At 44.0% G+C, this 144,179-nt stretch overlaps 2 protein-coding genes across 13 annotated transcripts; both read left to right on the top strand.

The window, feature by feature from the left end:
- Positions 1 to 6,507: 6,507 nt before the first annotated feature.
- On the top strand, positions 6,508 to 54,983 carry CELF1 (CUGBP Elav-like family member 1). 10 transcript variants are annotated; one of them, XM_056526549.1, is made up of 15 exons: positions 6,508 to 6,620; positions 18,782 to 18,853; positions 42,593 to 42,780; positions 42,947 to 43,029; positions 43,130 to 43,178; positions 43,589 to 43,723; positions 43,812 to 43,891; positions 44,115 to 44,276; positions 44,743 to 44,806; positions 45,044 to 45,172; positions 48,343 to 48,450; positions 48,902 to 49,087; positions 49,683 to 49,844; positions 49,988 to 50,154; positions 54,004 to 54,983. In XM_056526549.1, exons 3-14 carry the CDS (start codon positions 42,603 to 42,605, stop codon positions 50,113 to 50,115), a joined length of 1,464 nt encoding a protein of 487 aa, XP_056382524.1. In that variant the 5' UTR covers positions 6,508 to 6,620; positions 18,782 to 18,853; positions 42,593 to 42,602; the 3' UTR covers positions 50,116 to 50,154; positions 54,004 to 54,983. The 10 variants fall into 10 exon arrangements, with proteins under 10 accessions (XP_056382524.1, XP_056382521.1, XP_056382528.1 ...); XM_056526546.1 differs by having other exon boundaries at positions 44,731 to 44,833; positions 49,701 to 49,844; XM_056526550.1 differs by having other exon boundaries at positions 6,513 to 6,620; positions 44,731 to 44,806; positions 49,701 to 49,844.
- Positions 54,984 to 65,341: 10,358 nt separating this feature from the next.
- RAPSN (receptor associated protein of the synapse) lies at positions 65,342 to 127,313 on the top strand. Of its 3 annotated transcripts, none has more exons than XM_056526540.1 (8): positions 65,344 to 65,944; positions 112,021 to 112,359; positions 113,979 to 114,137; positions 116,250 to 116,348; positions 119,002 to 119,124; positions 121,594 to 121,647; positions 124,345 to 124,544; positions 125,776 to 127,313. In XM_056526540.1, exons 1-8 carry the CDS (start codon positions 65,732 to 65,734, stop codon positions 125,846 to 125,848), a joined length of 1,260 nt encoding a protein of 419 aa, XP_056382515.1. In that variant the 5' UTR covers positions 65,344 to 65,731; the 3' UTR covers positions 125,849 to 127,313. The 3 variants fall into 3 exon arrangements, with proteins under 3 accessions (XP_056382517.1, XP_056382515.1, XP_056382516.1); XM_056526541.1 differs by lacking the exon at positions 65,344 to 65,944 and adding an exon at positions 68,420 to 68,520; XM_056526542.1 differs by lacking the exons at positions 124,345 to 124,544; positions 125,776 to 127,313 and adding an exon at positions 121,750 to 122,714 and having other exon boundaries at positions 65,342 to 65,944.
- Positions 127,314 to 144,179: the final 16,866 nt, after the last annotated feature.

The following is a 144,179-nucleotide window of genomic DNA, read 5'->3' as shown; positions in this document are numbered from 1 at the left end:
GGAGTGACCCCATCTGAGAATCCCGAGACGTTGGCGTGGAGAAACGAAGGTCTTGCCTGGAGGAGTTTGCCTGATGGAGGCTGGGGAAGTGGAGATCAGACAGTCAGGAGGAATGATGTGTTGCGGAGAGACCTCTGCTTCCGAGGCATCCGAGGAACGAGAGAGGGCATCGGCCCTAATGTTCTTGTCGGCAGGGCGAAAATGAATTTCAAAGTTAAAACGGGCAAAGAACAACGACCACCTGGCCTGGCGAGGGTTCAGCCGTTGGGCAGACTGGAGATAGGAGAGATTCTTGTGATCGGTGTAAATGATAACTGGAAATTTTGATCCCTCCAGCAGATGTCTCCATTCCTCAAGTGCCAATTTAATGGCCAGTAGTTCTCGATCCCCGATGGAGTAGTTTCTCTCCGCCGGAGAGAAGGTCCTAGAAAAAAAACCACAAGTAACAGCATGCCCGGAAGAATTTTTTTGTAGAAGGACCGCTCCAGCTCCCACTGAGGAGGCATCTACCTCCAATAGGAAGGGTTTAGATGGGTCAGGTCTGGAGAGCACGGGAGCAGAAGAAAAGGCAGACTTGAGCCGTTTAAATGCGTCTTCCGCTTGGGGAGACCAGGACTTGGGATTGGCATTTTTCTTGGTTAAAGCCACGATAGGAGCTACAATGGTGGAAAAGTGTGGAATAAATTGTCTGTAATAATTGGCGAACCCCAAAAAACGTTGGATAGCACGGAGTCCGGAGGGGCGTGGCCAATCCAAGACGGCAGAGAGTTTATCCGGGTCCATTTGTAATCCCTGGCCAGAGACCAAGTATCCTAGGAAAGGAAGAGATTGACATTCAAACAGACATTTCTCCATTTTGGCATAAAGTTGATTGTCTCGAAGTCTCTGAAGAGCCATGCGGACATGCTGGCGGTGTTCTTCTAAGTTGGCAGAAAAAATCAGAATATCGTCCAGATACACAACAACACAGGAATATAAGAGATCACGAAAAATTTCATTAACAAAGTCTTGGAAGACGACAGGGGCGTTGCACAGGCCAAAGGGCATGACCAGATACTCAAAGTGTCCATCTCTGGTGTTAAATGCAGTCTTCCTGATGCGGATGAGATTATAAGCACCTCTTAAGTCCAGTTTGGTAAAGATGTGGGCACCTTGAAGGCGATCAAAGAGTTCTGAGATAAGAGGTAGAGGGTAGCGGTTCTTTACCGTGATTTTATTAAGTCCGCGGTAATCAATGCAAGGACGCAGGGAGCCATCTTTTTTGGACACAAAAAAAAATCCAGCTCCGGCAGGAGAGGAGGATTTGCGGATAAACCCCTTTTTTAAATTTTCCTGGATGTATTCAGACATAGCAAGAGTCTCTGGAGCGGACAGAGGATAAATTCTGCCCCGGGGTGGAGTAGTGCCCGGGAGGAGGTCAATAGGACAGTCATAAGGCCTGTGAGGAGGTAAAGTCTCAGCTTGCTTTTTGCAAAATACGTCAGCATAGTCCATATAAGCCTTAGGGAGACCGGTTACAGGGGGAACCACAGGGTCACGGCAGGGAGTACTGGGAACCGGTTTAAGACAGTCCTTGAAACAAGAAGTACCCCAGCTCTTGATTTCTCCTGTGGACCAATCAAGGGTTGGGGAATGGCGTTGAAGCCACGGTAATCCAAGGAGAATTTCGGAAGTGCAATTGGAGAGGACCAAAAACTCAATTTTTTCGTGATGAGGTCCGATGCACATTAGGAGGGGTTCCGTGCGGTAACGCACGGTACAGTCCAATCTTTGATTGTTAACACAATTGATGTAGAGGGGTCTGGCGAGACTGGTCACCGGGATGTTGAACCTGTTGATGAGAGAGGCCAAAATAAAATTTCCTGCAGATCCGGAGTCCAAGAAGGCCATAGTAGAGAAGGAGAAGATGGAGGAAGATATCCGCACAGGCACAGTAAGGCGTGGAGAAGCAGAGTAGACATCAAGAACTGTCTCCCCTTTGTGCGGAGTCAGCGTACGTCTTTCCAGGCGGGGAGGACGGATAGGACAATCCTTCAGGAAGTGTTCGGTACCGGCACAGTACAGGCACAGATTCTCCATGCGGCGTCGTGTCCTCTCTTGAGGTGTCAAGCGAGACCGGTCAACTTGCATAGCCTCCACGGCGGGAGGCACAGGAACGGATTGCAGAGGACCAGAGGAGAGAGGAGCCGGGGAGAAAAAACGCCTCGTACGAACAAAGTCCATATCCTGGCGGAGCTCCTGACGCCTTTCGGAAAAACGCATGTCAATGCGAGTGGCTAGATGAATAAGTTCATGCAGGTTAGCAGGAATTTCTCGTGCGGCCAGAACATCTTTAATGTTGCTGGATAGGCCTTTTTTAAAGGTCGCGCAGAGGGCCTCATTATTCCAAGATAATTCGGAAGCAAGAGTACGGAATTGGATGGCGTACTCGCCAACGGAAGAATTACCCTGGACCAGGTTCAGCAGGGCAGTCTCAGCAGAAGAGGCTCGGGCAGGTTCCTCAAAGACACTTCAAATCTCCGTGAAGAAGGAGTGTACAGAGGCAGTGATGGGGTCATTGCGGTCCCAGAGCGGTGTGGCCCATGACAGAGCTTTTCCGGACAGAAGGCTGACTACGAAAGCCACCTTAGACCTTTCAGTAGGAAACTGGTCCGACATCATCTCCAAGTACAGGGAACATTGTGAAAGAAAGCCACGGCAAAACTTAGAGTCCCCATCAAATTTATCCGGCAAGGATAGTCGTAGGCCGGAAGCGGCCACTCGCTGCGGAGGAGGTGCAGGAGCTGGCGGAGGAGATGATTGCTGGAGCTGTGGTAGTAGCTGCTGTAGCATCACGGTCAGTTGAGACAGCTGGTGGCCTTGTTGCACTATCTGTTGCGACTGCTGGGCGACCACCGTGGTGAGGTCGGCGACAACTGGCAGTGGAACTTCAGCGGGATCCATGGCCGGATCTACTGTCACGGTTCGGCTGGCAGGAGGTGGATCCTCTGTGCCAGAGAGGGATTGGCGTGGACCGTGCTAGTGGACCGGTTCTAAGCTGCTACTGGTTTTCACCAGAGCCCGACGCAAAGCGGGATGGTCTTGCAGCGGCGGTAGCAACCAGGTCGTATCCACTAGCAATGGCTCAACCTCTCTGACTGCTGAAGATAGGCGCGGTACAAGGGAGTAGACAAGAGCAAGGTCGGACGTAGCAGAAGGTCGGGGCAGGCAGCAAGGATCGTAGTCAGGGGCAACGGCAGGAGGTCTGGAACACAGGCTAGGAACACACAAGGAAACGCTTTCACTGGCACAATGGCAACAAGATCCGGCGAGGGAGTGCAGGGGAAGTGAGGTATAAATAGGGAGTGCACAGGTGAACACACTAATTAAGCCAACTGGGCCAATCAGCGGCGCAGTGGCCCTTTAAATCGTAGAGACCCGGCGCGCGCGCGCCCTAAGGAGCGGGGCCGCGCGCGCCGGGACAGGACCGACGGAGAGCGAGTCAGGTACGGGAGCCGGGGTGCGCATCGCGAGCGGGCGCCACCCGCATCGCGAATCGCATCCCGGCTGGAAGAGGTATCGCAGCGCACCCGGTCAGCAGGTCTGACCGGGGCGCTGCGATTGCGAGGATGTTGCGAGCGCTCCGGGGAGGAGCGGGGACCCGGAGCGCTCGGCGTAACACACTGCCCTCTCCCACTTTGATTGACAGCATTCAGACTGCAGTGCATGTGCTGTGAGTTTGCCAGGTCCTGCAGTGGATTCACTGACTCCCCGTATGTCAATGAGGGAGATTTATCAAAACCAATTAAACCCCTTTTTTTTTTTTTTTTTTCAGAGGCCTTAAAAAAAAAAAGAAGCGATCTGATTGGTTGCTATGGTCAACCTTTCCTCTGCATAGGTTCTAATAAATATTTTCCAGTGAGAGGGCTTGCAGAGCCCTGCCTGTAAAAGAGTGTGTGTGTGTGGGAATGTTAAAGGGGCACTCTGCCCCTAGACATCTTATCCCCTATCCAAAGGATAGGGAATATGATGTCTGATCGCGGGGGTCCTGCCGCTGGGAATCTCCACGATCTCTCCTGCAGCACCCCCTGTCATCTGGCGCATGGAGCAAGCTTCGTGCACCAGATGACAGGGTGTGCTGTAGGAGAGATTGTGGGGGTTCCCAGCGGCGGGCCCCCCGCAGATAGACATCTTATTCCTTCCTTTGGATAGGGGATAAGATGTCTAGGGGCGGAGTACCCCTTGTGACTCTTCACAGTAGCACCCAGGGTGCGATCACACCACATTTCTGCCCCTGTTAATCATATCTGTTGGCTTCCCGCCGAAAATGGGATTCTAACATATACTGTAAACAGAAGCAGCGGACCCCATTCACTCCTATAGCTGTAAAGAGTCACTTAGTGACTCTGATAGGGAGGTATCCACTATTTTAACCCCTTAACGACGCAGGACGTAAATGTACGTCCTGGTGGGTGGTACTTAACGCACCAGGATGTACATTTATATCCTGTACATCACTGCGAGCATTGGAGCGATGCTCGGGTCATGCGTGGCAGGTCCCGGCTGCGATCAGGCAGATGTCCGCCATTAACCCCTCAGATGCTGTAATCAATACAGATCACGGCATCTGCAGCATTGCGGTCACTAAAATGGATGATCGGATCGCCCGCAGCACTGCCGCGGCGATCAGATCATCCAGAAAGGCAGATGGAGGTCCCCTCACCATTGCCTTCCACGGGTCTTCTGCTCTGGTCTGCGATCGATGCCCTATACATAGCACTGAACAGTATTATCAATCGAATGATTGCTATAAATAGTCCCCTATGGGGACTATTGAAGGGGTACTCCGCCCCTAGACATCTTATCCCCTATCCAAAGGATAGGGGATAAGATGTCAGATCGCCGCGGTCCCGCTGCTAGGGAGCCCAGGGATCCCTGCTGCGGCACCGCGCTCTCATTACAGCACAGAGCGAGTTCGCTCTGTGTGTAATGACGGGCGATACGGGGGACGGAGCAGCGTGACGTCATGGCTCCGCCCCTCGTGACATCACGGTCTGTCCCCTTAATGCAAGTCTATGGGAGGGGGCGTGACGAACACCACGCCCCCTCCCATAGACTTGTCTTGAAAGGGGCGGGCCGTGACATCACGAGGGGCGGAGCCGTGACGTAACGATGCTCCAGCCCCTGTATTGCCCGTCATTACATGCAGAGTGAACTTGCTCTGTGCTGTAATGAGAGCGCGGTGCTGCAGCGGGGATCCCAGGGCTCCCCCAGCAGCGGGACCGCGGCGATCTGACATCTTATCCCCCTATCCTTTGGATAGGGGATAAGATGTCTAGGGGCGGAGTACCCCTTTAAAGTGTAAAAATAAAAAAAGTTAAACAAAATTGAAAAACCCCCTCCCCCAATAAAAACGTAAATAGCCCCATTTTCCCTATTTCACTCCCAAAAAGTTTAAAAAAGTATTTAATATTCATATTTGGCATCGCCGTGTGCGTAAATATCCGAACTATTCAAATATAATGTTAATGACACTGTACGGTGAACGGCGTGAACGTAAAAAAAAAAAAATACAAAATTGCTTTTTTTTTTATATAACATTTTATTCCAATAAAAATTGATAAAAAATTTCCGAAAGGAGTCACTTGGTCGGTGTTTGGCCACCATAGAGGTGCATGTGGCCTGCTGCTCCTGTATATGTCGGCATCCCGTTTTCGGTGGGATGCCAATGGATACACCTCCAGCTGTGTATAGCAGCCTCCCGGCATGTTGTATTTTTACCACCCAACCCAACTGTTCTGGTTGGGATAAGCCAATGCCAGACCCGTCTGGCTGCCCCTTAGGCTGAGGGTATATCTGTTGTCTGTATGAACAAGTGATGCAAACAGGACAACGATGGCACCTGGCACAGCCAAGGCTCTGGGGCTCATGTTGTGCAAAGATTCAAATTGCCACAAAATACACAGCAGTGGAGGGAATAGAGGTCCTGAATGCCATCAATTTTGCAGCCAATTGTAATTTATCACTATTTCCCAACCTGTATCTTCAGTTGACAGGGCATGCTGGGAGTTGTAGTTTTGCAACCACTGGAGAGCCTCAGGTTCAAACACACACATATATATATATATATATATATATATATATATATATATATATATATATATATATATCACCATATTAGGTCATGCCTGACAAAATAACAAACTTTCTATGCATAGAACCACAAGTCCCAGCAGCTGCCCTTTAGCTCAGAGCTGCACAGGCAGCTTCCCCTTTCACCATGGAGTTGCACAACCACATTAACTGCTTCTGATGCCCTAAGGAGCTGAACTTCCACCCTACACCCTATTGCTATGGATCCCGCCCGTGTATGACGCCCAGTCCCCGCCATCCTCCTGCTATTACCGAGCACTAAGCCATTTGTAATGATGCAGTCGAGCACATTACCGTCACCCCTGCTGTGACCTCCTCCCCCCCTTAGCACCGGCCTAGTGGTCCAACCCATTATTGGTCGCCTCATGCTGCCCCCTGCTCCCCCCCCCTTGAGACCGCCTGTGGATGCGCCCGGAAGTACCGCCATTTTGGATCCTCTGCGCGTAGAGAGAAGGCGAGAGGTGCGTGTGACCCGGAGACTGCGTGTGGTAAGTGACTGTGGGTAACATAAGGGCTCCTCACCCGTCATAGGGCGGGCTGGATATATAGGACTGTCGCCTACCGGGATGTTTACGTCCGCCTGTAGGTCGGGTAACGGGATCCTAGCGGCCGCCCCACCCCTGCCTTCCCCGGGCTCGGTGTCGTAGCAGCATAGCTGGGCCCTCAGGCGTTATGTTCTGGGCGTAGTGCGATCCCGGGCACATAACGGGCTGTGCTCAGCTCTACCCGCTATGTGGCGCCTAGTTTCCCGCTGCAGCCTCGGGGCAGGCTTGGAGAACTGGGGCGGATGATTCCTGTTCCCAGAAGAGATGTGTGCTGGACTGGGGGGGGGGGAGAAGCATGATGTGTGCTGGACTGGGGAGCAGCATGTGGTGTCCTGCAGAGGATATATCTAGGGGGAGATGTGTGCTGGACTGGGGGAGCAGCATGTGGTTTCCTGCAGAGGATATATCTAGGGGGAGAGGTGTGCTGGACTGGGGGGAGCAGCATGTGGTGTCCTGCAGAGGATATATCTAGGGGGAGATGTGTGCTGGACTGGGGGGAGCAGCATGTGGTGTCCTGCAGAGGATATATCTAGGGGGAGATGTGTGCTGGACTGGGGGAGCAGCATGTGGTGTCCTGCAGAGGATATATCTAGGGGGAGATGTGTGCTGGACTGGGGGAGCAGCATGTGGTGTCATGGAGAGTATATATCTAAAGGGGAGATGTGTGCTGGACTGGGGGGAGCAGCATGTGGTGTCCTGCAGAGGATATATCTAGAGGGGAGATGTGTGCTGGACTGGTGGGAGCAGCATGTGGTGTCCTGGAGAGGATATATCTAGGGGGGAGATGTGTGCTGGACTGGGGGGAGCAGCATGTGGTGTCCTGGAGAGGATATATCTAGGGGTGATGTGTGCTGGACTGGGGGAGCTACCTGTTTTGTCCCTATGGAGGATGGCTGCTATATCTAGGGGTGATATGTGCTAGACTGGTGGAGCAATCTGTGGTGTCCATATGGAGGATGGCTGCTATATCTAGGGGTGATGTGTGCTGGACTGGGGGAGCTGCCTGTTGTGTCCCTATGGAGGATGGTTCCTGTATCTAGGGGAGATGTCTGCTGGACTGGTGGAGCAGCCTGTGGTGTACCTGTAGAGGATGTGTGCTGGACTGGGGGAGCAGTCTGTGGTGTCCCTATGGGGATGACTCCTGTATCCTGGGGATGTGTGCTGGACTGGGGGAGCAGTCTGTGGTGTCCCTATGGGGATGGCTCCTGTAACCTGGGGATGTGTGCTGGACTGGGGGAGCAGTCTGTGGTGTCCCTATGGGGATGACTCCTGTATCCTGGGGATGTGTGCTGGACTGGGGGAGCAGTCTGTGGTGTCCCTATGGGGATGACTCCTATATCCTGGAGATGTGTGCTGGACTGGTGGAGCAGTCTGTGGTGTCCCTATGGGGATGGCTCCTGGGGATGTGTGCTGGACTGGGGGAGCAGTCTGTGGTGTCCCTATGAGGATGGCTCCTGTATACTGGAGATGTGTGCTGGACTGGTGGAGCAGTCTGTGGTGTCCCTATGGGGATGGCTCCTGTATCCTGGGGATGTGTGCTGGACTGGTGGAGCAGTCTGTGGTGTCCCTATGGGGATGACTCCTGTATCCTGGGGATGTGTGCTGGACTGGGGGAGCAGTCTGTGGTGTCCCTATGGGGATGGCTCCTGTAACCTGGGGATGTGTGCTGGACTGGGGGAGCAGTCTGTGGTGTCCCTATGGGGATGACTCCTGTATCCTGGGGATGTGTGCTGGACTGGGGGAGCAGTCTGTGGTGTCCCTATGGGGATGACTCCTATATCCTGGAGATGTGTGCTGGACTGGTGGAGCAGTCTGTGGTGTCCCTATGGGGATGGCTCCTGGGGATGTGTGCTGGACTGGGGGAGCAGTCTGTGGTGTCCCTATGAGGATGGCTCCTGTATCCTGGGGATGTGTGCTGGACTGGGGGAGCAGCCTGTGATGTCCCTATGGGGATGGCTCCTGTATACTGGAGATGTGTGCTGGACTGGGGGAGCAGTCTGTGGTGTCCCTATGGGGATGACTCCTGTATCCTGGAGATGTGTGCTGGACTGGTGGAGCAGTCTGTGGTGTCCCTATGGGGATGGCTCCTGTATCCTGGAGATGTGTGCTGGACTGGGGGAGCAGTCTGTGGTGTCCCTATGGGGATGGCTCCTGTATCCTGGAGATGTGTGCTGGACTGGGGGAGCAGTCTGTGGTGTCCCTATGGGGATGGCTCCTGTATACTGGAGATGTGTGCTGGACTGGTGGAGCAGTCTGTGGTGTCCCTATGGGGATGGCTCCTGGGGATGTGTGCTGGACTGGGGGAGCAGTCTGTGGTGTCCCTATGAGGATGGCTCCTGTATCCTGGGGATGTGTGCTGGACTGGGGGAGCAGCCTGTGATGTCCCTATGGGGATGGCTCCTGTATACTGGAGATGTGTGCTGGACTGGGGGAGCAGTCTGTGGTGTCCCTATGGGGATGACTCCTGTATCCTGGAGATGTGTGCTGGACTGGTGGAGCAGTCTGTGGTGTCCCTATGGGGATGGCTCCTGTATCCTGGAGATGTGTGCTGGACTGGGGGAGCAGTCTGTGGTGTCCCTATGGGGATGACTCCTGTATCCTGGGGATGTGTGCTGGACTGGTGGAGCAGTCTGTGGTGTCCCTATGGGGATGGCTCCTGTATACTGGAGATGTGTGCTGGACTGGTGGAGCAGTCTGTGGTGTCCCTATGGGGATGACTCCTATATCCTGGGGATGTGTGCTGGACTGGTGGAGCAGTCTGTGGTGTCCCTATGGGGATGACTCCTGTATCCTGGGGATGTGTGCTGGACTGGTGGAGCAGTCTGTGGTGTCCCTATGGGGATGACTCCTGTATCCTGGAGATGTGTGCTGGACTGGTGGAGCAGTCTGTGGTGTCCCTATGGGGATGACTCCTGTATCCTGGAGATGTGTGCTGGACTGGTGGATCAGTCTGTGGTGTCCCTATGGGGATGACTCCTGTATACTGGAGATGTGTGCTGGACTGGTGGAGCAGTCTGTGGTGTCCCTATGGGGATGGCTCCTGTATACTGGAGATGTGTGCTGGACTGGTGGAGCAGTCTGTGGTGTCCCTATGGGGATGGCTCCTGTATACTGGAGATGTGTGCTGGACTGGTGGAGCAGTCTGTGGTGTCCCTATGGGGATGGCTCCTGGGGATGTGTGCTGGACTGGTGGAGCAGTCTGTGGTGTCCCTATGGGGATGACTCCTGTATCCTGGAGATGTGTGCTGGACTGGGGGAGCAGTCTGTGGTGTCCCTATGGGGATGACTCCTGTATCCTGGAGATGTGTGCTGGACTGGTGGATCAGTCTGTGGTGTCCCTATGGGGATGACTCCTGTATACTGGAGATGTGTGCTGGACTGGGGGAGCAGTCTGTGGTGTCCCTATGGGGATGACTCCTGTATACTGGAGATGTGTGCTGGACTGGTGGAGCAGTCTGTGGTGTCCCTATGGGGATGGCTCCTGTATACTGGAGATGTGTGCTGGACTGGTGGAGCAGTCTGTGGTGTCCCTATGGGGATGACTCCTGTATACTGGAGATGTGTGCTGGACTGGGGGAGCAGTCTGTGGTGTCCCTATGGGGATGGCTCCTGTATACTGGAGATGTGTGCTGGACTGGGGGAGCAGTCTGTGGTGTCCCTATGGGGATGACTCCTATATCCTGGGGATGTGTGCTGGACTGGTGGAGCAGTCTGTGGTGTCCCTATGGGGATGGCTCCTGTATACTGGAGATGTGTGCTGGACTGGGGGAGCAGTCTGTGGTGTCCCTATGGGGATGGCTCCTGTATACTGGAGATGTGTGCTGGACTGGTGGAGCAGTCTGTGGTGTCCCTATGGGGATGGCTCCTGGGGATGTGTGCTGGACTGGGGAAGCAGTCTGTGGTGTCCCTATGGGGATGGCTCCTGTATACTGGAGATGTGTGCTGGACTGGTGGATCAGTCTGTGGTGTCCCTATGGGGATGACTCCTATATCCTGGGGATGTGTGCTGGACTGGTGGAGCAGTCTGTGGTGTCCCTATGGGGATGGCTCCTGTATCCTGGAGATGTGTGCTGGACTGGTGGAGCAGTCTGTGGTGTCCCTATGGGGATGGCTCCTGTATCCTGGAGATGTGTGCTGGACTGGGGGAGCAGTCTGTGGTGTCCCTATGGGGATGACTCCTGTATCCTGGGGATGTGTGCTGGACTGGGGGAGCAGTCTGTGGTGTCCCTATGGGGATGACTCCTGTATACTGGAGATGTGTGCTGGACTGGGGGAGCAGTCTGTGGTGTCCCTATGGGGATGACTCCTGTATACTGGAGATGTGTGCTGGACTGGGGGAGCAGTCTGTAGTGTTCCTATGGGGATGTATCCTGTATTGAGGGGGGGGGGGGGATGATGGCTCCTGTATATTTAGTCAAGGTGCTGATCTGTTTCAATTTATTGCTAAAGCATTGTGCAGTGTATAGAAAGACTTTATAGCAGATGATGGAGTGCCGGGATTTCTTTACCTACATTGGATACCCGGTCCCTGGCACCCGCATACTACTTCAGTGCCGATCTAACTATTTTGTGCAGTGTATGGACTCTACTGTGGTCATCACATACAGACACTATCCTATAGCCATTTGGGGAGATTTATCAAAATTTGTGCTGAGGAAAAGTTGCCCACAGCAACCAATCAGATTCTTTCACTTTTAATAATACCTCTGGAAAATGGAAAAAAAAATCTGGTTGCTATGGGCAACTTGTCAACTTTTCCTCTACGCATTTTTTGATAAATCTCCCCCATTGTCTGTTTCTTAGTGCAAATGTCATATCTGAAAATGCTAATCTTGCCAATAAATGGTCTGATCAATGCCGATTATTATAGACTTCAGTATTTGGGTCCTCTGTACGTTTCAGGTAATAAGCTTGTTGTGTTTGTGGTGACCAGGAGACAATCCTTATACAACTATCCTGGGAGGACACAAAGATTGTTCAGGTTACATTTCATCTGTCTTATACCTCTTATTCCACCTTTATTCTAATATAAACGTCATTATGTTTGTCTGGCAGCAGTTTATCTTTTCATGGCCAGAAATACTCTGGCAGCCAACCTGAATGGACACGTTTATGAAGGAGTCATCCCTTATCAGTGACATGTAAACCTACCCTAAAGCCTTCTTTTAACTTGTATTTTGTGTTTTTCACCTTATAAAAAATTCTATGAATTTTAAGCTTTTTATAGTGGTTTCTGTTTTTGTAGATTTGTTGCATTCATTTGTCTTACAGAGAAGTTTATGGGAGAGATGCCAAAAATCCATGCCAATAGCATGTTGTGTTTTTGGGCAAAAAGTACAAAGAAAAGAGACAACGTAAACACAGAATAATAAATAAAAAAAAGAATATATACACATAGATGCCTAAACTGTGTTACTACCCCAAAATCTTAGCCAGTTTTGCTTCAGGTGTCTTTGGCGCACCATAAAATTCTAGGGAATTGTCTATACAATATAGATTTTTCTGATGCCGATTTAAAAAAAAAAAAAAAAGTGACTTATTATTGGGTTTCGGTGTAGAAATCTAGTTTTTAGCCAGGATGCAGATTGGCCCTATTCATCCAAAACTGCTGGGATCGGTTACATGAAATGGCAGAATTTACATCTGCGGATATGGCTCCAGGAACCTGATGATAGGATTCCAGTTTCTGAAGATGATTTTGAGTTTTTTTGGTCTGTTTAAACATAGGTCACCTTTACACGCTCCTATATACAGCATTTCCTTTTTTTATTTTGCTTGTAAAAACTATGAATTTCAAGAGTTTTTCATCTTATTTTTATTTATAGCGTTTGCATTTTTTCAAGTCCTACAGGGAAGTCTATGGGGAAAACTCCTTACCCAAAGCATAATGGTATGAAAATTAAGATACTGGTACAGGAAAATCCATTCCCTATAAAAAAAAAAAATCTGACACACAAAAAAAATTCAATAAAAGACACAAAAATGGTACTTATAAATAGGGATCGATCGATTATCGGTATGGCCGATATTATTGGCCGATAATAATGATTTTGGGCATTATCGGTATCGGCAATTACCATGCTGATAAGCCGATAATGCACCGCACCGCGACCGCCCCACCCCCCTGACCCACCGCGACCACCGCACCGCGTCGCACCCCCCACCGTAGTGCTGGGCGGTATACCGGTATGGATTTTTGCCCGTACCGCTATACCTGTCGGGCCCCTCCGAGTCAATAAAAAAAAATTAAACGTACCTGTAATGGGGGTGGTCCGGGCCATCCATCCTTCCTGTAGTGTCCAGTGGCATTCCGGGTGGAGGGTGAACCGGTCCGGGCTGTCCTTCTCTGGGGGTCATCTTCTCCACTCCGGGCAGGCTCCGGCCTAGTGTGCTGCATAGACGCCGCTACGCCGTGACGTCAGGTGTGTCGCTGCGCACGGAGTGGAGAAGGACAGCCCGGACCAGTTCACCCTCCACCCGGAATGCCGCCGGACACTACAGGAAGGAAGGACGGCCCGGACCACCCTGACATGCAGGGGGAGAGAAGCGGGTGGTGGCGGCGGCCTATGTCACCGCAAAAGCCACTGCAGTGCATTGATTTAAAGCGCCCGCTTTAAATCAATGATCTGCAGCGGTGTCGCGGGGGGATATATAGCAGATAACTTATACCGGAATATCGGCCCTAAAAAAACGATAACGGTCGATCCCTACTTATAAACATTAGATTGTCATCCTTTCATGATCAGCAAGGGTCTTCTGGGACCCCCACCAGTCTAGACAAAAAGGGGTAGAAGCACCTTTGGAAGTTTCTCTGCTACACAACTGTTCACAATCATAATGAAGCAGTAGAACCACAAGGGGGGGGGGGGGGAGATTCATCAAAACCTGTCCAGAGGAAAAGTTGCTGAGTTGCCCATAGCAACCAATCAGATCGCTTCTTTAATTTTTTTAAAAGGCCTCTGCAAAATGAAAGAAGTGATCTGATTGGTTGCTATGGGCAGCTCAGCAACTTTTCCTCTGGACAGGTTTTTATAAATCTCCCCCAGGGAGTCCACTTATTGGTGCAGAAAGCTGAAGCGTGGCTCTTCTATTGGTGTCTGAGACAGGACCTAAAGGTACCAATACACTTGAGATAGCTATTGTTCCAGACTATCCACCTTATACACGAAGTTTGGTTGAGCATGCATGTGTTTTCATTAAGAAAAGAGGAATTAGCTGGTGCCACCCACCTCTAGCAGCAGCTTATCGGCTGTGGTAAGAAAGGATCAGCTCTGTTTTAAATGGGAAACAATCAAAGAAGAAATATTGCACTCACGAAAGGATAAATTGATAAAAAAAAGAAATCTTAAAATGTATTTATATTACACAAAGCACCAAACAAACAAGAATGAAGACAATTAACCTCTTGGGGACGCAGGGTGTATGCATACGCTCAGCATCCCTGATCCTTAAGGAGTCAAGGCGTACCTGTATGCCTTGGTCCAGTTTAACTGGTTTAAACTGCTCTCACCAGCAGAGAACGGGTTAAACCCAGTGGGTCCTGGTTGCTACAGGCAGCCAGGACCCACCGCTAATGCTGGGCATGGCCAACCGGGCCAATACCTGGCATTAACCCTTTAGATGCCTTGATCAAAGTTGATTGCGGCGTTTAAAGCGAAAGTAAAAGAATCCCGGCAGCTCAGCGGAGCTGATCGGGACAAAATCGCGATGCCCTGATCAGCTTACCGGACGACGGGAGGGTCCTCACCTGCCTCTGTTGTCCAATCGAGGATCTATTGTTCCATGCCTGCGCAGCAGGCAGGAGTAGCAGAGTGCCGGTTACACTGATCAGTGCTTTGCAATGGCAGAGCACTGATCAGTGTATGCAATCAGAAGACTGCATGTTGTCGCCACCTATGGGGATAAAAAAAGTGTAAACATTTTTTTAAAATAAAATTTCTTTAACCCCCTTCCCTATTAAAAGTTAAAATCACCCCCCTTTTCCCATTTTTTAAAATATAATAATGTAATATAGAATAAAAATAATCGTATGTGGTACTGCCATGTGCCTAAATGTCCGAACTATTAAAATATTAGGTTAGCTAAACCACACGGTCGATGGCGTACACGTAAAAAAATATCAAAGTCCAAAATTGTGCATTTTGGGTCACTTCATATACCATAAAAATATTAATAAAAAGCGATCAAAAACTCCCATCAAAACAAAATTGTACCAATTTGATGGCGCAAAAAATGAGCCCTCATACTGCCTCGTACACAGAAAAATAAAAAAGTTATAGGGGTCAGAGGATGACAATTTTAAACATACTAATTTTGTGCATGTAGTTTATAATTATTTTTAAGTATTAAAATAAAACCTATATAAATTGGGTATTCTTGTAACCGTATGGACCTACAGAATAAAGATAATGTGTAATTTTTACCGAAAAGTGCACCGTGTAGAAACGGGAGCCCCCAAAGTTACAAAATGGCATTTCTTTTTTTTATTTCACCCCACAAATATTTTTTTGTTTCGCCATAGGTTAAATTATAAAATAAGTGATGTCATTACAAAGTACAATTGGTGGCAAAAAACAAGCCCTTATATGGATCCTGTAGGTGCAAAATTGAAAGAGTTATGATTTTTAGAAGGAGGAAAAAACAAAAATGCAAAAACTAAAATTTGCTTCGCCCCTAAGGGGTTAAAAATACACAAATTCAGCGTTCATGTTGGGAACCATTGTTCCTTTTCTTTTAACAAACCAAATTCTGAGCTTGAGCAGCCTACTCTATAGACATGGCCATTATCTGCTGAATATATTATGCCCCTGCATATTTTTGTATATCTTTTGGGTCGAAATGAAACTTTATGAAAATTCTTTGAAAATAAAAATATTCAAATTCATAGGCAGAAGTAATATTAAATGACCAACCCAAGGCACAAAATCCCCCAATAGGGTATAGCTAGTGTAGCAATGGTACATGAGATAGCATCCAATTGTATGCAAAACATTATAGAGAGAGTGCAAGATAACTAACTACCTGTGCAAAGAGCACCATAACGGGCCAACACCACCTAAATATATAACAATAAAGTGCTAAATTATATAATGTTGACAAATGTGATTAGTCCAATCCCATAGACAAGGAAGCTGAGGGTGTGTGTGTGCGCCTCTACTCATGGGACAAGGATTGATCAGCTAGTTATCCATTGCCCTGTGGATAGAAGATAGCTTTTAAATGGGTACTCCACTGGAAAACATTATTATTTTATATATATATATATATATATATATATATATATATATATATTTATTATTATTATTATTATTATTATTATTATTATTATTATTTATATATATATATATATATATATATTTTTTTTTTTTTCAACTGGTGCCAGAAAGTTATACCGATTTGTAAATTACCTCTATTAAAAAATCTTAATTCTTCCTGTACTTATTAGCTGCTGAATACTACAGTGGAAATTCTTTTCCATTTGAAACACAGAGCTGTTTGCTAACATCATGAGCACAGTGCTCTCTGCTGACATCTCTGTCCATTTTAGGAACTGTCCAGAGTAAAAGGAAATCCCCATAGCAAACATATGCTGTTCTGGACAGTTCCTAAAATGGACAGAGATGTCAGCAGAGAGCACTGTGGTCATGATGTCGGCAGACAGCTCTGTGTTTCAAAAAGAAAAGAATTTCTGCTGTAGTATTCAGCAGCTAATAAGTGCTGGAAGGATTATTTTTTTTTTAAAGGATTAAGTAATTTACAAATCTGTTTAACTTTCTGGCACCAGTTGATTTAAAAAAAAAAATGTTTTTCACCGGAGTACCCCTTTAAACCTTCCAGTACTTATCAGCTGCTGTATGTTCCAGAGGTACTTATTTTATTTTTATTTTTTTTATTTCCTTTCTGTCTGACCACAGTGCTCTCTGCTGATGCCTCTGTCCATTTTAGGAACTGTCTAGGGTAGGCGTAAAGCAAACCTATCATGCTCTGGACAGTTCCCGATACGGACAGAGGTGTCAGCAGAGAGCACTGTGGTCAGACAGAAAGGAAATTCAAAAAGAAAAGAACTTCCTGTGGAACATATGGCAGCTGATGAGTACTGGAAAGATTAAGATTTTTAAATAGAAGTCATTTACAAATCTGTTTAACTTTCTGGCACCAGTTGATTTAAAAGAAATAATAATAATGTTTTCCTGTGGAGTACCCCTTTTAATCTTGGTATAACCCATGAAAATCTGCCTACTGAATGGGCCGAATGTTCAGATCAGTTTCTGTATCTCCTTCCTTAAACCTTGCAACTTTTCTTTTTTGCATATTCCGGTCAGGGTAGTCTGACATTATGTACTGACTTCCTCATTTTGGTTATGTCATGAATGGCCTTTGTAAAACAAATATGAAACCCTGCTCATTCCCTGTTCTCAAGCTTCTCTTTCTTCTCTAGTATCTCCGCTACTTGCACAAGTATTTCTGACCACTTAGGCTGCGTTCACACGGCCGTCTAGAGCCGTCCCGTTCTTCTCCCATCAAAAATAAAAACGGACAAGAACAGATGCAAACGGATGTTATCCGTTTGTATCCGTTATTGTTCAGGTAATAAACCAAAAAAAATAAAATTTGTTCTGAGCATGCTCAGGAGTAAAAGCCGGATCAAAAGATGGATTGAAAAAAAACGGATGCAAACGGATGACATTAAAGGCTCATCCGTTTTCCATAGACTTCAGTCTTAAAGGGGTATTCCGGGCAAAAACATCTTATCCCCTATCGGAAGGATAGGGGATAAGATGTCTGATGGCGGGGGACCCGCCGCTGGGATCCCCGCGATCTCCCTGCAGCACCCGCATTCTATGCGTAGCTGCGTCTGAAGTTTCGGAAACCGCCGGGCTTCCGAGGTGGGGACGTGACGTCCCATAGACATGAATGGAGGGGGTGTAATGGCCGCAATACCCCCTCCCATAGACATGAATGGAGGGGGCGTGACGTCATGTCCCCGTCTCGGAAGCCCGGCGGTTTCCGAAACTTCAGACCCAGCTACGCATAGAATGTGGGTGCTGCAGGGAGATCGCGGGGGGGGTCCCATCGGTTGGCACCCCGCAATCAGACATCTTATCCCCAATCCTTTCGATAGGGATAAGATGATTTTGCCCGGAATACCCCTTTAAATTTACTGTATCCGCTTTTTTTTTTCTCCCGTGTTTTTTTTTTCTTCTTTTGACGGAAGAAAAAATACTGCATGTGCAGTTTTTTTTTTTTGCCGTAAAAAAACTGAACTGAGTGCAGACGGGTACAAACGGATGTAAACGGATTGTAAAAAAAATCCCATAGACATGAATGGGATTTTTTTTAAAGCAGCTTTTAATCTGTTTACAGCCTGCAAGAACGGAACCGAAACGGGGATAAAAAAAAAAAACGGGGACAGACGGCCATGTGAACGCACCCTTACTAGTGGTTTTCTTCAGTGTTTCCTCATTTTGCATGGCAGATACTAAAAGTAATGCCCCCTGCTCCCCATAGACCAGTGTTTCCCAACCAGGGTGCCTCCAGCTGTTGCAAAACTACAACTTTCAGCATGCCCGGACAGCCGTTGGCTGTCCGGGCATGCTGAAAGTTGTAGTTTTGCAACAGCTGGAGGCACCCTGGTTGGGAAACAGGGCCGTAGACAGCTGTTTACGTGCATCGCGCTCCTCCCGGGTCTTGCAGTGTTTGTCTTTGCTCATATAATGGCTGTGTCAATGCTGTGTTCCTGTCCTGGCGCTCTGCTGATAAGCTTTGGGAACACTGCAGAAAGGCAGAAGTAATAAGGAAACACATGGCTTCCCTGCAACTGTTGAAAGTGGGGCTGAATATTTGCCAGATGTAGTGATTTGTTTCCCAAGCACATGATCTAAACTTTCCGAGTCTTTTATTGAATGGGGGTGGGGAGCAGTTGTATAAGAACTTGTGTAGCCTTATAAATGCTGTTCACGTGACCTCCCTACTATGAGCCAGATCTGTAGGATTGGATAAATGGATTGTGGTTATCAGTGATCCCCAATTGTGAGACCGACACCTACACGGATATTAGAAGTGCCCCTTATAACCTGTTGCCATTTCTTATTTAACCCTTTCAGGCACCATTTTGAATATCAGGATCTCCCAAGCTCCGGGCCACTGCTTGTCATTTCAAGAGACAGAACGTTAATGTAAGTCTTATCTCTGCTATTAACATGGTATATTGATGTATTTATAACATTGCATACCTTGTTTTTTTCTTTTTCTTTTTTTTCTTGTTCTTCTTCCTCTTCTTTTTTTTTTCTTTTTCTAAAGAGCTCATTGGCGCTATCCAGCTTATTGGCTACACACATGGTTAAAAGTAAATTTTGTGATGTTCTTTCTTTTAGTAAACCCTGGTTACAACAGATGTACAATGAAGTTTAGTAGTGTAAATCCTCATCCTAAGCTATTTGTGAAAGTTGTTTGATAGACATCACCTCCATTTCCTCCCTTTTTATATGTCTGCTAGTGTAAGGCTGGGTTCACACTACGTTTTCTCCCATACGGGAGCGCATACGGCAGGGGGGAGCTAAAACCTCGCGCTCCCGTATGCCTTCGTATGCGCTCCCGTATGTCATTCATTTCAATGAGCCGGCCGGAGTGAAACGTTCGGTCCGGTCGGCTCATTTTTGCTCCGTATGCGCTTTTAAAACCGGACCTAAAACCGTGGTTGACCACAGTTTTAGGTCCGGTTGTAAAAGCGCATACGGCGCAAAAATGAGCCGACCGAACGTTTCACTCCGGCCGGCTCATTGAAATGAATGACATACGGGAGCGCATACGAAGGCATACGGGAGCGCGAGGTTTTAGCTCCCCCCTGCCGTATGCGCTCCCGTATGGGAGAAAACATAGTGTGAACCCAGCCTTAGTCGGCTTTACATGTATGGAGTGAGGAGAGGTCAGCGGCTGCTGGACATCTCCTCCCAAAGGAAGAGTAGAAGAGGGTCAAGAAGAATAAAGCATGTAGCCAACCTGAACCTAAATGTGTGACCTTAAAGGGGTGCTCTGGTGGACAACTTTATTTTAATTTTATAATCAACTGGTGCCAGAAAGTTAAACAGATTTGTAAATTACTTCTAATAAAAAAAAATCGTAATCCTTCTAGTACTTATTAGCTGCTGAATACTGCAGAGGAAATTCTTTTCTTTTTGGAACACAGAGCTCTCTGCTGACATCATGAGCACAGTGCTCTCTGCTGACATTTCTGTCCATTTTTAAGAACTGTCCAGAGAAGAAGAAAATCACCATAGCAAACATATGCTGCTCTGGACAGTTCCTAAAATGGACAGAGATGTCAGCAGAGAGCACTGTGCTCGTGATGTCAGCAGAGAGCACTATGTTCCAAAAAGAAAATCATTTTCTCTGTAGTATTCAGCAGCTAATAAGTACTGGAAGGATTAAGATTTTTTTTTTATTAGAAGTAATTTACAAATCTGTTTATCTTTCTGGCACCAGTTTATTTAAAAAAAAAAAAAAAAAAAAAAAGTTTTCCACCAGAGTACCTATTGAAAGCATCATTTACGGTCACATAAAAAATAATAATAATAATTTTGACGTGGCACACAAACATGTCTTTTCACAACAACATGTGTGTGCAATAGATATACAGCCCTGGTTCGCAAAGACAAGTCAAAAGTTTTGATTAGTCTGGGTCTAAATGTTGAGAAATGTCATTTCTAGATGGAGCCAGGAGAAGTGTGTGGCTGAGCGGTTCACTCCACAGCTCGCTGCTCTCACCTTGTTCCTGGAGTCTAGTTTTATAGTAAGTCTATGGAGTCAGACTTCTGCAACAAGACTGGGTGAGCAGCGAGCCACGGATTGAGGTGCTCAGCCCTGCACTTATCCTGCCTCTATCTAGCAATTGGTGGGGGTCTAAATAGTCAGACCCCAACCGATATAAAGTACTGATATCTTAAATTTAAGGTAATAGGCGACGCATTAAAGTATCCATATATGAGAGCTTTTAGTTCATTTAGAATAGTTTCTGATTTGTGATATGAACAAATGTTACAGCTGCTGAGTTACCCATCTTTAAAAAAATTGATGGTGAGGTACGGCACTTCAACCCCCCTCCCCCCCCCCCCATTACTTAAAAAATCGCAAGGGATAAACCATAAAAGGAGAAAAAAAACTTCTATACTAATACACATTATATTTGGAAAAATAACTAGAGATGAGCGAACTTACAGTGTTTCGATTCGTCATGAACTTCTCGGCTCGGCAGTTGCTGACTTTATCCTGCATAAATTAGTTCAGCTTTCAGGTGCTCCGGTGGGCTGGAGACTCTTTCCTAGGACTGTATCCACCTTTTCCAGCCCACCAGAGTACCTGAAAGCTGTACTAATTTATGCAGGATAAAGTCAGCAACCACAGAGCCGAGAAGTTCGTGACGAATTGAATTACTGTAAGTTCGCTCATCTCTAAAAAATAACACACAAACTACATCTTGGTGAAAAATGTGGAGACCGTGTTTTTTTTTTTTTTTTTTTTTTTTGTGGACAAAAAAATTCCAAACAAAACTTGTGGGTAATTCCAGCCTTAGGCTAAGTTTCCACTTTTTTTCTGGCAGTTTTTGAGCCAAAGTCAGAAGTGGATCCATAAGGGAGAAGTGTTCCTTTATATGTCCTATTCCTTGTGAATACACTTCTGGCTTTGGCTCTAAAACTGCAGTGGCAGTATTCCAAAAACTACCAGAAAAAAAACAAGTGGAAACTTAGCCTTAGTGCACGTTTCTCCCAGCTCTTTTTAAAGGGGTATTCCGACGCTTAGACATCTTATCCCCTATCCAAAGGATAGGGGATAAGATGCCTGATAGCGGGGGTCCCGTCGCTGGGGACCTCCGTGATCTTGCACGCGACACCCCGTTTAAAATCAGTCCTCGGAGCGTGTTCGCTCCGGGTCTGATTACCGTCAATCACAGGGCCGGAACGTTGTAACGTCAAGGCTCCGCCCCGTGTGACGTCACACTCCGGGGACTGATTTTAAACGGGGTGAGGCGTGCAAGATCACAGGGGTCCCAAGCGGCAGGACCCCTGCGATCAGGCATCTTATCCCCTATCCTTTGGATAGGGGATAAGATGTCTAAGCGCCGGAGTACCCCTTTAATAAACAATGGGCAGACCCCAACCAGTCAAAATGTTCGATGTCAAGCATATTCTAGTCCCTCCCTCGCTTTCTGGACTTTGTCCCTGTCGGACAGAATTATGTTCTGAATGGTTTGGAGACCCCTAGTTAGTTTATTTATATTTAAATAGGCCGTGATTTCTATAAAAAGAAGGTCATGTTTTTATAACGTATATAAAAGGTTAATGTTTTGCCAAGGTGTAGAACATATAAAAAGTTTTTGATTCTGGACACAATTTAACCTGTTGGTATCATGTGGCTGTATAACTTGCATTTAAAAATGAAAACATTTAAAAAAGTAAGAGGTAAGGTGTCTGTAAAATTAACATGATTGATTTGTTACTGAGATTGAAAGATGTAGAGGAAGTGATAGGTTTAACACCCATTGTGTCTTATGAGATGTGCTGCTAGGTGTCTTGTTCTCCTATTACACTGTCAGGTCACTGACTAGTTTGATCACTGTACAGAAGGTTGTCACATAACCGGCCTTAACTCGCACCCTAGTCAACTGACACGTCTTGTCGTCCTCTGTAATTACCCCAGCATTGTTATTGACCAGGATCAGTCCGAATATTGCTGAACACTACCTTTTTATTTTTTATGATGGTTTGGATAGGACTATGTAGTCCAAGCTTTTACTCTGAGATTAGTGGTGCATTAAATGCTTTCTTTGGCATGAAGGTTGGAATTCCGCCTTTTTAAATCCTTTTAATTTTTTATGTGGGCTCTAACTTTTAATGGCACTCAGTCTATAAATTGGCAGACCTGTTACTATTAAGCATCATAAAGCTGGCAATACACAACGGCTGTTGGGCCAGCGATCTCTTCTGACTGCCATGTAAACACGTTTGGATTGGCAGATGCATGTTTATCTCAATAAGGAGAGAGGAGGATATAAGAGACCTGATATATCATGCAGCTCCATGTTTGGGAACTTTTCCTATTTGAAAGTGATAGTGATTTTGCTAGGATGTTTTATTACTTTATGATCACAGAGGGGAATGTAGTCTAACCTCTGGGACCTCTTCATAATCCTGAGAAAGAATGGTTTTAAAAGGGTACTCCGCCCCTAGACATCTTATCCTCTATCCAAAGGATAGGGGATAAGATGTTATATCGCCGCGGTCCCACTGCTGGGGACCCCTGGGATCCCCGCTGCCGCACCCCGCTATCATTACAGCACAGAGCGAGTTCGCTCTGTGCGTAATGACGGGCGATACAGGGGACGGAGCAGCGTGACGTCATGGCTCCGCCCCTCGTGACATCACGGCCCGTCCCCTTAATGCAAGTCTATGGCAGGGGGAGTGACGACTGCCACGCCCCCTCCCATAGACTTGTATTGAAAGGGGCGGGCCGTGACATCACGAGGGGCGGAGCCGTGACGTTACGATGCTCCGGCCCGTCATTACGTGCAGAGCAAACTCGCTCTGTGCAGTAATGAGAGCGCAGTGCCGCAGCGGGGATCCCCAGGGTCCCCAGCAGCGGGACCGCAGCGATCTGACATCTTATCCCCTATCCTTTGGATAGGGGATAAGATGTCTAGGGGCGGAGTACCCCTTTAAGCACTACACCACTTGCCGGTGACGGAAAATTTTTACCAGCCCCAATGACTTAAATGGAGCTGCACATTTCCCTGCACAGCTGGATGCTTCTGTGGAGGAAGAGCATAGAGGCTTCCAACTCCATACACTTTCACATCCAGAGGCCATGACTCCCCTGGACAGCGAGTGAAGAGCTACTACTTTTCCAAGGGACTAAAACGGAGCACAATCTACTTGTCCCTCATGATAATTCTCTTATCCTGGTGCACAAAATACAGTGGTCCCTTAACATACGATGGTAATCCATTAGAAATGGACCATCGTTTGTTGAAACCATCGTATGTTGAGGGATCCGTGCAATGTAAAGTATAGGACAGTGGTCTACAACCTGCAGACCTCCCAGATGTTGCAAAACTACAACACCCAGCATGCCCGGACAGCCAACGGCTGTCCGGGCATGCTGGGAGTTGTAGTTTTGCAACATCTGGAGGTCCGCAGGTTGAAGACCACTGGTATTGGAGGTTATACTCACGTGTCCCCGCCACTCTGGACAGTCACCGCTGCCCTGGATGTCGCCTTCCATCGCTGTCGCCGGGTCTCCCCGTCGCTCCGGCAAGGCCTCTGCTTCCCCGGCATCCTCTCTCTCCATCGCCACCATCACATCACTATGCACGCCGCTCCTATTGGATGACGGGACAGCGTGCGCAGCGACGTGATGACAACGATGGAGAGCACCGACCATGCAGGGGATCCTGAAGAGGACACGCCGGAGCCCCGAGGACAGGTAAGTGATCGTCAGCGGACCAGACGGGGCACCGTTACCGGCTATCCGGTGGCAGCTGAAGCAGTCTGCGCTGCCAAATAGCCGTTTATGCGATGGCCCCGACATACAAAAGCATCATATGTTGATGCTTTCTTCAACATGCAATGGCCTCTGAGAAGCCATCATATGTTGAAATGATCGTATGTTGGGGCCATCGTAGGTCACTGTAATTTTAATCAAAAAAGTATGCTAACAAGGTCTTTTAGTTTATTTATTCAGTTTTTGCACTTAGTTTTTTTCCTCCTCGCACCATAATAGCCGTAACTTATTTTTCCATGTACAGACCCATATGATTTTTTTAAATTTTTTTTTGCAGAACCAATTGTACTTTGTAACGACACTTTACATTTTTCCATAACATATGCTCCGAAACCAAAAAAAGTTTTTTGTAAGGTGAAATTGAAAAATAGTTTTCTTTTTTACGACATTCACCTTGCGGTCAAACTTGATATTTTGATACTTTAGGCCGGCCCGATAACAGCAATACCAAATTTGTTACGTTTCCGTCATGTTTTACTAATTATAAATTCTAAACTTTTTCTAAATAAAAAAAAATTATTTGCTGATTTCTGACCCCTAAAACATTTATTTTTCTGTATACTGGGCTGTATGAGGGCACTTTTTATTTTATTTTTTTCGCCCTAATCTGCTGTTTGTACCGATACCATTTTGGTATTGTTTGGATTTTTTGTTTGCTTCTTACTTCATTTTTGTTTCTGGGATATGATGTTAAAAAAAAAAAAAAGAAAAATTGCGTGTTTGTTTTTTTTAACGCCATTAACTGTACGGTATACATAATGTTGTATTTTAATAGTTCGGACAATTACGCATGCTCCAATACCAAATATTAATATGGAAGGGGTTAATATGTTTTATTTAAGAACTGTCCAGAGTAGGAGAAAATCCCCATAGCAAACACATGCTGCTCTGGACAGTACCTAAAATGGACAGAGATGTCAGCAGAAAAGAAAATAATTTCCTCTGTAGTATTCAGCAGCTAATAAGTACTGGAAGGATTAAGATTTTTTTAAATAGAAATAATTTACAAATCTGTTTAACTTTCTGGCACCAATTGATTTAAAAAAATAAATAAATAAATAAAAAAAAGGTTTTCCACCGGAGTACCCCTTCATCAGCTTCATTGATCAGTGCTCACTTGGTTGAGGCTGCTCCAGGCAGGCTCAATCAAATGTGGATTCACGGCAGCCATGGGATGAGAGGTAAGCCCCCCAGCTACCTCCACAGTATTTAACCTTTTAATGCCTTTATATAAAGGTATGATCTGAATTGAAGCTGATCCATTGATCATCTGACCACTGCTGCATCTCCAGCTGTCAATTATCACTGGTGGAAGCCTTAAATAGACATATGATTTTCCCTTCAATAGTGTACATTTATTTGCCCGCTATCGACTTCTCCCTATTAGTTTGGAGATCTTTAATCTAATGTGTTTTGCCATCTTTACAGGTCAAACATTCAGATGAATGATTAATACAGTGGTTCCCAACCAGGGAGCCTCCAGGTGTTGCAAAACTACAACTCCCAGCATGCCTGGACAGCCAAAGGCTGTCCAGGCATGCTGGGAGTTGTAGTTTTGCAACACCTGGAGGCACCCTGGTTGGGAACCACTGGTCTAATACATGGACTGGTGAGGGCTTCTCTTATCGGCTCTGGCTCAGAGTGGGTTCCTTAGCAGTAGAACCGCTCTGTGAGCTCTTAGGCTGGGTTCACACTACGTTTTGTCCCATACGGGAGCGCATACGGCAGGGGGGAGCTAAAAGCTCGCGCTCCCGTATGTCACCGTATGCGCTCCCGTATGCCATTCACTTCAATGAGCCGACCGGAGTGAAACGTTCGGTCCGGTCGGCTCATTTTTGCGCCGTATGCGCTTTTACAACCGGACCTAAAACCGTGGTTGACCACAGTTTTAGGTCCGGTTGTAAAAGCGCATACGGCGCAAAAATGAGCCGACCGGACCGAACGTTTTACTCCGGTCGGCTCATTGAAATGAATGACATACGGGAGCGCATACGATGACATACGGGAGCGCAAGCTTTTAGCTCCCCCCTGCCGTATGCGCTCCCGTATGGGAGAAAACGTAGTGTGAACCCAGCCTTACATAGTTTAACCAGATCCTATAGGAAATGCATCTTTTCATGAGCTTACTACTTGCTACTCTTGTAATAAAAGCCCTCTGGTTGTTAAAGTGTTAAGCTCAGTCTATTGGGGGGAAAAATGACAGGTTTCTAATGTCAGAGCAATTACCTTCTTGAGGCTTTGTCAGCTGACGGAGATGTAGAAGAAAACTTGGCCTCAGGCATTGCAAGGTTAAATGCACAGGGAGTGCTGTTTGCGCAGTATATATAATAAAAACTGCGGCCCATGATTGAGTAAAGCACGTAGAGGATGATGGCTGCACAGTGCAGCTTTTATTGATTGTGATAAATCATGAAATTCTATTGTTATAGTATACATGAGAATGTGTTTCTCTCCCCAGGTCCCATTGGAATAGACAGGGGCTACACAATTAGGTTGTGACATTGATGTCGCCATCAAATGGCCTGTACTCGCCACGTGATAAAGCTGAATAACAAAATCTTCACACTGTTCCAGTAAATCTTATCGACTTCAAAAAAACTCCAATTATTTCAATCCTACAGACATAGCAATTATAATTCCTAATGCTCATGATCAGTCATGTCAGGGGAAAAGCTGAAGCATTTTTGGAATAGTGGCTCCCTGTACATTGATGCTGATGTACCTATGCACCGCTTTAGCAAAGGGGAATCGGGGACCCGCTGTTTGTAGCCATAAATGGTCCAGATGGAAATACCTATTTTAAGGTAGGGTCTAGGGATCGACCGATATGGTTTTTTTTTTTTTTTTTTTTTTTTTTTTTTTTTTTTTTAGAGCCGATACCGATAACCTGTGAACATTCAGGCCGATAACTTATATTGATATTCCGGGCATTTTAATTCCCCTTCCACGTGTGTGTGCGGGTATACCCTGATAGCGGGCGCTTTAAATCAATGAACTGCAGTGGCTTTTGCGGGGCCAGAGACTGCCGCCGCCACCCGCTTCTCTCCCCCTGCCTGTCCTGAGTCCAACCACCGCTGGATTGCCTCCCCCTGCCTATCCTCTGGCCAGAGATCGCCGGTGCCCCATTGCCTCCCCCATCCCCGGTTTTATAATTACCTGTTCCCGGAGTCCGCGCTACTTCTGGCTCTGGCGGCGTCCTGAGCTGTCACTGTGCGCCAGACCGCTGACGGTGAAGTCGCGTTGAGGACATCACACGTCATTGCGCAGCGCATGGCAACAACGCAGGACGCCGCAGGAGCCAGAAGTAGTGCGGACCCCGGGGACAGGTAATTGTAAAACCAGGGATGGGGGAGGCAGTCGGGCAGCGGTGGTGGTTGTACTCAGGACCCCAGGACAGGCAGGGGAAGAGAAGCGGGCAGCGGCGGTCTCTGGCCCCGCAAAAGTGGCTGCAGTTCATTGATTTAAAGCGCCCGCATTATCGGCAAGGTAATTCCCGATACCAATAACTTAGAAAATCGTGAATATCAGCCGATAATATCAGCCAAACCGATAATCGGCCGATTCCTAGTAGGGTCACACATCCAGTATTTTGTTGATACAGATTTTATTACCTATTAAAGTTAATAGGTGGCAAATTCAGCTGCAAAAAATATACAATAAAAGAAGGCATGTGTGACCCTACCCTTAGGGCAAATTAACACATACAGGATATGCAGCAGATTTCATGCTGTGTTCAATCATCATCTGGAGCAGAATTTCTACATGTGAATGCACACTGAGGGGTACTCCGCTGCTCAGCATTTGGAATAAACTGTGCAGAATGCTGGAGTCGGCGCTGGGAGCTCATGATGTAATAGCCACGCCCATCATGACATGCCCCGCCCCTTCAATGAAAGTCTATGGGAGGGGGCGTGACAGCCATCACACCCCCTCCCATATACATGTATTGAGGGGGCGGGGCTATGACGTAACGAGCTGCCAGGTCCAGCGTTCGAAAGAGCTTGTTCCAAACGCTGAGCAGCGGAGTTCCCCTTTAAGAGTACAATTACATATGTTCACACGTTCAAATACATGTAAATGTACCCTTAAGTACCATTCACGTGGATTTACTGCAAAAACTCCTCATAGAATGTGTGGAAAATTCTCAGCAGTATTGGAGATCTCTATGTAGAATCAAAATCTGCAATAAATTTGCAATGTTGTGAAATCTGGAAATATAGTTTTCTAAAATCTTTTTTCTATTTTAAATTAAATTTATATAATCCACAGTGGAAAATCTGCACCAAACTCTGCATGATTTGGAGCACATTTGAATGTGGCAATGCTGTAGATTTTCTGCTGTGGCATATCTGTAGCATTTAGTAGGTTACTAAACCTAAACAGGCAATGCTGATATATTGTAGGAACATGTTAAGTTTGGCTGGTCAGGGTCTTAGTGCTGAGACCTCCACCGATCTGGATAAGAAGCAGGGATAAGAGCCAGGTAGCACACTTTAATCCCCTGGTCTGTCTACCCCAGTGTTTCCCAACCAGGGTGCCTCCATCTGTTGCAAGACTTCAACTCAAAAATGAGCCGTTTGACTCCGGTCGGCTCATTGAAATGAATGGGGTTCCGGACGGATCCGGCTGGGATACAGGAGCGGCCGGTTTTCGCTCCTCCAAACCTGGATCCGGCACTCGTACACTACAAACGTAGTGTGAACCGGCCCTTAGATAATAGTTATTGGTATAGTTATTCCCTACTAGCCTCTGGATAACTTTGTTGAGTTGAGGAGACCCCCTTTAATTCTTCCTTTGAATCACTGTAGCTTTGGGACTGCAGATCTGATAACCATATCTTTTCTGAGACATAGTGCAGTCTGGATGAAGTAATAAGTGCCTTATCTGCAGGCAGATTGTGTGTTTACGTTTCCTGTGCTGGCAGGGACGTCACTGGCTGTGGAGGGTGTAAGGATCTGTTTATTGTCGAATAAAGATCAGCTTCTTAGGAACACCCATCTTCTTGGAGATCACAGCCAATTGCCTTTTAAACAAGACGTGTTCTGCTATTCCACTTGGCTGGTGATTTTATAATCTATACTTTTTATGTAAATGGCCCACGCAGAATGTGCTGAACTGGTGTCTCTGGATATTTGTAGCCAGTGCACTTCAGCCTTGACATACATTAGTCTTGTACAGACATAAGATATTTATCTGCAGATCATTGACAGGTAAAGGGTTGTACAAAGTTAGTAAAACATGTCTGCTGTTTTCCAGAAATAATCCTATTATCAGTGGTTTTTGTTTACTATTGCAGCTCAGCTTTATTAAAATGGAATCTGCAATACCACACACAGCCTGTGCACAGAAGTGGTGTTGCTTAACCTCTTTAAAGGGGTTCTCCTCCCGTAGGCTTGCATTGAGGCGCGGAGCGTGACGTCACACGCCTCCGGTCCTGTAGTCGCCCGTAATCAGACCCGGAGCGAACACATTCCGGGTACTGATAACAAACGGGGTGCCGCGTGCATGATCACGGGCGTCCCCAGCTGCGGGACTCACGTGATCAGGCATCTTATCCCCTATCCTTTGCAAAAGGGATAAGCTGTGTAAGCACCGGAGAACCCCTTTAAGTAGTGTAAGTGACCTCCAGGCATTCAGTTTTTGCTAATTTTAGCTTGATCAGTCATTGGTCTGCAGATGATCATGAACACTCGTTCAGCATGTAGCTTATACCTCCCAGTTTCCCTGTACTTGTGTGGCTGAACTGAGCGTACATGTATTGGCAATGGGGAGAGGTAAATAAGCCACTGCCAGACACGTGTGGACGCATTTTTCCAGGCATACTGGAATCCATTTTGCCCAATCCTCCTTTCCCCGACCTTTGCCACTAGGGGAGTGTCAGGACACCATCATATACATTGGATCTTTGTTTGGCTCAAACCAACATTAATATAATGTGTATAGCTATTCTCTGCCTTTTTTGGGGTTTTGTGTATGTCGTCTCTCCCCACTGAGAAGCTGGGTGATATGAATTCCTATAACCCCGACTGCTTCCAGTTTAAAGGCCTTGTGATTTTTTTAGACCCACCACAGGTGCTGATGATGGCTTCCTTTTAAAGGAGTACCCCAAATAAATGTTCCGAACGCTGTTTCCGCGCTGTGTGGGTTGGCCATGCCCGCGTTACATCATGGCCACGCCCCCTCAATGGAAGTATGTGGGAGGGGCGTGACCAGTCACGCCCACTCCCATAGACTTGCATTGAGGGGGCGTGGCCGTGATGTCACGAAGGGCATGACCGACCCCTGCAGCGCGAAAAACAGTGTCCGAAACCTTTACTTCTGGATGCTGGCCGGTGGAGTTCCCCTTTAAATAACGGGCACATGTTCAGTTTCCAAAGATTAGTCACCAGATGTCCTTTCCATTGCTCCGAGTAAGGATTGCTGTACAAGATGAAGTGCTGTCAGTGTACTGTGCTGGATTAAATTGCTTGTAAAGACTGTGCCTTAACCAAACCAACAAGAGTTCAGCTTCTATTTTGTTGAATGCATTAGAGAAAGGAAGATTGGAGAAACCTAGATGATGAGACACTGGCCTAGATTTATAAGTCTGACAGAAACCAAGACTGGTTTTGCCCATAGTAACAGATGAGAGTTCAGATTTCATATCTTAGGGTACGATCACTCTACATTCCTGCTCCTGTTATTGTATCTGTTGGTATCTCGCTGAAAACTGTTAACAGGAGCAGCGGAACCCATTCACTTATTTTGCCAAACGGAGTCACCCCTATGGACTCTGCGTGGGGCGGATCCCCTATTTTAAGCAGGCTTATGACAGGGGCATATACGTCCCGAACTGAGTCACTAGGTGACTCCGTTTAGCCATAGAATTAACAGTATACCACTGAAAGCAGAATGCCGACAGGAGTGCAATGTGATCGTACCCTTACCAAGCTCTCATAAAATAAGTCGATCTGATTGGTTATGGGAAAAACCAGACCGTTTTAGTTTCAGGCAGATTAATAAATCTGGGCTAATGTTTTGCTTGTGACTGTTTTACTATTTACAGTCAGTGCACCTTTGTTTCATGACTTCCATTTGTAATGGAAGCCACAGCACTCCAGGATCTATTGTATTGCTGGATGCCAACAATGGCCAGTGACCACCATTAATTTATAACTGGGCTCCCCCATTAGGAAACAGCTGTGTGATGGGCGTCGGGGGGGCGTTGTGTATAACATGTGGCAAAGCGTTATAGACGGTAAAGTCTTTATCCTCACCATACCCGGGGGACGTTCCTGCCCAAGGGATGGTGAGGATATGAACTTATAAACTAATCCCTGTTGTATCCGTAAGTAGTCCCCTGGGCGGGGAGCTCCTCTCATCTAGTCCTGTTGCTTTGGCCAGCAGTGACACCCCCTTCTGCTTTTATTGACGCGCCGCATCATTGCTCTACTCCATCTGTTCAGTGAGCAGAACCATGACGCGGCCTGTCAATCAAGCGGAGGGGGCGTCACTGCCGGCCGAAGTAGGTGAGCAGCTCCCTACCTAGGGACTACTTATGGACAAGGCGGGGAGCAGTTTATAGGTTCATATCCTCACATCCCCGCAGGCAGGAGTGTTTTAACAGTTCAGGCAGACATGAATATATATGTAGTTTAGATAGCACAGAAACTTAATAATGTAGTAGCACTCTGGTCTCTTTTTGGTTATTTATGACCAATGGCTAAAAATATGTGAACACTTCATCCAATCAGACATCTGCTTTCATTTTCTACTTTGCTGAGCAGAGGTTAGGATGTGAGTTGACAGCTGCTGCCAGTTGTCTAACACCTTTACCTGTACACGTCCCCTATGGTGACTCTTCCCTTCTGTTTCCTTAAGGCCAAAGCTACATGATGACTTTAGAGTCAGTGGGGGAGATTTATCAAAACCTGTGGAAAGGAAAAGTTGCCCATAGCAACCAATCAGATTGCTTCTCATATTCGTAACATGGCCTATGAAAAATGAAAGAAGCGATCTGATTGGGTTTTGATAAATCTCCCTCAGTGTCATTATTGTAATGTCTCTTCTCTCTTCCTAAACTCAAGGGGCTTTATTAATTTTGCATTACTTTTTCATCTCCTCTTGAGGCGTTTGCAGTACTAGGACTTCCAAAGCGCATGTTCAGAGCTGCTTACAACAGCCATAAATCAATAGTAGTACCATGGTGATCTTACTGTTACTCCCTCTGAAGTCAGGCACAAGGTGACTGGCCTGCCCTTGGCTTTGTACTGCTGAGTAATCATCTACCATTGCCCAACAACAAGGTCCCTGCAGGCATTTGAGGTATGCTGTTTCACCTCACCTCTTCAGATATTTGAGGTTTTTTTGTTGTTTTTGTAGTGATCACATCCCAAAGAAAAATGTTTTTTTTTTTTTTTTTTTGGCCCTCTCACAATCACTGGAGAAATATTCCCCACCTCCTCAAAATATATTCACCTCAATGAAATCCTACACTTGGTAAACCCTTTCCAAAACAGACGGTCTATGCTAAGCCCACTTCATGTCAACTAACGTGAGTGTGTGCATCCAGGAATACATTCTTTAATTTGTGGATATGGCGCTAACAAACAAAAGTAAACTACCATTCATGATTACCTGGGAACAGGATCTCAATCTAGAGATGTCGCTATCTACTCAGGTGGCAACATTGCTGCACCACTGTAACCAAGGACATGTACCAGTTAGTGTAGAACCCGTCTATTCCCTGCCCCTAGGGCCTTTGAGGGTGTCTCTCTGAAGACACCACTTGCCATATTTTTGGACTTGCCCTCCTGGCTGCAAGGTTTTAGTTGCAGTTAAGCATATGACGGAGATTAAAAAAAAGAAACCCATTGACCTTCCAAAACATCCCTCTGTCCATTTACTAGCAGACAAACTAAGGGTGGATGCAGACCACGTTTTTGCTATACAGTTCCCATATACGGTTTCAAGTAATAAAAATAAATAAAAGACGGACGGAACCGTATGCATTGTAAACCGCATGTCAAACGCATCATCCGGTTTAGTCCGTTTTGTGTCTTATACGTTTTTTTTTTTTTTTTTTTTACCCATAACCGTAGTCTACAACATTTTTTTGTTGGTCCGGGTGAAAAACCGTATTAAACCGTATATGTTTTTTTTTTTTTTTTTAACATGGGAGTCAATGGGAACTGTATGCGTACGGTTCCATCCGGTTTGCACCATACGGTTTTTGACTTTGCACAGGTTTTTTTTTTTTGTTTTTTTCTTGAAATTTCAATCAAACAAGTGAAACTTTATTCAAAATGGAGTGAAAAGTTGAACGTATCCTTTTTTTTTTAAGCCATATACGGTTTTTAACCATATCGGGTTGAAATTTGTTCACACGTTTTGATACAGTTTAGTCCGGTTTTGAGGAATCCGTTTTTCAGCAAAAACCTAATGCGGGAACCATTAGGGTTCAGGAATCTGACTCGCAAGCTTTCCCAAATTTGCTTGGATGCTAGAATCTACAAAGCCTCAATGGAAATCACCACCACGCTGAATTTCAGCAGTTAAAGCAAAAGTCTCCTGCTGGTGGCGCTATTTGTTTTCGCCTCGGACTTAAGAGCTAGACTCGGCCCTGGCTGATAGTATAACCTTGTACATATCATGCAAAATGCAGAATTAAAGGTGTCCACTACATGGAAAGTAAATGTGGAACAGCTTACTTAAAGGGGTATTCCAGGATTTTTTTTTTATTTGACTATATTACAGGGGCTGTGAAGTTAGAGTAGTTCATAATATGGTGTCTGTACCTGTGTGTGACTGTTTTCTCACAATTCTTCTGTGATTTGCACTCCAATATTTATTTTCATCAGCATACAAAATGACTTGTCTCAGATTTTTCCCAGGTTGCAATGCGGCCGAGACCTGTCTCACTAGTCAGCTGATGACAGGGAGCCTGTATGCTTAAAGGGGTATTCCAGGCAAAAACTTTTTTTTGTGTATCAACTAGCTCCGGAAAGTTAAACAGATCTGTAAATTACTTCTATTAAAAAATCTTAATCCTTCCAATAATTATTAGCTTCTGAAGTTGAGTTGTTGTTTTCCGTCTAACTGCTCAATGGTGACTCACGTCCCGGGAGCTGTGCAGTTCCTATGGGGATATTTTCCCATCATGCACAGCTCCCGGGACGTGACATCATCATAGAGCAGTTAGACAGAAAACTTCAGAAGCTAATAATTAAAGATGAGTGAACTTGCAGTAAACTCGATTCGTCACGAACTTCTCGGCTCGGCAGTTGATGACTTATCCTGCATAAATTAGTTCAGCCTTCAGGTGCTCCGGTGGGCTGGAAAAGGTGGATACAGTCCTAGGAAAGAGTCTCCTAGGACTGTATCCACCTTTTCCAGCCCACGGGAGCACCTGAAAGCTGAACTAATTTATGCAGGAAAAGTCATCAACTGCCGAGCCGAGAAGTTCGTGACGAATCAAATTTACTGTAAGTTCGCTCATCTCTACTAATAACTATTGGAAGGATAAAGATTTTTTAATAGAAGTTATTTACAAATCTGTTTAACTTTCTGGAGCCAGTTGATATATATAAAAACGTTTTTGCCTGGAATACCCCTTTAAATGGGTGTAGCGATCGCTTGGTGGGAGAGAGATCATTCTGCAACTAAGGCAACAGCTGTAGGCACCCTGATTGAAAACCACAGGTCTTTTGAATGGATGCAGCTCATTTATGTTTCAATGGGTGGGGTGGCTGATGTGTGGGAGGGAGGAAAATGGAATTTTGGGATTTGTAGTCAAAAAAGAAAACTGAAACAGGAAATACCAGTTCACAGAAAGCTACCCACAGTGTTCTGGTAATCTTACAACATAGCCATTTATCCCCAAGACAAGCGCAGATCCTTCCTAAGCATGTCCATTACTGTCTGCCAGGTACGTACTACTGGATAACCCCTTTAACCTACAGCTATTCTTTCTGATTCCACTGGAGACATGCACATGTTTTTCAATGGATGGATCCGTCTGGTGGTGATTCTCTCCTAAGGTCTAAGGCAGTGTTTCCCAAGCAGGGTGCCTCCAGCTGTTGCAAAACTACAACTTCCAGCATGCCCGGACAGCCAAAGGCTGTCCGGGCATGCTGGGAGTTGTAGTTTTGCAGCAGCTGGAGGCACCCTGCTTGGGAAACACTGGTCTAAGGATTGGTTGGGTGACATCTCTATGCCCTATATAATTTATCTTGGCATTTAGTAACCCTTTAACTGGCTCACTAGGGCAGCATGTTGGTGTAGTGACTATCATAGCTTACGTTCTATGTACAATGCTGTGGAATATGTTTGCTGTATTTAGGCATTTAATGACTATACCATTAAAGGAGTAGTCCAGTGGTGACTCAGTGGTGAACAACTTATCCCCTATCCTAAGGATAGGGGATAAGTTGCAGATCGCGGGGGATCCGACCGCTGGGGCCCCCCGCTATCTCCTGTAAGGAGCCCCGACAGCCCGCGGGAAGGGGGCGTGTCGACCTCCGCACGAAGCGGCGGCCGACACGCCCCCCCCAATACAACTCTATGGCAGAACCGAAGCGCTGCCTTCGGCAATCTCCGGCTTTGCCATTGAGATGTTTTGAGGGGGCGTGTCGGCCGCCGCTTCGTGCGGGGGTCGACACCCGCTATCTGGCCGGAGAGCCAGGACCCCGTACAGAGAGATTGCAGGGGGCCCCAGCGGTCAGACCCCCCCGCGATCTCAAACTTATCCCCTATCCTTAGGATAGGGGATACGTTTTTCACCACTGGACTACCCCTTTAAATACCGTAGATCATTGTTCCAGTAGACTGCCTGTCATTTTTTTTAGGGAACGGATGACAAATGAATTGCCTCTAACCAATCTAAGCAATCTTTATTTCACATGCAAATATTGTTAACCATTTCCCAACCAATATCCCTTCCCAGCAGTCCACATCCCTGCCATAGATACCTAAACAGGTAAATGAATTCCTGTCGTCTGCCGCCTCCATCTTGGGCATCACATTATGCCTGGTGCTATAATTTGAACTCTGGATTCAGTGGCAAAAATAGAAAGCTCTGGTAGGCATGGAAACTGTGCCTGTGTGTTCAGCATGTAGAGCGCTAAGGCTTATACATGGGTTTAGGGAAGTTACTTCATGTGGGGATAATTTCCAAAATGACATAATGTAATTTTAGGCTAAAGCTACACAGCGACCTATCACTCTATTCTTTGTATCAGGTTCACAACAGGAGTTGTTCTTAGGTATTTCATATAGATTTTATTTTTTTCCCGCTCCCACCGTGACAGTTTTTGCCGTAAATGTTGCATGTATTTGCATTGCTATGTGATTCCTCTGAAAGACTGGAAAGTGAGGTGTCACAGGGAAAAATATTTATTGGGCTTTTACCTCCTTTTGTCATTGTTAGGTGTATAGGTATACTGTGGTGGACTGCAGCGGGTGCTGTTTATTTTAAAGGGGTTGTCCAAAATTAGAAATGAACAGCTCCTTTCTTGCAAAAAATAAATAAATAACACCACTCCTATACATAGGTTATGTTTGGTATTGCAGCTTGGCTCTATTAAAGGGGTACTCCGCCCCTAAACATCTTATCCCCTATCGAAAGGATAGGGGATAAGATGTCACATCGCGGGGGTGCCGCCGCTGGGGACCCCCGGTATCTCGGCTGCAGCACTCACCTGTTGTGGCTTCCGGCAGCGCTGGAGGCTCTCATCCTCACGACCATGGTGACAGGAGATCGTGACGTCACGACTCCGCCCTGTGTGACGCCCCCCCAATGCAAGTCCAAGGGGATGTGACAGCTGTCACGCCCCCTCCCATAGACTTGCATTGAGGGGCGGGGCATGGTGTCACGATCTCACGTCACTGTGGTCGGGAGCCAAAGTCTCCAGCGTTTCCAGAAGCCGCAACAGGTGGGTGCTGCAGCCGAGATCCCGGGGGTCCCCAGCGGCGGCACCCCCGCGATCGGGGATAAGATGTCTAGGGGTGGAGTACCCCTTTAAAGTGAATGGGACTGAGCTGCAGTACCAGGCGCAACCTGTGGACAGGTGTGGTGCTGTTTTTGCAAAAAAAGCATCATTTTTTAAATCCTGGACAACTCCTTTAATGGTCTGAATAGAATCGCCAAGTGACTCATTCGGGCAGCTTTTGACTAATGTACAGTATGTTTGTTTAATAATAGTGTGCTTTAGAAAAAAAAAAGACCTAGTTCTGGATATGGAAATAAATGCCACTAGCTGCTGTATACCCACCACATTTGTTGGCATCCTTTTCTTTTCTGGATTCTAATGGAATCAGTAAATGCAGTTTGTTCTTAGCCTTACTTATAGAGTGTGTGTGTGTATACAGAGTAGGAAAACAAACACAATCTTCTGGCAACAATGAAGTTCCAAAAACAAGCTTATATCGGTGTGTCCTCCTGCTTGGGTCCATTCACCCAGTATTCAGCTGTTGTGTGTAGGAAACCTGGCAGCTTTTCCCTGCAGCGCCACCACATGGAGCATTGAAGGAGAACTTAGAATGCAGTCCAGTCTAATTCTGCGGGCAGCATAAAACTGGTGCGGGCACTGTGATCACAATACACAATTTACTAAAACACCAGGGTGGTGTTTTCTGAACAGGGTTTTTTTTTTTTGGCCGTTGCAAAACTACAACTCCTAGCAAGCATGCTGAGAGTTGTAGTTTTTGCAACAGCTGGACACGTACTGTTTAGAAAAAACACTATCTTAGGGTGATTCAAAGAAAATCCAGTTGAAAAATTCTGCTGGGGCATAAGCAGTCATTAGGGCAATCCCCACAAGTCTCCCCCTCTAAACTGATAGACTGCCACCTGTCTCTTCCTGTTACTGTCATGTGCTACAGATCCCCGAATCTCCTATGCTCTGCATGGCCTTCAAAATCTAAAACTATTACATTTTGACTTGTGAAGAAAAACCATTAACCATAGTTAATAGCAGAAAGACCTTTTTAGTTATATTCCCATTGGGCAGACTTGTTGCAGAAATGTTTGCTCCTAAGGATATGTTCACACTGTTATTTCTGAGCGGAATGTCCACCCAGAAAATACAGGCGGACAATCCGCACACATGGGTCCGGCAGGCGCAAGGAACATTCGGAAATGTGCCATCTCATAGATAGCAATGCGTTTCTTAGCGGAATCCACAAAAAGAATAGACATGACTGCTGGAAATTCTGCCGTGTGCATCATGCAGTAGAATCCTGTGGAAATCAATGGGACTCTTCTGCAGTGGAATATTCTCCTGTGAATATACTCTAAAAATCACTTACAACATTATTGGTCACACACTACGTTTACATAGTGATATGAGCAGATGACCCGCTATGATTTTTTTTTTATTTTTTTTTTTTTAGTGCTGCATGATCCCAGTGATCAGTTGACACACACACACACACACACACAACTAGCCATTTTTTTTTTTTTTTTTGGATATCTGTGTCTTTTACACAGGGCAAAAAATCGGCCTGTCCGCTGCTAGGCACCTTATCTTAAAGGGGTACTCTGCCCCTGGCATCTTATCCCCTATGCAAAGGATAGGGGATAAGATGTTAGATCGCTGCGGTCCTGCTGCTGGGGACCCCGGGGATCGCCGCTGCGGCACCCCGCCATCATTACTGCACAGAGCGAGTTCGCTCTGTGCGTAATGACGGGCGATACAGGAGCCCGGAGCAGCGTGACGTCACAGCTCCGCCCCTCATGACATCACGGCCCGTCCCCTTAATGCAAGTCTATGGCAGGGGGCGTGACGACCGCCACTCCCCCTCTCATAGACTTGTATTGACGGGAGCGGGCCGTGACGTCACGAGGGGCGGAGCTGTGACGTAACGATGCTCCGGCCCCTGTATTGCCCGTCATTACGTGCAGAGCGAACTCGCTCTGCGCAGTAATGATAGCGGGGTGCCGCAGGAGCGATCCCCAGGGTCCCCAGTAGCGGGACCCCGGCAATCTGACATCTTATCCCCTATCCTTTGGATAGGGGATAAGATGTCTAGGGGCGGAATACCTCTTTAAAGGGGTACTCCGCTGCTCAGCGTTTGAAACAAACTGTTCAGAACGCTGGAGCCAGCGACGGGAGAAAACATAGCCCCACCCCCTCATACTGTTACACCCTGCCCCCTCAATGCAAGACTATGGGAGGGGTGTGATGGCTGCCACGCCCCTCCCATAGTCTTGCATTGAGGGGGCGGAGTGTGACATTGTGAGGGGGCGGGGCTATGATGTCACGAGCTCCCGGCACTGAGGACTTTAATAGATCAGCAATTTGGCTATAGGCCTGCCTAAATGAGGCTTTCTAATATAGGAGTAGTGGCACAAATGACACTCTTCACAAACAGACTCTTACACTGCCAGGTTGCCAGAACTTGAACTCTTGCTTCTGTGTTATTGTACGTTTCCTGATTTCACTTGCGGATGTTGCTGGTGTTGTAATGATTTCTGTGGTGGCAGAGAGCCAAATGCCATCTTTAGCCTCGAGGACATAATTGTGTCACCCGGGAAGCCTGCTCAGTACTACTGGTTAGCTCTGAATTGGTGGCAATCAATAAAAAAATAGATCTGTGGAAATAATGCCAGATTTACTGCTTCCACTTGGTGATTTTGTGTACACAGAAAGGGGATGAAATGGTTGTTTGGCATATGTCATCTGTTAGACGTTATGGGAAGCTGGGTTCACACTGCCGTTCTGCTCCGACCCATACAGTGTCCATTTGCTTGTTGTTTTATCTTTTGTGGAACCCTGAACAGGTTGGAGCACATCAGACACTGGCGGGTCCTGACAGATCCCATTGACTTCTAGGGGAGTTGAATGGAGAGAGAAAAAGATCGGACACGCAGTATTTCCCCCGCTCAACTCCCATCCTTTCATCGGACAGAGCAATGGAGCTCCTTTTATCAGAGCACAGTGGCCATGTGAACATGTACATAGATCCACTTTATACAAGGTGTTCTCCTCGGAGTGCCTCCTCTTACTGTCGTTGTTATCTGGAGTGTTGTATGCTTAGGGCAAGTTCACGACACTTGAGAACTTGTTTGTTCTTATGCGCTCCTGTTCTATAACGTTTGTTGACTTGATGAAATGGTAATTTCAGGTTATTACAGAAAATACTCTGCTTGCTTTTAGCACAAACATTTTCATATCTCCAAACCTGTCTTTAACAGTAGTTCCATTTACTTCAATGGGATGCACTTAGCTCCATTGAGGTAAAAGCAGCTGGCGTCTAGATGAGTGCAGATATCCCAAAGCTAAAAGCCCAACCAGCACCAAGCATTAGATTGAGCTCAGATCATCCCGGGCCAGGCACCCATTATATGTCTCTTGATGTCATAATGACGTGTCAGCAAGTACATTTGTGGTTGTCTGAGATTGGTGAGAAAAAGGGCCTGATTTATTGGGGAGGCCTGTATCCTATTGCTGTTTAGCGCAATGTGAAATACCTACAATATCAGACACAGCCTATGATCAAGAGCGTCCAAGACACAGAATATCAATGCTGTTCAGCAGCTGCCTACTGTAGACTGAAACTACACTGTCTATAAGGATGAGGCTTATTTATAACAGTGGCTGAGGCTTTGATCAATTTAGTGTAGCCTTAAAGGGGTACTACCATGCTGACAACTTATCCCCTATCTACACTTCTGGGGGTGGTTTAGGTTGTGTGGGAACAAAGGATGTCCTTTTAAATTAAACATGCCTAATACGACTTTTTCCCAAAGTTGCTGATGGAGAGTTGGTCCGCCCTCACATTAATGGTCAGCCAGTTCCACTGAAATAGACAGGTTTGGCCTACTAAAAAGTGGGGATCCCAAGTTGATAACTTATCACCTGTCCTGTGTATTGGGGATAAGGATCTCCTGGGGACCCTCACAGATCACAAAAACAGAAGTTCCTTTGTCCCCTTAATGAATGGAGCAGCTAAGAGGATGCTTAGTTGTGGCCCCATTCACCAGTGCTGAACTCCGCCCCATTTATTAGGAGGTGAAGGATCTTCTTATGAACAGTGGTGGTCCTATCAGCCGGACGCCCCCAACCATTACATCCTTTATGTTGTGAATCGGTGATGGGTCATAATCTTGGAATAATCCCTTTTTATGTGGTTACAATGGGGGAGATTTATCAAAACCTGTGCAGAGGAAGAGTGGTGCAGTTGCCCATAGCAACCAATCAGATTGCTTCTTTCATTTTCCACAGGCCTCTAAAGAGGCCTGTGGAAAATGAAAGAAGCAATCTGATTGGTTGCTATGGGCAACTGCACCACTCTTCCTCTGCACAGGTTTTGATAAATCTCCCCCAATGACTCCAGTGTCACAGCAATCCTTGTTTGTAATACAGCAGGTCATTCTGCCTTGGTAAAGGTTGGGGCAGGTCTGGATTGTATGTGCGGTTGGGTGGTGTTTCCAATACCCAGGCTGGACTGTGCGGGTGTTTTTATTTCATTCCGCTCTGTCACTCGCCGCTATCTCTATTGATCTGACATTCTGTTTATCTGATGCTGCACTCAGTAATGCTTCGCCAGGGAAAAACACACAAAACAAGCTCTGTGCATCAGCATTTTCATTGTACCCCGAGCTGAGCCTCCCTTCACATGGTAGCATCCCCTTTCAAATTGAACACAAACTTTTTATTGCACCCCCTGTGCCTCTCCCGGTCCATTCTGTCTGTCTTGTCCAATGCTGGGTTCACCTCGTCTCTCCCTCGTAGTGTCTGTTCTCTGGGATATACTGTGCTATGTTCCTCCTGTTCTTTGTAGTGTCTTCATCTGTTCTCTGAGCTTGTCTGGGCGGAGTTGAGCTCTGTCTGCTTGTGTTTATTCCAGGGGGGCTTATTAGACAGACCATGGCTTCATTTAAACTTGATTTCCTGCCCGAGATGATGGTGGATCATTGCTCTCTGAATTCCAGTCCTGTGTAAGTGTTTTTGAGCCGTCTCATTCCGTAGATTTGAGAGGTATCGCTGCTTTTACATTCCCCCCCCCCCCCTCTTGTGCCTTTGTGAAATCTGCTCACTATTTTTGTCAATGATTTTGTGTGAGATCACCTTTAAACCCGCTAAATCTCACCTCCACCTGTCTCTGGGCTCATGTTGTGAGTGGTTGGTGCTCTGATTAAGTCTAATCTGCAGAAGCCAGCCATTTTTATTTCTTTTGGATTGTGCTGATATTCACATTCTTGTGTGTGCTGTATTCGTTCTGTACATAACACTGGATTAACTCCTGATTTGGAGCTTTTAACTCTTAAGTGTACTTTTTACTTATGTAAAGTGTGTTTTGTTTTTGTTTTCTTTTCTTGTCTGCTGACTATGCTCCTTTTAAGAAATACTTCATTCATTGTTTTTTTTTTTTATTGTTAGATCAAAGAAGATGAACGGCACCATGGATCACCCAGACCATCCGGATCCAGATTCTATCAAGATGTTTGTGGGACAGGTTCCTCGCAGCTGGTCTGAGAAAGAGTTGAGGGAACTATTTGAACAGTATGGTGCAGTGTATGAAATTAATGTCCTGCGAGACAGAAGCCAGAATCCTCCACAGAGTAAAGGTGAACCTCATTTCCATAAATGACGAGATTGTCGCGGACCATAGAACTTTTAATGTGTTTAATCATTGAGCTGGTTTTCTGTCTAGCTAATTTACGTGCTAATGAAGGCCTATGTAAGACCTGTTTGTCACGTTTCTTACTGAATTCTCTTTGTTTTGTCCCCAAGGATGCTGTTTTATTACTTTCTATACACGTAAGGCTGCATTAGAAGCACAAAATGCTTTGCACAATATGAAGATTCTTCCTGGAGTGAGTATACTGGAATCAATTACAGTAATAGATTTTTTGCCATTTGTGATATTGCCACTATTGCATTACATTGTTCTTACGTCCTCTTGCTTGTGTCCAGATGCATCATCCGATACAGATGAAGCCAGCTGACAGTGAGAAGAATAATGGTATGTCACCTAGTTCTGAGAAAGACGTGCCTGGGCTTTTCACACTTTCCTGGCTATTAACGTGTCATCCACACTTTAGTTGCTCTTCCTTCCTGTGTGAAGCAGACTGTACGCTGTTACAAGCCTATTACTCGTGGTCTGTTGCAGTTGTTCAATACCTTTCTGTGTGGCATTAGCTGGAAGTAGTGATAGTTTGTGATTCTAATAGAGCCATTTCATATGTAAATAGTTTCCCACAGCTTAGGTCAAGTCTTTGCTACAGTTAATAAAACATTGATCTAGTTGTAGGATACACATTACCTGTTTGTGTAATTGAATCACGACTCTTTGTGATGGATATGTCACAGATGAAGTTGTTGCATGCCTCTGTGTTCATATAGATTTTAATTATTATTCTTTTTTTTCCCCAGCTGTTGAAGACAGAAAGTTGTTTATTGGCATGGTGTCCAAGAAATGTAATGAAAATGATATTCGGGTCATGTTCTCTCAGTTTGGGCAGATAGAGGAATGCAGAATTCTTCGAGGACCTGATGGATTGAGCAGAGGTATCTGTAATGCACTTGCAATGCACATTTTGCTTACTTGGATTCTTCTGTACTTATAGTGATGCCTGTTTACTTTTGGGTATTGCAGGTTGTGCATTCATTACATTTACAACTAGATCTATGGCACAGAATGCAATCAAAGCCATGCATCAAGCACAAACCATGGAGGTGAGTTTTGACAAGCTTCTGTTGTGGTTACATATAACTGCCCCTTCTGTGGAAAAGATGATTTGAGAGGTGCACTTGATTTCAAGCTTTCATCTTTAAACTTAACTTGACATTCAGCAACAAAGTGCTCTTACCTGGTGGTAAGCATATGACTAAGTCTCTCTGGCTTGGATTTGTGTGATGGCATGCTTCATTGTTTCACATTGACCCTTTTATGTTACAGGGTTGTTCCTCTCCAATCGTTGTCAAGTTTGCAGACACCCAGAAAGACAAAGAACAGAAACGAATGGCACAACAACTTCAGCAACAAATGCAGCAGATTAATGCTGCCTCTGTGTGGGGGAACCTCGCAGGACTGAACAGTCTGGCACCACAATACTTAGCAGTAAGTGTCAGAGGGTTTGATCTTTACCACTTTGGCTTGTAAAACCTCAGTGGTAGAGAGAACCACCTTCTTTTTAGTGAAGTGAGGACTGCCCCGATTCTTCTGCCTTGGTTTGTGCTGAGCATCTAGAATTAAACTCTAAATTAGACGTTTTTTTTTTTTTTTTAAATACAGTTAAGTAAACTTATTCTCATGTTGCATTTCTATATGTTCAGCTCACTCTTGTGCTGGAATCGCCAGTTCTTAGTGTGTGGTGGCTTGTCATTGCCTAACCTTTTTGCAGTGGAAATAATTTTTTATTTTGTGATGGTGGTGTTCTAACTCACCTGGCCCTTCCCACTCACTCCAGCCTCCCGTTGTTCACTCTGTGGATATCTGTGGTGTGAAACATTTTCTCCCCAGACCGGAACAAGCCCTCACTCTCCTTCTTGTTTTGTTTTGGTGTAATGTCTAGCTTTATTTGCAGCTCCTCCAACAGACAGCCTCTTCCGGCAACCTCAACTCCCTAAGTGGCCTCCATCCCATGGGAGGTGAGTACTCCATGGGGAGGACATCAGGTGTGTGCTTTTTCTTTACATTTTTATTTATTTTACATGGCTTTTAAAATTGTGTGCTAATGTCAGCATTTTATTTATTGTCAGTCACAATTAACATGTGCCGTCTCCTTTTCTTAAAAAAAAAGAATAAAAACCTTTCAATAAAAACTAGACGTGAGCATATTTGCTTATGCACATGTGGCGTTCTCATGCCTGTGTTGCGTGTTACAGGACTCAATGCCATGCAGATACAGAACTTGGCAGCTTTAGCTGCAGCTGCCAGCGTTACACAGAACCCATCAAGTGCAGGCTCGGCACTCACTTCATCCAGCAGTCCCCTCAGCGTCTTGACCAGTTCTGGTGAGCTGCACATGTTTTCTGCGAACTGTCTGTCCATTTTAGGACAAGCTTCTGATGTTTCCCTTCCAGGGCAGGTATTCATTCAGTCTCTGGCAGAAAAGGCTATATAATCCAGGTCTGCTCTTGAGAGACTGAATTGAGACTGTATGGTAAATAGGAAATCTTAGACCCAAACTGTGTATAGATATATACAGAATAAACAATGTTACTGCATATTACTTGCACGGAAGGTATTGAGAAGCCATTGTTTTCAATATGAGAGTACACCTTAATTTGGCACTCTCATTAAAACTCATTTTTGCTATTTCACTCCTTATGGTAAAAAAATAATATTTCTAATATACTTTGTTAAAAAGAAAATGAAGTTTTCTATGTTTTATTTGTGCTTAAAAAAGCTCAAGAGCACATTTTCTCCCATCTCATAAACAGACTTTGGACCAAAGTCCAAACACAGGAAGTGCAGCCTGGAGTGCTGAGGGGGATGTGTCCAGCCAACAGCAGTTAAGTGTGAGAGGAGCTATGATTGGATGAGGCTGGACACACACCCCCCCTCAGCACTCCAGGCTGCACTTCCTGTGTTTGGGCTCTGGTCCAAAGTCTGTGTATAAGATTGGGGAAAATGTGCTCTTGAGCTTTTTTTAAGCACAAATAAAGCAAAGAAGACTTCACTATTTTTTTTTTAAACAAAGTATATTAGAAATATTTTATATTTACCATAAGGAGTGCAATAGCAAAACATTTTTTAATGAGAGTTACCCTTTAAGGGCACCTGTTGAGTGTGTGAAAGAATGAAGATTTTCCTGCATTGCTGTTTACCAATACATGTCTTGAATGGAGAATCTAGCTTGTGTGAAATTTCAGTTACCTTGCCTGAGGTTTTGACCACTGGGACCCCTGCGAACTCCCGCACGCCACCCTGACTCTGCACCGCACAAAGCTGTGGCTGACATGCCCCCTTCATGCAGGTCTATGGGTGAGCTGGAGATACCAGAGTGCAGCGCTCCTTCTCTCCCATAGATATGCACACCCCATACAGGAGGAGAGCCGGGGTGTCCCAGCAGTCAGACCCCCCCCATGATCTGACACTTATGTCCTATCCTTGGGATAGGGGATACATTTTCCTATACCGGAGTACTCATTTAATACCCTAAAAACCTACTGTCGGGTCCATATTTCATTGTAATAAAACATCACATTTGTCTACATCAAAATGAAGAGGCTCGAGAGTTATACACACAGCCACAGTGTCACCTACAACATCGAAATAAAAGACAACTGGTTAGCTCTTAATACTACTATGACTGAGATGGGTATAATGTAAAGGGGACAAAAAATGTGGACAAATGGGGAGATTTATCAAAGCCTGTGCAGAGAAAAAATTGACCAGTTGCCCATAAACAGATTGATTCTTTAATTTTTTTTAAAGAAGCAATCTGGTTGCTATGGGCAACTGCACCTCTCTTGCTCTACACAGGTTTTGATAAATCTCCCCTATAATCTGGTAAATCCCTAGAAGCCCCTACTACATAATTTTTTTCCAAACAGTGTCTCCAGCTGTTGCTAAACTACAACAAGTTGTAGTTTAGCAACAGCTGGAGACACAGTTTGGAAACCAGTATTGTTGCAATCACTGGGTCTTGGAAACTGAGATACGGGGAGACATTTGGTGTTTTCGTACTTGCGACAACTTATGTGGGAGGCGACACTGGTTATTTAGGATTTCCTCTTTGGCTCTTCAATGTTTGTCTCACGTGTCCCACGGCACAATGACAGCTAGAGTTTAAACACCCTATTGAAAGGACTCCCTTTATCTCAGCTTCCTGGAACCCCTTGAAGTGTGATTGCCACATAAGTGGCTTATTAGGGTTCTCTGCAGTCTTTATATATGTGCATTTATGCTGCAGGGTGCGTTTTCATGTTTAGATTTATTAATACAGTTTTAATGTCAAAGCCATGAATGGATAGTTAACTCAGATCCCATAGGATGCCCTGCTTTCTAGTAGATACAGGTCTCAAGGTAGTGCCTCAATCTATAGATAATCAATGGAGCATTAACATTTCTCCAGCCAGAGAGAAATATGAACAGTTATGAACAGTTTATAAGATGTCGCTCGAGTCCTATTGTTTGCTATGTCAGTATATAGATTATCGATATGGCTGCTACAGCAATAGAGAATTTTCAATAGAAAAGATAAATTTTGAGTTTTAAAGGGGTATTCTGGCTTTATACATCTTATCCCCTATCCAAAGGATAGGGTATAAGATGTATGATAGCTGGGGACCCCCGCGATCTCGGTGCAGCCCCCGTGGTTTGGATAGGGGGATACTAAAGGGGTACTCCGATACAAAACATCTTATCCCCTATCAAAAGTATAAGACGGGATAAGACGTTAGATCATGGGAGTCCCGCCGCTAGGGACCCCGTGATCACCTGGGCCGCAGCAGCGGCATCCTGAACACGGGAGCGTGGGGTTCCTGTGTTCGAGACATCATCCCACGCCCATTTGTTCTATGGGAGGGGGATGTGACGGCTAGTACGTAGCCGGCACGCCTCCTCCCATAGACCTGAATGGAGGGGGTGCGGCGGCTGTAGTCACCAGTCATCTGGCTCAGAGCGGAGTTCGCTCCATGTACGAATCACCGGTGTGCAGCGCCAGTCATCGCGGGGTTCCCCGTGATCAAACCTCTTATCCCCTATACTTTTGATAGGGGATAAGATGTTTTGCACCGGCGTACCCCTTTAACTGTAACAGGACCTGCACTCTAAAAAATGCCAACTGTCAGCATCTACCGAGCCCAACTCTGAGAACACTCAGCAGTCTGTGGACACTTGTTAATAGGGTATGAACATACACACTCTTGTTAAGCATTCTCTTGTGGTGGCTGCCCGGTTGACAGTCTAGAGCATAATATACATATGAGCCCTGATAGTGAATAGGAGTGTGGTTTAGAAGGAACAACGGATGCTAAAAGAGGGATATTTCATAACCTCTTAAATTTTATACCAAATCTGTTGACAAAGTTGCCACAACAATCTGGCACATAGCTTGGTGGGATAAGTCCCTGTTGTTGATTTAGGTAAGGCGGATGGGGTCATAACCATTTTTTACGTCTTAATTAAAATAATCATAGTACATTATTCAGACTGTTGACTGTTGTACATTTTTCAGGTTCATCCCCAAGTTCAAATAACAGTTCATCAATCAATCCCATGGCGTCGCTCGGAGCTCTACAGACCTTAGCTGGTGCCTCGGGTCTAAATGTTGGTTCTTTAGCAGGTATGTTCCACATAACTATAAATTGTACTTCACAACACCTATGGTTATAGGCCTCAAAACTCTGAACCCACCAACTATCTGATGTGTATTTGGTTGTCCCTTCTTTCCACCCTAAAATGCTCTTGCTGGAAAGTCTGATCAAGCTGTTGGATTGCAGCATGTCCGATCCTTTGGCAGAGGCAGCTTTCCACTGAGGACAGAGGAGTCTTTCAGCCACTTAACTTCCCTCCCGGATGCAGAACACATATGTGTTTAACAAAGTGCATGTGTTTGGTTAATAGGAATAGCTTAGTGTCTAGCTGACAGCTTAAGGTGCCTAGCGTTTGGCAATATTCAGACATGATGGGTATGTTGTGGGTGCACCAAAAATGATGCGAGGTTGAAATCATAAGTGAAGAAACATTGAGCAGGTGCTGATTTTGCATAACTTTGGATAATTTCTTTTTAATAGGTATGGCTGCATTAAATGGTGGTCTGGGCAGCAGTGGACTCTCAAATGGCACTGGCAGCACAATGGAAGCCCTGAGCCAAGCTTACTCTGGAATCCAGCAATATGCAGCAGCGGCATTGCCCTCACTCTACAACCAGAGCCTGTTATCACAGCAGGGCCTGGGAGCTGCAGGCAGTCAAAAGGAAGGTACGTGTTACTGCTGGGATGACCTTTGTTGTAAGGCAGCGGTCTTCAAACTGTGGCCCTCCAGATGTTGCAAAACTACAACTCCCAGCATGCCCGGACAGCCAACGGCTGTCCGGGCATGCTGGGAATTGTAGTTTTGCAACATCTGAAGGGCCACAGTTTGAAGACCACTGTTGTAAGGGGTTGGGAAGTCTTAACACAATGCTAGAATAGAGTTTTGGTTGGTAATTGAAAGCCCCTAACAGTCAATAATTATGATTGAAATGTCTTCTGAAAACTGAGGCGCACTTGCTGACAGACCTGTTTTATGAGTAGGGGGGGGGGGGGGTCTATTGTATGTCAGTATATAGGTCTTTTAAAATAATATAGTAAACTATATCTAGGCCATTCTTAACTTTTCTGGCTATAGAATGTTAAGGGGGGTGGGGGGGGGGGGAGGTGTTAGCTTTTTCTTGTCTTGTAATCCTGACGTTTGCTAGTACAGACTATTATTTCACTGGGAAGAGATTTTGTAGGTGACAATGTATGCTGCACCACTGATGCCGTGATCCCAAACTTAATTTTGTCTCCCATCTGCTTTGTCTCATCTAACCAGTGGATCTTTGGCTTACAGGCCCAGAGGGAGCAAACCTCTTTATATACCACTTGCCCCAAGAGTTCGGTGACCAAGACATCCTGCAGATGTTCATGCCATTTGGAAATGTTGTGTCTGCCAAAGTTTTCATTGATAAACAAACGAACCTCAGCAAATGTTTTGGTAAGTCTATTACTATCACCTAAACCCCTGGTCATCATGTATGCAAAACATATAATCACGACTCTAACTCTTTCTTTATATTTCTTTTTTTTTCTTCTTCCGTCTCTCCATTTCCTCTCTTCTCTTCCACTTATCTTGAGCAGGTTTCGTAAGCTATGACAATCCAGTTTCCGCTCAGGCTGCTATCCAGTCCATGAACGGCTTTCAGATCGGAATGAAACGGCTGAAAGTTCAACTTAAACGCTCCAAGAATGACAGCAAACCCTACTGAACTGTACTGCCCTGGGAAGTGAGCGAGAAGGATGTTCTGGTAAGTGTGGGATGGAAAGGCCAAGACCAGGATGTGTAACTGGAAGAGAGCACTTAGTAAGAACACAGACTATGCTGTCTTTTCAGCAGCCCCAAAGCATCTACGTGTGCTTAAAGCCAGAAGCCTCTTTCCCTCCTAAAGACTCTGGGTACAACTTTGTTGTGAATTTTTTGCTTCATATGGAAGAACAGCTTGTACTACTTGTTCAAAGTGTTTTATTTTGGAGTTTAGGTGCCATATCAGTGATTTTATTATTATTATTATTATTATTATTTGGATTTTGCTGTGTTTGTACAAATGTGCGTGAATGTCCCAACACCACAACCCCTGGAAAGGAGAGAGCAAGCAACTGGTTTTCTGAACAGCCTCAGATCTGTCTGCTCACTGCTCCACTTGCCATTTCTTTGAGACTAGACTACCCACAATCACTGAAGCTGCAGGGTGTAACTAGTTTTCATATGAAAAGTATCTTGCATGTTTTTTTTTTTTTTTTTTTTGCGGTACAACATACAGACCAGTTAGGTTTTTATTTTTCTTAATGTTTATTGCAGTCACTATCCTGTTTCATATGAAGCGTCTCTTTTCCATAGGGCTGCCCTAACATCCATTTAAAAGGGTTGCCTGCAATTGAGACTCATTTTGGGGTTGGACTTTGAATGATATGTACCATGTTTAAGGCAACAGGTCTCCTCTGTTGCAGGCTGAACACTTGCTGCATATCTGTCATATAAGCTGGAGCCATTCACCATCTCTTTATTGTGACCGCAGTGCAGAATTGTAGGATACTTGTACCAGCAGCTATTACCACAATGCAATACAATAATTTTCTTATTTTTTTTGAGACTGGTAATCTTTCTGTTTACCAGGTTATAAATGTTTACTGGTAAGTATTCTTACCACAAATGGCAAGCAGAGCATAGCATGTGCAACATAACAGGCTGCTCCTCTCAGAAGTTCATGGACTGGCGTCCGGTGTTGTGTAGTAGAATAGGCGAGTATTTCATGTGCCTGTGTGTGTATGTACTTGAGTGCATACCTACATACACGTATCGTGACTTACATGACGAAGATGAACTGCTAAAACTTGAATAATGTATACTCAGAGAAAAAAAGTGTTTTCAAAAGTTTTTGATTTGGTAAAATGTGAAACATAGAGGCTTCCAGGCTCCTGATATAAACTTTTATACAAGTGTATAAAAAAAAAAAATCAAAACTGAAAAAGACAATTGAAGGAAAACAAAGCCTGTTTAGAATGTTATTTCTATTTTTATAGAGGTTTTATACAGCTCGGATGAGTGAGCAATATTTATTGCCTAAATTATTTCACTGGGAAGAGATTTTGTAGAATTCGGAAGATGGCAACTTTATTTTGTGTTTTTTATACAGATTATTCTACATCGTGTTTAGTAAACCACATACGATGTTTGCGGAGGGACATATAAAGGTTTCCTGGCCAAGGCATTGGTCCAGGTTATAAATGTGAAAACAGGTCTCTTCCTGATTTTGTCAGTATTTTTTGGAACTATTTTTGCTCAAAAAGTTTACTATTTACCATCACAGTCTCTGCTCTGGTTTTCAAGACTCCTGTCTACATTAATTAACTTAGTCTTTTTAATTATAGCTGATAACCATAAAAAGTGACCTACAAGTAGTCAAAAATGGGGTGTGAGCTAACAAGCCGGGCAGAACTTACTTTCAACCTGGCGGTATACCTATCTTTTTTCATTACTTATTACAAGGGGATTTCAGTGGGGCAGTTTTGTTTATTCCTTATAGTCCTAGCTGGTGATAAATGAAATGGCCATGGTCTACATAAGACACTATATTTGTCAAAATCGAATTTTGAGGTAATCTGATGTAAGGTAAGGATGTCTAAGAGATAAAGTTTTTTTTCCCTTTTTCCAGGAGAAAACTATTCATGGCCTAGCCACAGGGATATAGGTCATTAATAGTTTATCAGTTGAGTGACAACACTCTGCACCCCAGCTGATCAGCTGCTTGGGCTCACATCACACTGGGAACGGAACCAAAAGCAGTTAGGTCTGTACTATGGAGCGGCAATGCCGTATTACCACAGCCTCAACTTCTATTGAAGTGAATATGGGCTAAGGCTGCAGTACCCCCTGCTTTGGGGTACAGAACCTACTGCTTAACCATTAAAACCGGATGCAGTAGGGCACATAAATGATGCAGGTTCCTTTAAATTCTGTGTGTTGTCTTATTGTTTTTTTTTTTTTTTAAATTTATTTTGTCATATAGAAGTCAATAACAGAAAACATTGAACAACATGCAAAAACGAGATATGAATAGGTCCTAACAAATGTGAAAAAAAAAACTATACAGTGATCCCTTAACATACGATGGTAATTCATTCCTAATGAACCATCCTTACTTGAATTTATCGTATGTTGAGGGATCCGTGCAATAATAATATACAAAGTTATTCTCACGTGTCCCACCTGCCCTGGATTGTCGCTCTCCAGCGCCGTTATCACCTCGCTGCGCACGCCGCTCCTATTGGATGACGGCGTGCGTGGCGTCGTGATGACTACTGTGAGCAACAGCTATGCAGCGGTGCATGAAGAGGACTGTCCGGAGCAGCGGGGGCAGGTGAGTGACACTCACCGGGGCACATTAAATGGCTGTCTGGCGGCAGCTGAAGCAGTCAGCGCTGCCGGATAGCCGTTTATGCGATGGCCACGACATACAAAAGCATCGTATGTTGATGCTGCCTTCAACATGCGATTGCCTCACAGAGGCCATTGTATGTTGGCGCCATTGTAGGTCGGGGGATCACTGTATATATGTTTTTTCTCCCAATGAGATTACCTGTGTAATGCAGTTGTCTCCAAACCCAAATTAAAAATAGTTACATTGGATTATGGCTTTAAAACCAATAAAAGTGAATGGCAAACTGATGGTTTGCACAGCCAAGATATAAACCTATTGGAAATGTAAGTTTCATTGTGTGGTTTGAGACTACTTGATCTGTCCACAATCTCTGATGCTCCTGATGTTCACCTCACACCTCCTGAGAACAGTTCCTGCTCCGTACTCAATAAACGTAAATTTTATGTGCCATACCTTATTTCTGCCATTCAACCATAAGTGATGGGGGAAACTGAAAACCAGAGTTCAGATGCTGATCGCTTGAATGATTTATTTTTAATTTTTAATATACATATATATACAAATTAAGTGTTGCCAAAAAGAAGCAAAAATAATCCCTAGCTTTATGGAAAGCTTTGGGATAGTCATTGTACTTGCGATAAGAGTGGCACAATAAAAAGCCTCCGCTTTTTAATAGTGGTGTCGGGCAATAGTGAAATTGTTGTCTTTAAGGTCATCTCAGTTAGTTTTTCTTTAATGTTCTTGTATTCAAAGTGTAGCTGTCACAGTTGTCTTGGAGGTGCTAGTCAATGTGACCGCACAAGCCCATAGTTTACATGGAGCGGTTTGGGTTCTGTCGGTCTCCACACTGCCGCTCCTGTCCCATTGTGTCAATGTGGGGTGCTGGGCTGATTCTTTCTACTGGGTTCCTTTTATTTTCTTGTTTATATATACATATATATATATATTTTTTTTTTTTTGCATGGTGAATCTAGTCTCTCTAATTTTGTCTGTTGGGTGTTGTGTCCCTTCTAGACCCTCTCACAGTTCTGTGTACATGCGTGTGTGTGTGTGACATTGTCGTCCTTCCTTCTAGACACTCAGGACCTCTCGAGGTCATCTGCATGTCTACTGAGCTAGGCCGTTGAGTGTCTAGCTGTGTCTCTTGTGATTTGATGTATTGCGTTGTGTAACTCAGTGCTTCTCCCTGTTTTTCTCTGGTTTGTTTTTGTTTTCTAGATCCCTTCCTGCCATTTGTCCATCATTGTGCCTCTAAAGCATGTCGGTGTGGCGTTCAAGTACATCGTCCAAATCCTTGTTTCTTCAGCTTCTTTGATGCTTGAACTCTCACCTCTGAACTTGTGTTTTTGACCTTTTTGTTTTTTTATGCTAATGTGTTGTATTTTTTTACCATGTTGTTTTTTTTTTCTTCTCTGTATGTTTCCTTTTGTGTTGCCAAATCGGCTTTGCTACAAAGACTACGAAGAGGGACACAATATTTAAATCTTGCATTTGATTAAAAAAAGAATAAAAATTATATGAATCTATTTTTCTAGAAATTCATAAAGTAACCACTTAATTTTTCGGATAATACTTTGTACCTAATCTTTTGAGCAGGCCTAGCTGGCACACTTCGTTTAATATTTGTCCATTTGTTGTGTTTCTACCAACCAAATTAAATCTGTATCTCCTCTCTACTGGAGCAAAAAGGGGGGGGGGGGGTTATTTAATAAAAAAAAAAATGTTCCCCGTTTTTGTTACCTTAAAAAATATTGGAATCTGAAAGACGGTCACTTTTTGCTGTCTGCAAGTGGCTTTTTTTTGTATCGCCCTGTCCCATCAGTATGATGTAATTTCAGTGCTGTACCTGCTCCCTTTTTTTTTTTTTTTTTACCCCTAATGCTCCCCGGGTCTTGGGTTCAGCTCAACCAATAAAATGTCCCCATTTTACTTATTTTTACAAAGCCGTTTCTTCAGCAGAATGTGACAGTTTTTTTTTTTTTTTTAAATCCTTCACTCAATGGATTGTGCCAAAAATTGTGTGTATATTCTATGTATATTTCTGCCTTGTCCTATGTCTGTTTTTCATCACTGCTCAGCAATTTCAATAACCCACCCCTGTGGGGCTCACGGAGTTGATTTATTTCTGTGTTTTAGTGGTAAAAAATGCAAAGCAGGGGTGTAGAACGTTGTTTTGTGTTTTTTTTTTTTTTTTTTTTTTTTTTTTTTTTTTTAAAGAAACAAAAATGTGTTTAGGCGCATCCTTTTAATTAGTTTTTTTCCTTTTGACTTTTGTTATATGTGCAGTACAAGGTATGTGAGCTGTGTGTTCAGGCTTTACTGCAGCTTCTTGCCTCTGACTTGCAGGGTAATCGCACTGTCCAAGACAGTGTGCCATTTTGTGGTTGGCACCATAAATGTGACATAGTTGTTCATCGATACAGGGCAATGCTAGCTCTAAGTCTGTTTTTGAAGGCTACCATAGGATTGCCTGTCTAGCAAGCACTGGAAAGACCCAACTTGAAATCCTCCAGTCCGTAGGATACAAGGATTTAAAAATATTATTTTAGGTCTCTTATAACACATTGGGCTACCAGATTTTGATTTGTTGGCGCTACCACTCTTCACAAAAATTCCCAGTAAGTGGTCCTTGAGTTGTCCTATAGAATATAGTAGACCACCAATATGGCCACCATTGCTTCAGCTACTTCACACACACTTAGATTCATCTAGTTTTCCCATGTTAGGTTTCTCATTCCATCAGTCACTGTGTCCTACCATGGCAGCCATATTGGGGCTTCTATAACTGTCTAAGGGAAACAAAAAGCATAACTAAGGCACAAATAAAAGCAGAAGTCAATGGCTCAATTAGCAAAATATGGCCAGTTATATGTCCAGAACCAGCGCCACTCTTAGCTACTTTCTGTCTCTTGTACTGCAGCATAGCCTTATTCCCTTTTCATGGGCTGTGGCTGGTGTTGGTGTAGAAGTAAATAGGGCTATGCTGAAATACCAGTGACAACCAATAGACGAGCAGAATAGCCCTTGCACCACAATTGCACATGCTGCCCGTGGATATGGGAATATGGCTACATTGCAGTACCAGAGGGCTGGAAAAAGAGCAAGACCCATTTACTTTTTTAATTTTGGGCAACCTCCTTCAAGGACATTAGAATATTGGTGGAAATGCTTAATAGTAAGACCATGCGTTGCCCCTTCACTTTTGTGTACCCATATAATGGTTTTCACTTAATGGTGAGCCAGAGAATATATATGAAGCATTCAGGGACTGATAGCCTTGCCCACTCACCAGGAGTACGGTAGGTCATCTGTACAACCTCCTAGTGTTCCCTTTGGTGCTTTGTCTGTCCACAGGGTATAACCCATGCTCCATAAGTAAAGGTGCACACCCCGGAGCTTTGCATGAAGCTCTGTCTTTTATGTTTTATTTGTTCTTTCGAGGCAGGAATCACCCAGTACATTCTAAACACACAGCTCCATGTAGGGCTGACAGAGCCCTCTCAGAAGGGAGTGACTCCTTCTCTATTCCTCACAACCGGGAAAAGCTCTTAATATGGACACAATAACCGAGAGCAAACAAATGCCAAACTGGCTTTTCTTCTGACTACTTTTTAAAGACAGAGAGAAAATAAAATTCTGTAAGTTCTGTGGTGATTTTATGCATTGCCATAATGTTACCTCTGCTTTCCTAATATCTGCCTGCTTTTTGTGAATAATTCTATATAAAGTAAAAAAGAAAAAAAAAGAAAAAATGTTAAAAAAAAAAGAAAAAAAAAATCTTTTGGAGACAAACCTGTGGGCTTTTATATTGGTACAAACTGATTGTAGTTAACACTAGGATTTTGTACAGTTTTTTGCCTTTTTCTACTAGGAAAAAATACAATGTAAAGTGATTTATTTCACAATGTGAAGTCATAAAAGAAATAGAAAAAATTGCCACTATTTGACCAAGTTGTCCTTCTGTGCTGCCGTGAACAGGACTCATAAAATCTCCACTCTTCCTTCCTCACAGATGCTTTTCTTTCTTAATTGTCTTTATTTTGTTTTTCTGATTTGCAAAGCAAAAATTTAGTTTTGTTTTATTGTTTCAAATTTGTGTTTTTTTTCGGTGTGAAATTGTGTTGTTGTAAAATGTAGAAAAAATAAATTTTCTTTAATGGTTTAAGAGGAGAAAGAATAAAAAAAAGTAACCACTACTGCATAGCTGATCGCTAAGTTTGTGGATTAAAGAGTTCTCCAAGTTTGAAGCCAGCGTGTCTTGTGTTTAAATGATTAACCCTTTGTAACCTTTTGTTTATTTTCCCCTTACCCTTTCCCACCCCCTTTCCGGGTATTTACAAAATGTTTTAATTGTGCATACACAAACACAAAACCGACTAGAAGTCATTTTGTAAACAGTGTGGTACCTTCCTTTGTTTGTTTGCTATTAAATTGTTTGAGAAGACAGAGTGTGGTCCGTTTTATTTCACGAGTTGTGTGTACTACAAATCACTAAAACACATTTTATCATTCCCATGCTCACATATTGGAGGCAGCCATTCAACATGATGAACCAGAGCCAATTAAAGAGATTTTTTTTTTTTTTTACTTAGGAAATCCATCTTCAAATACCCTCCCTCTAAGGCCAGGTTCACACAGCCGAAAATGTGCAAAATATTCACCTGGAAAAGATGGGAATTCATTCCACACACTTGAATAATCTGGCGGGTGCTAGGACCGATTGGAAATGCACCGCCTCATAGACAGAAATACATTTCCGAATTAAATTTGCAGAAAAAATAGACAAGTATTTTCTTGCTGCAAACACTGGAATTGGAATTTCTGCTGTATGCACGGTGCAACAGAATCCCATTGAAATCAGTGGGAATCTGCTGAAGTGGAATGTCTGTGATGAATATTCCTGCGGAATTCTGCACATTCCTTCCACCATGTGAACATACCCTAAGGATATCTGTCCTGCAGTAAGTCCATTGTCCAACATGTCTGCTTAAAGGAGTACTCCGGTGCACACTTTTTTCCTTTTATCCCGTCCTGGCTGCAAAATAAAAGAAAACACACTTTCTCTTACCTACCAACGAGCCCCCGGAGCTCCGGTACAGGTGTTCGGTCCCCGGGCTGTATTCTTCTTACTTCCTGTTAGCCCGGCACGTCACACGGAGCTTCAGCCTATCACTGGCCGCAGCGATGTCCCGCCTCGGCTGGTGATAGGCTGAAGCTCCGTGTGACGTGTCGGGCTAACAGGAAGTAAGAAGAATACAGCCCGGGGACAGAACACCTGTACCGGAGCTCCGGGGGCTCGTTGGCAGGTAAGAGAAAGTGTGTTTTCTTTTATTTTGTCAGCCCAGAGGGGATAAAATGAAAAAAGTTTGCACCGGAGTACTCCTTTAATGTCCCTTTCAGAAGCATTATGTAATGTCACTTCATTTGTGTAGGCACTGCAGGGAAAACTAAACACTTAATACCAATCTAAACCACAGATGATTTCTGAAGGTCCTAGCCTAAAAGAGCTGATTCATTAGGTTATGGTCACACAACATTTTTCATGTGTGTGTGTGGTCAAAAAACACACAATTTACACTGGCGCTATGTTCACACAGTGTATTTTCATCCATATTGTTGTCACTTATTTGCAAGGATGTAAAAAATGAAATAAATGCAAGCATTTTTTTGTACTGTGTTCAGACAACCACTTATCAACATTAATGCAGATTTTCAGCAATTTTTACAGACTTAAAAAAAATTATTTTAAAAAGGCAAAATTAAAAATTCTCTGTAAAAATTGCCTGAAATGCGCTAGTACATGTTTTTCCTTTCCCATTGATTTCAGTAGGAAATACATTCAGGAATTCACACAGTATTTAATTTTTAAAAAGCTGACTTAAAAGGGTATTCCTGTGAAAAACTATATTTTTCATATCAACTGGCTCCAGGAAGTTAAACAGATTTGTAAATTACTTCCATTAAAAAAAATCTTAATCCTGACAGTACTTATCAGCTGCTGAAGTTGTTCTTTTCTGTCTGACCACAGTACTCTCTACTGACCTCTGTCTCAGGAACTGTCCAGCACCTGATAAGTACTGGAAGGATTAAGATTTTTTTTAATTGAAGTAAATTAAAAATCTGTTTAACTTTCTGGAGCCAGTTGATATGGGAAAAAAGTTTTTCACCGTAGTACCCCTTTAATATACATGCTTAAATCTTAAAGAGCTGGGCGAGGGCTCCATTTTTGCTCCATTATCTGTAGATCTTATTGGTAGCATTTGTGTTAGATTGGACTTCTTGATTGCTTTTTTTCAGCAATTTTGCTACGTTTTTTGCATTTATGCTGTTTAACATGTGGGACCAGGAATGTGATAAAAGGTTGAACAATTCCGTGATACCATGATACAAATGTTTTTTTTAAAGAAAATCTATGGTTTAAATTTTTATTAGGGGAGGGGTTTAAATAAATTGTAAAGAATAAAATAAAAAGTTGGTCTCCATATGGGACTATTTTATAAGCAATCATTAGTGATCAATTCGATCAGCACTGTATTACCACAGCCTGCTCCAGGCAGACTATAGCAATAGATATATCATGGAGGACAAGTAAAGCCTCGGGCTGCCGTGACAATGGATTGGCTCTCCGCAATGACATTACAGGGCGCTGATTCAGCCAAAGCATGACCAATAATCAGATTATAGCCAGCAATGAAGATAGCTCAATGAATTACTGTGTTGTTTGTAAGATATAAGTTCAGTATTCTCTATATGAAAAAGGGCTTAGTCTTATAGCTCAGTATGGCAGCGTCAATTATTTGTTGGCGTGCTGTTCTTAATGATAATTTAACAGAAATGATCATCCTGGCAGTAATACTGTCACGCCCCTTATCTTGGCATGTAGCGGAAGAATAGTCAGTGTTGTCTGTCTTGTATGCAGATCTGCCTAAAGCATAACTATATTTTCGGCCAGCAGCAGGATACAAGTAAAACTAAAAGTGCTATGCCATTGCCCGAGACTAGCACCTATACTCACTTCATCAGACAGACTGCCTGACCCTTCTCAGAGGCCACATTGAAGTCTGTGGGCCGTCTGAGGTGAGTACCGGTGCTAGTGTCAACGCGATAGTGCTTTCAGTTTCACCCTAAGGGTCTATTCACACGGGGGAATTCCACCTGAAGTGAAAGCCCGATACACTTCATTGGTTTCTGCAGCCCCGTTGGCGAAATTCAGCTTCCGGAATACCGCAATCGGAAATTCTGAAATTTCGACAGGAGTGCGTAAACACATAGAAGTGGATCAGGCTTTCACTTCAGGTGGAATTCTGCCTCAAAGCCCATAGACTTCTATGGGATTCCGCACTCCCATTCACATTTCTGAATTTCCGCTTGCAGAATTCCGCAAGCGGAAATTCTGCCGTGTGAATAGACCCTTAGGGTGTGTTCACACGTGCATATTTTTGCTGCAGATTTTGCTGCCCATTGACTTCAATGGGCTGCAAAATCAAATAATGCAGATCTGCAGCAGAAAATACGCAGATCTCGTGAGGCCGGAAGAAGCACACACCTACTGTGCGAAAACGGCTGTTTGCTTCTGAGCACCCCGCATCAATGAAGTCTCCCTGCTGGAACGGAATGTCTGTATGAAAATACCTTTCAGGAACGGTGAGTGCATAGCTTATATCTGTCTCTTGGATATATATATATATTTAACTACATTCTGGGAGATATTAGTACAGCTCATAATGTGATGGATATGAAACAAAAGAGACTAGTATTAGTTTGGTGTATGACTAGATAAGTATTTGTGATAGTAGTATTTGTCATTTTTCATAGCTTGAAGCTGACCCGGTCATGATTAATTTCATGGTAACGTGCGGCATGCCCACAGACCACAGTCTTACATTGCTTGTATCCCCGATGCTTAAAGTAAGTGTTCATGTTGTGTCTTGGGATGGATTTCTGGTCTTGGCAATTTGCATAGCAGAATACAAATTGTCCCTTTCATTAGCTGTAATGAAGGCAGAGCCATTTGTGTTGCACCCAAAGTTGCTGAGTAGCCCTAGCCTTATATATGGAATGTATCTACAGGAGTTTAGAAGGTCAACATTTCTTCTAGTTCAGTAACTTGTAAAATGTAGATTTGAATAATGTTTCTAACTACATTTTATGAATCTTAGTTTTTGAACCTTCATGAAAGATCTCATTAAACTTTAAGGCCATGCTTACACAGTGGAATTTCCATGCGGAATTCCATAGAAGAAATCTGCACGGAAATTCCGATTCAAACGTCTTCTTTCTGTGGAGTCCGCAAGGTAATGCATTGCTGTCAGAGAAGGTGCATTTCCAAGCGGTCCTAGCACCACCATGTTCTCCGCTGTCAGTGGAATGTCTGCACAGAAATTTTGTGCGGACATTATAGCATGTGAACATAGCCTAATGGTAATGATAACTGGATACGTGCAGAATGCTTGATTCAGATAGATATGAGATGGAAGGCTGATGACACGAGCTAACAGTGATATAGTTTCTTGTTACAAGACCCACATTTGCATTGCAACTTGTGATTGCAAGAGGCCTTGGTAAGAACATGACGGGGAATTTATCAATGTGTGGCTTTTTGGACTATTTTTTTCTTGTTACAGTGAACTTAATCTACTTGCACCAAACTTGTATAAAAAAAAGGCGCAGTATAAATGATAAATTTGGAGCAGCCCACAAAACACCCAGGAAAATGTCTTCACTACACCAGACCTCAGTCAACTTTTGTGTCTACCGCTTAGGGGTATTGTTCTTTATAAATTCCGGGTATCTGGCTTTTTTAAAGCCCTCCAGCAATTAATCATACCAAAAATGTTAACATAACTAGAAAAAATTTCAACTTAAGGGTGCGTTCACATTGTTTACTTGAGTAATTCCTCTTGAATTCTCTGCTCCAAATTAATGCACATCTCTGCCCATTGACTTTAATGTTATTTCTGCTGTCCTGTTCACACATCCGAAATTCTGCTAGCGGAATTCCAACGCTGAATTCCTTTCCACTTAAAGAAAGAACATGTACATTCTTCAAGCGAAATCCACTAGCAGAAATCAATAGAAGTCAATGTTAAAAAAAAAAAATAATAATCCACCCCACATCGTTTTCACGTGGAAATAGCTGAAAAACCCTTCACTTCTTTCTCCCCCATTTCCGCGCAAATAGAAAATTCTTTTTTTCTGCACGTAAATTTTTCAGCGTGAATTCCTCTTGGTTTGCTCAGTGTGAACGCACCCTAATACTTAAAGATTTGGAAAAATCTAAGCCATTTTACTTTATTCAGAACTACTTTATTTACGTTTATTTCCACATCTACATTACAAAAATAAAATAATAAAATAAGTTTACCACAGTGTAGAAAAAAGATGTGTATGTGAAATAGAAAAGTTAGTATGGTGCTTGGATGGTGTAGCTTTACACATCTGCCCTAAAAAAAAAAAAAAAAAAAAAAGCTACTACAAGTTGCCTGTGAAAGTGTTAATGTTGAAAAGTTGCAAAAAAAACTAACAAAAACCTTCTAAACTGCAACTCGCAACAAATGCAACTTTTTGGCCCAAACGATGTCCAAATTGAATTATAAAGTCCAAACCTACAAGAAATTGGATACACATATAACAATATAAACAGCCTTCATTAAATATCCAAGAAACAATACAAGGGATAGCCCAAAATTGTACAAAACAATAGCCCTCCTATTTAAAATACCCACCTTTAAAAACACACAAACCCCAAAAACAACAAGCAGGGAGCCTCCATAGGATATACCCCAAAAACATGCAATCCAATCCAGCTCTATGCAATATCAGTGATAGTGAAATACAATAGAGCCAATATATTACCCGACTGGGGCATGTTGGTATCCTAGAAGCACTCCCACCTCCACCTCAAATTATAAACCTTGAATTATAAATTCCCCTCTATGACTACGACCAAGGCTTGACATCTATGTTATCTGCTAGTAGTTTTGTTGTGAATGAACGCTGCTGTGGAGAAAATGTTTCTCCATAAAGGAGACCCGTTATCCCTTGTAATGCTGCTCGAACCAAGAGTCATTGGGTCATTCACCATCTGCTTCTTCCCGTCCCACCAGTCTTGATTGAGATCGCTCTCTTTGGGTATAGGCAAAGGTTTATCAAGACTGGCAGGATCTACTGGTGGCAGGTCCAATGGTGGTCCTCGTGGTTCTACTAGCATAAATGTATATTCACATGTACTGGGGGTCTGCTGTAGATTTCATGCTGTTAAATCATTACAAATAAACAGCTGAACACAGCATTAAATCTGAAGCATATACCGTGTGTGAATGTACTCAAAGTGATGACAGGTTTTCTTTGTACCATATTTCTGTGTCACATGGTATAGTGAGTCCTCTGAAAAAAGACCACACTTATGAGAAGACCACCGCTGCTGTGACAGATTTTGAGTTCTACCATATAATGACAATGGCCAATTTGGGTGGCCATCTCAGAGATGTTGTACTGTGTATTCATATGCCTTAAAGGGGTTATTCAGAAGTAGAAAAACATGATTTCTTCCTAAAACAGTGCCACCCTTGTCCTCAGGTTGTTTGTGGTATTGCAGTGCAGCTCCATTAAAGTGAGTCAAGATGTCATTTCACACAACCTGTGGACAGGTGTGCTGCTTTTGGAAAAAATTATTATTATTTTAAATTTTTATTTCTGGATAACCCCCTTAAAGGGGTATTCCGGTGGGGGAAAAAATGTTTACAAATCAACTGGTGCCAGAAAGTTATACAAATTTGTAAATTACTTCTATTTAAAAATCTTAAACCTTCCAGTAATTTTCAGTCACTGTATGTATGGAGTAAGTTCTTTCCTGTCTGACCACAGTGCTCTCTACTGACATCTGTCTGTGTCAGGAACTGTCCAGAGCAGGATAGGTTTGCTATGGGATTTGCTCCTACTCTGGACAGTTCCCGACATGGACAGAGGTAGCAGCTGAGAGCACTGTGGTCAGACAGGAAAGAACTACACAACTTCCTCTAGAGCATACAGCAGCTGATAAGTACTGGAAATAATTAATGGGGTTCTCTGGTGCTTAAACATCTTATCCCCTATCCAAAGGATAGAGGATAAGATGCCTGATCGCGGGAGTCCCGCAGCTGGGGACGCCCGTGATCATGCACGAGACACCCCGTTTATAATCGGTCCCCAGAGCGTGTTCGCACCGGGTCTGATTACGGGTGACTACAGGGCGGGCGGCGTGTGACGTCACGCTCCGCCCTGCAATGCAAGCCTACGGGAGGGGGCGGGATAGCTATCACGCCCCCTCCTGTAGGCTTGCATTGAGGGGCAGAGCGTGACGTCGCACGGGGGCGCAGGAGTGATGTCACATGCCGCCCGCCCTGTAATCGCCCGTAATCAGACCCGGAGCGAACACGCTCCGGGGACTGATTATAAACGGGGTGTCTCGTGCATGATCCCGGGCGTCCCCAGCTGTGGGACTCCCACGATCAGGCATCTTATCCCCTATCATTTGGATAGGGGATAAGATGTTTAAGCAACGGAGAACCCCTTTAACAAATCTGTTAACTTTTTGGCACCAGTTGATTTGAAAACATTTGTTTTCCACCGGTGTACCCCCTTAATGCATCTTCTACCAGTTGGTGGAGGGCTCATATACACAGCCATATTATAGATCCAGAATAATTTTCCTGTAGCTTATTGCTCCATAGTCTTATGTGTGACTCTGAGGGTAGCACAAGGCCTCGCCGACTTCCAGTCCACTGTACCCATAAGGACTTTATGGGCTATCACTCTGTCAGTGTGCCTTTCACAGCACTCTGAAACTATTTTAAACCCATCAAGATCTAGCCAAAGTTTTGTCTAAAAATCTTCCAACACAAAGCTTGAGATTCAGCACCCTATTCCAACCCCCCTCTGATTGCTTTTGACTCCGAGAAGGTGTAAATTTTAGTCTTGATTCTGGAGCCAGCTGCCATTGACACTATTTCTGGCACTTGTAGGGGGCTGTTACATATGTGATCCCCTCAGGAGTCATTTAGAAACACTGGGCATGGAACAAGAGTTACCAAATTGTGTAACCATAGATATTATCTTACACCATGCTCATTTTATAGGAATGCAGTTGCCATCCTCCCATAGTTTTTGGATGGATATCCTTTTTGCTGGTGGAATGTTTTGCTACTCTCCCCAACTTGAGCAAAGTATGTACGGTATATATCCTCAGTAACATTCAGAACAAGGGCCACATTACTCCATCTAATTGTCAAAGTAGTCCGGTGCAGAAATATGTGGCAGGCTGTGTTACGGAGGATAGTTAATAGCCTGGGAAGTCGGGAGTGTGGTCTCTGTCATCTTCGCCCATGAAATTCTTGTTGCGTCTCCAGTTGATCATTTGTCTGTCTTGAGGATATTTTTATACGGCTTGTTCTCTTCTGGGGAGGGGTAGTACGAGGCAAAGTTGAACACAGTCTGGTAGTGCTGGTGGGATATAAGGCATTTTAAATTTGGATCTTACTGCATGTTTCTGTTAATGGTTATAGGGGTGGGCTTCGGGTGCAAGCTCCCTCTCTGACCTTGAGTCACTAGTACTGGCATTCCTTTGAAGAGACAAGTCTGAGATTGGCAGGGACAGCTGTGCCCAGCAGTGGGGGCTGGGGCTAAATCTGGGAGTCTCACACAACCAAGGCGTATGCATTTACACTGACAAGCTAGGTACCTCTATGTTATCTTATCACAGTTCTTATGCTTGTTCAGTTGCAAGTCATTATCACAAGCTTCCTTTGGGAAATCTATATCTCCTGGTTGGATTTAACACCTGTCCATTCACCTTTATACATCCGGCAGCTCAAATTCTTGGGAAGTTATGGACCACTGGTTACTGTAACCTCAGCCTTTCATCTGGATTTAACGTGGCAGCTCGCTGTTTTTGGGTGTATAAGATTTTATGAACCTTCTAGGTTCAGGAATGGGTCAGGACCAAACCAAACAGCAGATCCAAAAAGGACTTCAGCTGTACCAGTCTAATCAGACAGAAAAGGCTTTACAGGTGTGGACTAAGGTTTTGGAGAAGACCACTGATGCCACTGGCAGGTTTCGGGTCCTTGGATGCCTGATAACAGCTCATTCTGAGATGGGAAGGTATAAGGACATGTTGAAGGTAACCATACACTAATCTGTATTAGCTTTTCATACATAAAAGGCCATATGAATACAATATTCTATTATAGAATCCTGTGTCTCACATGTAACATGTTAAAGAAAAAAGTTTAACGTGTGCTTTGTACTATCTTGTGGAAATACTAGAGAATTTTTGTAAGGGAACAGCTTATTAAGATTCTTAACATCTCAGCTCAAGTGCCAAGACATTTAGGGTTATGGTGGGGTTTGGAATTGTGGGATGTTAGAAGATCCCATCATTAGAATGTCTTTTTAGGTTATTTTGATAAAGTTTGGGACTTATTTCCAAAACTAATGTTCTGTTCTAGATACACTTTATGGATGGTCAAATCTGTAAATTATTGGTGTGTTAATAGCCAACGGAACATCAGCACATGCAGCCTTCTTCACTAGTATAGGGGGAATTTATCATTGGTTTTACACTGTTTTTGAGGTGCTGATTTATTGCATGATTTGTCTCAGTTGCTCTTTAGAGACTTTTCATTGGAACTTTTGCTTTACAAACTTTTTCTAAAATCTTAGAATTATGCCAGAGTCTGATTAACTTTGCAATGATCATGATTTTATTGTGTGCAAAGAATCCTAATTTGTCAGGCTGCATTCACACAACGTTTTTGCAAAACAGTTCCCGTATCAGGTTTTTGATGAAAAACTGATTCCTCTAACCTGACTAAACTGTATCAAAACGTGTGTACAAATTTTAACCCTTATACGGTCAAAAACCGTATACGGTTTGAAAAATGATGTCCGGTTGAATACATTTTTATTAAGAAAAAAAACATCCATTTTTAACTTTTCACTCCATTATGAATAAAGTTTCACTTGTTTGATTGAAATTCCAAGAAAAAAAACTGTGCAAAGTCAAAAACTGTATGGTGCAAACCGAATGTAACCTTACGCACATACTATTGAGAAAAAAAAAACTTATACTGTTTAATATGGTTTTTCACCAAGACCAAAAGCTCTGGTAGGCTACCATTTTGGGTACGGGAAAAAAACGGACAAAATCATACAAGATGCAAAACGGATGCAACCGGATGCATCGTTTGGTATACGGTTTTCAATACGGTTCTGTGCGGTTTTTCACATTGAGAACGTATATGGGAACTGTATTGCAAAAGTGTGGTGTGAATACACCCTTACAAAGCTACACCAACCCAGACCTGGCTTAAACAACTGGCAGTGGACAGCGGTTTTTTTTAAAGTTTTGGTGCAATGGTTGCAGAAGAGGACCCATACATATAGGTGTACAGTATTGTAATTTCAAAAAAATGTGTACTAGCACCATATTTATCCCAGGCCATGCAACCATTCCCCCCCCCCCCCCCCCAATGCCAGGGAAAATATAGAGGAGATTGGGCAACAAAATGGCTTTTCTGTTGGTACATGTCCTCTTAATAATGGTCTTTTGCTCGTTCATCCCCCTACACATCTGTAGAAGAACCAAGCATATTGTTGGGGCAATCATAGAAGAAAGTGGGCCGCAAATGCGTCGGCCTTATCACCATGCCTTCTTTATAACAGGACAGTCTGGGGCTTATTTATCCTTTTACACATCTCTAGAAAAGCCAACAGATAATGGCTTGGGGGAAATACAGAAGAGAGTAGGCCACAAAATGATATTGGGGGAGATTTATCAAAACCTGTCCAGAGGAAATGTTGCTGAGTTGCCCATAGCAACCAATCAGATTGCTTCTTTCATTTTTAACAAGGCCTCTGCAAAATGAAAGAAGCTATGTGATTGGTTGCTATGGGCAACTGGGCAACTTTTCCTCTGGACAGGTTTTGATAAATCTCCCCCATTGTTCCATCTCACCATGCCCTCTTCATAATGGGACACAATGGCACCTGTTGATTCTTCTACCTATATCTTTCAGAATCAGATGGACATGTAGCCCTTGGACTGCTTTACCATCCTCTTTGCCAGACCCTGTGTAAAGGAAAGGGACCCTGGTGCAGCTTCATTCTACCCATAGAGAAGTGATGCGAGCTACCGTATTTTTCGCCGTAAAAGACGCACTTTTTCTTCCCCAAAACTGGGGGGAAAAAGTCGGTGCCTCTTATACGGCGAATACACACCTATGGCGGCGGTCCCTGCGGCCATCAACGGCCGGGACCCGCGGCTAATACAGGACATCACCGATCGCGGTGATGCCCTGTATTAACCCTTCAGACGTGGCGATCAAAACTGACCGCCGCGTCTGAAGGGAAAGTGACACTAACCCAGCTGTTCAGCCGGGCTGTTCGGGACCGCCGCGATTTCACCGCGGCGGTCCCGAACAGCCCGACTGAATAGCCCGGTTAGTGCTTACAGGACACCGGGAGGGACCTTACCTGCCTCCTCGGTGTCTTCTCCGTTCAGGGATCCCCTGTATGGCCGGCGCTCTCCTTCCTCGTCGTCCCGTACGTGCGTCGGCGTGCGCAACGACGTGATGGCGGCGACGGAGAGAGAGGATACCCGGCCGGCAGCAGAGACGTTCCGGAGCGATGGGGACACGGCGACAGCGATGGAGCGACATCCAGGGCAGCGGTGATGGTCCAGAGCTGCGGGGACACGTGAGTATTACCTCCTATGCAGTGGTCTTCAATCTGCGGACCTCCAGATGTTGCAAAACTACAACACCCAGCATGCCCGGACAGCCAACGGCTGTCCGGGCATGCTGGGAGTTGTAGTTTTGCAACATCTGGAGGTCCGCAGGTTGAAGACCACTATTGGGTTCAAAATCAAAAAATTTTTAGATTTTGCCCCTAAAAATTGGGTGCGTCTTATACGCCGGTGCATCCTATAGGACGAAAAATACGGTATGTTATGTAGGAACCCCTTCCTTCTCGGGCCCTCCAGCAACCTTGTTTGCCTCTGTGGTATTTATGCCCTTGGACTTTGGCCACTGATTGGTAAAGAATAAATACTTCATTTCCTTGCTCCCTTCATATGGATAGTGTGCAAACAACTATGGAAAAAGTCATTTATACATATATACCTATAGGTCAGCCAGGGTTGGCGTTCAGATGATATCTGGATATCATGTTTAGTATTGAAAAATTGCAAAATAGATCTCTGCAGTTTTTGTTCCATTCACTTCCTGAACATGTTAAGTACATTACTTCTTAAAGTGCCGAGTGCAACCAAAATAACTTCCCCTGTGAGTGGGAGAACACATTTCATCTCTGGTATGCGCACTGAATCTGTGTTATGAAAAAAAGGTTCTTAAAGGGATAGCATCATCACAATTACATAATTTATTTAAAGGTTGTATTATAATAATTAAAGTGACAATCTAACAGGAATATCTCCAACCTGTAGCCCTCAAGCTGTTTCAGAGCTACTATTTCATTGCTAGGAGCTGGCTACCACCTATAGGGAGTTGTAGTTTCAGAACAGTTTCAGTGCCACAGGTCAGAGGTCACCTCCCCCGTGCATTACTAGTACACACCTGTGCCTGTCAGCTGTCCTTAACTTTGTGTCCTTTATCTGAAACTGAGTTTGTCAAAACTGAACTTCTGCTATCTACTAACCTATTGTCATAACTCCTAAGCAACACGTACAGTGATTCAATTCGTCATGAACTTCTCGGCTCAACGGTTGCTGACTTTAGTCTGCATAAATTAGTTCAGCTTTCAGGTGCTCCGCTGGGCTGGAGACTCTCTCCTAGGACTGTATCCACCTTTTCCGGAGCACCTGAAAGCTGAACTAATTTATGCAGGATGAAGTTTGCAACTGCCGAGTTGAGAAGTTCATGACGAATGGAATCACTGTAACATCGCTAATGTCTAACGTCCACTGTTTTGATGGTCATGTTAGACTCCTTACTATCTATATTAAATCCCTTGGACACTCATGCCATCTTTACTGCCTTCATATTGTTGAAACAACAAGTCTGATTATTCTGTCATATATTTTCATCTTTTATCTGTCTATGCAAAGCTGCCTAATATATATATATATATATATATATATATATATATATATATATATATATATGATTATTGGCATTGGCAGAAATTGGTTGTATGTGGGATCCTTCATATAAATCCAACCAACAACATGCCGGACCAAACTTCAGTATTAAAACACATTCTTTAAAAAAAAAAGAATAGGATTGTGCTACATGGTAAATGATCAGCCTTAAGATGCCCATTATGCCATACACATCTAGTTTCAACCAACAGTAGCAAAAATCCAACCCCTGAGATGACATTTTTGGCAGACATAGTGTGTAGTCAGCCATCATGAATGATCATTCTCATATATGTTTTAAAGAGGGGATGTTCAGAATTGACTAATTTGGCCAACTTTTACAGTATGTCTATGGCTGTCTTATGAGTAACACCCTACATAATCTGAACTTTCCACTGCCACCTCCAAGACTTCTCGTGCTGCATTAATTCTCTGTAATGTTCTACAGATTAATTTCCGAAATTCTTAGTTTTAAGTATGTCTAATAAACATATTTAAAGGAGTATTCCAGGCCAAAACTTTTTATATATATATATATATATATATATATATATATATATATATAATCAACTGGCTCCGAAAAGTTAAACAGATTTGTAAATTACTTCTATTAAAAAAATCTTAATCCTTCCAATAGTTATTAGCTTCTGAAGTTGAGTTGTTGTTTTCTGTCTAACTGCTCTCTGATGACTCACGTCCCGGGAGCTGTGCAGTTCCTATGGGGATATTCTCCCATCATACACAGCTCCCGGGACGTGACATCATCATTGAGCAGTTAGACAGAAAACTTCAGAAGCTAATAACTATTGGAAGGATTAAGATTTTTTTAATAGAAGTAATTTACAAATCTGTTTAACTTTCCGGAGCCAGTTGATATATATAAAAAAAGGTTTTGCCTGGAATACCCCTTTTAAAGAAATCCTTTTAGATCTCATAAAATGATCATTATTCCTCAAAACCCGATCCCTTCATTCAACATTTTCCCACAATCCATATACCTTAATCGGCTTAATATCTGTGCATGCTCAAACCCTGGCTGGTGTTTATGTATACTATATTAGATGGCTGAACCATTGTACTTTTCATTTTTTGTACAATGTAGACAACAACGTAGCACACCACTTGCGGATTGCTGTGGAGGAACTGGGAGTTAAGGAACAGATGACAGTCAGGTACTGTGATAGAGGTAAGTGGTAGGCGACCGCAGTCGCAAGAGAGCATCTTGTGACCGCGGTCACCTACCACTTACCTCTATGATGGTACCTGACTGTCATCTGTTCCTTAATTCCCAGTTCCTCTGCAGCAATCCGGTCTTAATTGACAGAAACGTCACTTTGATTATTGGATTGCTTGAATAAGAACGACCTCTTTTTTCACCACAAGTGGTGTGCTAAATTGTTTTCTATGTTGTATTATGGGCAGCTTGGGTCCCTAACCTAGCACCCATGCTATTAGAGAGTGCTGTATTTATCGCAATATATTTCATTTTTCATATTTCACCCATATTTTCATGCTGCAGCCAAGGACTTAGTGCAAACCACCATTTATGCACGAGGCATGGATAAGTCGTGAGTGTCAGCTGTATATCATATCATAAAAGATATTCTTTAGAGATGGCTGGGATCACAGCTAACTCTGATGGGCTCAATGAAACTTTAACTCAACCTGCAAAAAAGCAAGCCCTCATACTGCTCCAACAAAAGTCATTTTATAAGTAGCAAACCACTCAATAAAAAACTAAATGGTTATTGCACTGAACCGAAAAATTTAATTACCCCCCCCCCCCCAAAAAAAAAAACCACAAAAAAATGATTAAAATAAACATCATAGCCTTGTGTCGTTAAAAAAAATATATAAATTGTGGTTGTATAAACGTGTATGTTGGAAGCGCATTGAAGTTGCCTGAGGTGTGTAGGTACACCTAAAAGCGGGCATAGCTAGTGGAATTAGGGAATCTGAAAATGTGCTAGGCAGATGGGGACAACTCATGCGCCCTGTCATGTGTGCTGTGCTCGCTTCTTAGACAATAAGTGACGGCTGCTCAGTAGCTGGATCCAGTGGAAAAATTCAGCTTGGTAATTCCGTTACATGAAGTTAACATTGTGGTAAATAGAATCTCCACTGTCCCATTCACACAGCAGGAAACTCTGCATTCCAGATCTCGCAAAAAGAATAACATATCAATTTTGCTGAATTCTGCAGCAGAGGCCCATCTTTGTGTTGAGCGCAATAAATTTTGCATGAATTAAGCACAAATTCCACACAGAATCTGTAAAACTGCAAAAAATCAGCTGCCAGCTTGGCAGAACAGAGTCTGAGCGGAAGCGCATAAAATCCACTGTGTGAACATAGTAATGCAGGATTTATCAAAAAGGAATATAACACAAATGTATTAACATGAAAATATGCACTAAGTTGTATCTATGCACTACAAATGTTCAAAGTGATTTCTATTGGTGACAAAGAAGATGTCTAGACGGTAGTCCAGTTCTGTCCAGCTGTGGCCAGTATATTTTCAGATATGATCTTCACTGTTTTAGTGATATGTATTGTCTCGGGTCGTGCAGATCCTGTGGCTGGGGGACAGATACACTGAGTCCTTGATGTAGCCACTAAAGTCGCAGGGTGTTAGATCTGACAATAGTGAAAGCTAAATAAAAATTAAACCACGTTGGGTATTATTATGATGGCACCCACAGCCACTCTGATACAGCTAACCCTTGGTGGAAATATAATACAATACCACAAACACTTAGAAACACACCAATTAGGTTTTTAGATGCAATAAAATAAAATGTTACTAAGTATAAGAAATAGATACACTAGATACAAAAATAGAAATACATACAAAATGTAGATAATAGCTAAATATACCAAATCGTGCCGGGATAGGGAAAGGGGATAGGGTTACAGGTGATTACCTACACTGAGAGCCCTACCTGTCTAGGTGGGGAATCCTATCGCTACATGTGGATGGGGGTAGGGAAGAAATAGACACTGATGGTTAAATACTATTGGTCTATACTATTTTTCATTCTGGACATTATGACCTTTGACTTCTCTGACGCTGTCAATTACTATCTATCTTAATTTATCTATATACTCACTATATCCAAGTGCCATATTATCATTTATTGCTTATATCGACTGTTCTTTAAGATTTTAGTTTCCTCTCATCCCTGATGAGCGCCAGATATCTAATGGGTGAAACACGTTGGTAAGAGAGGCCTATTAATCTTTAACCATCAGTGTCTATTTCTTCCCTACCACCATCCAAACATAACGATAGGAGTCCCCACCTAGACAGGTAGGGCTCTCAGTGTAGGTAATCACCTGTAACCCTATCTCCTTTCCCTATCCCGGCACGATTTGGTGTATTTAGCTATTATCTACATTTTGTATGTATTTCTATTTTTGTATCTAGTGTATCTATTTCTTATACTTAGTAAAATTTGATTTTATTGCATCTAAAAACCTGATTGGTGTGTTTCTAAGTGTTTGTGGTAATAGTGAAAGCTAGCACAACATAGGTGTTTCCGGCGCGGGCATTCCAATGTTCCAGTAGAGTTTCACTTAGGTATCAGCGAACATCCAAATGGAAATGTGGTGGTGCACCAGCCTGCCGATAAGACTATATTTGGCAAATCTTCCTCTACCTTTGGAATAAGCCTTTCCTTCAAGTCCAGGTAGTGTCAGTATCCTCGGCAAAAATAAGAAAAAGATAGGACCGTAGACTTTGCGACTGCTCATTCCACAGAACATATTTACTTTGGGTGAGTTCCTCACATGCTTGATAAGAGCACACAGTTTTTCTTAGCCCCGAATTCTAACATTGTGACAATGCTCCTGATAGCCTCCTTAATCCAATAACTCAAAATAGACTTATAGGCCTTTGGTAAGTTGAATGGTTACCTCATTGCTGACCACCAGGATAAGCATTCAATTCTAATGTAAATTTAGTCTTATAGCAGCTCAAGTGTGTATTCAGCCCCTGTGGAGCTGGTAGGACAAATGGAATTTTAATAAAAATTTTCAATTAAATCAATTTAACTGATTAACCTACCCCTCCTATAACGGGAGATCCTCCCCAACACTAGGTGTGTAGTAACAAAGTAGAACTTAAAATAAAAAAGGCAGGGATATTAGTGTGCTGCTGTAGGACTAAGGGAAAACAAATTTACGTAAGACATTAACACTTCCCTTGCATCCTAGCAGCAGCACAAGTGGGTATGTAGCAAGAAGTAATCCTCTATTGGGAGGGCAGAATTCACTGCGGGCGGAATTTAAGATAGACCGCCCAAAAGCAGTGTATTCTGAAAACCTACGATCAAGTCTATAATGGGGGAGAGCTCCAAGAAGCTGCACTACAAATCTGTTCCAAAGGAATAGATGATTTCTTGGCCCAGGAGGTGGAGACTGCTCTGGTAGAGTGGGCCTTAACTATGGCAGGAGGCTCCAAATCTTGGTAAACAAAAGAGCTCCTGATAGCCTCCTTAATCCAACAACTTAAAGTAGACTTAGAGGCCTTTCAGCCCTTGTTCTTGTCTGAAAAGTTTAGGAGAATTTTTTTTTATCCTTCTGGAATTCTACAGTCCTGTTTAAATAAATTCTCAGACACCTGGAAACATCAAGGGTAAGGAGAGATGACACTTCTTCCGAGGAAGGGTCAGGAACCAGGACTGGAAGCAAAATCAGCTGGTTAACGTTCCTGTAGGAGGGAACCTTCGGTAGAAAACCGGGCAAGAACCAAGGTAAGACTTTGTCAGGCAGGAAACTTAAGTGGGGCTCACGGGCTGAGAAGGCCTGTAGCTCTCTAATTCTCCTGGCAGATTTAATTGCCAGAAGGAAGGTAACCTTCAAGGATAAATACTTGAAGTCGACTTCTTCCAAAGGCTCAAAGGTGGGCCACTTAATCTTCTCCTTCTGAGCACCACAGACAAATTCCATTGTGGAATAGGAGGAAGTAAAGTAGGCTTAAGTCTAGAGACACCTTTAAGAAGCCTCTTAATCAGAGAGTCTTGAGATACGGCTCTTCCTAAAAAGGCTGACGTAGCTGCCAATTGTACCCTCAGAGTGGATACGCTGAAGCCTTTGTCCAGGCAGGAACTGAAGTATAGAGGAGTCTCCTAATATGTGCTTGACTCTAGCGTAGGCTTTGTTTATAGACTCTGCCCTGGAATAGGATAGTGTCTTCAAGACCGTCTCTGATAGCTCTCTAGATTGTATGAGGGACTGGTCAACCTCCAGGCTGTCAGGTTGAACCTGTGCAGATCTGAGCATAGCTGAGTGCCCTGAGACACCAGGTTCTGCTCTTGGGAAAGTCTCCAATACTGACCCTGACTCATCTGCATGAGCTGGGTGAACAAAGTCCTCTTCCTCCAGAATGGAATAATGGTCTTGCCGGATCTTCATCAATATCCTTGGAATCAAGGAAATTGGAAGGAATATGTAGGCCAGCCTGAACCTCCAAGGTATGGACAGAGCATCCAATGCCCATGGATTGTCCTCTTGGTACAGAGAGCAAAAGGTCATTAGTTTGGCATTGAACCTGGTAGCTATGAGATCTATCTCTGGCATACCCCACCTCTGGCAGATCTGTTGGAAGATTTCGGGATGAAGGGACCATTCCCCTGAAGATAGGCCTTGACTCAAACGATCTGCTATTACATTGTGTGTCCCTCGAATGTGGACTGCAGATAGGTGGGACAGGTTTGACTCTGCCCAATGAAAGATCATATCTACCTCTCTGAGAAGAGGTTGTGACCTTGTGCCTCCCTGTTTGTTGATATAGAGGTAGATTTATCAAGGGATTTAAGCAGCTTTTTTTGCTTACAAAAGTCACACAAAAAGTCACTCGTTCGGCTAAGCAATTTTTTGTTCGCCTTTTGTCGGTAAGCAAAAAAATACCAATCTGCCCTACCTAAGCAATTTTCAGTTTTTACTTTTGCAGTGGTCCAGGATTTAGCATTGCAAAAGTCGCACGTAAGCAAATTAATGTCGCAAACCCCCTTCAAAGAGTCACAAGTTTAAGCAAGGTCAGAACTGGCTTACAAACTTGCCTATAACAGCATTTTCAAAAAATCGCAGGTGAGAATATTTGTGCGACTTTTCATTTTCACAGGCACGGTGGGACGAGCGGGTAGGAGATGTACAGGAGTTGTGCTGCACGGGGGGAGTGTGTTAGATGGGCGGGCGAATGACAAGCTTGTCACCCGCCCATGCCGCATGACTACAATTCCCAGCATGTTCTTACTGTAAGGGCATGCTGGGAGTTGTAGTCATGCAGTGGGGGCAGGTGACAAGCTTGTTACCCGCTTGCACATCTCCCCCAAACCCTGCTGCATGACTACAACTCCCATTATGTCCTTACTGTAAGGGCATGCTGGGAGTTGTAGTCATACGGTGCAGGCTGGAAATGTGCGGGTGGGTTACAATAAATGTACTAACCTATTTTCCTTGGTTTTTTTCCCCTTCTCAATGCAGATCCTTGTATCATGTGGTCTACGACGATGACCTGTGTTTTTTTTGTTTTGTTTAATGTTAATAAAATGGTTAACAAGGACTTGTGAGGGAGTGATTTTTTTAAATTTACTTTACCAGCCTTATAGACAGAATCCATTACTAAGCTAGGGCTTAGCGTTAGGACCAAAAACAGTTACCACTAACCCCCAATTATTACCCAGTTACCCACCACCACAGGGGTGTTGGGAAGAGCCGCTACCAACAGGCCCAGAGCGTCAAATATGGTGCTCCTGGGCCTAGGCGGTAACAGGCTTCCGTTATTTAGGCTGGGGAGGGCCGGTAACAATGGTCCTCGCCCACCCTGGTAACGTCAGGCTGTTGCTGCTTGGTTGGTATTTGGCTGAGAATGAAAATATGGGAAACCCCGATAAATAATTACATAATAAAAAATAAAAAAAACGCATAGGGTTTCCTGTATTTTTATTCTCAGCCAGATACCAACCAAACAGCAACAGTCTGACTTTACCAGGGTGGGTGAGGACCATTGTTACTGTCCCTCCCCAGCCTAAATAATTCCAGCTTATTACCGCCTAGGCCCAGGAGAACCATTTTTGACACTCTGGGCCTGTTGGTACCGGCTCTTCCCGACACCCCTATGGCGGTGGGTACCGGGGCAATAATCGGGGGTTAGCGGGAGGTGTTTTGGGGCTAACGTTAACCCCCAGCATGGTAATGGACTCCGCCTACAAGACGGATTCCACTACTAAGCCTGTAAAGTAAATAAAAAAAAACACTTAAAAAACTTTTATTCCAAAAAACACTCCCCCACAAGCCCTCGTTACAAAATGTTGTTAATATTAAACAAAAAAACCCACTAGTCATCATAGTCCACCAAATCTGAAGTAGCCCACAGGATAGACGGATCTAAAATGAAAAAAAGAAAATGGGTTAGTCAATTTTTAACCCCTTAAGGACCAAACGTTTTTGCACTTTCGTTTTTTCCTCTTTACCTTTTAAAAATCATAACCCTTTCAATTTTGCACCTAAAAATCCATATGAGGGCTTATTTTTTGTGCCACCAATTCTACTTTGTAATGACATCAGTAATTTTACCCAAAAATCTACGTCGAAACATAAAAAAAAAATCATTGTGTGACAAAATTGAAGAAAAAACACCATTTTGTAAATTTTGGGGGCTTCTGTTTCTATGCCATAAATTTTTCGGTAAAAATTACACGTTATCTTTATTCTGTAGGTCCATACGATTAAAATGATTCCCTACTTATATAGGTTGGATTTTGTCGTACTTTTGGAAAAAATCATAACTACATGCAGGAAAATTAATACATTTAAAATTCTCCTCTTCTGACCCCTATAACTTTTTAAGTTTTCCGCATACAGGGCAGTATGAGGACTAATTTTCTGCGCCGTGATCTGAAGCTTTAAACTGTACCATTTTTGTTTTGATCGGACTTTTTGATCGCATTTTATTTCTTTTTTTATGGTATGAAATGTGACCAAAAATACGCTATTTTGGACTTTGGAATTTTTTTGCGCGTACACCATTGACCATGCGGTTTAATTTACGATATATTTTTATAGTTCGGACATTTATGCACGTGGCGATATCATATATGTTTATTTTTATTATGCTTATATATTTTTTATATGGAATTTGGAAAAAGGGGGGGGATTTAAACTTTTAATAAGGAAGGGGTAATGTGTGTGTTTTTAAACTTTTTTTTAACATTTTCTTTTTACACTTTTAGTCCCCTTAGGGGACTTTTAGGAGGAATCATTTGATTCCTCATACAGATCAATGGGATTACATACATACATACATACATTCACCTGTGTCGTCTGCGCTCAAATGATAAAGCCTGGCCCTGCCAGGCTGTATCATTCAGAGAGCCGGAGCCCACACGGAAGGAGAGGTAAGCCCTCAGGCTACCTCAGCAGTGGATCGCCCCCCACTGGACCTCCAGGGACTGAATACAGGCACCTTTAGACGCCGCTGTCAACATTGACAGCGGCGATCTAAAGGGTTAATAGCCGCCCGTGGCTATTAACGCCGGACTCCAGCTACAGGAATCAGCTGGTGGCCGGCCGGTATGATGCGAGCTCGAGTCAGAAGCCTGCGTCATACCCGGTTGAGGCCTATTGGACATGTATACACGTCCATGGTCCTTAAGAGGTTAAGGGAAAAAAGTGGTAAAAAAAATTTTGTAAACACACATACATTTTTTTTTTTTTTGCTTATGTGTGCTAAGAAAATTGTATTCCAAAGTGATTTTTTGGGTTTTTGCTTATATGAGCCAAATTGCCAAATTTATCAACCTCCTGTGATAGTATGATAAATACGTCACACATAAGCAAAACCAAAGCAAAAAAAAAATGCCTACAGAACTCTTACAAAAGCAAACATTGATAAATGTCCCCCATAGAGTATAGCCGTCATGTTGTCCGATTGGATCATCAAAGCTTTGCCCTTGATTTGTGGAGCGAAGTGCAGAAGCACCAGGCGAACAGCTCTGAGTTCTCTTAGATTCGACGATAGGCGAAAGCTCTGGGAGACAGGGAACATTTTCTGTCCAGGACTGTGATTCCACTTTCCTAGGACCTCTGCTTGAAGAGGATGAAGGTGCCAGACGGACCGAGAAACTGCATCTGCGGTTGCTGACATCAACCCCGACATCTTCATCAATGTCCGAAAGGTAACCTGTCAAGGACTGGAGAGAGATCTTGTCGCTTCTATGACTTGGTCTCTTCTTTCGGGAGAGAGATGAAGGGACATCTCGGCGGAATTTAAAATGAAACCTAGAAACGACTTTGTAGTAGCGGGTTGGAGACTTGACTTCTGCCAGTTTATTAACCAGCCTAGACTCTGGAGAAAAGACAGAGCCAGATGAAGATGTTGGTGTAGGACGGCCTCTGAAGATGCCTTTATGAGCCAGTTGTCTAGATAAGGGACGATCTCAAAGCCCTGAAGTCTCAATGCTGTCACCACAGCCTCCACCACCTTTTGTGAGTGTGAGGGGCAGAGGATATACCAAGGGAAAGAGCTGCAAGCTGGAGGTGAACAAGAGACCCTCGGAGGTTGACAGCGATCCTCAAATATCCCTGTTCTGAGCGGGAAGAACAGGGATATGCAGGTAGGCATCCTTTAAAGGGGTACTCCTGTGGAAAACTTTTTTTTTTTAAATCAACTGGTGCCAGAAAGTTAAACAGATTTGTAAATCACTTCTATTAAAAAATCTTAATCCTTCCAGTATTTTTTAGGGGCTGTATACTAAAGAGAAATCCAAAAAAGAAATGCATTTCCTCTGATGTCATGACCACAGTGCTCTCTGCTGACCTCTGCTGTCCATTTTAGGAACTGTCCAGAGCAGAAGAAAATCCCCATAGCAAACATATGCTGCTCTGAACAGTTCCTAAAATGGACAGCAGAGGTCAGCAGAGAGCACTGTGGTCATGACATCAGAGGAAATGCATTTCTTTTTTGGATTTCTCTTCCCCTAAAAAGTACTGGAAGGATTAAGATGTTTTAATAGTGATTTACAAATCTTTTTAACTTTCTGGCACCAGTTGATTTAAAAAAAAAAAAAAAAAGGTTTTCCACGGGAGTACCCCTTTAAGTCCAGCATTGACATACAATCCCCTGTTTTCAGGATATTTATGACAGACTGGACTGTCTCCATCCGAAATCATTTTTTCTTTATGAAACAATTTAGAAACCGCAGGTCTATGATCATCCTCCAGTCTCCTGTAGATTTTTGAATCAGGAAGACTGGAGAGTAAATTCCTTGACCTTGTTGAGCAGAGGGAACTACTTTCAGGGCCCCTTTGGAGAGGAATTCCTGGACTGATGACTCCAGAAATTCTTGTCTCTCGTGAGACAGGAGACCAATGATGACAAATCAGTCTAGAGGCAGGGATAGAAGGTCTATCGAGTACCCGTGGGTGATTATATTGAGAACCTACGGATCTCTTATGGAAGCAGTCCCTGCTTCTAGAAAGAAGCGTAGTTTTCCTCCCTCAGGGAAGGACTGGGAGACTGTGCTTGGGCGACCAATTGAGCTGGACTTGGGAGGGAATACGGACCTGTGACCCAAAGAGTCAAAGGTCCAACTGCTTCTGGTCTTTAGAAGGACCGGGGCAACTAGAGCCCCTACACTGAGAGTCTCCTCTCTGAGGCCTGGATTGGGGGAAAGATCTACCTCTTTGCTGCCTTCCCCTACCACGATATACTTGTGTTAGAGATTGGCCTTTCTTGACAGCAAGGCCCTCCATTATCTTATCAATCTTCGATCCGAAGAGCCTACCAGGTTTGAAAGGGAGGGAACACAAGTTGTACTTGCTAGCATTGTATGTGACCCAAGGTTTGTGCCACAATGGTCTATGGCTAGCTAGATAGCCAAGAGAGCCATGCCTTAGCAGCAAGTTTAACCTGCTGGGAAGCTGAATCACAAAGGCACTCTGAGGCCAGAGTGATAGATTTAAATGAGGCCAGAATGTCATTCCTGACGACTTAAGAGTCAATGTCAGTATGGGCTTGTTGGAGCCTCTTCCTTAAGAAGTTAGCCACTTCTGAAAAGCAGCAGTTACAGACGTGAAAGCAGAAACTGCGTCTGAGAGTGCATTCAACACGGCGGTCCATAGGGTCCTTGAAAGAAGAACTATTATCAGATGGGACTACTGTAAGGCTGGGTTCACACTACGTTTTGTCCCATACGGGAGCGCATACGGCAGGAGGGAGCTAAAAGCTCGTGCTCCCGTATGTGACCGTATGCGCTCCCGTATGTCATTCATTTCAATGAGCCGACCGGAGTGAAACGTTCGGTCCGGTCGGCTCATTTTTGCGCCGTATGTGCTTTTACAACCGGACCTAAAACCGTGGTTTTAGGTCCGGTTGTAAAAGCGCATACGGCGCAAAAATGAGCCGACCGGACCGAACGTTTCACTCCGGTTGGCTCATTGAAATGAATGACATACGGGAGCGCATACAGTCACATACAGGAGCGCGAGATTTTAGCTCCCTCCTGCCTTATGCGCTCCCGTATGGGACAAAACGTAGTGTGAACCCAGCCTAAGGCAGGACATCTTAGATATGGCCATGTCAACCTTCGGGGGAGCCCCCCACTGTCAGATGCTTTTCTCCATGATAGGAAACATAGTCTTAAAGCGACAGGACAAAACCGGACACTTTTTCGGGTGTTTCCACTCAGCCTCCATATCTTTTTGGGGGGATTCGTTCACTTTGAAGGTCCTAGACGCCCTAGAGGTGGATTCTGGAGCTTCCCCATTATCAACTTCCTGGTCCCCCCGACTGGATGGATTTAAGTTATCTCTGGATCTTATCCAGAGTAAAGAACAAACTGGAAGGTTCTTCCTCTACTTCAGAAAGAGAAGAATGCATCTCATCCAACACCATGAGGGAATCTTCCATAGGGAAATCCAGAAGGGGAATGATGCCTGGGCTTCTTAGTATACACAATCTGCTTAATCTCCTCCATGGAAGAGGTTACATAATTCTTAACCCAAATCACCACATCATGAACTGTAGGCTCAGAATTAATCCTACAGCAGGGGGCAACGGTAGGGGGGTACCCAGAGACAAACATCTAATTAAGAAAATAATAATTTATGAGAAAGATGTATTAGAAGGAAAAAAAATACAGGCATAAAACCAAAACTCTCCAAACTGCTGCAAGAAACAGGACTAGGAGAAGTAAACAACCAAAGGCTTCGCTCAAAGAGGCAGCACTGAAGAAAAAGTAGGTTTAAATAGGGGCTTTTCCACCAAACCGCTAAGCCCCGCCCCCTGGAAGTGACAAAATATGCCAGAAGAGAAACTCCAAGAAGATTTGCCCAAAGAAGAAAAGTGAGAGCAAATAAGAATACAAAGAAAATAGTCTAGCAGGGCTTGAGTGGCAAAAATTTTATTTGAACAAATTCAGCAATACTTGCCATGGAGGGGACATCAGAGCTCCGCCCCCAACTTGGTCGCGCGCACACGCCAGCACAGCAAGCCCCTATCGGAGGTAAGAGAAGGGCTGAACACTAAGAAGCACTCAGCTCCACAGAACAGCATCAGAAACAGACTGAGCGTAAAAGGGCTCATCCAGAGTGAAAAAAGAAAACCAGGTAAAAACCCTGTACAAAAAAATAAATAGAGAGAAGAGCTCTCAGCCCCCGAAAACACAAGGGCAAGAAAATGATCTGTTCTACTCTCCTCAGGAGGACAGAAAAGACACACACCTAGTGTTGGGGAGGATCTCCCTTTATAGAAGGGGTAGGTTAATTTGTTTAATTAATTTAAGTGAAATTTTTTATTACATTTCATATCTCCACAGGGGCAGAATACCCCACTTGTACTGCTGGTAGGACGAAAGGAAAACTCGTCTTCTTCCATCGGCCCTGCAAGTCAATGCAAAAGTCACTGGCCCAGATTTATCAAACTGTGAGAGAAAAAATAGAGTGATTTTCCCACAGCAACCAATCGCAACTTAGCTAACAAGCTCTGGTAAAGTGAAACCTGAGCTGTGGTTGGTTGCTGTGGAAAAATCTATTTTTTTATCTTACAGTTTGATAAATCTGGGCCACTGTGTTTCTGTTTGAAGTCTGGTTTCAACTCCTGAAGAAGGTGTAACCTAAACTACCACCTAGACATCTGCCGTGTCACCAAGCGAAATAATAAATTTATAATTTTGCGCTGTCCTTTTGAATAATCCTGTACATCCTCCATTCCCTTATCATAGTCTATTGCAAATAATATAAAAATGGGATTACCCCACCAGGACAACCACTATTGTCCTGGTTGGGTGGACAACTACTACAAAGAGCAGTCACCCTTACAGTCATGGCCGTAAATGCTGGCACCCCTGAAATTTTTCAAGAAAATTTTGTATTTCTCACAGAAAAGGATTGAAGTAACACATGTTTTGCTATACACATATTTATTCCCTTTGTGTGTATTGGAACTAAACCAAAAAAGGTGGGAAAAAAAGCAAATTGGACATAATGTCACACCAAACTCCAAAAATGGTCTGGACACAATTATTGTCACCCTTTCAAAAATGTGGAAAAATAAGATTGTTTCAAGCATGTAATGCTCCTTTAAACTCACCTGGGGCAAGTAACAGGTGTGGGCAATATAAAAATCACGCCTGAAAGCAGATAAAAAGGAGAGAAGTTCACTTAGTCTTTGCATTGTGTGTCTGTGTGTGCCACACTAAGCATAGACAACAGAAAGAGGTGAAGAGAACTGTCTGAGGACTTGAGAACCAAAATTGTAGAAAAATATCAACAATCTCAAGGTTACAAGTCCATCTCCAGAGATCTAGATTTGCCTTTGTCCACAGTGCACAATATTATCAAGAAGTTTGCAACCCATGGCACTGTAGCTAATCTCCCAGGGTGTGGCTGGAAGAGAAAAATTGAGGAAAGGTGTCAACGCAGGATAGTCCAGAGGGTGGATAAGCAGAGACCTAGAGCAGTTTTCAAAGGAAGAGTGGTCCAACATTCCGGCTGAGAGGTGTAAGAAGCTTATTGATGGTTATAGGAAATGACTGATTTCAGTTATTTTGTCCAAAGGGTGTGCAACTAAATATTAAGTTAAGGGTGCCAATAATTTTGTCCAGACCATTTTTGGAGTTTGGTGTGACCTTATGTCCAATTTACTTTTTACCCTCCCTTTTTTTGGTTTAGTTCCAATGCACACAAAGGGAATAAACACGTGTATAGCAAAACATGTGTTACTGCAATCCTTTTCTGTGAGAAATACTTCATTTTCCAACATTTACAGCCATGACTGTATATCAGTGGCATGTAATGCAAAAATTTGGCACCGCACATGTGTCAGAATGGGGGGGGGGGGGGGGGGGGAGCAGCTGGGACCCCCTTTCCCTATAATCTAAATACTGACAGGATCTCCTCCTCTACTGTCACTGCAGAGCTGGCTGCATATCCATGTGCTCATTTAGAGGTTTCCTTGACTTCCATTGATTTCATTCCAACTGGATATTTTGACTGCCAGGCCTCCACCGATTTGACGCTTATGAAACGTCTGAATGACATTCTAGGAATACTCCCGCAATGAAACAGACATTCTTTTTATAAAACCCATTAAAATAAATAATGTAAACTACATTCTAATGAGTAATGTAAACTATATTAATGTAAACTATTAACCTTTGCAGGCCTAAAAGTTATTAGACCAGACCTATAGTTGAAGTCGTTCTGTCTGATAATGTGTTAGGAAATTGCTATTTAGTAACAAACATATATATTTTATTAAGAACAAAGATGGATGCACAAAGTGCACACAGTACGGGATGCAACCCGAACCATGAGTAAAGATAATAGTACAACTAAAACTGTGGGCAAAATGGAACACAGGTTAATACAGTGACATAGTATAGCGAATATTAGGACAAGAGGAGGAAGACATTCTGGGGGACCAAACACGTTCAATGCGGTCCACCACATCATCCCTCATGGGACTGAGTTTTTCAGAGAGCATAATAGAGCTAACACAGTCAATAGCCATATCTAAAGAAAGAACAGGAGACTTCCAGTTCCCCGCCACATGGATCCTGGCGGCCTTAAGGACAAACTGGGCTAAACAAAATATTCTGTGTGGCATACGGGATGGTCTCCTACTAAAGAGACAAAACATAGGCTGAAGAGGGCAAGGGAATCCAGTAACCTCCCACAATAGGGAGACCACAAAAGACCAAAATGTCCTAGCCAGTGTACAGGACCACCAGATATGGATCCAGAGCAGGAACAACTCTGGAAACACAGTGGCAAGGAGGATGGAAAGATCCTATGCAATCGGGTGGGGACATAGTAAGCCCCGTGGAGTGTTTTGAGAGAGGTCTCCATAAGGGAGACTTTATTTTGGTCTTAAATTTTTGTCGTTACTTGCATCCTTTCTTGGTGAAAAATCCCAAAATGTCATGAAAATTTTGAAAATTTAGCATTTTTCTAACTTTGAAGCTCTTGTAAGGAAAATGGATATTCCAAATACATTTTATATTGATTCACATATACAATATGTCCACTTTATGTTTGCATCATAAAATGGACATATTTTTACTTTTTGAAAAAATTAGAGGGCTTCAAAGTAGAGCAGCAATTTTCCAAATTTTCATGAAAATTGCTAAATCGGAAGGGACAGATGTTACAGAACTACAACTCCCAGCATGCCTGGGAAGTCTAGGCATGCTGAGAGTTGTAGTTTGGCAACATCTGGAGGGCTACCACTGTAACAGTGGTCACCAAACTGTGACCCTCCAAATGTTGCAAAACTACAACTCCCAGCATGCCCAGACAGCCTTCGGCTGTCTGGGCATGCTGGGAGTTGTAGTTTGGCAACCACTAGGAATGCAGCAGTAAAGATCGCTTTACTGCCACCTAACTTGCGATTTTCTGCGATCGCCGACATGGGGGGTCTCAGGACCCCCCTCGGCGATGTGCCGGGATGCCTGCTGAATGATTCCAGCAGGCATCCCGGTCCGGTCCCCAACCGGCTAGCGGCGGGGACCGGAATTCCCACGGGCGTATGCATACGCCCCACGTCCTGAAGAGGTTAAACGTTATCATATCCCCTCTGTCTCGTCTTTTTTCCAAGCTATACATGTTAACATCCTTTTAACCTTTCCATTTTTTTTCTTGCAATTATCTAATGTATTTTATAAAAGATGTTCATCTTCAATTGTTATACAACTATATTTTATAGATAGAAAATGAACTGGAGATCCCAAACCAGACCCTCTCTATAAATCAGTTCCCCAGAATCCCTATGATGCATTGCAATTGCAGGGCATAAAGTACAATAAATGATACACTGGATCTGTCACCTGGAGACAGGTGAAGGGAAAGAAGGGAGTGCAGATTTTTTGCAGGTGTCAACAGCACAGAGGATACTGTAAGTGGGAAGCACAGCTGCGTTTTTATAGCTGCTGGTAATAACCTATGCACAGTCCATAAAGCAGCAGGAACCCAAACAAGGTCTAGTACATCCTCACAGCTTGAGTATTTGCCTACACCATAGGTTACTGTTATGTAAATGTTCCTCACTTCACCATGCATAGTCCTGACTACCATTACCTTCTCATTATCTACATGAACATCTGGATAACATATAAGGTGACCCCTTTTAGGGACATGGCATCAATAGGGGCATAGATGCCCACGACAAGGAAATAATTCTACCGCTGTACAAATCACTAGTCAGACCACACATAGAATACTGTGTATAGTACTGGGAACCAGTGTACAAGAAAGATATAGTGGAGCTGGAGAGGGTTCAAAGACGGGCAACCAGAGTAATACGGGGAATGGGAGGACTACAGTACCCAAAAAGATGATCAGAATTAGGGTTATTTAGTTTAGAAAAAAGAAGGCTTAAGGGAGACCTAATGACTATGTATAAATATATCAGGGGCAGTACAGAGATTCTCCCATGATCTATTTATACCCAGGACTGTATCTATAACAAGGGGACATCCTCTATATCTAGAGGAAAGAAGGCTTCTACACCAGCACAGACGGGGGTTCTTTACTGTAAGAGCAGTGAGACTATGGAATTCTCTCCCGGAGGAGGTGGTCATGGTGAACTCGGTAAAATAATTTAAAAGGGTCTGGATGCATGTTTGGGGAAAAATAACATCACTGGTTAAGTATACTAGATTTATAGGGACAGAACGTTGACCCAGGGATTTATTCTGATGCCATATTTGGAGTCGGAAAGGAATTTTTACCCCTAGTATGAGGGTTTTTGCCTTCCTCTGGATCAACTCAGTAGGGACTCATTAGGGATATAGGTTGAACATGATGGACTAGGGGTTCTTTTTTCAACTTTATGAAATACAGTATGTAACTATGGAGCAGGCTGGTTGTATGGTCGCCCCTTGAATTCAGTGGCCACTATGTGATACTACAGTCGTACTTGGGCCTTACTGTAGGGTAATTGTGAATGAGCAGTTGAAACCGCTAGGGGACAACCTGCATAAGGGAGGAGAAGTGGTGCTCACTTACTTCTGATGACATCACATTAGGCAATTGCTATATAGGCTGGCTTCTAATATATTCCTTTTGTTGGTTTCATAAGCCTGTCTTCTCAATCTCACCTAAAGCCACCAAATCCCCTGCCTTTTCATACATGAGGGGCCAACATCTTCAAATCACGACCTAGTACGTTGCTATGATATTAGGATTAAAATGCTGTGATGTCTATTTCAACCTATATGGTCAATGTTTCTACTGTTCTAATGCACCTAAAATTAAGTATCTTTATGAATGGTCTTAATGAAAACCTTTATATCATTTGTGTCTACAGGTCCTATGCAGACCTATGTGTTTCTATAGTTACATTTGTAGTCTCCCCCTCCAGTAGTCATATTCCCTCCCATCTGCCCTGTATACTTGCTAGAATACATTCATTAGGTTATACTGACTGCAGAAACAGACTATATAGGGGTTGTTTTTAGCCTATTAGTATAAATTTATAGGAGCTGTAAATACAAAACTGTTTTTTATCAAGACTATTCACAAAGTTGCTTAATTTACCATTTTATATGCATTGAAACAGTAAAATAAAAATTGGACTGCAAATGTGGATAAAGCTTTTAAAATAGTTATTCCACAATTAAGTTATTCTCTATCGTCTAAGGGATAACTAGCTAATTGGTGGAGATCCAATTGCTGGGAACCCCATTAATCCTGAGGGCAGGTGATGTAATGTCCCCCAAAATGAACAAAGCAGCACATATGCGCAGCTAGAGCTCCATTTTTTTTTTATGGAGCTTCCATACCCTTCCGAACACATTGGTCAAAGCCCCAACAATCACCTAGCTGTTTCCTTTCCTATGAAGGGTGTTAAAAGAATTAAAAAGAAAACATATTTACTTGCCCCAATCTGACGTTTCAGTGGCTCATGGTCCCTGCTGCCTGGTTAATGTGGTGTCAACCCCACAGTAACTGCCCTCTCAGCCAATCAGTGACTGCAGTGGTTCCCTGCCCTCTGACCACTGACTGGCTGAGCGGGTAATTCCTCCTAGGTCCATGCCTCACAGGAAAAAGGAAGCAACAGTGAGCAGCAGGGACCAGGAGCCATTGGAATGGCAGGGGATCGAAGCAGAGTATGCTTTCTTTTTCATTTTTTTAGCACGTTGACTTATTTTTCTATTTGTTTTTCATGGGGCTGGACTTTTCCTTTTTCTATTTCTAAGCATCTCCAGACATGATGGGGCATGTTTATTAAAGGAGTACTCCAGTGCAACATAACTTATCCCCTATCCAAAGGATAGGGGATAAGTTATAGATCGCGGGGGGTCTTTAGCGCTGGGGCACCCTGGGATCTCCTGGACGGGGCCCCAGCAGTCTGCAGGAAGTGCAGTTTCGTCCCCAGCAGAAAGCCGCGGCAGACATGCCCCCTCCATGTATCTCTATGGGGTACATGGATGGGGTGTATCGGCCGCCGCATCATGCGAGGACAGAATGCCCCCTTTCAAGCATACAGCTGCGGCCCCGTCCAGGAGATCCCGGTGCTCGTACCCCCCGCGATCTATAACTTCGGATAGGGGATAAGTTATATTGCACTACAGATCTCCTTTAATACTAGCACACCACTCTGTTTCCATGATACTTATGGCTAGGGTTAGGTGCATGGGCCAAGAAACACTTATATGTACTGTATACTGTTTGTTAAAAGGAGGCCTTTGAAATTGGCCATACAATTGGTATTTGTCACCCATAGGTTTTCCCCAAAAAACTAAAAGCAAAAAAAACTACGTATACAAGCTTTGTCATGAGCTGAAAAATGCTGCAAGCCACACTTGTCAGTCCCAAAATGTGTATATGCTCGAAAAGTGACCCAGACTTCACTAGCTGACTACCCTCATACCAGGGCCCTTGCCTGTAGGAACATGGAAACGGCATGACGTTTTGACAGCTTCCGATGTATTTGTGGCTCGCATGCACAAATTGTGATATGAACCTGGCCTTACTGGATGTAGTTGTATGGAATAACATAGTCTTCTACACTATTCCATACCATTTATTTTATTATATTTTTTTGCAGCCTGATGAAAGTTAACACACTTTTGGTCTTTATTGGGCTAGTTGAGCCCTGTTGACACACTTAGGGTGTACTTTGGGAATTTTTCCTGGCATACATGCTAAGTAAAGACCAAAACATGATATACAGTAAACATTTTCGGATGCCATTTGAATGCAGTGTGCATCATATTAGTAAATATGGTAACAGTGACTTCACGGTCATTACGGTTAGGTCCGTGGCCATATATACTGTAAGCTTAAATGCATATAAAACTAGGTCCCCTTCTTCAGACACCTAAGTCTTCTCCTGTCACAGTGAGTTGTCACTTGTCACGTACCTCCGACAATAGGTGATGTCATTATGTCATTAGCTAATGCTGCTTTCTATTGACTGAGATGGGTTAATGGAGTGAATGAAGAAAGTGACAGCTTTACTGTTTTACTCCAATTACCAGCTAATAAAGAAACCCTTTTATCTCTATCGTGCTGGTGTTACTGGACTGTGACTGGTATTGGACTGTGACCAAGGCCAGTCAATGCTTATTATCACGAGTTAATGTTATCATGAAACCACATATATCGAAGGCAGTACTACTACGATAAAAAGGCTTTGTTGCCTAATGCAACCAATGAGATTTCTGCTTTCATTTTGCAACCTACCTTACAAACATATAAGCAGCACTATGATTTTATGCTGCGGATCCACTGGTGACCCGACCCATATTGTGCCTCCAGCTGTTGACAAAGACAGCCGCCCCCTGGCCTGCTTGCAGCGGCAATCTGCTGCCACACTGTGGGCCTGAAAGTCGCTGAGTGCACACAGACATTGTGGTGTAGCAGATTGCCGCTGTGAGCAGGCCAGGGGGCGGGGCAAGGGGGGGCGGCTGGATTCAGCAACAGCTGGATGCACAATATGGCTCAGGTCACTGGCGGATTCGCAGTGTAAAATACGGTGTGGATACCCACCCTTAGGGTACGTTCACACGTGCGGATTCTCTCAGCGTATTTCGCTGAGGATCTGCCGCTGAAGGACCTCCTATATGCTGCCTTTATATGTGCCTGCTCGGAGCGGCAATACACAGCTACGAGCAGACACTGCGATGTGCGAGTCGCCGCGCGCATGTGCAGTATACTCGCACGTCGCGGCAGCTCTCAGCTTTGCTCAGCTTTGAAGCAGCCGCGATGTGTGCGAGTACTCCGTGCATGCGCGGCGACTCGCACATCGGAGTGTGTCTGCTCGGAGCGGCGTATTGCCGCTCCGAGCAGGCACATTTAAGGGCACCATACAGAGGTCCTTCAGCGGCGGATCTGCAGCGTAAAATACGCTGTAAATCCGCACGTGTGAACGTACCCTTAGGGTGAATTCACACATGCGTATTTTCTGGTGCAGATCTGCTGCAGATTTGCTGCTGCAGATTTTGTTGCCCAATTACTTTAATGAGTAGCAAAATTTGCATCAGCAAATCTGCAGCAGAAAATATGCACGTGTGAACGCACCCTAAAGGGGTTATCCCAACATTCAAAGTCATCCTCTATTCACAGGATAGGGTATAAATAGCTGATCAGATGTACTTGATCTACCTGTAATTCCGTGAGGATCCCCCCTCCCTCCCCTCTTCCCCACTCTTCCTTCCACCCCCCACATCCTTTACTTTTTCTCTCCCGTTCTCCCTATATTATTAAGTGTGGGAACTATTGTTATGTTCTTTTGGTTTATTCTGTATGATCTTTGAAATTCCATTATTGCAGTTACTATGATCTCTGTTGATGTACAGTTTTCTTTATTTTTTGTTACTGTTGATTATGTCAATAAATATATCTTTTGACACTAAATAGCTGATCAGTGCGAGGCCGACAGCTGGGACCCATCTGACCATGAAAGCGAAGCTCAGTTGTGCCCCCGAGTAAAAGGAGTGTTAGCATGCATACTCAACTGTTTACTCCATTTATTCTCAAGCACCAGACCCAGCAATGTTCAGAAGTCCCATAGACAGTCAATGTAGTGGTGGCCAGGCATGCGTGCTGCTAACTGATCTCCTTTCTCATGACAGGTGGTGATCCCAGCAGATGAACCCCACAATTAGCTATTTTTTACCTATCCTCTGGATAGGGGATGACTTTTAATCTTGAGATAACCCCCGGTAGAAAGGCTGACAGGGCACAATCTTAAATGCCATTAGTGTAACCTGAAGCTCCTGGGAACCAGCACAAAATCTGTGTAAGGGCCCACATTTACCATTTATAATACTGGTGTCTTCTTAAGCGGCAGAACGGACACCAATACCCAGATGCAACTGCTACCTCTGACTGCACCCCTCTTACCACACCCCAGCATGCACCACCACAGCTTATAGTAAATTCATGAATCAAGATTCCTTACACAGTACTGGACTACATTACATCTCAACATTACAGTCTTCTTATTCACTGGTGATTTACTACACAGGAATGATACTTCACACTTTAACTCTGGGTGGGCATCTTGCCCATATCCTAGTAAATTGGTATATACTGTACAGTACATTCCCTTCAAATGCTCCTAACATCCCATGAATTTGTTTGGTGGTACTACAAAAAGATTGGGACAGCCTATTTAAAGGGATAGCCTGCGTCAGATAGACCATTATCAAGCACCGATTAGGAAATAGTTAATAGAGAGGAGGTGGGGAGGGTCCTACAATGACAACCAGAGTGGAAAGGGACTACAAAGAGTGTGTGTCTATCGCTCTGGAGGAGCGAGCCCTGTGTGGGACTGTTTTTTTTTTTAACTCTTGCTCCTGCTGGAATTTTGACCATTACCGCCCACGCCTGCAAGGTGTGTGTTCCACTCCCACAACATTCATGTCCAATCCCCCCCCACTCCTGCTAACTTATGTGTCCAATCCGCCTGCTCCTCGCGTGCCATTTTATTTCCCCCACCTCCTATTTCCCCTCCCTCTGATCCCCTTCCTGTTTCTCACTATTCCTGTGTCCCCCAGTAGGCTCCCACATGCTCAGGTGCTGGGTCTCGGGAGGTCCAACGTCCTCTGTACTGAGCGACGTCTTCCCGCTCTGTGGCGTAACATCAGGGGCGTCACTCGTCAGTACTGGCAACCGCAGGGGCTCACTGATTTAAAGTGGCGGCAGCCCGTGCAGATCTTGAACAGGCTGCTGGTTTAAATTAGTGGCAGCACCAAATTTTGCATAGGCTGGGTATGCGGTGTGCGAGTGTGCAGGACTTGTGGGACCCACAGGCATAGAGCCTGACTACCCACTCCTGCCCGCAGTAACCTCATTCCTGTCTGCGTCCACATGTTTTTCATTGGGTCCTGTGGGATCCCAATGCAGGGCTCTACTCTGGAGGACCAACCATGCCTTTGCATCATATAGACAGACCACTGATTTCAATTGCAACTCTGTAATGGTTCATATCCCCTGTGGTGGTGCTGCAAGAAATTGAATACTTACTGCCAGGTTTCCCTGTCGTTGAGTCATTGAGGCTGTATGGATAAGGCTCAGGAGCTGAGCCGGGTCTGTACCATGTGCTATAAGCAGCTGACAGTGGCAGTCAGTGGCCAGCACTAGAGCTAGCTGCGATGCTGGTGATTAAGTCACCTATATGTGGTGACCCACGGGTGTAGCGGTGTGAGTGGTGGGATCAGATGGTGTTAATCCCAGGGGCAAGATGTTGTTAACCCCTAGTGTTCGTAACGCCAGTGTGGTTTTAGGGTTCTGGAACACCACACGCCTGGTTTCTCTGCTATCCCAGTTGCTAGTAGTGAAATTAGAGTCCACAACCAGTTATGGTCAAATGGAGGCTTTACTGAGTATAAGACAGATGGAATTATCTTTGCAGCTAAGGCCAGATTTCCCAGAGAGGTGGCCAGGACCCAGAAGGACCTCGCAGCTTGCTGGACCAATATACTTGTAATTAACTTGACTCGAGATTGGACTTGACTTTATTATATGCAGGACTTGACTAGTTTCAGTGACAGCAGACATAGACTTGAGACTTACTGGAATGACTGTAGCTTTTGGGGTCTTCCAGATGCTGATCACTTGCACTGAGATCTCTGGTGGTTGCTGTGCTCAGTAAAGACTGATGGTGCAAGAGCTAAAAGAAGAGAAGAGAGTGAATTGTAATGGTCGCCCCATTTTGAGATAACAAACGTCCATTTCAGGATGGGGAAATAACGAATAACATTAGAGTCTTTGTATAAATTGTCCATACATGCTCGGATTTGTGGTTGAACAGGATTAGTGATGACATATAACTTTTCTTTAAGGACTTTTGACTATGCACTTACTGATTTACATAACAGTTTACTAGACATAATATAACATTTTGACTATGTATATGATATACTGTACATGACTAGACTTATGACTTATGAATTACACATTGGTGGATTGGGTTGACTGAGGCTCTCTGCCCAATGCCTTGGCTACTGGGGTCCCTTGGCATTTAAAACACATCTCCCCAGAACACTATTTTTATGTTTGACTCCAGACATATTTATGCAAGACAATGAATACAGATTACACTTTGGCATTCACGTTACCTTGTATTGACTATGTGCATTCAGGTGAGTATCAGGAGTACTTTCTGGCCAGGAAAGCATCCTGTGCACAAATATAATGATACATGACATTATATACATTTGACATATGACTGTTAGTAGACTGTGTAATGTGATTGATACAGTACTACCGTATGTGACTGAGGTATACTTGACTTGTGTGTACATAACTATATGTTTTTTTTTTGTTTTTTTTTTAAGTTTTAAACAGTTTATTGTCATTAACCAAAGGTACATATTATATAACAACCAAAGTTACATTCTTTACCACAATAAACTGATATGTATATACCCAACCTACCCACCCCGCACCTCCCCATCCCAATACCAAGGCGAAACAAGAAGAAAGAGAATTTTTTTTTTTTTAATGAATTTAATATTATACTATATCAGAATACTTAATCATCTGGTCAGCATCCCCAAATTTGGGATAATACATAACTACATCCTCCCTTATTATATATTGCCTTATCCCATGATATAACTCTTTCCATTTTTAATTTGTACTCTGCGAGGGCCGGGGGTCTAGATTCTTTCCAATTTTTAGCGATAAGCACCCTAGCATTTAAGAGTTGCCTGCTCAAAGTTATTTGAGCACTTGGTTCGAGGCCGAGGCCTTCAACATACCCAAGAACGCAAATTCCTAAATCAGCTGGTACCCTGATCTTGATCTTTTCCTATATAAATTTCAAAATTATAGACCAGTAGGTCTGTATACTTGAGCATCTCCATAGCATATGTTCAATATCCGCATCCAAATGGTGACATCGTGGGCATCTAGCATCTAGCCCAAAGAGGTACTTAGCTATTAAAGAGGGCGACTGGTATGATCTAGATAAAATATATAGCTGAGATAGGCGAGGGCCTTCTCCTACTGATTGCTTGGTTACTGATTTTAACACAGACCTCCACTCTAAATGATCTAATCCAGATACTGATTGCCACTTAATGAAAGCTGGTACACTATATGACTCAACTATATGTGACAACAGTCTCTGATAGATTTTTGATGTGTCCCCTTTTGATCCCTCTTTACCCAACATTGAATCCAATATAGAATCATTCTTAATTTCTAAGGGTGTTTGTTTGTTTGTTTTGAGCATGGAGTGCATGTCGTAGCTGGAGGTATTGATAATGGAGATTTTGAGGTAGTTGGAAATCCATTATACATTGTTGAAAAGATTTAATAACTCCATTATCTTACAAAGCCACCAACCGACTTGCTCCCGCCTGTCTCCATCTGTCAAAACCCTTTCATTTATTCAGCTCCTTTAGTTTGTTATAACCCCAAATTGGGGTGTATTGGTGTATACAGGCTATCCCGCAGATGGTCCAGGTCCAGGTCTTTCCCATTAAATACAGTGTAGGAAGGAGGTCTTTAATTTTCCTTTCACACCTATTCTCCAAAAACAATAAGATATTGGAGGCAGAAAGAGTACTGGATATCATCCGACCCGTACTGCCGCCAAGATCCGGACTATCAGAATTCTCAAAATGTTTGCATTGAGCGGCCAAGAAAAAAGCCCAGAGGTTTGACAATGCAAGACCTCCCTAATTTTTTAAACGTTGTAAATTCAATAGTTTCAGTTTCGGTTTCCTGCCCCTCCAAACCAGCTCCCGCAATTGCGAGTCAATCCGCTTAAACAGAGTCGTTGGTAGCCAGATGGGAGAGTTTTGTAATAGTTATAGAACTTGCGGTGTAACTATCATTTTTATTAAGTTTATTCTACCTACAGGGCTTAGCAGGAGTTTCCCCCATGCTTTGCATTTAGATTTTAGTTTATTAAGTACTGGAATAACATTCAGAGGCACAAAATCTTTTACATTAGTTGTTACTTCTATACCAAGGCATTTAATTTGATTCACGCAGTGTATATAGTCATATCCTTCTATATGGACCTGTGTTGCTGTGCGATCTAATAGTAATAAAAAGGATTTCTCCCAGTTTACCACTATCCCCCCAATTCCCCATAGCGAGTTAGGACCCCCATGGCATTCCTTAATGACGCCTCTGTATCATTTAAAAAAAGTAATGCGTCATCCGCATACAGAGCAATTTTGCTTGTATAGTCCCCATATTGAAATCCTGATATTCCGGGAGAGGAGCGAATATGCTCCGCTAGGGGTTCCATCGCAATGGCAAATAGTAACGGGGATAAGGGACACCCCTGCCTTGTCTCACGGAAAAGAGGGAAACTATCTGAAATTTGCCCATTTGTTTTTATACGGGCCAAGGGTTTTTTATATAATAATTGTATCCAAGATACAAACCTTGGCTCAAAGCCCATCTCCTCCAGAGTCACCCAGAGAAAGTGCCATTCCACTGAATCAAAAGCTTTTTGAGCATCTAATGAAAAGATGGCCCTGTCTCTGGGCGAGTCCGGAGGAATCTGTAGGCTCAAGAACAGACGCCTGATATCGGTTGTGGTCGATCTAGTTGGAATAAATCCGGTTTGATCGGGGTGTATCAAATTTGAGATTCTTATTTAATTGGCCTGCTAAGATCTTGGCAAGTATTTTAATGTCATTGGTAATAAGGGAGATCGGACGGTATGACTCGGGGAGCTGGGGATCTTTTCCCTTTTTTAAGATTAAGGTTATTATTGCCTCCCTCATAGAATTAGGTAAATTCTGCTCGCTCAGGGCTGTATTAAAGAGGTCTAAAAGCTTTGGTAGGAGAATCTCTGAGTATTTTTTGTAGACCTCCAATGGGAGGCCATCCACTCCAGGTGCTCTATTAGTGGGGGATGTTTTAATCGCTAGTTCTAATTCCTCCATAGTCAATGGGGAATCAAAATATTCCCTCTCACTAGCAGATAATTTCTTTAGAGATACTTCTCCCCAAATGTTTTTAATATCAATGTACCTCATTGTAATTTTAGATGAATAAAGAGATGTGTAAAATTGCAATATTATCTCCATAATACCGGCCTTATCCTCTATAACGTCGCCCCTCTGGTTTTTAAGTGATAAGATATTGGAAGATGGGTTTTGAGCCTTAATAATTTTGGCTAGCATATGGCCTGCCGATTCACCCTCAGCATAAAACTCCTGTTTATGCTGAAGTCTGTTATTAGCTTCTTGCAGGAGATAAGACTTCAGAGATCTTTGTGCTCTGCTTAGGGTTAGCCCCTTTTCTTCAGAGGGATCCCATACAAATTCTGCCTCAGAAAAACGTACTGTTACCCGTAAGGTATCTAGTTGAGCTATTCTGTTTCACTTTTCCCAAGCCACCCACTTGAGCAGGACGCCTCTCAAAAACGCCTTCATGCTTTCCCATACTAGTTGCTTGGATGCCATATTGTCATTGAACAAGAAGTATTCCTTGATCTGCTCTAGGATAGAGATGTCATTATCCATTATGAAAAACCAGGAAGGACTGAGCTTCCAAAAAATTAGGCCCTTATTAATTTTTTTAAAGTGAAAAAAAGCGCAAAGTGGTGAAAGGTCCGAAATGGACCGAGCATCATAATAGATCTTTGATAAATATGTATGAGTAAAATGATTTCCTATTGCTAGATCAATTCTTGAGAGAGTCAGGTACGATGCAGAGCAGCAGGAAAAATGCCTAACCCTCGGGTATTTATTTCTCCATAAATCCATCATACCTGTTTCCTTAATAAGGACACCCAATGAGGAGAGTTTAGACTGTTTACTGGCGCTCTGCATTGTGCATCTGTCCAGTTGACAATCTATCACATTATTAAAGTCACCCATCAGTAGTATTGAGATATTGGAATATATAGAGACAATTGATAGCACTTTACCCAAAACACTAGCAGAGTATGGCGGGGGGATATAGATATTTACCAATACCATCTTCACATTATGTATATTGCAAACAATAATAACGTATCGCACCTGTCCATCCTCATACCTCCTCAAAAGACTAAACGGAAGTCTATAATGTACCAAAATACTCACACCTAGATAATACTCACACCTAGAGATATTCGAGCAGGTTGAGTGAAACGAGTAGGGACATTTTTAAATCTTTCTTTCCCTTCACCGCCTGGCAACATCCCACACCCAAACCCAACCTCTTCTATAAGAGGTAGTGGAGGCATTTCTAATTATCTAACCCTACTACTAACGCAGAAAAAACACACCCCCCAGTCTCGCACCCACCCATATGATATGCCGAATAAGAGTAGATTACCTCTCTACTCTATAATTCCATAATGCCCCGTGTTACATATTATACTGCATATTCCGTTCTAATGCCAACCCCACTAATCACCTCCCCTACTCAATACAATAAGTGGTTTCTTTCTTCTTCTCTATAAATTCGGGCCATTATTTACAAATTTTGTTTTAGACGCGTTTCATTAGTATCCAGCCAGTCACTAGCGTCCTTTGGATTATCAAAGAAATGGGTATTGTCAAAGGCCACAACCCTCAGGCGTGCCGGATACAACATAGAATATGATAGTGATAGTGAGCGCAATCTCTTCTTAATGTCACTAAACTTCAGTCTTAGCTTTTGGACTTCTCCAGAAAAGTCAGAGTATAAAGAGATTCATGAGCCATTGTATTGTAGATTAGCGTTCTCTCTGGCCTTCCGTAGTATTTTCTCTTTATCCCGAAAATTTAGAAGTTTTGCAATTATAACGCGGGGAGGACGAACGGGAGGTAGCGGTCTAGAGGGAAGCCGATGGGCACGCTCCACTGCGAATATGGCAGACAGTCAATCGCGACCAAACTGAGCTATATGCCAACTCTCAATAAATTCCGCCACATTGCTTCCCTCTACTTTTTCTGGAAATCCTATAAAGCGTATATTAATTCTACGCAGGCGATTTTCGATGTCATAAATTTTCGATACGGCAGAATCAATATCCTGCGTAGACTTAACAATCGCCCCATCACAATCAATCAGCTTAGTTTCCAAACTAGTAATACGTTGCTCCGCCTCGGTCACTCTAGAGGAGATATTTTTAATGTAATTTTCGTATCACAGAAATGTCTTGCTGTACGTGGCCGATCTGAGTAATTGTTAAATATATATCCCTTAAAGTTGGCTCTTTTTACGGCTGTACATTATCCACATATGCAGATATATCACTCTCTGCTTCAATGCTTGAAACAGTATGACGCCCTGCCCTATGATTTGCAGTTCCCGGGCATGTTGGTCCTACAAATTCCACAGGGTCCTGTTGTACATAGCGGTCCCCATCATGTTGATAGGAGAGTTAGTTTTATCTGATACAGGTGTAGATGTCTTCACATTGCCTTCAGTGCTTATCAAGCCCTGTTGATGGCAAGTCTCAAAATTAGAGTATTTCCCACTGGCTCTCCTATTCCCTTTATGATCTAGTTTTTCAAAGGAGACCTGTGCCAGTGCTGCCTCCTGTATAGCCAGGGCTTTGGCCAATGCCTTAGCCCTTCTTTTGGCCGCACTAGCCATTTTAGTGTACTTTTTGATCCGATTGCAGTTGATATATGGGCAGGCGGCTAACGCTGTTTATTACACTGTTCCTTAAGAAGGTGGAATAGCAAGCCTGTGCCGATTACTGCACTCACTGCCTATATGCGCTTCTCTCAGTAATTCGCGGGCAGCGCCTTTGTATATACAGTACACAGTAAACCGTAATCCCCGGACACAGACTTTATATATACAGCGTCTAGTGTCCCCCGGACACAGTCTTTATATGTGCGGCACACAGTGGTCCCCAGACACAGACTTTATATATTCCCGAGGATACCTGCACCTTCTTGCTCACTGCGGCCGTCACTCTGGGGTCCTGTCTGTCCGCACCGTGATCCGACCGCGGCTCCCGGTGGAGCGCTGCTCTCACAGGGACGAACACTTCCGGTCCGGGCAGCACACACCCCAGTGAAGTTTCGTTCCGGGGATTACTATCACATACAGCCCTGCAGGTAGGAGATAATGCCGACAGCATGGCAGCACGGCAATTCAGTAGCCACACCAGGAGAGCCAAAGGACTCCAAACAGCGTACTTCACCAGGCCGAGGCAGGCAGCTTCCGTGTCCAAAAAGCAGAGAGGCACTCCGATGGTCATGGAGCCATAGGTAAGCTGGGTAGGTACATAGAGACGGGAGACCAGCATCCTACGTCATGTCTGGTTAGAAACCCTCCACCTATATCCATACATAACTATATGTACATTTATTGTGTACATGACTATGTGTACTTTAGTGTACTATACATACTATTTTATACATGTACAAGATGCTGGTGAAGGGGGGACATGTGCTCCTCCTGACTGTATCAGGACAAACCTCTGTATGCGGACTACCAGACATCTAAAATTACTATACACATTGACTTGTAGTGTACAATAACTTTATACATTTTGTTTGACATATGACATTGATGACACAATATATGACCATCACATTAAGACCACAACAACTCAGTGTACCTCCGTAACTTTTTTTACTGAACCATAATATATTACTTTAGATTTTCACACAAGAGTTCATGTACTGCTCAGTAGTCCATGTACATAAGGAGTTAATGGTTCAGTCAACTCAGGGTCCCCATCCTGAGAAGACTGGTATGCAGCTTAATAGAATCTCCTACCTCAAGGAGTCTCTTGGCTTAAGCCGGGCACATGACTTACTAGGGTCGGTTGCAAACAGAAGAACTTTTCTTGACAAAGTCTTGTCAGGCACAAATCTTGAACCTTTGCAGAACCTGAAACAACAAATGGTGCTACTGCAGTCAGTCTTGCGACCAAGTCTGGTATTGTACTGTACACATGTTACTTAAACAACCTTCTTTCTTTCCCAGTCTCGCCTACCAGGTGGGGTCCTAGGCTGTGAGATCAACCTAGGGTTGCAAGACTGGGCCCCTTACATGGGGTCAACATGGGTATCCCAAGACACATGGGACAGGCTGGAATTGGTGATTGTGGGGTACTATCGCTGGGCCAATCTGGAGAGCTGGGTGCTGACATGTTGCCAATCTCTTTGAGTGCACTGTTGTTTTAAGAAGACTTGAGTGTGTTGTCTCTTTAAGAAGAATTGAGTGCAATGTCTTTTTAAGAAGAACTGAGTGTGATGTCTCTTTAAGAAGAAGCTGTTTCTTTAAGCTGTCCGGCAATAGGCTGTAACGAGTACCTTCAGACTTGACTGGGCACCAGGGTTAACGCTGACTGCCACCGGTGCTGAAGACTTATTGCACCAAATCATGGGTTTATGCAGAGTCTGCCCTGCAGCGGTTATTCTGTTGACCCGGACGCAGCCGCCGGAATCTCCACTATGGCTGCGCCCAGGGAACTTCCTGTTTGGTCTGGTTGGTAAATGCTTCCCCTGTGCAACATAGGGCGGATTCTTATTTCCGGCTCGCACACTGAAGAGGCGTCACCGCAGGGGACTGACTGGGTGGAGCTGCGACTGCTCCTGCATGCGGGAAACACCGGACTCTGTTTAACCCCTTCAACACCGGACTCTGTTTAACCCCTTGCATATGGCGCACACCCGTATACTGTTGCGGGTGCCCTGCGGTGGTTGAGTGGTTAAGGCACACACCCGTATCCTGTTAATGGGTGGCCTGGTGGTTGAGTGGTTAAGGCACACACCAGTATCCTGTTCGTGATGCCAAGATTGTGGTGTACCACTGGTGTATTGCGGGACCACGGGTGTAGCGGTGTGAGGGGTGGGATCAGATGGTATTATCCCTGGGGGCAACATGTTGCATAGTTAGTACGGTTGAAAAAGGACATACGTCCATCAAGTTCAACCAGGGAATTGAAGGGTAGGGGTGTGGCGCGATACTGGGGAAGGGATGGGATTTTATATTTCTTCATAAGCATAAATGTTATTTTGAACCAGGAATGTATCTAACCCTGTTTTAACCTCTTCAGGACATAGGGCGTATGGATACGCCCTGCATTCCGAGTCCTTAAGGACCGAGGGCATATCCATACGCCCGTGGGAATTCCGGTCCCCACTGCTAGCCGATTGGGGACCGGAGCCGGATGCCTGCTGAAATCGTTCAGCGGGCATCCCGGCATATCGCCCAGGGGGGTCATTATGCCCCCCCCCCATGTTGGCAATGGCCGCAGATCGCTGGACAATTCAGTCCAGCGATCTGCGGCGATTCCGGGTCAATTGGGTCTCCGAACAGCCAGAGCCTGCAGGGGTGAGGTGGCACTGGTGCCACCTCACGATCGCCCTGATTCGTCGGCCGGTAATTACCGGCCGACCAATCAGGGCGCCTGCTGCGGGTGTCACTCCCGCAACCCGCTCCGCCCCTCTTCCGGAGGACGTGAGCGGGTCCATGACGTGGACCCCGGGAGCTGGGGACCCCGATCCCCGGCGTCAATGTTGGGATCGGGGCCCCAGGAGCGCCGGCGGCGGGACTGACCTGTGTGCCGGCAGCAGTAGGAGGTGAGTGACAGCCTCCTGCTGTTGCTTAGCAACAGCTCCCAGCATGCAAAAAGGGCATGCTGGGAGCTGTAGTTATGCAACAGGAGGAGGCAGACCACCCCAACTCCCAGCATTCCCTTATGGGCATGCTGGGACTTATGGTTTTGCAACAGCTGGAGGCACATTTTTTCTATGGAAAAGTGTACCTTCAGCTGTTGTATAACTACAACTCCCAGCTTGCACAAACATCTAAAGTGCATGCTGGGAGTTGTAGTGGTGCATCTGTTGGTTGCATAACTACAACTCCCAGCATGCCCGTTGGCTGTCGGGGACTGCTGAGAGTTGTAGTTTTGCAACAGCTGAAGGCACACTGGTTGTGAAACTCAGAGTTTTTTTAACCTAACTCAGTGTTTCACGACCGGTGTGCCTCCAGCTGTCGCAAACTACAACTCTCAGCAGTCAATGTACACCATGCACCGTACATGCTGGGAGTTGCAGTTTTGCAACAGCTGGAGGCACACTGGTTGTGAAACACTGAGTTAGGTCACAAACTCAGTGATACATAACCAGTGTGCCTACAGCTGTTGCAAAACTAAAACTCTCAGCATGTACAGTCTGTCAGCGCATGCTGGGAGTTGTAGTTTTGCAACAGCTGGATGTTCCCCCCCCCCAATGTGAACATACAGGGTGCACTCACATGGGCGGAGGTTTACAGTAAGTATCCGGCTGCAAGTTTGAGCTGCAGCAAATTTTCTGCCGCAGCTCAAACTGCCAGCGAGAAACTACTGTGAACCCCCGCCCGTGCGACTGTACCCTAAAAACACTACACTAACACAAAATAAAATAAAAAGTAAAAAACACTACATATACACATACCCCTACACAGTCCCCCTCCCCAATAAAAATGAAAGCGTCTGGTACACCACTGTTTCCAAAACGGAGCCTCCAGCTGTTGCAAAACAACTACTCCCAGTATTGCCAGATAGCCACTGACTGTCCAGGCATGCTGGGAGTTTTACAACAGCTGGAGGCACCCTGTTTTGGAATTACTGGCGTAGAATTCCCCTATGTCCGCCCCTATGCAAGTCCCTAATTTAGGCCTCAAATGCGCATGGCACTCTCACTTTGGAGCCCTGTCGTATTTCAAGGCAACAGTTTAGGGTCACATATGGGGTATCGCCGTACTCGGGAGAAATTGTGTTACAAATTTTGGGGGGTATTTTCTGCTTTTACCCTTTTTAAAAATGTAAAATTTTTGGGAAAACAAGCATTTTAGGTAAAAATTTTTTTTTTTTACATATGCAAAAGTTGTGAAACACCTGTGGGGTATAAAGGTTCACTTAACCCCTTGTTCCCTGAGGGGTCTAGTTTCCAAAATGGTATGCCATGTGTTTTTTTTTTTTTGCTGTCCTGGCGCCATAGGGTCTTCCTAAATGCGGCATGCCCCCCAAAAACCATTTCAGAAAAACGTACCCAGAGCAAAATATGCTTTCAAAAAGCCAAATGTGACTCCTTCTCTTCTGAGACCTGTAGTGCGCCAGAAGAGCACTTTTTACCCCCATATGGCATGTTTTCTGAATCGGGAGAAATTGGGCTTCAAATTTTTAGGGGTATTTTCTGCTATTACCCTTTTTAAAAACATAAAATTTTTGGGAAAACAAGAATTTTAGGTAAAAATTATTATTTTTTTTTTACATTTGCAAAAGTTGTGAAACACCTGTGGGGTATAAAGGCTCACTTTATCCCATGTTACATTCCCCGAGGGGTCTAGTTTCCAAAATGGTATGCCATGTGGGCTTTTGTTGCTGTTCTGGCACCATAAGGGCTTCCTAAATGCACCATGCCCCCCAAAAACCATTTCAGAAAAACGTACTCTCCAAAATCCCTTTGTCGCTCCTTCCCTTCTGAGCCCTCTACTGCGCCCACCGAAAACTTTACATAGACATATGACATATGTGCTTACTCGAGAGAAATTGGGCTACAAATACAAGTAAAAATTTTCTCCTTTTACCCCTTATAAAAATTCAAAAATTGGGACTACAAGAACATGTGAGTGTAAAAAAATGAAGATTTTGAATTTTCTCCTTCACTTTGCTGCTATTCCTATGAAACACCTAAAGGGTTAAAACGCTGACTGAATGTCATTTTGAATACTTTGGTGGGTGTAGTTTTTATAATGGGGTCATTTATGGGGTATTGCTAATATGAAGACCCTTCAAATCCACTTCAAACCTGAACTGGTCCCTGAAAAATATCAAGTTTGAAAATTTTGTGAAAAATTGGAAAATTGCTGCTGAACTTTGAAGCCCTCTGGTGTCTTCCAAAAGTAAAAACATGTCAATTTTATGAATCAAACATAAAGTGGACATATTGTATATGTGAATAAAAAAAATAAATATTTGTAATATCCATTTTCCTTACAAGCAGAAAGCTTCAAAGTTAGAAAAATGCTACATTTTCTAACTTTTCATCAAATTTACGGATTTTTCACCAAGAAAGGATGCACGTTACCACAAAGTTTACCACTATGTTAAAGTAGAATATGTCACGAAAAAACAATCTCGGAATCAGACTGATAACTAAAAGCATCCCAGAGTTATTAATGTTTAAAGTGACAGTGGTCAGATGTGCAAAAAACGCTCCGGTCCTTAAGGCCAAAATGGGCTTGGTCCTGAAGGGGTTAAAGCTGTTAATTTTTCCTGCTGTGACCAGTTCCTGAGGTAGACTGTTCCATAAGTTCACAGTTCTAATGGTAAAGAAGGCGTGTCACCCCTTGAGACTCCCCCCAAAGTGCCCCCTCGTCCTTTGGGGGGATTTAACCTGGAACAGTTTTTCTCCATATTTTTTGTATGGGCCATTAATATACTTATATACGTTTATCATATCCCCCCTTAAACGTCTCTTCTCAAGACTAAACAATTGTAACTCCTTTAATCGCTCCTCATAACTAAGAGGTTCCATGCCCCATATTAGTTTAGTCGCGCGTCTCTGCACCCTTTCCAACTCCGCAGTGTCCCTTTTATGAACAGGCGACCAAAACTGAACAGCATATTCCAGGTGAGGCCGTACCAATGCTTTATAAAGGGGGAGTATTATGTCCCTGTCCCTTGAGTCCATGCCTCTTTTGATACATGACAATATCCTGCCGGCTTTGGAAGCAGCAGCCTGACATTGCATGCTATTCTGTAGTCTGTGATCTACAAGTACACCCAGATCCTTCTCTACCAGTGACTCTGCCAGTTTAATCCCCCCTAAGACATACGATGCATGCATGTTATTAGTACCCAGATGCATAACTTTACATTTATCCACATTGAACCTCATTTGCCAAGTGGATGCCCAGACACTTAGTCTATCCAAGTCATCTTGTAACTTATGCACATCCTCTATAGACTGTACTGTGCTACAAAGCTTGGTGTCATCTGCAAAGATAGAAACAGAGCTGTTAATACCATCCTCTATATCATTGATAAATAAATTAAACAACAGCAGGCCCAGTACTGAACCTTGGGGTACACACTCTCTGGGTACGATCCATGAGCCAGTGTTCAATCCAGTTACAAACTAAAGTTTCCAAACCCAAAGACCTTAACTTGTCAGACGTCTATGAGGGACAGTATCAAACGCTTTGGCAAAATCCAGAAACACTATATCCACAGCCATTCCTCTGTCAAGGCTTCTACTCACCTCTTCATAAAAGCAAATTAGATTGGTTTGACAACTTCTATCCTTAGTAAACCCATGCTGGCTATCACTTATAATACTATTATCCCCTATGTATTCCTGTATGTGATCCCTTATAAGTCCTTCAAACAATTTACCCACAATGCACGTTAGACTTACCGGTCTATAATTGCCTGGCGAAGACCTAGAGCCCTTTTTGAAGATTGGTACCACATTCGCCTTGCGCCAGTCCCTTGGCACAATACCAGACACCAGTGAATCTCTAAATATCATGAACAAGGATACAGATATTACTGAACTTACCTCTCTAAGAACTCTTGGGTGCAATCCATCTGGTCCTGGAGATTTGCTTACATTTATATTACTTAACTTACCTTGTACCATCTCTACATTAAGCCAGTTCAGTACATTACATGATGTGTTACCAGCACTGACCTGGCCAATGTCAGCTCCTTCTTCCTTAGTATATACAGAACTAAAGAACCCATTCAGTAGCTCCGCTTTCTCTTGATCGCCCGTGACAACCTCCCCATTATCATTATTAAGGGGTCCTACATACTCTGTCCTTGTTTTTTTTTGCATTTATATATCTAAAAAAATATTTTGGATTAGTTTTGCTTTCTTTGGCCACCTGTATCTCATTTAGAATTTTTGCTGTTTTTATTACATTTTTGCAATGTTGTTAACCCCTAGTGTTCATGACGCCAGTGTGATTTTACGGTTCTGGAACACAACACGCCCGGTTTCTCCGCTATCCCAGTTGCAAGTAGTGAAATGAGAGTCCACAACCACTTATGATAAAATGGATGCTTTACTGAGTAGAAGACTGGTGTAATTATCTTCGCAGCTAAGGCCAGATTTCCCAGAGAGGCGGCCAGGACCCAGAAGGGCCTTGCAGCTTGCTGGACCAATATACTTTGTAATTAACTTGACTCGAGATTGGACTTGACTTGACCATATGCAGGACTTGACTAGTTTCAGTCGACAGCATGTTTAAAATCTCTGCAGCAAGGTTATGCTGGAACATGCATACACACATGATGAGTTTTATATACTGTATATAGATTAACATAATTCTTCACCGAAATCGGCACAATTTTATGCAGATTTGCCACAGAGGATTTCCTGCACAATAAAAAAATTTCAAATGTGGTCGAAGGGTTGGTTCACACTGTGTTTTTATTAGTATATATTAGCAGATACAGCTAAGTACAGATGCTGCCATATGCTATATAGCAGATTTGGTTTCTGTTTGACTTATATAAAGAAAAATACAACACATACTATTTTTTGACATACACAATAGCAGAGTTGACTACTCTTTGTATACAGTAATATTAAATGTACAGTAACAGAAACAGTAAAACGGATATAAAAATGCAAAATGAATTTACCATTACTACAACGCTCTACAGTCCAGTTCACTTAAGGCTGAGAAAAGACTACAGACTCTTATACAGCAGATTATTAGCAGATTATCGCCCAGATGAGCATTTATAAGTAAACTTGTTCCTGACAACTAATCATGTAAAAGGGGCAGCCATAAACTGATAAAACACTTGTTCATCGGCTGATGGGATTTTTTATATCAGTATTAAAGTTATTGCTGTTGACCAGACATCGCTCTGTGTAAACGGGGGATGTGTGGCCGACAATGATGAAAATAAAGGTCTGCACAAAAGATTTAGCGATCAGTTATTCATACATCTGCTTTGCTCATGTAAAAAGGCCCTTAAAGGGGTACCTAAATCTATCATATTTGCCCTCCTTTACTTATTGTATATGTATGTGGTACACTTCTAATGTTAACAACTTTGCTTCATGTGACAACCCCTTTAAAGGGGTACTTCGGTGAAAAACTTTTTTTTTTTCTTAAAATCAACTGGTGCCAGAAAGTTAAACAGATTTTTAAATTATAAATAAAAAGAATAAGTGCAGCTCACAATTAATACACTAATCCGAGGTTAGGCACCTATACCCTAGGTGCCAAAAAGAGGATTCTATAGCAAAAAATATTTACCCAGAACCTCAAGGAAAGTGTATATTGAATAATAAATGAAATCGACCGTGCTTCAATTAACTGTAATATTTAATATAATATCATATCAATTATAAAAAGAGATTAAGATGATCCCCTCACAGGGCCCTATGGGGGGATCGAACAAATGAAATAAAATACACTAAAATAATTCCTGATGCTTCTAGTGGGCGTTCATATAACAGATAAAATATATCCTAACAATAGATGATACCTTGTGAAAAAATAAGTATGGTAAATCACAAAAATAGAATACTAATGGCAGTTATAATGGAACGGTGTTGCAGTGTTAACCTTTTGGTATAAAGATATCAGAATTGCGGTAATTCCGCCAAAAGCAGAGATGTTTAAAAGTTCAGATGTTAAAAGTTCCAGCAGTATTGAGTATAGTAAAAAGTCTGTGGACTAAATGCCGGTGTTGGTCTGCGCTGGCAGGCGCTGACTAGCGATATTGCCGGTGGTAGTGGCAGCTAGTCCGGACAGCACCGGACCCGTTGTATTAAGCTGCCCGTCTGTATGCACAGGATTGTAAAAGCGCTTTAAAGGTGGAAATAATGCGCTCACTGGTATTTGATGTTTAGGCAGTCCACGTTGAGATCCGATCAGGGGCAAGTCTGTTTGCCGGTTCTCTGATGTACTCCAGTGGTCAGCCTCGTGGAGTTGGCGTGTGACGTCACTGGGAGCTCTGCTGGAACAACGGCCTCACCGGAGTAGAGATGGAGGTGGAACAGGAGCCGCAGATGTTCTACCGCAAAGATACTCTGCAAGGTGTATTAGGTAAAACTGCAACTGCCAGGTATAAAATCGCACACAAGGATGGCATCTGCTTCCTAAGCGATTTTATACCTGGCAGTTGCAGTTTTACCTAATACACCTTGCAGAGTATCTTTGCGGTTGAACATCTGCGGCTCCTGTTCCACCTCCATCTCTACTCCGGTGAGGCCATTGTTCCAGCAGAGCTCCCAGTGACGTCACACGCCAATTCCACGAGGCTGACCACTGGAGTACATCAGAGAACCGGCAAACAGACTTGCCCCTGATCGGATCTCAACGTGGACTGCCTAAACATCAGATACCGGTGAGCGCATTATTTCCACCTTTAAAGCGCTTTTACAATCCTGTGTATACAGACGGGCAGCTTAATACAACGGGTCCGGTGCTGTCCGGACTAGCTGCCACTACCACCGGCAATATCGCTAGTCAGCGCCTGCCAGCGCAGACCAACACCGGCATTTAGTCCACAGACTTTTTACTATACTCAATACTGCTGGAACTTTTAACATCTGAACTTTTAAACATCTCTGCTTTTGGCGGAATTACCGCAATTCTGATATCTTTATACCAAAAGGTTAACACTGCAACACCGTTCCATTATAACTGCCATTAGTATTCTATTTTTGTGATTTACCATACTTATTTTTTCACAAGGTATCATCTATTGTTAGGATATATTTTATCTGTTATATGAACGCACACTAGAAGCATCAGGAATTATTTTAGTGTATTTTATTGCATTTGTTCGATCCCCCATAGGGCCCTGTGAGGGGATCATCTTAATCTCTTTTTATAATTGATATGATATTATATTAAATATTACAGTTAATTGAAGCACGGTCTATTTCATTTATTATTCAATATACACTTTCCTTGAGGTTCTGGGTAAATATTTTTTGCTATAGATTTTTAAATTACTTCTATTAAAAAATCTTAATCCTTCCTGTACTTATTATCTGCTGAATACTACAGCAGAAATTCTTTTATATTTGAAACACAGAGCTGTCTGCTGACATCATGAGCACAGTGCTCTCTGCTAACATCTCTGTCCATTTTAGGAACTGTCCAGAACAGCATATGTTTGCTACGGGGATTTCCTTTTACAGTGGCAGTTCTTAAAATGGACAGAGATGTCAGCAGAGAGCACTGTGCTCATGATGTCAGCAGACAGCTCAGCGTTTCAAACGGAAAATAATTTCCACTGTAGTATTCAGTAGCTAATAAGTACTGGAAGATTTAATATATATTAATAGAAGTAATTTTCAAATCTGTTTAACTTTCTGGCACCAGTTGATTTAAAAAAAAAAAAAGTTTTTCACCGGAGTACCCCTTTAACCCCTTAAGGACTCAGCCCATTTTGGCCTTAAGGACTCAGACAATTTAATTTTTACGTTTTCATTTTTTCCTCCTCGCCTTCTAAAAATCATAACTCTTTTATATTTTCATCCACAGACTAGTATGAGAGCTTGTTTTTTTCGCGACCAGTTGTCCTTTGTAATGACATAACTTATTATATCATAAAATGTATGGCGCAACCAAAAAACACTATTTTTGTGGGGAAATTAAAACGAAAAACGCAATTTTGCTAATTTTGGAAGGTTTCGTTTTCACTCCGTACAATTTATGGTAAAAATGACGTGTGTTCTTTATTCTGAGGGTCAATACGATTAAAATGATACCCATTATTACATACTTTTATATTATTGTTGCGCTTAAAAAAAATCACAAACTTTTTAACCAAATTAGTACGTTTATAATCCCTTTATTTTGATGACCCCTAACTTTTTTATTTTTCCGTATAAGCGGCGGTATGGGGCCCATTTTTTGCGCCATGATCTGTACTTTTTTTTATACCAAATTTGCATATAAAAAACTTTTAATACATTTTTTATAATTTTTTTTAATAAAATATATTAAAAAAGTAGGAATTTTGGCCTTTTTTTTTTTCGTTCACGCCGTTAACCGTACGGGGTCATTAACATTTTATTTTAATAGTTCGGACATTTACGCACGCGGTGATACCAAATATGTCTATAAAAAAAATTTTTTTACGCTTTTTGGGGGTAAAATAGGAAAAAACGGACGTTTTACTTTTTTATTGGGGGAGGGGATTTTTCACTTTTTTTTTACTTTTACATTTTTTTACATTTTTTTTTACACTTGAATAGTCCCCATAGGGGACTATTCATAGCAATACCATGATTGCTAATACTGATCTGTTCTATGTATAGGACATAGAACAGATCAGTGTTATCAGTTATCTTCTGCTCTGGTCTGCTCGATCACAGACCAGAGCAGGAGACGCCGAAAGCCGCTCGGAGGAAGGAGAGGGGACCTCCGTGCGGCGTTATGAATGATCGGATCCCCGCAGCAGCGCTGCGGGCGATCCGATCATTCATTCAAATCGCGCACTGCCGCAGATGCCGGGATCTGTATTGATCCCGGCACCTGAGGGGTTAATGGCGGACGCCCGCGAGATCGCGGGCGTCGGCCATTGCCGGCGGGTCCCTGGCTGCGATCAGCAGCCGGGATCAGCCGTGCATGACACGGGCATTGCTCCGATGCCCGCGGTTATGCTTAGGACGTAAATGTACGTCCTGGTGCGTTAAGTGCCACCGCACCAGGACGAACATTTACGTCCTGCGTCCTTAAGGGGTTAAAGGGGTTGTCACATGAAGCAAAGTTGTTAACATTAGAAGTGTACCACATACATATACAATAAGTAAAGGAGGGTAAATATGATAGATTTAGGTAAAATTATCTTCATCCCAGTAAAGTTCTTATCCCCCCCATTGATCTGATCACTTCCCGGTTTCCTCTCTAAACTGCGACCCATGCTACAAAGCACACACTTTCCCAGAATCCCCCTTGCTTGCATACGTAGTAAAGACTAAGGCCCTGTCCACATTACGGAGATTATGGTCTATCATGTAGTACCCAAGCTAAATAAAATTGAAGAGTGTCCAATTAACACTGTCTGACACTTTCTAGAAGCTGTCTGTCACAGTGTTAGATTGGGGGGGGGTGAAAGCTCTGGGTACCCAGGGTTGTGGCATGTTTTGCATCTTGTGTGACTGGTTGCACTCTTCTTAGGCCAATCCTGCCTACGGTATAATTTTTGTCCGTTTTTGTAGACTGTTTACGTTAATGTACAATACCCTATAATTGTCTTACTTTAGTTTGCAGTGATCCAGATTGACACGGCCCGAGAACTGGAGGACCAGGACTTTTTAACGGAGAGTTATCTTAACCTGGCCCGTAGCAATGAGAAATTGTGTGAGTTCCAGAAGACCATTTCCTACTGCAAGACCTGTCTGAACATGCAGGGAACATCTGTCAGCTTACAACTGAATGGACAGGTGTCGCTAAGCCTGGGGAATGCCTACCTTGGCCTCAGCGTGTTCCAGAAGGCCCTGGAATGCTTTGAGAAAGCTCTAAGATATGCCCATAACAATGATGACAAGATGTTGGAGTGCAGAGTCTGCTGCAGCCTTGGAGGTCTTTACACACAGCTCAAGGTTAGAAACTTAAGACGTATGAATGGAGCTGGCTTCTTGTATGCTACCAGGCCAACCTTTAACCTCATTAAAGGGAACTTGTCACCAAGATTATGCTGCCCTATCCCTGAACACCATGCCTTAGTAATAGGTGATCGGCTTTGTTTAACTATAATGTGCTGCTCATGCATTTTAAGGACAATTCTTTACCACTGTGTCATGGGCTCATGAAGAAATGTCCACTGGGAGATAACCCCAAGGCTTCTCCATCTCAGCTAACTACAATTGACAGGTCTACACCTATTTGTATATGACTTGAAAAAGATGTGAAATAACCCACGGCACTCGATGTTCATGCTTCATCCATTTATTCCCACAAAAGGTCACTTCATATGTCGGGAGGGAGAAGAGACGGGACAACGGACAACGTGTAGCCGCGAAACGGACGTCGTCCCGTCTCTTCTCCCCCCCCCTCCTGACAAGTGAAGTGACCTCTTGTGGGAATAAATGGATGAAGCATGAACATCGAGTGCCTTGAGTTATTTCATATCTTTTTCAAGTTGTTCCACGCAGTACTTCTATACACTCTCACTGAGCACCGGTATATGCCATGCAAATGACTGTTGTACCATTGCATTGCGGGCTGAGTCAAAGCGAGGTGTGTAAGCCAGTGGATGTTGTAGCAGTGCCGACTGCGCTCTCTTGAAAAACCTATTTTTATATGGGAGGGACCTACCAATCAATGTGAGCCAGATTGGGAAAGCTGAAGAGGAAGTACCCAACGGACAATTCTTCCCAAGCCAGTAACCCAGTGGATAAGCTACATTTTCACAAAAATTTGCCAGCACTTTAAAGTTACATAAAGCTCTTTGGACCTATCCTAAAGACATATCACTCACAGATCAGCGTCACATAGGTAACATTATTTTCAAAGAGATAGAGTGAGTATAATATGGCATCACCTATAGCACACAAGGCAAGACAGAGACATATGTCATTTATGTTTGATATGAGCCCTTAGGAGACAAACATTTTAGTTCAACTTACTCCTTTCTCTTTCTTTTTTTGCCTAGAGAAAAGTTAGTTTGTGGTAACAACTTTTGTTAGGCCAAATTAAAAGATTTCAGTCATATGACTGAACATATTTTACAGATGATATTTTACAAAAGCTGGCAATAAGCTAATGATTTTGGATGGCCATATGGTGAAATAATAGATAGTGTATTTGTAAAAACAACTCCAAACACAACATAAAAATTGCTTATAAAGACTGATAAAAACCAAGTCCCTTTTACCAAAGACTGATACACCAACTTGGGCGGGCCTATCAACATGAACAAGTTTCCAATTGTAGTAACAAATGCATCTACCAATAGTCTGCATTAGGTCAGTGTCTATGTTGTTTTCCACTGGAGTACCCCTTTAACTAGCGACATGTGGAAATGAGGGCATTTTAAACTTTGCTTTAAAGCTCCCACTCTACCTATTGTATCCCCTGCTCAGTTTATAATTATTTAATAATTGTTTAGCATTTTATTGTATTTTTCAAAATACATCAAAATACTATGGTCCCCGAGATGTAACATTTATATTGTAGTGGTTTGAGATCTTTCATACATTGTCTGGAGTTTTTCCTGCAGGACTTTGAGAAGGCCCTTTTCTTTCCATGTAAAGCAGCTGAACTGGTCAATGACTACGGGAAAGGCTGGAGTCTCAAATACCGAGCCATGAGCCAATACCACATGGCTGTTGCATACCGTAAACTTGGCCGCTTAACAGATGCAATGGAGTGTTGTGAGGTATGAGACAAAGGAACATATGTTTGGGAATTATTTTTTTGATTTTAATGTCTAAGTTATACGGATGATTTATTGTGGACAACATGAATCATGCATGGAATGAATAATAATAATAAAGATACTAATAATAATCATAATAGAGTTTGCAATGAAATGTGCTCCTGTATGTGTCTTGTAAAGTTTTGGGTGGGCAGTGGATATTTGACTTTCATCTGTCTACGATTTTCTAATATATAAATGTGTGAATATACCTTAAAGGCTGAGAAAACCTTTAAAAACATTTCTTTAATTCTTGCCTTGTATCTGATATCCTCACATTCTACAGCCTATGTGAGCTGTCCTCCAGGGTTTCTTCTTCCCCTGTCTATGTAAACTTCTGTGTAACCTCTTCTTATACCTGCTAGGTCTATGACTGAGAGTACAGAAAAACTGTTAGATTGTCAGACATAGCTTTCTCTGAGTAGCAGCTAGATGGTAGGAATTTTGTAATGAAGGCTATTCAAAAAGTTGCTTCATTTTGAAATTCAGGATATAAATAAACATAAAAAAATTATCAGTGCATAGGTGTCCATAGCCTTTAAAGGGAACTGTCAGTAGTACCAAATTGAGTGTTTGGCTGACAACTATTGAAGGTGTGTATGGTCATCACTACAGATACAGGTATGTCATGTGACTGATCTCAACCCTGTTGAATGCATGGCTAAGAATCCTTTTGAATATATATAATGTTGTTCTTCAGCAGTAGTACATCCTACTGTTAGATTGTATGTAGGTTTTGGGGTACACATAATGGTAGGAATTTATCACGGTGTGTGTGATGTACGTGTTTTTTTTTTAACCTTGTTTTCCTTGTGGTATATTTGATGTGGCTGGGGCTTATTTATTAAAAAGTGACATGACCTTACATGAATTGTGCACAGAAGCATCAGTGATAATGATGACTGGAAACATCGGGGGAGATTTATAAAAACCTGCCCAGAGGTAAAGTTACCCAGTTGCCCTTAGTAACCAACTAGATAGCTTCTTTCATTTTTCACAGGTCTCTTTAAAAAGGAAAGAAGCAATCTGATTGGTTGCCATGGGCAACTGCACCACTCTTCCTTTGCACAATTTTTGATAAATCTCCCCCCATTGTGTGGTATAGACATTTTTTGCCATGTGATCAGACTTGGTGTGCATAACTATGGTCCATTGTGTACAAATTATGGTCCAAATCCGCAACATCCAAAGACATGATTCTGCAAATTAATATTTCTACATACAGCTGAGTGATTACTTTAGTAATATTCATATCACTGTGTTATATTTGTTATGTATTGTTCCTTGGCCACGTTGTTTTCTTTGACCAATCTTTCCTTTGTTGTAAATTTCAAAAAAAAAATCCAATAAAAATTATTTAAACCAAAAGTCGCAAGAAATAGTCCCAGCACAGCTTGCTGCAACTTTTCTTGAAACACACAAAAAGATGGGAGAAACTTCCAGAAGGTCAAAAGCTTTTTTGTTTGCAAAAAAAAAAGCACTTAAATCAGTGATGTCTCCACACAGGATCTTTGAAGCTCAGCCAGAATGACGATTGCATTCTTGGTCAACTCTCTTACCAAGCCCTGTTTCTACCCAATTACATAGTTTGGAGGGGCAGCCTGATTGTTCCAAACTTCTTCTATTCAAGAATTATGGAGGCCACTGTGCTCTTGGGAATATTCAGTGCAGCATACATTTTTGCACCCTTCTTCAGATCTGGGCCTTCACATACTCCAGTGTCTGAGCTCTACAGGCAGTTCATTCCCCATCTTGATTTGGTTTTAGCTCTGATATACATTGTCAGCTGTGAGACCTTATATAGACAGGACTGCGTCTTTACATATCCAGTCCAATCATCTGAATTTACCACAGGTGACTCCAATCAACAGATGGTCAAGAGAAATGGGAGGCCCCCCAGAGCTTATTTTCATGTGTCATAGTAAAGGGTCTGAATACTTAGGTCCATGAGAAATTTTAGAATATTCCTTATTTATAAAAATTCAAAAATTCTATTTTTACATTTTGACTATAGTCATAATCACATTTACTGTACATGTGAACATACCCTTAATAAGATTTCTTGTGTTCTAGGAGTCTATGAAGATAGCACTACAACATGGGGACCGACCACTTCAAGCACTTTGTCTTCTGTGCTTCGCCGACATCCACAGGAGTCATGGAGACATTGAGGTGAGTATTTTTATCATGTAGTCTGGGTTTAAAGGAGGGCTGAGAATAACGTGCTTAAAAAGTACCTGTCACCAAACTAAACTTTTAATATATTGTTCCTTATGTAATTATGAGGCACTTGCTGTTAAAATTCTCAACCTTTATATGTTTTTAATGTAATTGAAAAAATGGCCACTAGGTGGCTCTGATCTGTTCCCTGCCGCAAGTCAAACAGTTAGTTTGGTCTCCTCCCGGCCTGGCAGGAGACCAAACTCAGGAAGTGCATGCGGGACATGGCGAGGCACAGCTCTCACAGGCTTCAGTGATGTCACACTTGCTGGGGAACGCCCACTTTCTCCTGCCTGGAGCTCATACAATGTGAGCAAGGAGAATGGTATGATACAAAGCTTTTTTAAGCTCGGCAATTTTTTTTTTTTTTTTTTAAAGGCAGGAAGGGTGTTAGGAGTAATTAGGGAATATAATCTGAGTTAGTTTAGAAAGGATGGTTTTATGACAGGTACTCTTTAAAGGGGGTGTCCATGACAACAACCTGGCAATATGTGTCTAAACATGGATTCTTCCAGAAATGTTATATGTACAGTGGGGCAAAAAAGTATTTAGTCAGCCACCAATTGTGCAAGTTCTCCCGCTTAAAAAGTTAAGAGAGGCCTGTAATTAATCATAGGTATACCTCAATTGTGAGCGACATAAGGAGAAAAAAAATCCATAAAATCATTGTCTGATTTTTTTAAGAATTTATTTGCTAATTATGGTGGAAAATAAGTATTTGGTCAATAACAAAAATTCATCCCAATACTTTGTTATATACCCTTTGTTGGCAATGAAGGAGGTCAAATGTTTTCTGTAAGTCTTCACAAGGTTTTCACACAATGGCCCTCATTTACTATTGCAAACCTGACATGTTTTGTTAGGTTGTGCGCCAGATTCTGTCGCATTGTGCCAGAAATTCTGTCTGCGCCAGAATTTGCGCCAGAATTGAAAAAACCCAGACTTACTCCCCATTTTGCTAAGAAAACCCGAAAAAGGGGGAAAGGGGGTGTGGTCTGTGAAAAGGGGCGTGTTCCCAACAATTTAAAAAAAATACAACATATTTACTAACGTTTTCACAGAAAATGTGGTGGATTTCAGCTGAGGAAAACCCTACAGATCAGAGCATGTGTAAAAAAAGCAAAGTGTAGGTAAAGTGGAAGTGTAGGGAAACCTTAGTAAATACCGTGGAAAATAAATTGTAGGGAATTAAAACCCACAAAGAAACCTACACTCCACTCTTAGTAAATGAGGGCCAATGTTGCTGGTATTTTGGCCCCTTCTTCCATGCAGATCTCCTCTAGAGCAGTGATGTTTCGGGGCTGCCGCTGGGCAACAAGGATTTTCAACTCCTTCCAAAGGTTTTCTATGGGGTTGAGATCTGGAGAATGGCTAGGCCACTCCAGGACCTTGAATTGCTTCTTACAAAGCCACTCCTTCATTGCCCGGGCGGTGTGTTTGGGATCATTGTCATGCGGAAAGACCCAGACACATTTCATCTTCAATGCCCTTGCTGATGGAAGAGGTTTTCATTCAAAATCTCCCAATGCATGGCCCCATTCATTCTTTCCTTTACATGGATCAGTCGTCCTGGTTCCTTAACAGAAAAACAGCCCCAAAGCATGATGTTTCCACCCCCATTCTTCACAGTAGGTAGGGTGTTCTTCGGATGCAACTCAGCATTCTCCTTTTTTTACCAAAAAGCTCTACTTTGATTTCATCTGACCATATGATATTCTCCCAATCATCTTCTGGATCATCCAAATGCTCTCTAGCAAACTTCAGACTGGCCCGGACATGTACTGGCTTAAGCAGGGGGACACGTCTGGCACTGCATAATTTGTGTCCCTGGCAGCGTAGTGTGTTACTGATGGTAGCCTTTTTTTACTTTGGTCCCAGCTCTCTGCAGGTCATTCACTAGGTCACCCTGTGTGGTTCTGGGAATTTTGCTCACCGTTCATGTGATCATTTTGACACCATGGGGTGAGATCTTGCGTGGAGCCCCGGATCGAAAGAGAATATCAGTGGATTGTATGTCTTCCATTTTCTAATAATTGCTCCCACAGTTGATTTCTTCACACCAAGCTGCTTGCCTATTGCAGATTCAGTCTTCCCAGCCTGGAGGTCTACAATTTTGTTTCTGGTGTCCTTCGACAGCTATTTGGTCTTCGCCATAGTGGAGTTTGGAGTGTGACTGTTTGAGGTTGTGGACAGGTGTCTTTTATACTGATAACAAGTTCAAACAGGTGCTATTAATACAGATAACGAGTGGAGGACAGGGGAGACTCTTAAAGAAGAAGTTACAGGTCTGTGAGAGCCAGAAATCTTGCTTGTTTGTAGGTGACCAAATAAGTATTTTCCACCATAATTTGCAAATAAATTCTTTAAAAATCAGACAATTTTGGATTTTTTTTCTCATGATGTCTCTCATAATTGAGGTATACCTATGATGAAAACTTACAGGCCTCTCTCATGTTTTAAGTGGGAGAACTTGCACAATTAGTGGCTGACTAAATACTTTTTTGCCCCATTGTATGAGGCAACGCTTCTAAAATTATTATCTCCATTATTTTAACCCAGAAGGCCTTCTGAACCTCTTATTGCAATTTCTGCTTCTCATCTTTAGAAAGCATTTCCTCGATACGACTCCTCCATGAGCATCATGACAGAGATTGGAAACCGGCTGGGTCAAACTCAAGTGCTGCTGGGAGTTGCCAAGTGTTGGCTGCACCAAAAAGAAATGGACAAGGTGCCTTAATACAAAGGATAAGATTACAAGACTATGGAAAAAATACAGGATATTCTCTTGTTGCTACCTGCAAACTAGGAACAAGCCGCTGTTGGTTATTTATGTATCTCTATTTAAAATAAAAAAGGGAGAATTTATTAAAGGAGTTTTGTTGTGCAGGACAACTTATCCTCTATACAAAGGATAGGAGATAAGTGTCTGATCGCAGGGGGGTCTGACCGTTGGGACCCCAAGCGATCTCCTGCAAGATGCCACCCTCTCCTAATGCTCGGAGTGATTTGCACAAAGCAGGGGGCAACACGCCCCCTCTATGTATCTCTATGGGAGAAGAGGAGATACAAGAACACTGTATCTCTGCCTCTCCCATAGAGATACATGAAGCAGGTGTTTCGGCCACTGCTTCCTGCCTTGGCCGACACAGCTTCTTCCCTGCAGTGAGCCGGAGCCCCATGTAGGAGATTGCGGGGGGTCCGACTGCTATCCTTTCTGTAGGGGATAAGGTGTCCTGCACAACAGCAAAGTCCTCAACTCTATACAAACCCCCTATATTTATTACACTGCCCCATATAGTAGTCCCTTCTGTGCCCCCCTCATACATTATAATACCCCTCACATTGCCGCCACATATAATAATGTCCCCTCACATTACTCCTATTCATTATAAAGCCCCCTCACATTGCCCCTAGACATTATAATGCCCCCTCACATTGCTCCTATACATTATAATGCCCCCTCACATTGCTCCTGTACATTATAATGGCCCCTCACATTGCCCCCATACATTATAAAGCCCTCTCACATTGCCCCTATACATTATTATAATGCCCACGTACATTACCCCTATACATTAGAATGCCTCCTCATATTGCCCACATATATAATAATTCCTAAAAAATGTATTAATTAAAAGTTTCATATATGCAAATGTGATATTAATAAAAAGTACAGATCACGGTGCAAAAAATGAGCCCTCATACTGCCGCTTATATGGAAAAAATGAAAAAGTTATAGGTCGTAAATTGTGCAGCGTGAAAACAAAACCTTCCAAAATCTGCACAATTGCGATTTTCTTTTAAATTTCCCCACACAAATAGTATTTTTAAAATTTTGCCCTATATTTTATGCTAAAATGAATGATGTCTTTACAAAGGACAACTGGTCGTGCAAAAAACAAGCCCTCATACTCGTCTGTAGATGAAAATATAAAAGAGTTATGATTTTTAGAAGGTGAGGAGGAAAAACCGAAAACGTAAAAATAAAATTGGCTGCGTCCTTAAAGAAGAACTCTAGAATAGAAAAATTGTCCTCCATACTGCTGGCCGTAAAAAAAATTATAGATACATACCTTCTTTCGCTCCCACGGTGCCTCCGGTAACTGGCTCCAGTCTCCACCGCAATCCTCTTCCTGGTTGCCGGTGGTTGGCGAGTCATACTGCACTCAGCCAATCACCGGCCGCAGCGAAGTCCCGATTCGGCCGGTGATAGGCTGAGTGGCAGTGTGACGTGGGGGTGAAGGAAGGTATGTATCTATTTTTTTTTTTACTGCCGGCAGTATGGAGGACAATTTTTCTATTATGGAGTTCTCCTTTAAGGCCAAAATGGGCTGTGTCCTTAAGGGGTTAAAAAAGCAAAAAAAAAAAAAAAAAATGTTAGTATTACTTACAGATGCTCTTCATGCGTCCAAAGAAAATGCCTAGGAGCAGTGCATATCAGTATGGGTGGAGCAATTTGGTATGGGTGGGGTATATTGGCATGGGTGGGGCATACATTGTGGGGGAGGAGCTTAGAGGCCTCCTCAGTAGGTCTCACAGAGGGGTCCCCAAATTTATTGTTACCCCACTGGGCCAGCCCTGCATAGAATGCACATATAAAAATGCTATATAGTATCTAAATGATACCGCTGCAGTTAAGTTGATTGCTACTATTTTCTCTATAAAAGCACATGTTATCTCGATTTCATGATGTTTTATTTAAAGGAGTAGTCCAGTCCTGAAAAACGTATCCCCTATCCTAAGGAATAGGATAGGGGATAAGTTTCAGATCGCAGGGGGTCCGACCGCTGGGGCTCCCCGCGATCTCCTGTACGGGGCCCCGGCAGCCCGCGGGAAGGGGGCGTGTTGACCACTGCATGAAGTGGCGGCCAACACACCCACTCAATACAGCGCTATGGCAGAGCCGGAGATTGCCGAAGGCAGTGCTACGGCTCTGCCATAGAGTTGATATTATGGATAAGCATACAACATGTCTGAGCCATTCCCATCTGGTCTATTTATCTCTAAAAGTATGTTGCAATGCTATTCCATGTGTAAGGGGGCTGTGTTGATGGATGAGTGGGCTGGGTAGTAGTCATGCTCCTTGCCATGTGCTGCATCTGTTCTGTCTATATTCAGGTCATCTGGGGGTTCGGGAGTTACACAATAATAAATGTTAGCTCCTGGTTCTCTGCCTGACATGTGTTTTAATCTGCAGGCATTGGACGGGCTCCAGAAAACCCAGGAGTTGGCAGAAGAAATAGGCAATAAGGTGAACAAGTCTATGAGGATTAATGGAGAGAATTTCCCTAGCCTGTGTCCATAACACATCTTACAGTATGTACTGTCATCCTACTATATACTCCATTCATAGGAAGCCGGAGAATTAACAGCTCCCTAACATCAAATGCACTGATGGATGGATAAGTATATTGAGAACAGTAGTTTGGATCTCCCATGTATCCTATTGGGACCTGATACAGTTCGTGCTGGAGGTCTATGTACTGGGCCCCACTCGACTGGCTAGTGCCTCTAATGGGAATTGTAAACATGCAGTTGTGCCAAAAGCTATGACATTTATTTTCCATTTTATGGTGCCAAGTTATCTTTTAATACTCCATTGATAGTTGTAGAATATTGTACAGAAAAGACAGAACAGAAAATCATCTGGGGGCACAACACTGTACTTGTGCAGCAGTAACTATATCAGGTTGGCTTATAATGCATTTCAGCTATATGTTGGAGGTAAACTTCGGGATACCAGCAAAAAGGTATACCAGGGCATATTCCCAGCAGGCCCATTGAGTTAAATGGCCACTGTCACTTGGAAAAACTTTTGATATGTGCTATAGATAGGTGGAGGTCTCAGTGTTCAGACCTCCGCCGATCAGAAGTAGCTGGGAGAAGTCCGCGCTCAGCATATTCTCCCCAAGCTCTGTGTGTCACATGATTGTCAATGTAAGTCTATGGAGTGTGACGCGACCACGTGACACAGAGCAGGGATAAGAGAGTGCGGCCGTGTGGTCTTCTTTCGGCTTCTTCTCCTGCTTGATGGAGGTCTGAACACTCTGGCCTCCACTGATCAAAACTGTCAAAATTTTGTGACAGAAAAAAGTGACAGATACTCTTAAATGGACCCAGCCTACTTTACTTGTGACTATAATTATACTTTTATTTAGCGGGACTCAAAAGGGTAAGCTGCTGTTCTTTTGAGTGCTGCAAAATTAAAAATACTGCAAGTATGACGTAGTATATATCGGCATACATATTTTTATGTATTCCAACATATACACTGCTCAAAAAAATAAAGGGAACACTTAAACAACACACTGTATCTCCAAGTCAATCACACTTCTGTGAAATCACACTGTCCACTCAGGAAGCAACACTGATTGACAATCAATTTCACATGCTGTTGTGCAAATGGAACAAGACAACAGGTGGAAATTATAGGCAATTAGCAAGACACCCCCAATAAAGGAGTGGTTCTGCAGGTGGTGATCACAGACCACTTCTCAGTTCCTATGCTTCCTGGCTGATGTTTTAGTCCCTTTTGAATGCTGGTAGTGCTTTCACTCCAGTGGTAGCATGAGACGGAGTCTACAACCCACACAAGTGGCTCAGATAGTGCAGCTCATTCAGGATGGCACATCAATGCGAGCTGTGGCAAGAAGGTTTGCTGTGTCTGTCAGCGTAGTGTCCAGAGCATCAAGGCGCTACCAGGAGACAGGCCAGTACATCAGAAGACGTGGAGGAGGCTGTAGGAGGGCAACAGCCCAGCAGCAGGACCGCTACCTCCACCTTTTTGAAAGGAGGAGCAGGAGGAGCACTGCCAGAGCCCTGTAAAATTACTTCCAGCAGGCCACAAATGTGCATGTGTCCACTCAAACGGTCAGAAACAGACTCCATGAGGGTAGTATGAGGGCCCAACGTCCACAGGTGGGGGTTGTGCTTACAGCCCAATACCGTGCAGGAGCACATGTGACAGAGTCTGGAGATGCCGTAGAGAATATTCTGCTGCCTGCAACATCCTCCAGCATGACCGGTTTGGCGGTGGGTCAGTAATGGTGTGGGGTGGCATTTCTTTGGGGGCCGCACAGCCCTCCATGTACTTGCCAGAGGTAGCCTGACTGCCATTAGGTACCGAGATGAGATCCTCAGACCCCTTGTGAGACCATATGCTGGTGTGGTTGGCCCTGGGTTCTTCCTAATGCAAGACAATGCTAGACCTCATGTGGCTGGAGTGTGGCAGCAGTTCCTGCAAGAGGAAGGCATTGATGCTATGGACTGGCCCGCCCATTTCCCAGGCCTGAATCCGATTGAGCACATCTGTGACATCATGTCTCGCTTCATCCACCAACACCACATTGCACCACAGACTGTCCAGGTGTTGGCGGATGCTTTAGTCCAGGTCTGGGAGGACATCCCTCAGGAGACCATCTGCCACCTCATCAGGAGCATGCCCAGGCATTGTAGGGAGGTCATACAGGCACGTGGAGGCCACACACACTACTGAGCCTTATTTTGACTTGTTTTAAGGACATTACATCAAACTTGGATCAGCCTGTAGTGTGGTTTTCCACTTTGATTTTGAGTGTGACTCCATAGCCAGACCTCCATGGGTTGATAAATTTGATTTCCATTGATCATTTTTGTGTGATTTTGTTGTCAGCACATTCATCTATGTAAAGACGAAGTTAGTTCTTACGATTAGATAATTCATTCAGATCGAGGATGTGTTATTTTAGTGTTCCCTTTATTTTTTTTTTGAGCTGTATATATTGCTGAAATCTGAACCCAGACTTTCATAGAATGGCCGCTGCACTACAAAGCTCAAATACAGAGGCTTACTTTTAATAGGCCCCAATGCAAAATCTGTAATACAGCCTCCTACCTACTGGGCGTGACTGCTACCTCTGCCCTAAGTTCATCTATTTGACCCATTACTTACACTGTCTTCTTTTTGTAGCTCTCTCTCTTGAAGGTTCACTGTCTGAGTGAGATTGTCTATCGTACAAGACAGCAACAACGGGAACTACGAGCACATGTTGTCCGATTCCATGAATGTGTGGAAGAAATGGAGCTGTATTGTGGAATGTGTGGGGAGTCCATTGGGGAAAAGAACTATCAGCTTCAGGCGTTGCCCTGTTCACATGTCTTCCATCTTCGGTATGAGACAAACAATTCTGTGGGGGGTTTCATTTCTACGCTATGCACGTTGGGGTACAAATGACATGTTACCTGTATTCTGTGGGTCAGTATGATTACAGCAGTACCCAATTTTTACAGCTTTTGTTTTATTTTACTACTTTAAAAAAACTTTCTTAACCATTGGCCCCTATAACTTTTTTATTTTTCCATCTACAGGGCACATTTATTGCACCATGATCTGTAGATTTTATAAGAAACATTTTTGTTACATGGGACTTTTAGATACCTTTTTGGAATTTTTTTCTGATACATGATGTGACCAAAAATAAGCAATTTGGTGCTTGTTTTATTTTTTTTATTTTTTTAACGTCATTGATAGCCATGCAATCTCTTTGGAAAAGAGGCTTCTGTATGTAATTAACATCCAAGATGAAAGGTGATGGACTTAACCTAGACATTAAGATCTAGATAAAGACCACATTGGGGGAGATTTATCAAAACTTGTGCGAAGGAAAAGTTGCCCAGTTGCCCATAACAACCAATCAGATCGCTTCTTTCATCTTGCAGAGGCCTTGTTAAAAATGAAAGAAGCGAGCTGATTGGTTGCTATGGGCAACTGGGCAGCTTTTCCTTCGCACAGGTTTTGATAAATCTCCCCCATTGTCTGCCACTATGGCTAAAAGCTAACCAATTTTTTTCCATCCAACCAGGTCAACCATGCTTGGCCCCAGTAAGCATAAATCCAGTGAGTGACATGACTGAATCACTGGTCCAGATATACTATTGTTGTAGTTTTTTTTTTTCCCTAATTGGATTTTATCTGACTTACGTTTTCCCATATTTACTAATTTGGCACATATCTTGGGAACACTGCGACACATCAATATAAAGTGGGGTGATATGTTCGGGTTAAAACAAACTTTACAAAAAATAAAAAATAAATCACAGTAATTTTCCACACATACACAATGTTCTTTGACCACTTTAAGAATTTTTTTTTTAAGTAAAAGCATATTTGTGCAGGCTTTAATAATAAATCTTTGGTTTTTGAGAAAAACTCGTAAACATGCCCACTTTATTCAGACAAAGTGTAACTTGTGGGGCTGTTCAGGTTTCTTCCTGTAAATTGTTGTACTTTGCTAAAATTTGACTAAAATTGGGACGCAAAAGCCGACACTAAACTGTTGGGATGGAGATAATCTGGGCCATTATGTTTCTGTGTTTTTTGATCATTTATTTGTCATCTCAGGTGTCTCCAAACCAATGGATCTCGTGGCTGTCCTAACTGTCGCCGATCTTCTGTGAAACCTGGTTTTGTGTGAGAGAAAGAAAAAGGGGAATGAGATGGAATGAACAGAATATTGACCTGTTTTCTAGGACCAGTTGACAAAAAGAGCTGTTCAGCAAATGTTTTTATTGGCAGTATTGGTTGGTGTCTAAACATGTGGTCTAGGACTATGTGGTAATATTGGCACCATTGTGACTAGCATTTGTCATGCAAGACATGTTACACGAAAAAACGGTCAGAAAGCCTTGCAAAATGTTTTTCATGATTTTTTTAAGTCTATTTTTTACTTTACTTAAAGGCAGACTAATATCCTATGTACTGGACAGGAAAAGTTAGATAAGTGTTTTTATAACCATTGCTTCCCAAGTCTAAAAAATCATGTTATTTATTTGTGGTGGAGGTTTTTCTCTAGCTAAACAAAAGTCCTCGTATGATAAGTATAGCCCTGCATGGTAAGACCCAGCATGACCTATATATCAAAGCTTGGCATGAACCAGCATGACCTGTATGGTGCACCCTATTGAGAGGCAATAATACGTGGCTGGCACACCACCCTGCGAGGCAACATCACCTATATGTCATACCATCCTGAAAGGCAACATGAACTTATGGCACACCATCCTGACAGCCAACCTGACCTATATGGCACACCATCCTGACAGCCAACCTGACCTATATGGCACACCATCCTGACAGCCAACCTGACCTATATGGCACACCATCCTGAGAGCCTACTTGACCTGTATAGCACGCCATCCTAAAAGGCAACATGACCTGCGAGGCACATCATCCTGGCAGCCAACTTGATCTACATGGCACACCATTCTGAGAGCCTACACCTTCCTATAAGCCAAATGACCCTTATGGGACACCATATTTATAGCCAAAATGACTCTTAATGCTCACCAGCCTGATGGCCAGCATGTGTGGCACACCATGGTGGTACCTTTGGATAGTCAGCTTGGTATGCAATAATTTGTTTAAACTTTCTGTACTTAGAAAGCTATAACTCTTTATAGTGTTATCTCATAGAGATTGACATATCTTGAGTTTGATATAATTTTATTTATTGACATCTATTGCAAGTGTGTGGAGCAACAAAGAACCAAAAATGTATGAAATGGAATTGTTGGTGCTGTGTATACTAGTAAATCTATTTATGGCCACATCCATGGGAAATCTAAAATGTAGAGGACATATTTGTTTATCTCTATATTATTCCTTTTCTCTATGGGGTTTAAGGACGTTGTTTTATTGCCTTCACAAGTATTACTGTGAGGATGTTCCATGTATCTGCATCTCTTTCACTGAAGAAGGGGATTATATTTTCCATGAACCTACCTCCCTCTGTATATACAGTATGACTTGTCTTGTTCTGATTTCTCTGTACGGTCTTTCCCCTCTTGTAAAATATGACCATTTATTCATTATTTTATTTTTTTTATCTGTTCACTTGAAGGGTGTTCCACCACAAGACAATAAACTTTTCACCCAATGGATCAAGTCATTGTGTGGGCAGACTATTTCCATGGCTTTACAGTTGTATAAAAAGTTAATAAACTATGTAAATATATTACATCACTCTAATCCTGAGTTACACACTGTACTAAAATCCTGAACTGTATTCATCACTGTTGTTTGAGGCAAATGCCCAGATAAGAGTATCAATAGTGGCTAAATAACAAATATGCCACCACTATATAGCAAAAATACTATATTGTATTATGCCTAAGTAGGAGAGCCACACAATACCATCTTACAGGGCTTAAGCAAAGCTACATACAGCAAACAATCAAAATAATGTAAAAAATACTGCTAATGATTAATATTGGACCACATACACCATTTACAGTGGGGCAAAAAATTTAGTCAGCTACCAATTGTTTAAGTTCTCCCACTTAAAAAGATGGGAGAGGCCTGTCATTTTCATCATAGGTATACCTCAACTATGAGAGACATAATGAGAAAAAAAAATCCATAGAATAACATTGTCTGATTTTTAAAGAATTTATTTGCAAATTATTGTGGAAAATAAATATTTTGTCACCTACAAACAAGCAAGATTTCTGGCTCCCACAGACCTGTAAGGTCTCCTCTGTCCTTCACTCGTTACCTGTATTAAAGGCACCAGTTTGAACTTGTTATCAGTATAAAAGACACCTGTCCACAATCTCAAACAGTCACACTCCAAACTCCACTATGGCCAAGACCAAAGAGCTGTCAGAGGACAACAGAAACAAAATTGTAGACCTGCACCAGGCTGGGAAGACTGAATCTGCAATAGGCAAGCAGCTTGGTGTGAAGAAATCAACTGTGGGTGCAATTATTAGAAAAAGGAAGACATACAAGACAACTGGTAATCTCCCTCGATCTGGGGCTCCACGCAAGATCTCACCCTGTTCTGTCAAAATGATCACAAGAACAGTGAGCACAAATCCCAGAACCACACAAGAGGGACCTAGTGAATGACCTGCAGAGAGCTTGGACCAAAGTAACAAAGGCTACCATCAGTAACACACTACACCGCCACCATCAGTAACACACTACACTCAAATAATGCAGTGCCAGACGTGTCCCCCTGCTTAAGCCAGTACATGTCCGGGCCCATCTGAAGTTTGCTAGAGAGCATTTGGATGATCCAGAAGAGGATTGGGAGAATGTCATATGGTCCGATGAAACCGAAGTAGAAAATCTTGGTAAAAACTCAACTCGTCGTGTTTGGAGAAGAAAGAATGCTGAGTTGCATCCGAAGAACACAATACCTACTGTGAAGCATGGGGGTGGAACCATCATGCTTTGGGGCTGTTTTTCTACTAAGGCACCAGGACGACTGATCCGTGTAAAGGAAAGAATGAATGGGGCCATGTATTGTAAGAGTTTGAGTGAAAACTTCCTTCCATCAGCAATTGAAGATGAAACTTGGCTGGGTCTTTTAGCATGACAATGATCCCAAACACACCACTCGGGCAATGAAGGAGTGGCTTTGTAAGAAGCATTTCAAGGTCCTGGAGTGGCCTAGCCTGTCTCCAGATCTCAATCCCATAGAAAACCTTTTGGAGGGAGTTGAAAGTCCGTGTTGCCCAGCGACAGCCCCAAAACATCACTGCTCTAGAGGAGATATGCATGGAGGAATGGGCCAAAATACCAGCAATAGTTTGTGAAAACCTTGTGAAGACTTACAGAAAACGTTTGACCTCTGTCATTGCCATTGACCAAATACTTATTTTCCACCATAATAAATTCTTTCAAAATCAGACAATGTGATTTTATGGTTATTATTTTCTCATTATGTCTCTCATAGTTGCGGTATACCTATGATGAAAATTACAGGCTTCTCTCATCTTTTTAAGTGGGAAAACTTGCACAATTGTTGGCTGACTACATACTTTTTTGCCCCACTGTATCTCCCATACACAAGGTTGGTGATAACTACACAATTGCTGGGGGTCCAACCACTGGGACCTGCACCAATCATGTACATGAGGGTGTCGAGCCCCCATTGGAATGCAGTGGAAGCTTAGCATGTGTGCTGCTACTCCACTCAAAATCTATGGATCTGCTGAAGAGGAGTACTACACTAGTCTCTGTCAGTCCCCTAGAGTTGAATGTAGTGGCAGTGTGTATGCTCAAATGTGGACACTCTGGATCCTCTCTCTGGAGATCCTTTGGGGTCCCGGTAGTCACACGTTCTTGCTCCCTGTAAATCAATAAAAGAGAGACTGGAAGGTAAAGGTAAGCGAGGAGGAGAAGTTTGGCAACTACCATCATCTTCAGGAAAGATACAGGTTGATTTTAGATCCTAACAGCAACCCAATTGTGTCTACAGTTCTTAGGCTAGGTTCACATTGCCGTTGTGCTCCATCCTGTTCTGGGTCTGTCTGGCTCTTTTTGCACTGAACGGCCCCAAAACAGGTCAGAGCACAACTGACTCCACAACTGGATTATGAAGAATTCCACTGAATTAAATGTGGTCCGTCTGGAAGAAAAATATAGGGCATGCACTATTTTTCTCCACTAAACTAACACAGTTTTAAAAAAATTGCTGACAAAGCTACCTTTAGCTGAGCCCGATGGCAATGTAAACCCACTATTAGCAGCAAAAACAGCTGACAGATTTCCTTTAAGATTCATAGTAATCACAAGCCTCGGTGCTGGACAAGCCTTAATGTAGTCTCTTAAGTAAATATATATAAATGCAGGTGATGTTTGGCCTTTACGCCAAGAACAGTGATTTCCCCCCCCGGGATTTTGCCGTGAATTATTATTATTTTTTATTTATTTCCCGCCCCGACCTCTGTGCCTGAGATTTACAGTGCCGCAAGGGAGAAGGGAAGCCTGCTTGCGCACAGCGTCTCTCAGCGTCCCCCTCCTCCCTGCAATGCAGTGAGACGAAAATGGTGTCCTGCTACACCGAAAAGGGGAAGATGCTGTGAAACTGCAAGCTGCGCCGGATACCCGTGCCGTGGAACTGCAAGCTGCGCCGGATTCCCATGTCGGCTTGCTTAAGATACTGTACTTTTTCCACCCCTCTGTTACCCCTTCTCAACCCTGTCTAACCCCCGCCCCCCCATGTCTACCCCCTGTCACCCATGTCCACCCCCTATTCACCCCTCTGTCCCTTTGTCACCCCAGTCCACCCCTCTCTGTCACTCCTGTCCATACCTCTTTTACCCCCTTGTCCACCCCTCTGACCCCTTGTCTCCCACGTCCACCCTCCTGTCATCCATGTCCACCTTGGCCACCCCCCCATCCACCCCTCTGTCACCCCTGTCCATTCCCCTGTCACCCATATTAACCCTCCATTGTCCACCCCTCTGACCACATCCTCGTTACCCATGTCCACCCCCTATTCACCCCTCTGTCCCTTTGTCACCCCTGTCCACCCCTTTGTTACCCCCTTGTCACCCCTGTCCACCCCTTTGTTACCACCTTGTCACGCCTCTCCACCCCTCTGTCACCCCCTACGCCCCCTGTCACCCATGTACACTCTTCTACACCCACCTGTCACCCCTCTGCCACCCATGTACACTCCCCTACACCCCTCTGCCACCCATGTACACTCCTCTACAACCCTCTGCCACCCATGTACACTCTTCTACACCCATCTGTCACCCATGTACACCCCTCTACACCCCCTGTCACCCATGTACACTCCTCCACACCCCTCTGCCACCCATGTACACTTCTCTACACCCCTCTGTCACCCATGTAAACCCCTCTACACTTCTGTTACCCATGTACACTCCTGTCATCCATGTACACTCCTCTACACCCTCAACACCCCTCTGTCACCCATGTACACCCATCTATCACCCCCTACACCCCTCTGTCACCCCCTACGCCCCCTGTCACCCATGTACACTCTTCTACATCCCTCTGCCACCCATGTACACTCCTCTACACCCATCTGTCACCCATGTACACTCCTCTACACTCCTTTCACCTATGTACACTCCTCTACACCCCCAACACCCCTCTGTCACTCATGTACACCCCTTTATCACCGCCTAAACCCCTCTGTCACCCCCTGCGCCCCCTGTCACCCATGTACACTCTTCTACACCCCTCTGTCCGCCATGTACACTCCTCTACACCCCTCTGCCACCCATGTACCCTCCTGTACAACCCTCTGCCACTCATGTACACCACTCTACACTCCTGTCACCTATGTACACTCCTCTACACCCCCAACACCCCTCTGTCACCCATGTACACCCCTCTATCACCCCCTAAACCCCTCTGTCACCCCCTGCGCCCCCCTGTCACCCATGTACACTCTTCTACACCCCTCTCTATGCCATGTACACTCCTCTACACCCTCTGTCACCCTTGTACACTCCTCTACACCCCTCTGTCACCCATGTACACTCCTCTTCACCCCTCTGCCACCCATGTGCACTCCTCTACAACCCTCTGCCACCCATGTACACTCCTCTACACTTCTCTACATCCCTCTGTCACCCATGTAAACCTCTATACACTCCTGTCACCCATGTACCCCCCTCTATCACCCCCTAAACTCCTCTGTCACCCATGTATACTCCTCTACACTCCTGTTACCCATGTACACTCCTCTACACCTTCAACACCCCTCTATCACCCCCTACACCCCTCTGTAACCCCCTACGCCCCCTGTAACCCATGTACACTCTTCTAAATCCCTCTGCCACCCATTTACACTCCTCTACACCCCTCTGTCACCCATGTACACCCCTCTATGACCCCCTAAACCCCTCTGTCACCCCCTGCGCCCCCTGTCACCCATGTACACTCTTCTACACCCCTCTGTCCGCCATGTACACTCCTCTACACCCCTCTGTAACCCATGTACACTCCTCTACACCCCTCTGTCACCCATGTACACTCCCCTACACCCCTCTGCCACCCATGTACCCTCCTGTACAACCCTCTGCCACTCATGTACACCACTCTACACTCCTGTCACCTATGTACACTCCTCTACACCCCCAACACCCCTCTGTCACCCATGTACACCCCTCTATCACCCCCTAAACCCTTCTGTCACCCCCTGCGCCCCCTTGTCACCCATGTACACTCTTCTACACCCCTCTCTATGCCATGTACACTCCTCTACACCCCTCTGTCACCCATGTACACTCCTCTACACCCCTCTGCCACCCATGTACACTCCTCTACAACCTTCAGCCACCCATGTACACTGCTCTACACTTCTCTACATCCCTCTGTCACCCATGTAAACCTCTCTACACTCCTGTCACCCATGTACACCCCTCTATCACCCCCTAAACTCGTCTGTCACCCATGTATACTCCTCTACACTCCTGTTACCCATGTACACTCCTCTACACCTTCAACACCCCTCTATCACCCCCTACACCCCTCTGTAACCCCCTACGCCCCCTGTCACCCATGTACACTCTTCTAAATCCCTCTGCCACCCATGTGCACTCCTCTACACCCCTCTGTCACCCATGTACACCCCTCTATCACCCCCTAAACCCCTCTGTCACCCCCTGCGCCCCCTGTCACCCATGTACACTCTTCTACACCCCCTGTCCACCATGTACACTCCTCTACACCCCTCTGTCACCCATGTACACTCCTCTACACCCCTCTGCCACTCATGTACACTCTTTTACACCCATCTGTCACCCATGTACACCCCTCTACACTCCTGTTACCCATGTACACTCCACTACACCCCCAACACCCCTCTGTCACCCATGTGCACCCCTCTATCACCCCTACACCCCTCTGTCACCCCCTACACCCCCCTGTCACCCATGTATACTCTTCTACACCACTTTGTCACCCTTGTACACTCCTCTACACTACTCTGCCACCCATGTACACTCCTCCACACCCCTCTGCCACCCATGTACACTTCTCTACACCCCTCTGTTACCCATGTACACCCCTCTACACTCCTGTCACCCATGTACACTCCTCTACACCCCCAACACCCCTCTGTCACCCATGTACACCCCTCTATCACCCCTACACCCCTCTTTCACCCCCTACACCCCCTTTCACCCATGTACACTCTTCTAAACCACTCTGCCACTCATGTACACTCCTCTACACCCCTCTGTCACCCATGTACACTCCCCTAAACCCCTCTGCCACCCATGTACCCTCCTATACAACCCTCTGCCACACATGTACGCCCCTCTACACTCCTGTCACCTATGTACACTCCTCTACACCCCCAACACCCCTCTGTCACCCATGTACACCCCTCTATCACCCCCTAAACCCCTCTGTCACCCCCTGCGCCCCCCTGTCACCCATGTACACTCTTCTACACTCCTCTACACCCCTCTGTCACCCATGTACACTCCTCTACACCCCTCTGTCACCCATGTACATTCCTCTACACTTCTCTACACCCCTCTGTCACCCATGTAAACCTCTCTACACTCCTGTCACCCATGTACACTCCTCTACACCCCCAACACCCCTCTGTCACCCATGTACACCACTCTATCACCCCCTAAACCCCTCTGTCACCCATGTACACTCCTCTACACTCCTGTTACCCATGTATACTCCTGTCACCCATGTACACTCCTCTACATCTTCAACACCCCTCTGTCACCCATGTACACCCCTCTATCACCCCCTACACTCCTCTGTCACCCCTACGCCCCCCTGTCACCCATGTACCCTCTTCTAAATCCCTCTGCCACCCATGTACACTCCTCTACACCCCTCTGTCACCCATGTACACCACTCTACACTCCTGTCACCTATGTACACTCCTCTACACCCCCAACACCCCTCTGTCACCCATGTACACCCCTCTATCACCCCTAAACCCCTCTGTCACCCCTGCGCCCCCTGTCACCCATGTACACTCTTCTACACCCCTCTGTCCGCCATGTACACTCCTCTACACCCCTCTGTCACCCATGTACACTCCTCTACACCCCTCTGCCACCTATGTACACTCTTCTACACCCATCTGTCACCCATATACACCCCTCTACACTCCTCTGTTACCCATGTACACTCCACTACACCCCCAACACCCCTCTGTCACCCATGTACACCCCTCTATCACCCCCTAAACCCCTCTGTGACCCCCTGCGCCCCCTGTCACCCATGTACACTCTTCTACACCCCCCTGTCCACCATGTACACTCCTCTACACCCCTCTGTCACCCATGTACACTCCTCTACACCCCTCTGCCACTCATGTACACTCTTTTACACCCATCTGTCACCCATGTACACCCCTCTACACTCCTGTTACCCATGTACACTCCACTACACCCCCAACACCCCTCTGTCACCCATGTGCACCCCTCTATCACCCCTACACCCCTCTGTCACCCCCTACACCCCCCTGTCACCCATGTATACTCTTCTACACCACTTTGTCACCCTTGTACACTCCTCTACACTACTCTGCCACCCATGTACACTCCTCCACACCCCTCTGCCACCCATGTACACTTCTCTACACCCCTCTGTTACCCATGTACACCCCTCTACACTCCTGTCACCCATGTACACTCCTCTACACCCCCAACACCCCTCTGTCACCCATGTACACCCCTTTATCACCCCTACACCCCTCTTTCACCCCCTACACCCCCTTTCACCCATGTACACTCTTCTAAACCACTCTGCCACTCATGTACACTCCTCTACACCCCTCTGTCACCCATGTACACTCCCCTAAACCCCTCTGCCACCCATGTACCCTCCTATACAACCCTCTGCCACACATGTACGCCCCTCTACACTCCTGTCACCTATGTACACTCCTCTACACCCCCAACACCCCTCTGTCACCCATGTAAACCTCTCTACACTCCTGTCACCCATGTACACTCCTCTACACCCCCAACACCCCTCTGTCACACATGTACACCCCTCTATCACCCCTACACCCCTCTTTCACCCCCTACACCCCCTGTCACCCATGTACACTCTTCTAAACCACTCTGCCACTCATGTACACTCCTCTACACCCCTCTGTCACCCATGTACACTCCCCTAAACCCCTCTGCCACCCATGTACCCTCCTATACAACCCTCTGCCACACAAGTACGCCCCTCTACACTCCTGTCACCTATGTACACTCCTCTACACCCCCAACACCCCTCTGTCACCCATGTACACCCCTCTATCACCCCCTAAACCCCTCTGTCACCCCCTGTGCCCCCCTGTCACCCATGTACACTCTTCTACACCCCTCTCTATGCCATGTACACTCCTCTACACCCCTCTGTCACCCATGTGCACTCCTCTACACCCCTCTGTCACCCATGTACATTCCTCTACACTTCTCTACACCCCTCTGTCACCCATGTAAACCTCTCTACACTCCTGTCACCCATGTACACTCCTCTACACCCCCAACACCCCTCTGTCACCCATGTACACCACTCTATCACCCCCTAAACCCCTCTGTCACCCATGTACACTCCTCTACACTCCTGTTACCCATGTATACTCCTGTCACCCATGTACACTCCTCTACACCTTCAACACCCCTCTGTCATCCATGTACACCCCTCTATCACCCCCTACACCCCTCTGTCACCCCTACGCCCCCCTGTCACCCATGTACACTCTTCTAAATCCCTCTGCCACCCATGTACACTCCTCTACACCCCTCTGTCACCCATGTACACCACTCTACACTCCTGTCACCTATGTACACTCCTCTACACCCCCAACACCCCTCTGTCACCCATGTACACCCCTCTATCACCCCTAAACCCCTCTGTCACCCCTGCGCCCCCTGTCACCCATGTACACTCTTCTACACCCCTCTGTCCGCCATGTACACTCCTCTACACCCCTCTGTCACCCATGTACACTCCTCTACACCCCTCTGCCACCTATGTACACTCTTCTACACCCATCTGTCACCCATGTACACCCCTCTACACTCCTCTGTTACCCATGTACACTCCGCTACACCCCCAACACCCCTCTGTCACCCATGTACACCCCTCTATCACCCCTACACCCCTCTGTCACCCCCTACACCCCCCTGTCACCCAAGTATACTCTTCTACACCCCATTTTCACCCATGTACACTCCTCTACACTACTCTGCCACCCATGTACACTCCTCCACACCCCTATGCCACCAATGTACACTTCTCTACACCCCTCTGTTACCCATGTACACCCCTTTACACTTCTGTAATCCATGTACACTCCTCTACACCCCCAACACCCCTCTGTCACCCATGTACACCCCTCTATCACCCCTACACCCCTCTGTCACCCCTGTCACCCATGTACACTCTTCTAAACCACTCTGTCACCCATGTACACTGCTTTACACTCCTCCGCCACCCATGTGCACTCCTCCACACTCCTCTGCCACCCATGTACACTTCTCTACATCCCCCTGTCACCCATGTACACCCCTCTACACTCCTGTCACCCATGTACACCCCTCTATCACCTCCTAAACCCCTCTGTCACCCTCCATGCCCCCTGTCACCCATGTACACTCTTCTACACCCCTCTGTCCCCCATGTACACTCCTCTACACCCCTCTGCAACCCATGTACACTCCTCTACACCTTTCTGTCACCCATGTACACTCCTCTACACCTCTCTGTCACCCATGTACACCCCTTTGCCACCCATGTACACTCCTCTACACCCCCTGTCACCCATGTACACTCTTCTACACCCCTCTGCCACCCATGTACACTCTTCTACACCCCTCTGCCACCCATGTACACCCCTCTGTCACCCATGTAAAAAAAATTGTCATGATGGCCTGGACCAGATGGAGAAGAAAAGGGAACAATGCTGATTAGAGAAGACGTCATTTGTGAGTTGCTGTCTAAAAAAGCACTATAATCTACATACCCACAGATACAGTGAGGCAAAAACGTATTTAGTCAGCCACCAATTGTGCAAGTTCTCCCACTTAAAAAGATGAGAGAGGCCTGTAATGTTCATCATAGGTATACCTCAAAGAGGTTCTCCACCATAAGGTGATTTTAGTACGTACTTGCCAGACAGTAATGGACATGCTTAGGAAGTATCTGCGCTTGTCTTGGGGCTAAATGGCTATGTTGTGAGATTACCATAACACTGTGGCTAGCTTTTTGTGAACTGGTATTTCCTGTTTGAGTTTTCTTTTTTGCCTACAAATCCTCTAATTCCATTTTCCTCCCTCCCACACATCAGCCACCCTACCCATTGAAACATAAGTGAGCTGAATCCATTCAAAAGACCTGTGGTTTTCAATCAGGGTGCCTACAGCTGTTGCATTAGTTGCAGATTGATCTCTCTCCCACCAAGCAATCACTCCTCCCATTGAAGCAGACAGGCTCCCTGTCATCAGCTGACTAGTGAGGTCAGGTCTCGACCGCACTGCAACCTGGGAAAAATCTGAGACAACAGTCATTTTGTATGCTGTTAAAAATAAATATTGGGGTGAAAATCACATAAGAATTGTGAGAAAACCGTCACACACAGGTACAGACACTATATTATGAACTACACTAACTTTACAGCCGCTGTAGCATAGTCAAATAAAAAAAAAATCCTGGAATACCCCTTCAACTATGAGAGACATAATGAGAAAAAAAAATCCATAAAATCACATTGTCTTATTTTTTAAGAATTCATTTGCAAATTATGGTAGAAAATAAGTATTTGGTCAATAACAAAAGTTAATCTCAATACTTTTTTATATACCCTTTGTTGGCAATGACAGAGGTCAAACGTTTTCTGTAAGTCTTCACAAGGTTTTCACACACTGTTGCTGGTGTTTTGGCCCATTCCTCCATGCAGATCTCCTCTAGAGCAGTGATGTTTTGGGGATGTCACTGGCCAACACGAAAACTGGCTAGGCCACTCCAGGACCTTGAAATGCTTCTTACAAAGCCACTGCTTCGTTGCCCCGGTGGTGTGTTTGGGATCATTGCCATGCTAAAAGACCCAGCTACATTTCATCTTCAATGCCCTTGCTGATGGAAGGAGGTTTTCATTCAAAATCTCACGATACATAGCCCCATTCGTTCTTTCCTTTACATGTATTAGTCGTCCTGGTCCCTTGCAGGAAAACAGCCCCAAAGCATGATGTTTCCACCCCCATGCTTCACAATAGGTATGGTGTTCTTTGGATGCAAATCAGCATTCTTTCTCCCCCAAACATGATAAGTTGAGTTTTTACCAAAAAGTTCTACTTTGGTTTCATCTGACCATTCTCCCAATACTCTTCTGGATCTTCCATATGCTCTCTAGCAAACTTCAGAAAGGCCCGGACATGTACTGGCTTAGGCAGGGGAACACGTCTGGCACTGCATGATTTGAGTCCCTGGCGGCATAGTGTGTTACTGATGGTAGCCTTTTTTACTTTGGTCCCAGCTCTCTGCAGGTCATTCACTAGGTCCCCCCATGTGGTTCTGGTATTTTTGGTGACCGTTCTTGTGATCATTTTGACACCACGGGGTGATATCTTGCGTGGAGCCCCAGATCGAGGGAGATTATCAGTTGTCTTGTATGTCTTTCATTTTCTAATAATTGTGCCCACAGTTGATTTCTTCACACCAAGCTGCTTGTCTATTGCAGATTCAGTCTTCCCAGCCTGGTGCAGGTCTGCAATTTTGTTTCTGGTGTCCTTCCACAGCTCTTTGGTTTTGGCCATAGTGGAGTTTGGAGTGTGACTGTTTGAGGTTGTGGACAGGTGTCTTTTATACTGATAACAAGTTCAAACAGGTGTCATTTATACAGGTAACGAGTGGAGGACAGAGGAGACTCTTAAAGCAGAAGTTACAGGTCTGTGAGAGCCAGAAATCTTGCTTGTTTGTAGGTGACCAAAAACTTATTTTCCACCATAATTTGCAAAAAAAAAATTCTTTACAAATCAGACAATGTGATTTTATGTTTTTTTTCCCCCAGTATGTCTCTCATACAGGGCCGACCTTAGGTGCTCAGGTGCCCTGTGCGAGCTAACCTTGTGGCGCCCAATCCCCCCCCCCCCCCCCCATTACCCCATAAACATACACAAAGAGGAAAAAAATCTTTGTAACAAAACTTTTTTTTTAAATATTTAATCATTCCCCTGCCCCCTTAATCAGTCCCATGTCCCCCTTAATCAGATGCAGTATAGTTCCCCCACATTAGGTGCAGTATAGCTCCCCACAGTAGGTGCAGTATAGTTCCCCCACATTAGGTTGGCAGTATAGTTCCCCACATTAGGTGCAATATAGCTCCCCACATTAGGTGCAGTATAATCCCCACATTAGGTGCAGTATAGTTCCCCACATTAGGTGCAGTACAGTTTCCCCACATTAAGTGCCATATAGTTCCCCACATTAGGTGCAGTATAGTTCCCCCACATTAGGTGCCATATAGTTCCCCACATTAAGTGCAGTATAGTTCCCCCACATTAGGTGCCATATAGTTCCCCACATTAGGTGCAGTATAGTTCCACAACATTAGGTGCCATATAGTTCCCCACATTAGGTGCAGTATAGTTCCCCACATTAGGTGCAGTATAGTTCTCCACATTAGGTGCAATATAGTCCTCCACATTAGGTGCAGTATAGTTCCTCCACATTAGGTGCAGTACAGTTTCTCCACAATAGGTGCAGTACAGTTCCCCCACATTAGGTGCAGTATGTTCCCCCACATTAGGTGCAGTATAGTTCTCCACATTAGGTGCAGTATAGCTCTCCACATTAGGTTGACAGTATAGTTCTCCACATTAGGTGCAGTATAGTTCCCCACATTAGGTGCAGTATAGTTCCCCACATTAGGTGCAGTATAGTTCCCCACATTAGGTGCAGTATAGTTCCCCACATTAGGTGAAGTACAGTTACCCACATTAGGTGCAGTATAATTCCCCCACATTAGGTGCAGTACAGTTCTCCACATTAGGTGAAGTATAGTTCCTCACATTAGATGCAGTATGTTCCCCCACATTAGGTGCAGTATAGCTCCCCACATTAGGTGCAGTACAGTTCCCCCACATTAGGTGCAGTATAGTTCCCCACATTAGGTGCAGTATAGTTCCCCACATTAGGTTGAGTATGTTCCCCCACATTAGGTGCAGTATAGTTCCCCACATTAGGTGCAGTATAGTTCCCCACATTAGGTGCAGTATAGTTCCCCATATTAGGTGCAGTATAGTTCCCCACATTAGGTGCAGTATAGCTCCCCCACATTAGGTGCAGTATAGCTTCCCCACATTAGGTGCAGTATAGTTCCCCACATTAGGTGCAGTATAGCTCCCCACGTTAGGTGCAGTATAGTTCCCCACGTTAGGTGCAGTATAGTTCCCCACATTAGGTGTAGTACAGTTCCCCACATTAGGTGCAGTATAGTTCCCCACATTAGGAGCAGTATAGTTCACCACATTAGGTGCAGTATAGTTCCCCACATTAGGTGCAGTATAGTTCCCCACATTAGGTGCAGTATAGTTCCCCACATTAGGTGCAGTATAGTTCCCCCACATTAGGTGCAGTATAGTTCCCCACATTAGGTGCTGTATAGCTCCCCACATTAGGTGTAGTATAGTTCCCCCACATTAGGTGCAGTATAGCTCCCCCACATTAGGTGCAGTATAATGTTCCCCCACATTAGGTGCAGTATAGTTCCCCACATTAGGTGCAGTATAGTTCCCCACATTAGATGCAGTATAGCTCCCCACATTAGGTGCAGTATAGTTCCCCCACATTAGGTGCAGTATAGCTCCCCCACATTAGGTGCAGTATAATGTTCCACCACATTAGGTGCAGTATAGTTCCCCACATTAGGTGCAGTATAGCTCCCCCACATTAGGTGCAGTATAGCCCCACATTAGGAAGAAGCAGGTTCCCCACATTAGGTGCAGTATAGCTCCCCATATTACGTGCAGTATAGCCCTACATTAGGTGCAGTATAGCCCCACATTAGGGAGAAGCAGTTTCCCCACATTAGGTAGTAGCAGGTTCCCCAAATTCGGTAGCATTGTCGTTCCCCCATTCCCCCCCCCCCCCCCCACCGACTCACACACACACACACACACACAGACAGACAACCACACATGCGCACACACACACACACACACAGACAACCACACATGCACACACACACACACAGACACCCACACATACACATAGACAACCTTACCTACACCCACACATACACATAGACAACCTTACCTGACCTGCGCTGAGCTTCTCTTCTCTCCGGCGGCGCCCTGACGAGTGACGTCACTGACGTCCTGTGCGGGTCTGCGGAGGTACGTCACATGTGCGACGTCCCTTTTCAGACTCGGGCTGCCAGCCAACCAGAGACGGGGAGGAGGGCGGGGTAAGTGAAGCCTTCCGGTATAATCAAGAAAACTGTGCCCTGAAGTGGAATGTGACCCTCCGCATAGGGACACAGTTGAGGGAGGGTAGTGGGAATGGAACGAGAGGGAGCGGCCTGCAAAGCAGAAAACTGTGTCCCTGTGTGGAGGGTCACATTCCGCTACAGGGCACAGTTTTCTTCATTACACTGGCATTTAGCGCTGCTTGCACGAAGCAGGGCTAATTCCCGGGCGTCGGGCAATACAAATGATATATACTTGGTGCGAGCTGTGTCGGCCGCCCAGCGCCCCTGTTGCTATGGCGCCCTGTGCGGCCCGCACAGCTTGCACACCCCTAAGGCCGGCCCTGCTCTCATAGTTGAGGTATACCAATGATAAAAATTATAGGCCCCTTTTAAGTGGGAGAACTTGCACAATTGGTGGCTGATTAAATACTTTTTTGCCCCACTGTAAATAGATATTGTGCATTGCGGCTTTTTCCTTTTTTTTTTGCTTGTCAACTTCTGTAGGGGTTCCCCACAAAAAAATGTTTTTCCAAGGGGTGCCCCGAGCCGAAAATGGTTGGGAAACACTGGCCTAGAAAGTTCTCAGCACATATGCCAGATACAACCATAGGGCTTCATTTTGGCATACAATGGGTATACTTTTTGGTATACTTTTGCTTTTAGCTGTATAGAGTAGTGTAGTCATCTATACTAGCCTATATGCATGCTATAAAAAAATGCATACCATGCAGTATACATTTTTATAAAGAGAGCCTATACATGGCATATGTTAGCGGCTTTCGACATATACCTTGTACGCACACGTACTCAAGACAGCGGTCTGGGATAGCTAAGTGACAACCACTGTGGGAGCTGTAATACTAGCCATATTGTATGTCAGTCATCTTTCTTAAACATATCTATTTATTTTTATTAAAACATTTTATATCTGTTTTTTTTTTGCAGCCAAATAAATAATAAATTGTAAAAATCAACATTAGTCAAATTTGTTAAATTATTCTGTTGATTTTTTTTAAAATATCTTTCAGCTGATTTTTTACCAGTTTGATATCATGCTAATTATTAAATGGCTGTTGAAAGAACAGCCAGTCTTATGTGTGCACTAATGGCCAATTTTCTATTGACAATAATGGAACATATTATTACAAATTACACAATAATATTTACACAATAGAACATTGTGAACATGGCCTCTAAAAGATGTGGGGCCCATCTCTGAGACATGCACCTATCTTGAGAACAAAAGTCCTCCAGCCCCATCTGGTCTGGCTGTGAAGGCTGGGGTAGCCAAGGTGTTGAAAAAGCAATTTTCAGAACTCAGAAATTAAAGTCAATGGGGTCCTCATTCTCAAGACAGGTGCCAATGACACCTCTGGGATAGTACCATTTACCAGATGGTAATTCCTTTTTAAAGGAAAACCGTAGAGCTCTTTGTTATGTTTAGAGCTACAGACATGGGCAGACAGCTGATCGGGAAATAAAACAAATGATACCTGTCAATTATGATGATGGCTGTTTGAAAAGCAATAAAATTATGTTTTTCTTTTAAGCCCAGGAGTCAGTGGCTGGGCTGATTTGCAGCATGCATGACTCCTCCCTTCCCTGCATGATTTGATATGCAATGCTCAATGCTGAAAGCCAAACACTGTACATCATTCAGGCAGGGCAGGAAGGAGTGGGGGAGGGAGAAGGCCTGCATGCTTCAGCTCAGCCCGGCCTCTATGTATCTTAAACTTATATGAAAAATATCATTATAACTTTGCAACAGCTAAAAGACAGGTATTATTTGGTTTTATCTCCCTATCATATATCTGCTCATGTTTGCAGGTTTGAGCATGAAATAAAGTTGATAGATTCCCTTTAGGTATTAGGAGCTATTAGGAGTGTTAAAAGTCTCATGATATCGTTCCTTGAACTTTGTTCAGGAGATATGGTCCTGAACATTCACAATATGCATTGTTACCTACGCCTTCCCTGGAGGACTCAGTATGTTAGTGCATTACTCAGACAGGTCAATGATTTTAATAAGAATAGCAAATGTTTCATTTTCCCTGTGGTGGTGCTGCAGGGAAGCTTAACCTTTACTGTTCGCTTCTCCCACACATTATAGCTCATTGCTGGGAGTCCCGGCAGTAGACGCTCTTATGATCAGCTTTTTATTTGTTGGATGATGACAACCTCATTTTCTCCAATAACTGCATATTAACACTACTGTTTACCAGGACAGGACCGGGGTTTAACCACGCCCCCTGAGGAAGCCTATGGTAGCGAAACATATGTTGGGGTTGTTACATGTCTGGTAAGGCTTATTTGATTAATAGTTGCTGGGACTTTGTGTATGCTGCTACATTGTCTGTTTACTATATTATTTACTTATAGATACTGATTGTGCATATCCCTGCATACTATTATTAAGATATGATATTCTTTTTTCTGTTTACCACACCTTATCATGTCTTGTAATTCATAGCAGTAGTTACTGGTGCTATATGTTTTTAACATGATTTTATAAATTGTTTTTAATATGTCTAATAAAGATTATGGATTTTTTTGGATACATTTTTGTGATAGTGTTTAATCTTTTGGGGTA

Source organism: Hyla sarda, chromosome 6 (assembly GCF_029499605.1).
Source record: "Hyla sarda isolate aHylSar1 chromosome 6, aHylSar1.hap1, whole genome shotgun sequence".
In the NCBI taxonomy this organism is placed as follows: domain Eukaryota; kingdom Metazoa; phylum Chordata; class Amphibia; order Anura; family Hylidae; genus Hyla; species Hyla sarda.
This window is presented reverse-complemented; position numbering and strand designations above follow the sequence as displayed.

Coding starts and splice junctions, on each gene's coding strand:
- RAPSN (XM_056526540.1), top strand. CDS start 65,732: ATGAACCTTCTAGGTTCAGGAATGGGTCAGGACCAAACCAAACAGCAG. Junction 116,349..119,001: donor GGAGTCATGGAGACATTGAG/GTGAGTATTTTT, acceptor TCTCATCTTTAG/AAAGCATTTCCTCGATACGA. Junction 121,648..124,344: donor CAGAAGAAATAGGCAATAAG/GTGAACAAGTCT, acceptor TTCTTTTTGTAG/CTCTCTCTCTTGAAGGTTCA.
- CELF1 (XM_056526544.1), top strand. CDS start 42,603: ATGAACGGCACCATGGATCACCCAGACCATCCGGATCCAGATTCTATC. Junction 43,724..43,811: donor ACCTGATGGATTGAGCAGAG/GTATCTGTAATG, acceptor TGGGTATTGCAG/GTTGTGCATTCATTACATTT. Junction 44,834..45,043: donor CTCCATGGGGAGGACATCAG/GTGTGTGCTTTT, acceptor TGCGTGTTACAG/GACTCAATGCCATGCAGATA.